The 121,896-nt window shown below is 45.4% G+C and overlaps 1 protein-coding gene across 6 annotated transcripts; it reads right to left on the bottom strand.

Annotated features, from left to right (window-relative positions):
• Positions 1–602: 602 nt before the first annotated feature.
• Positions 603–117,863, bottom strand: TUBGCP5 (tubulin gamma complex component 5). 6 transcript variants are annotated; one of them, XM_059656260.1, is made up of 23 exons: positions 117,471–117,846; positions 112,599–112,652; positions 112,373–112,481; positions 77,885–77,981; positions 77,462–77,541; positions 76,951–77,086; positions 63,232–63,349; positions 60,788–60,877; positions 54,929–55,022; positions 54,164–54,410; positions 50,324–50,526; positions 42,786–42,901; positions 41,253–41,521; positions 34,719–34,917; positions 33,454–33,642; positions 32,147–32,329; positions 19,921–20,005; positions 19,697–19,817; positions 19,091–19,260; positions 12,192–12,317; positions 11,513–11,601; positions 3,086–3,186; positions 603–1,001 (listed from the first exon to the last, which is right to left on the bottom strand). In XM_059656260.1, the coding sequence occupies exons 1-23, from the start codon at positions 117,686–117,688 to the stop codon at positions 955–957; spliced, it is 3,141 nt and encodes a 1,046-aa protein (XP_059512243.1). In that variant the 5' UTR covers positions 117,689–117,846; the 3' UTR covers positions 603–954. The 6 variants fall into 6 exon arrangements, with proteins under 6 accessions (XP_059512243.1, XP_059512245.1, XP_059512244.1 ...); XM_059656262.1 differs by lacking the exon at positions 33,454–33,642 and having other exon boundaries at positions 117,471–117,850; XM_059656261.1 differs by lacking the exons at positions 77,462–77,541; positions 77,885–77,981 and having other exon boundaries at positions 117,471–117,851.
• Positions 117,864–121,896: the final 4,033 nt, after the last annotated feature.

The following is a 121,896-nucleotide window of genomic DNA, read 5'->3' as shown; positions in this document are numbered from 1 at the left end:
GGCTGTATGGTGCTCGAGCTCCCATCAACGGCCACAGGACTGATGTGCAGGACAGGTCCCGGAGGCTGCCTGTCTCTTAGTGGGAGGTTCAGACCTGGAAGTAGCTGTGCAGCCCCTGGCATTTGAAGATCTCCTCAGTGAATTTCTTCCAATTTCAGAGGAAAGCCTCGGAGCCAGGCTGGCTCCCAGGAAGAGCTGCTTGCAGACACTGCTGTCTGCCACAGGATGCCTGTCACAGTGTCTGAGGACAAGGACATCCTGGCACTCAGCTCTGGGGCAGTTTGGAGTCAGTGGTGTTTGAAAAAACTAAGCAGTAAATATAGTGCTCAGTCATAAATGCTAGAGACGTACAGAGAGCACAAGAAGGAAACGTGGGAAAATGGGATGGTAAGCATGATTTTAGCTGACAAAAAAGGCTCAGAAAGGCCAAATGACAGCTGGTCCTACGTGACATTGGCCTTCACATTACTGATATTGGTTGAAGCTGTTTTCCATTTTGGAACTTCTCAGGCACATATGAATACATTTTTAGACAGCTGAATCTAAGACAAGCTTCAGGGAAGACAACATGTAAAACTATACAAAAAACTGTGACAGCAAAAGAAGAATAAAAAAATGTAAAGTGCTGTATTTTTAATATTAACAATTACATTTTCAAAAATGTCATTCACATCTAAAGGTAACAATGCCATAAATCTATAGCTGACAGTAGGAAATATAAGTGTAAATAGCCTATGTACACTTGGCATTATTTATTGATACAATTTTATATACATAACCCTATACAATATCCAATAAGCTTCAGAGAAAACACCTACAAACCCACTTGTCTAGACAGCAGAGAACAGTTTTTAAAAAAGAGACAAAAACAAATGATTCTTATTTCTCAGCTGCATGTGATGGAGCTGTACATGGATGGAGATGAAGTCCGAGGTATTTATCACATGAAGATATTTAACTTTGCTCCATGCCAGCCATGAGGGACAGTGCTAGAGACTCCACTGTGGGAAGAATAAAGTTTAAAAAATCGGTTTAATTTTTTGAAAATGTATGAGTAAGGCTTTAATCAATTCAAAACTGAAAAGTATTTAAAAACATTTTCCATTTTTATAATTTTATTGATTTCAGAGAGGAAGGAAAAGGGAGAGAGAGAGAAACATCAAAATGAGAATTATTTATTGGCTGCCTCCTGCACAGCCCCGACTGGGGATTGAGTCTGCCATCCAGGCATTGCTCTAGACCTGAACAGAACCCAGGCCCCGTCAGGCCGCAGGCTGACACTCTCCACTGAACCAAACCTGCTAGGGCCACGTTCTCCATTTTTAACTAAAATGGTGATGATTTGTAATGTATAATAAAGATGATACTCTTCATTTATTAAATACAAATTGAAAAAGTATGATTTATTTCTATTCATTTCATTTGAATTTTGAACACAAACAAATCTGACCTTTCACGAAATAAATCGTATTTGTTCAACGTGTCAGAAACTCTGGAGTCCGGTCATAACAAAATGCCAAGTTCTGACCTACAATCACCCAATTAAAAAATGAGCAAATGGCCCGGCCGGCGTGGCTCAGGGGCTGAGCACTGACCTGTGAACCGGGAGGTCACGGTTCAATTCCCAGTCAGGGCACGGGCCAGGGTTGTGGGCTGGACCCCAGTGCGGGCGTGCAGGAGGCAGTGATCAGTGATTCTCATCACTGACGTTTCTGTCTCTGCCTCAGTTCCTCTTTGAGATAAATAAAAATATATTAAAGAAAATGGACAAATGCATCAATCTTTCTCACACAGTGTTTTACAGAACATTCAGCTGTTCTTTTAAAAAATATACTAATTTGTGCAGATATTTCAAAGATTAAGACATTCCTTTTTTTAAAAAAAATATCCTTATTGATTTCAGAGAGGGAGGAAGAGAAATATCAATGATGAGAGAGAATCATTGCTCGGCTGCCTCTTGCACGCCCCCTATTGGGGATCAAGCTCATAACTCGGGCCTGTGCCCTGACCGGGAATCAAACCGTGACCTCCTGGTTCATAGGTTGACGCTCAACCACTGAGCCCCATGGGCCGGGCAATTCAGCTATTCTTAGTGAATGGATCACAATTTTTTTTAAAATTGTTTTATTGCTTAAAGTATTACAAAGAGTATTATATATGTCTCCTTTTATTTTCTCCCCTTGACCCTCCCCTGGCCTCCCATGCCCCCCAGTGTCTTATGTCCATTAGTTATGCTCGTATGCATGCATACAAGCCCTTCGGGTGATTTTTCACCCCCCAACCCTCCCAGCCTTCCCGCTGTAGTTTTGGATCACAATTTGAATGTGCAGACACAGGGAAGAGATTAACCCTGCATATTTTCCCCCAAAAGCTGCACAAATAAATATGACTCAGTCCTTTGTTTCTGCAAATTAAGCATCACTCTCCTCCCTGACTCACCCTACAGACTTCTGCCTGCTTCAGTGTTTGTCAGGAGTTTTAAAATTGTTAAAGAAACCCTCCCCCATCTTTTGAAAAGGAATAGTTACAAAAGCTGCACATGATAGTTACTGAGCCCAGCCGGTGTGGCTCAGTGGTTGAGCATCAACTTATGAACCAGGAGGTCATGGTTTGATTCCCGGTCAGGGCACATGCCTGGGTTGCGAGCTTGATCCCCAGTGAAGGGTGTGCAGGAAGCAGCCAATCAATGATTCTCTCTCATCATTGATGTTTCTATCTCTCTTTCTCCCTTCCTCTCTGAAATCAAGAAAAATATATTTAAAAAAGGAAAGTGTGACTGAAATCTATTTTGCCTTCTGCTTTTCTAAGCAATAGTTTCAGAATCCACTGGTGTACCAAATGACATACTAGAAAGCAAACTTTACTAACCTTGTTTTATCTTTGATATTCATTCATCCCACAGTAATTCTGAAAATGAAACAAAACTAACACACACACACACACACACAACACAATTCAAAGTACGACCCAGCTGCTGCTGGACTTTCTAGGTTTGAAATTCGTCACGAGATCAGTACCACAATAGGAACATGGAGCCTTTGTACAGGAAACAGAAAAGCAGTCAGATTTTAGCATGTGTACTCACGATGGGGAAAGGACCCTCTACAGACGGCTTTGTTTAAAATGGTGACAAGAAACATATGGCAGTTTTTAAAATCAGACTCCATTTTCTCTATAGATTCCATCCTAGGAAAGAAAGTACATTTCAACTTAAGTAGTGCATCTGGAATAATTTCAAAAGTACCTCAGTTTAATTATTTAGAATCCTAAGTATAAAGACTATAAAATAAAATATAAATTCCTTGCCTCACTTTTTAAAGAATATTTTTACTTTTTTTGGCCATTTAATCCTTTTTTATTTTTCAATTACAGTTGAGATACAATGCTGTACGTTTCAGATGTACAACCCAATGGTTAGACATTTCAGAACTTACTAAGTGGCCATCCCAATAAGTCTTGTACCATCTGACATGACACCTGGAATACTGACTGTACTCCCTATGCGGTCCATCACTCCCCACGATTCTTCAACCCATTCGTACTTCTTCATCCAGTCCCCCAACCCCATCAAGCAACTGTCAAAATGTTCTGTTTCTATGAGTCTGTTTCTGTTCCACTTGTTCGTTTGATTTTTAGATTCAATTGTTGATATGTATTTATTGTCATTTTATTGTTCACATTTTTAGCCTATTTTTTCTTATCCTCCTTAAAGAAGACCCTTTCATATTTCATATAATACTAGTTTGATAGTGATTAACTCCTTTAGCTTTTTCTTGTCTGGGAAGCTCTTTATCTGTCCTTCAATTCTGAAAGATAGCCTTGCTGAATAATCTTGGTTGTAGGTCCTGCTTTTCATCACCTTGCATATTTTCTGCCACTCCCTTTGGCCTGAAAAGTTTCTGTTGAGAAATTAATCAACAATTGTATGGGTGCTCCCTTGTAGGTAACTAATTGCTTTTCTTTGCTTTTAAGATTGTCTTTAATTAAATGTCTTTGGCATTTTAATTATGATGTGTCTTGGTGTGGGCTTCTTTGGGTTTGTCTTGTTTGGGACTCTCTGTGCTTTCTGGGCTTGTGTGTCTATTTCCTTTACCAGGTTAGGGAAGTTTCCTATATTTTTAAATAGGTTTTCAATTTCTTGCTCTCTCTTCTCCATATGGCATCCACATGATGCAAATGTTGGTATGCTTGAAGTTGTCCCAAAGGCTCCTTATACTACCTTCATTTTTTTTTAACTCCGTTTTCTTTCTGCTTTTCTGATTGGGTGTTTGTTTTGCTTCCTTAATTCCAATTCACTGATTTGATTCTCAGCTTCATCTACTCTGCTGACTCCTCTAAATTATTCATTTCCATGAGTGTGTGCTTCATCTCTGATTGGTTCCTTTTATGGTTTCTATGACCTTTTTTCATGCTGTTGAAGTCCTCACTGAGTTCCTTGAGCATTCTTATAACCATAGTTTGCTTGCCTGCATTTCATTTAGTTTTTTTTCAGGAGCTTTCTCCTGTTTTTTCATTTGGGACATGTTTCTTTGTCTCTGCATTTTGGCTGCTTCCCTGTGTTTGTTTCTATATATTGGGTAGAGTTGCTATGTCTCCTGAAATTGGTAGAGTGGCCTTGTGTAGTAGGTGTCCTGTAGGACACAGTGGCTCAGCCTCCCCCGTCACCTGAGCTGGGCACTCCAGGTGCGCACCTGTATGCACTGCCTTGTTGTAGTTGAGCTTTAATTGCTGTTGGTGTCACTGGAGTAGACTGACACCCAGGCCCAATTGGCTGTGAGAACCAGCTGTGACTACAGTGGAGCAGTTGCTGTGTAGGAGACACCCTTATAGAGCATGACTTGCTTCAGTGGGGCTTTGGTGCGTACTGAATCTACACCTTGAATGTCGCTCATGGAGATGGTAGTGTTGTAATCTGGCGTGGTCTGAAGCTGTTGACTAGGTGCACTGGCTCTGGGACCTCCCAGGAATTGCAAGGTCAGTCACCACCTATGCCCTACCTGGGCTCACCTGGCAGGAGCGACAGAGCAATCTGCAGATGGCTGCCATTTGTGTTGAGTTTCAAGGTGCCCAGGAGAGGCCAAGGTGCAAACCAAGGCCGGCTGCCACAAGTGCTGGGCCTGGGGCCACTGAACGAGAGGTACGGGGCATGCTGAGCCCAAATGCTGCTTGTTTGCAATTTGTGAACCTTTGAGAAATTTCAATAAAGTCTGCAGCAGGAGCCAAGACTGATAGGTAGTATGAAAAAGCCACTGGAGCCCTTGCCTGTTTGGCTCAATGAATAGAGTGTCGGCCTTTGGACTGAAGGGCCCCAAGTTCAATTTAGGTTAAGGGCAAATACCTCATTTGCAGTCTCAATCCCTGGCCCTGGTCGGGGCACATGCAGGAGGCAACCAATCGATGTGTCTTTCACATCAATGTTTCTCTCTCTCTGTCTCTCCCCCTTCCTTCTACGATCTCTAAAAACCAATGGAAAAATATCTTTGGGTGAGGATTAACAAAAAAGAAAAGCCACTGGAAACAGCTTAGATGGGCCCAGAAATTGGGTGGGGTCTCAGGGAATCACCAGGGTGGGGAAAACGTGAGCCAGGTTGATGGAGAGTCAGACATGGTGCCCCTCTGTGGGCTCTGTTGGGGGGGGGCGCGTTGGGAGGGGGGTATCAGAAAAGGAACAGTGGCTTCTACCAGAACTTCTGTCTGGCAGAGAGCTGCCCCTCTAGCTCTTGCCCTGCTGCCAGACCATTTCGTTCCTCACTGGTGCTTTTCAAGCTATGGTGTCCGGCAGCGAGTCTAAGTCCATGCGGGGGCTCCTTAAGAGGAACTTCCTGGGAAGCCAGCAGCCTGTCTCACAGCCACACTCCCTGGTCTCTACAGCTGGAGGTGTGCGGATTCTTCTTCCCTGGGCTGTGGAGCCTGGTGTGGGGCTGGGAATCCTGGGTCCGCAGGGGAGGGTGGGGGCGGGGGCCTCAGCAGCCGAAGAATGCCTCCTGATATATCTGCCACCATGTGTGCGGGGCCAGCCTGTTCGGGGTCTCTGCCCCTCCTACCAGCCTCAATGTGGCTTCTTCTTTAAACCCTGAGTTGTAGGGCTTCCATTCAGCTATATTTTAAGCAGTTCTGATTGATGGCTCTTCTGCAGTTTAGGTGTAATTTTGATGTGGTTGTGGGAGGGTTCGAATAGCGCATTCACCTATGCTGCCATCTTGAGAGGAAGTCTTCCTGACCGTCTTTAAAATAAAACTCCCAAATAGTTGAAGGTGAGTGTCATTTCTACATAAATCATGTTGCTGTTGTTTTTAAAAAATATATTTTATTGATTTTACAGAGTGGAAGGGAGAGGGATAGAGAGTTAGAAACACTGATGAGAGAAACATCAATCAGCTGCCTCCTGCATGGTCCCTACTGGGGATCGAGCCTGCAACCAAGGTACATGCCTTTGATCAGAACTGAACCTGGGGCCCTTCAGTCCCTGGACTGATGCTCATCCACTGAGCCAAACCAGTTAGGGCACATTGTTGTTTTTTAAATATGTTTTTATTGACTTCAGAGAGGAAGGGAGAGGGAAAAAGACTCAATGGTGAGAGAGAATCATTGATCAGCTGCCTCCTGCACGCCCCCAACTAGGGATGGAGCCTGCAATCCAGGCATGTACTCTGACCAGGAACTGAACTTGTGACCTCCAGGTTCATGGGTTGATGCTCAAGCACTGAGCCACTCCTGCCGGGCTCGACATAAATCATGTTTCAGGATAGTACTACCGAGTTCTAGATCTGGGGTCACAGGAAATTCCTTTCCCTATTATTCACTTTTGTATTTTTACTTTTCACAAGCATATCTTCCTTTTGAAATAACACATTAAAGATATAAAACCCTAAATTTAAAAATGATTTAACAACTTCAGAGCAGAAACCACCTAGAGACTGGAAGGGTGGGGTCAAGAGAGGGGCTGGCCCAGCGCCCAGGAGAGGTAGGCCAAAGGTGAGGAGGGTTATCTTGGCTGCCAGGGGCTCCCCCTGAGAGGAGAAAGGCCTGGACTCCAGGCTGGGCTCCCCAGCAGGGACAGCCAAAGCTGGGAACAGCCATCCATGCTGCATCCCGCAGCAGGGCTCCTATCTGCTCAGGAGAGCTGAGTCTCCTGGAGACAATGCAACTTCTTGCAAGGGCTGGCACACAGGATTTTTCGTTCCCAGACACTCGCCCTAGGTTTTGGTGGAGCGAGGGCAATGTGGACTGGAATTGCCTGAGGAGAGACTGGGGTGGAAGGAATTGGGGAGAGTCATGGGGGATTGGGATACCTGTGCTGGGTCACAGCAAACATTTTTCCTGAGAGATGCACCCCCCCCCCCTCCATCCCCTCCCAACAGCAGAAGTCTGGGGAAAGGCAAATGTCCCACCCTAAGAAATCCAGCTCATCCCACTTTCTCAAGTCCAGCTTGTCCCATCCTGCATCTCAACCCCTGCTGAGGAGGCACCAGGCTCAGGGAGCAACAGTGACTGGCTTTGGGGTGGGGCCATTGCCCCCACACTCCTGGAACCTGGCTGATGCTTCCCTCTCACAGGAGAGCTGAGAGAAACTCCTGGCTTCTGGAAGATCTCCCAGGCCTGGCTAAGAGGCTCCACCCTGCTGCAGTAGGGAAATATTCCAGGACAGACTCAGATGGTGGGAGCACACCCACCATCTTCTCTGAAGTCTGAACATGTGCTGACCCACCACTGACTTCGTGGTGCTAAAATAGGAGCTCAGCTTGGCCCTTCCTGAGGGCAGACAAGCCCAGTGGAGGCAGCAACATGCTATGGATTGCATCACACTTTGAACAGGATGCTGAGACCCAAATGTTGACAGCTTCTGACATTGGCTAGCACAAAAGTACCTCCCAGGAGGCCTGAAATTGGCATACAAAACAGCCTTACACAACATTAGGGCAGGATCTAAAGGGAAATCCTAGCAGGCACTAAAGTCTACTGGGATGAACTCCAATTATTATTTTTTTTATTTTTCATTATTTTCTCATTTTTAATGCTTTGGTGTTATTATTCTACTAGAGGCCCAGTGCACAAAATTCATGCACTGGGGGGGGGGGGGGGTGGCCTCAGCCAGGTCTGCGTCCTCTCGCAGTCCAGGAGCCCTCCTGGGATGTCCAACTGATGGCTTAGGCCTGCTCCCTGCCTAAGCTGTGAGTCAGACATCCTTAGCGCTTCCGCGGAGGCAGGAGAGGCTCCTGCCACTGCCACTGTGCTCGCCAGCCATGAGCCCCGAGCGGTGCTCCCCCTGTGGGAGTGCACTGACCACCAGAGGGCAGCTCCTGCGTTGAGCGTCTTCCCCCTGGTGGTTAGTGTGTGTCATAGCGACCGGTCATTCACCGTTTGGTTAATTTGTATATTAGGGTTTTGTTATATAGGATTTTCTCTTTTGTTTCTTTCACATTTCTTATTTTTTTCTTTCCTTTCCTAACTCTATCAATGATTAGAGAGAATCATTGGCAGGTTATCTCCTGCATGCCCCCTACTGAGGGGCGAGCCTGCACTCTGGACATGCCCCTTGACTGAGAATTGAACTGTGACCTACTGGTTCATAGGTTGATGCTCACCCACTGAGCCACACCAGCCAGATTCCTTTTTTACTTTCATAATTTTTCTTTTCCCCTATTCTCTTCTAGTATTCTTTTTATTTTATTATTATATATATTTTTCTTTTATTATTATTCTTGTTCTCTTCTCTCTCCTAATTCTCTCTTCTTTTGTGGTTAATTTTGCTGTTATTGTTGGGTTCTTTTGTGTTTTTGTTTTGCTTATATTTTCTTTTTTTTTAAAGTATATTTTATTGATTTCAGAAAGAAGAGAGAGAAATAGAAACATCAATGATGAGAGAATCATTGATCGACTGCCTCCTGCACATCCCCTCCTGGGGTTCGAGTCTGCAACCTGGGCATGTGCCCTTGACCAGAATCAAACCTGATACCTTTCAGTCCACTGGTCGACACTCTATCCTCTGAGCCAAACCAGCGAGGGCTTTTTTTAAAAAAACGTTTTTATTGATTTAATTTTAATTTTATAAAAACATTTTTATTGATTTCAGAGAGGAAGGGAGAAAGAGGGAGATGGAAACATCAATGATGAGAGAGAATCATTGATCGGCTGCCTCCTACATGCCTCCTATTGGGAATCGAGCCCAGAACACAGGCATTTGCCCTTGACCGGAATCGAACCTGGGACCCTTCAGTCCGCAATCTGATGCTCTATCCACTGAGCCAAACCAGCTAGAGCAAGCTTATGTTTTCTTTTGAGTTGAGAGCACTGTGCAACAGCTCACACAACATGGTCAGAGGTGAGCCTCGGAGTCAGCCAGCCTGAAAGGAGATCCGACCCAATTACAATACCAGAGCCCAAATAACACACAAAAGGGACACCCCTAGCATCCAGCTCAGGAGTTCAAGGAACCCACACACCGGGCCCCACAGGACATTTACTAACAAAGGCCACATCATAAAGACAGGGAGTCACAGGAATTCTATTTAATGCACAGACATACACACAAAGGGATAACTAAAATGGTGAGACAAAGAAACAATGCCCAGCCTGGCCGATGTGGCTCAGTGGTTGTAGGTGGACCCATGAACCAGGAGGTCATAGTTCGATTCCCTGTCAGGGCATATGTCTGGGTTGTGGGCTCAATCCCCAGTGTGGGGTATGCAGGGGGAGGCTAATCATGATTCTCTCTCATCATTGTTGTTTCTATCTCTTTCTCCCTCTCCTTTCCTGTCTCTGAATCAATAAAAATATATTAAAGAAAAAAAGAGAGAATCTTAAGGGCAGGAAGAGAGAGACAGTTACTTACAAGGGGGATCCCATAAGGTTGTCAGCTGATTTCTCAACAGAAACACTACAGGCAAGAAGGGAACAACATGAAGTATGCAAAGTAATGAAAAGCAAGGATCTGAAACTAATACGACTTTTTTTTTTTAATTCATTTCAGAAAGGGAGAGGGAGAAAGAGATAGAAACATAAACAATGAGAGAGAATCATTGTTTGGCTGCCTCCTGATGTCCCCTACTGGGGATTGAGCCCACAACCAGGACATGTGCCCTGACCAGGGATTGACCTGTGACCCTGTGACCTTGTGGTTCATAGGTTGATGCTCAACCACTGAGCCATACCAGCCAGGCTCAAGAGAAAGAGAGGAAGGGGGAGGGAGGGAGGGAAGCAGGGAGGGTGGGGGAGAGAGAGAGAGAGAGAGAGAGAGAGAGAGAGAGAGAGAGAGGGAGAGGAGAGAGAGAGAGAGAGAAGAACGTTGATAAGGTTCCTTTTGTATGCGTCCCAACTGGGGATCAAACTCGAAATCTTTCGGTGCACGGTATGGTGCCCCAACTGAGCCACCCGGCCAGGCACCTGTTTTTTTCTTGCAATCGGCTCGCTGAAGAAATGGAAACTGTTCAATTTTAAGCAAAGCATATGCAGCAGTGTTATTTTTTCTCCACCCGTTACACAGGAAGAGAAATATACTTTATATACTCTGAGATGGCAATAATGAAGCCAGTAAGACTTCCATTTCCATGCCTGCAATCATGAATTTTACCTGCTATCTTAGTTTATAGAGCCAGAGTATTCTGAAATAGTCACAGGCCAAGATTTAAAATAGATCAGCACAACGTCCTCTCATCTCACAGGTTAAGGACAAGCTGTTGTCACAGCAACCAGTCAGTGGGACTCGCCCTCTTCATCTAGGGAAGTGACGGCAGCGTCACGTGTGGGGATCCGTTTATAAGGCATGCAAATGTCTAACCATTATGCTGCGCGCCTGAAACTAATATAATGTTGAAGGTCAACTGTAATTGAAAAATAAAAATAAGCAATTAATGGCAGCATTACATTAATTTTATGAACCAGGCAGAGAAAACCAACTGCTCAGCTGTACATCTGAGCTCACAGTGAGGACACGGCAGGGTGCTCAGGCAGGCGAACTCCCGGTCCTCGCACCCTTTGCTCACAGGGCGCTTGCCCTCCATGTGCTGCCGGGAGTCATCAACACCCCACACATCAAATACAGAATCATTCTTCTAGGGCTCATCTGAAATATAATTGGGACTAGTGTAGCATGGCCCCTAGAATTTGCTTTAAAATCCATTAAGTGTGAGTGGGTGAGCAGTGAGCAGGACCAGTTACAGCTGGCGACTGCTGAGGCGGAGTGAGGGCGCCTCGGGTCCGGGCTGTCCTTTTCTCTCTACTTCTATGTATGTCTTAAGCATCGACAATAAAAATGTAACAAAACCTACACAACAAAACATGAATGTAATCTAAGGATATCTGTCCTCATTAAAAGACTTTAAGTTTTTCTTACTATTTTACTGCTCACAAAAGAATCGCACAATCCTGATGTTGCCTAGTTTAGGTGAGCAGATTCTTCAATTTTTCCCCTAACTATGTGGTATGCGATGTGTTGCCAAGATGAAAAAGAACTCTCAGGATGGAGCCAATGAAAACACTTACAGCACAGAGATTCCATAAGCCACATACTTACTGCCAAGCCCCAAGGCCTGCCTGCCAGCCATCTGCAAACATGAGAGCCAAGTTCAACACCTTCATGATGGCTTCCTTCACAAAGCTGACCTGCAGATCAAAGCCACGGACAGATAGATCACCGTCTCGGTAACTGTGTTTGGACCCTGACACCAAAACTTTTACCTCACTCAGTCACCAAGGAAGTCCCTTAGCACAACGACCGCGTGCTGCGCAGGAGAAAGGGTGCCTGGCTTGGAAAAAAGCACACTGGGCCTGGCTACACACACAGCACCCGCAGCACAGGTGGTGCCAGCACAATCCGAACCGTTTCCCGGGACAGTCACTGAAATTCACCAGTGAAACGAGGCAAGCATTCCCAATGGCTGTAAGAGGACTTCATCCCAATATTCACACTAAGGTGGGTGCACTTCCTGAATAAAGCACTCTTATGCCACACGTGCAGATAAAAATTTCCAACTGACTCTACACGCAGAGCAGGGTGAGGCCAGGCTGGCAACAGAATTCTCACAGTTTCTCTAAATTTGTAACTTCATGTGGTCTGGTCTTTCCTTAAAGAATATTCTACAGAACAGAAACCTAATAACTATAAAATTCCAAAGCCAAGAAGCAACGTCCCTTGCCCAGCTTCATTCCCACCTCAGTGGACAATATTACAGGTGACGTCCCGTCTCACGTACCTTTTCTCTTAGCAGACATCGATCATGGATGGTTGACAAATATCTATAGTGAATTTTAATCAATTGATCTAAATCCTTGGCTTCCTCGATTTGATGTTGAAATTCCAACCCTGTACTGTGAAGAATCTTGGAAGAGAAAGATCAAAGTATAATCAGATTTCTTCTTGGAGAACATGTGTAACCCCACACAAAACTTTCTTTTATTTTATTTAAAAAATATTTTTATTGATTTCAGAGAAGAAGAGAAAAGGAGAGATAGAACCATCAGTGATGAGAATCCTTGATCGGCTGCCTCCTACACACCCCCTCCTGGGGATCAAGCCTGCAACCTGCACACATGCCCTTAACTGAAATTGAACCTGGGACCCTTCAGTCCACAGGCAGATACTCTATCCACCGAGCCAAAGTGGCTAGGAATACACTAATTTTTTTGAAAAAGAAAAAGAAAAAAATGATCAGGTAAATTGAACAAGTTTTTCTAAGTTCCATTGTCTATACAGAGGTGGGCAAAGTAAGTTTACAGTTGTAATACAAACAAATGCTACAATAACTAATAAATAATGATACAGGAATAAACTGCTTCCTGTACTCACAACTGCACACCTGATCCTCCTGCCACTTGCTCAGCACTGGGGCCGAGGCCGGCGTTAGCAGGCCATGCTGCAGGCCCGGGAGGCAGAGCGCAGCAGTCTTGACATGGAGGCTTGGGAGGACTCACTTCACCCCAGAGTGGATTTTAGGACCTAGGGATAGTATGACTAGAAGTGTTTTTGGCAACCATCTGAAACCCCAAATGAGTCCTGCCCTCCAGTAATGCAGCCATCATTCAAATAGCCGAGTACCACACTCAGAACTTCCTCTTGAGCTAGTTCTAAGATGTGTAAGAAATATTTACACTGTAATGAAGTTTCTTGTTTTGAAGAAAAGAAAAGAAAAGAAAAGAAAAGAAAAGAAAAGAAAAGAAAAGAAAAAAGAAAAGAAAAGAAAAGAGGATATGATCTGGAGGTTTTTTCCTCCTGACACTCCACACTAGCCTGACAGATTCTGGCTGCTACTCAAAACTAAAGTGATTTCCAGGGGCAGCTGTCGACACTGATCAAGTTCAGAGGCTCCTGCAGCAGGTAGGAAGGCAACTCCAAAAGAGGGCGCTGGCTGTGCCCGTCCCGGGGGACAGGAGGGCCGATGGGACACAGGTCTCAAAAACACCCTCTCCCTGACCCACTGCCACTGTTAGGGCAGCAGTTCGAAACCTATGGGTCGCGCCCCTTTGGGGGTCGAACGACCCTTTCACAGGGGTCGCCTAAGACCATCGTAAACACATATATAATTACATACTGTTTTTGTGGTTAATCACTATGCTTTAATTATGTTCAATTTGTAACAATGAAATTGAACATAATGAAAATACATCCTGCATATCAGATATTTACATTACGATTCATAACAGTAGCAACATTACAGTTATGAAGTAGCAACGAAACTAATTTTATGGTTGGGTCACAACATGAGGAACTGTATTAAAGGGTCGCGGCATTAGGAAGGTTGAGAACAACTGTCATAGGGGCTATTTTCACATTTACAGTCTATGAGTATGTGGTAGGCTCCTCTGGGTGTATGACTGTTGGAAGGAATCTACACTAATAAAAGAGAAACATGGTAATTGGCATACGACCGCTACCCTTTTCATTGGCTAATCAGCGAGATATGCAAATTAACTGTCAGCCAAGATGGCGGCCGGCAGCCAGGCAGCTTGAAACTAACATGAGACTTGCTTGCCTCAGTGACGGAGGAAACCAACGTTCCCCGCCTGCGGCTGCAGGCCTCTGAGTGGGCAGTTTAAGAAACATTGTAACAAATACCGCCGGACTTCAGCCAGCAGATTCTCAACATTGTAAGCAAAGGCCAGAAACCTACTTTCAGCGCGGAGGCCTAAGAGCTGGAGCCAAGCCTCAAAGCTAAAGCTGGCCCAGAATAAAAAAAAGAAAAGAAAAAAAGGAGCAGTTGGGAACTTCAGTCACCCCCAGCCTGAAAACAGCCCTCAGCCCCTCACCCAGACTGGCCAGGCACCCCAGTGGGGACCCCACACTGAAGGGTGTGTGACCAGCTGCAAACAGCCATCATCCCCTCACCCAGGCTGGCCAGGCACCCCAGTGGGGACCCCCACCCTGAAGGGTGTGTGACCAGCTGCAAACAGCCATCATCCCCTCACCCAGGCTGGCCAGGCACCCCAGTGGGGACCCCCACCCTGAAGGGTGTGTGACCAGCTGCAAACAGCCATCATTCCCTCACCCAGGCTGGCCAGGCACCCCAGTGGGGACCCCCACCCTGAAGGGTGTGTGACCAGCTGCAAACAGCCATCATCCCCTCACCCAGGCTGGCCAGGCACCCCAGTGGGGACCCCCACCCTGAAGGGTGTGTGACCAGCTGCAAACAGCCATCATCCCCTCACCCAGACGGGCCGGGCACCCCAGTGGGGACCCCGACCCTGAAGGGTGTGTGACCAGCTGCAAACAGCCATCATCTACTCACCCAAGCTGGCCAGGCACCCCAGTGGGGACCCCCCACCCTGATCCAGGACACCCTTCAGGGCAAAGCAGCCGGCCCCCACCCATGCACCAAGCCTCTATTCTATATAATAAAAGGGTAATATGCTCCCAGCACCGGGATCAGCGGAGCCGTGAGGCCTCCCGGCACTGGGATCAGCGTGACAGGGGGCAGCGCCCAAACCCCCTGATCACCCTGTGGCTCTGTGTGTAACAGGGTGCGGCACCCCACCCCACCCCTACCCCCCACGGGCCCTGCTCTGTGTGTGACGGGGTAGAGCCATAACCTCCCCATCGGCCCTGCCCTGAGTGTGAGAGTGGCGGCGCCACAACCCCCTGATTGGCCATGCTCTGTGGGGGATAGAGGGCGGCACCCCAACCCGCTGATCCACCCTGCTCTGTGTGTGACAGGGGGGAGCTCCCCAACCCCCTGATGGGCCCTGCTCTGTGCATGACAGGGTACGGAGCCCCAACCCCCCTGATGGGCCCTGCTGTGTGCGTGACAGGGGGCAGCGAGCCAACCCCCCTGATGGGCCCTGCTGTGTGCGTGACAGGGGGCAGCGCCCCAAATCCCCTGATGGGCCCTGCTGTGTGCGTGACAGGGGGCAGCACCCCAACCCCCTGATTGGCCCTGCTCTGTGCATGACAGGGGGCGGCACCCCAACTCCCCAATTGGCCCTGCTCTGAGCCCGACCAGGGGCTGCACCTAGGGATTGGGCCTGCCCTCTGCCACCCGGGATCAGGCCTAAGCCAGCAGGTGGTTATCCCCCGAGGGGTCCCAGACTGCGAGAGGGCACAGGCTGGGCTGAGGGACCCCTCCTCACCCCCGAGTGCACAAATTTTTGGGCACCGGGCCTCTAGTCCTATCTAATAAAAGAGAAACATGGTAATTGGAGTACGACCGCTACCCTTCCCATTGGCTAATCAGCGAGATATGCAAATTAGCTGCCATCCAAGATGGCGGCCAGCAGCCAGGCAGCTTGAAACTAACATGAGGCTTGCTTGCTTCAGTGGGGGAGGACTCCAACGTTCCCCACCTGCCTTGCCGGTCTCTGAGCCTGCAGTTTAAGAAACATTGTAACAAATATAGAAGCTAAACAAAACCCCAGAAACCTGCTTTCAGAGAGCCCGGGATCTCAGAGCTGGAGTTATACATTGTTTCGATTATAGAACTGAAACAAACCAGATACCTGCTTTCAGGAGCGGAGGCCTAAGAGCTGGACCCTCAGAGCTAAAGCTGGCCCAGAATTAAAAAAAAGAAAGAAAAAAGGAGCAGTTGGGAGCTTCAGTCGGCCTGAAAACAGCCCTCAGCCCCTCACCCAGACTGGCCAGGCACCCCAGTGGGGACCCCACCCTGAAGGGTGTGTGACCAGCTGCAAACAGCCATCATCCCCTCACCCAGACTGGCCAGGCACCCCAGTGGGGACCCTCACCCTGAAGGGTGTGTGACCAGCTGCAAACAGCCATCATCCACTCACCCAAGCTGGCCAGGCACCCCAGTGGGGACCCCCACCCTGATCCAGGACACCCTTCAGGGCAAACCACCCAGACCCACCCATGCACCAGGCCTCTATCCTATATAGTAAAAGGGTAATATGCCTCCCAGCACTGGGATCAGCGGAGCCGAGAGGCCTCCCAGCACCGGGATCAGTGGAGCCGAGAGGCCTCGTGGCACCGGGATCAGCGTGACAGGGGGCAGCGCCCAAACCCCCTGATCGCCCTGCGGCTCTGTGTGTGACAGGGGGCGGGGCCACAACCTCCCTATCTGCCCTGCTCTGTTCGTGACAGGGGAAGGGGCCACAACCCCCTGATCAGCCCTGCTCTGTGCCTGAAAAGGGGGAGCTCCCCAACCCCCTGATCCGCCCTGCCCTGAGTGTGACAGGGGGTGGTGCCCCAACTCCCCTATCGGCCCTACTCTGTGAGTGATGGGGGAAGCTCTTCAACCCCCTGATCTGCCCTGCTCTGTGCATGACAGGGGGGAGCTCCCCAATCCCCTAATTGACCCTGCTCTGTGCGTGATAGGGTACGGAGCCCCAACCCCCCTGATGGGCCTGCTCTGTGCGTGACAGGGGATGGTGCCGCAACCTCCCCATTGACCCTGCCTTGAGTGTGACAGGGGGTGGTGCCCCAACCCCCCAATCGGCCCTACCCTGAGCGAGACTAGGGGTGGCATCGCAACCTCCCGATCCGCCCTACTCTGTGCATGACAGGGGGTGGCGCCCCAACTCCCCAATCAGCCCTGCTCTGAGCCCGACCAGGGGCTGCACCTAGGGATTGGGCCTGCACTCTGCCACCTGGGAGCAGGCCTAAGCCAGCAGGTCGTTATCTCCCGAGGGGTCCCAGACTGCAAGAGGGCACAGGCCGGGCTGAGGGACCACCCCCTCCCCCGAGTGCACAAATTTTTGTACACTGGGCCTCTAGTCCTATCTAATAAAAGAGAAACATGGTAATTAGTGTACGACCGCTACCCTTCCCATTGGCTAATCAGGACAATATGCAAATTAACTGCCAGCCAAGATGGCAGTCGGCAGCCAGGCAGCTGACGTGAACAGGGAGGCTTGCTTGCTTCAGTGACGGAGGAAGCCAAGCTTCCCCGCCTGCCTTGCCGGCCTCTCAGCTGCACTCTAAGCAACATTGTAACAAATATAGAAGCTAAACAAAACCCCAGGCTTCAGCCAGCAGGACCGCAACATTGTTTCAAATACAGAAGGTAAACAAAGGCCAGAAACCTGCTTTCAGCAGTGGAGGTCTCATAGCTGGAGCCGAGCCTCAGAGCTAAAGCTGGCCAAGAATTTAAAAAAAAGGAAAAAAGGACAGGTTGGGAGCTTCAGTCACCCGCCGGCCTGAAAAGGGCCCTCAGCCCCTCACCCAGGCTGGCCAGGCAACCAAGTGGGGACCCCAACCCTAAAGGGTGTGTGACCAGATGCAAACAGCCAATATCCCCTCACCCAGACTGGCCAGGCACCCCAGTGGGGACCCCCACCCTCAAGGGGGTGTGACCAGATGCAAACAGCCAATATCCCCTCACCCAGACTGGCCAGGCACCCCAGTGGGGACCCCCACCCTCAAGGGGGTGTGACCAGATGCAAACAGCCATCATCCCCTCACCCAGGCTAGCCAAGCACCCCAGTGGGGACCCCCACCCTGATCCAGGACACCCTTCAGGGCAAACCAGCTGGCCCCCACCCATGCACCAGGCCTCTATCCTATATAGTAAAAGGGTAATATGCCTCTCAGCACCGGGATCAGCAGAGCTGCGAGGCCTCCCAGCACCGGATCAGCGTGACAGGGGCAGTGACCAAACCCCCTGATCGCCCTGCGGCTCTATGTGTGACAGGGGCCGAGGCCACAACCTCCCTATCCGCCCTGCTCTGTTCGTGACAGGGGGGAGCTCCTCAACCCCCTGTTCGGCCCTGCTCTGTGCGTGATAGGGGGGAGCTTCCCAACCCCCAATCGCCCTGCGGCTCTGTGTGTGACAGGGTGCGGCGCCCCAACCCACCCCCCGCATCGGCCCTGCCCTGAGTGTGACAGTGGCGGCAACCCAACCCCCTGATCCGCCCTGCTCTGTGTGTGACAGGGGGGAGCTCCTCAACCCCCTGATCAGCCCTGCTGTGTGTGTGACAGGGGGTAGCGCTGCAACCCCCTGATCGGCCCTGCTCTGTGCGTGACGGGGTGGCGCCGCAACCTCCCTATCGACCCTGCCTTGAGTGTGACAGGGGGCGGTGCCCCAACCCCCCAATCGGCCCTACCCTGAGCATGACTAGGGGTGGCATCGCAACCTCCCGATCCGCCCTGCTCTGTGCATGACAGGGGGCGGCGCCCCAACTCCCCAATCAGCCCTGCTCTGAGCCCGACCAGGGGCTGCACCTAGGGATTGGGCCTGCCCTCTGCCACCGGGATCAGGCCTAAGCCAGCAGGTCATTATTTCCTGAGGGGTCCCAGACTGCAAGAGGGCACAGGCTGGGCTGAGGGACCCCCTCTCCCCCCCGAGTGCACAAATTTTTGTGCACCGGGCCTCTAGTCCTATATAATAAAAGGGTTATATGCAAATCGACCGAACAGCAGAACGACGCACACTGACTACCAGGGGGCAGATGCTCAATGCAGGAGCTGCCCTCTGGTGGTCAGTGCGCTCCTCAGCCACATGCCGGGCTGATGCCTGGAGAGCGCAGCAGCCCGCCTCCACGGTAGTGCTGAGGGTGTCTGACTATGGGGAGCGGGCCTAAGCCATCAGTTGCACATCCCCTTAGGGGCTCCCCGACCATGAAAGAGTGCAGACCGGGCTGAGAGACCTCCCTACCCCAGTGCACAAATGTCGTGCACCAGGCCTGTAGTTCTCTATAAACAGATACGAACCCTGGTCATGATGTAGTTGTGCAAGCTGTTCACAAAGTGCATGAGCTTCACGCGCAAGAGGAACATGCGATGAATCTGCTGCCTCACTGGTTTCTTCTGTGGTCCAAACTGGGCAGCCATTTCCTGTCCACACAAAAGCCCGTCCTGCAGTGGTGGCTGTCCAGCTAGTTCTGTAAAGGATTCAAAGAGCAGTGTGGGAACGAGCTCCACTCCAAGCTGACCCTCCTGCTCAGGGGAGGTCCTCAGCCCGTGGTCACCATGTGCATGGCAGGGACACCCCCTTCAGAGTCTCTGGAAGTTAAGCTCTGAGAAGTTTCCGTATCACCTGGATGATTGCTGTTATCAAAAATGTATATGCAAAGTCCCATGACTTGTCATTAGAATTCTCACATTACCTAAGATGAGTCATTATTCTGGCTAAATTCCTAATCAAGTTGTTGTATTTCAGGTTAACTGTATATATATCTGGTATTTCATTCAGGGACATTAATTCTGACATCTGTAAAAATGCTGCTATAAATACATGTCATTTTGGTACTCGTATGTACCAACCTCTTTTCAGGGCTAAAATTAAATGATAATTTATCTGCGGAAAACAAATCTTACCACCAAATAGTAAAACATCCAGACTGTATTTTGCCCATTTTATTTGCAGTAGGAGAAGGAACACCTGATTATAAATTTTTTGACATTCTGAACTTATAACAATGTCCACAGGCCATGGGACCTACGAAAACAAGAACAGAAAATTAGAATAGAAAGTAACCCATCACAGGCACATTCTCATTTTAACAGAAAGCAATGTTCTTACGAAGAGGACCAGCACTTACCTTATAGCTCAGAGTCAGGCCATCTAAAATGTGAACGGGGAGTTTCTTCTTAGCTGTGTCCACATTTTCAAAAGATATAGATAGGCTAGATAAAGAAATTTAGTTTTAGTTTGTGAAAATATTATGCTCATATAAAAATGCTCTTTTAAAAAAACACACATCACTTTAACATTTATTTTATTTACATTGTATTCCAGAAAAAGACACAGTATTTCATAAAAGGTGTGCAAATATTCCAAGAAAGGCATATTTTCTGACATATATTCCAGAATAGGAATTTGGCTTTGGAAATAAGAGGGACAAGTTTTCAAATACTGAATTCACCTATAAAAGAGAAGAGACACTTCACAATGGTCGTAGGTTAATTAGGGAGAGACGAAGGCAGGGTGCTTAACTCTGAAAAAATGCAGGCAACGGGCTTAGAAGCAGACCTCTGCTCTCCCTGAGTGCGTGTGTGTGTGTGTGTGTGTGTGTGTGTGTGTGTGAAGTGAGGTCTGCTCCGAAAGCACGGTGTCATGCTCATTTTATCCACTCATCCCTAACACTGGTTTGAATGTGACTCTCGATAGAAAGCAGCTACCACAGCTACGGGAATGTCCCTGTACCAGGCACCGTGTGGGCACAGAGTGCCCTGCCATCACTCCCCTGCGTCTTGCAGTGACTGAGAAACCACGCAGCGCTCGGGGGTGGCGGGGCCCCGAGTAATGAGCCCAGGAGCAGGCCACGGAAGGCAGGGCGGGTGGGCTGCCATTTATGAATTAGCCCATTCATTCCATGTCTTAGGCACTAGTCAGAATTTTTTAGCTCAAGTTTGTTATACAAGCATCTACCAAGTACTAAGTAGGCACCTACTGAATACCTCATCAGGTGCCAAGCTAAGCAGATGATAGACCTCTTGTTTGCCCCCAGGGGCTCACCCCCAGAGCAACCATGCAAGTCACCCTCCTGTCACTGAGGAGTCACAGGATGCTGCCTGAGCCAGGCTAGTCAGAGCTTTGTAGGAGAGTAAACCATGCCAGGCCCTGCAAATGGGAGAGCTTGTCCCTGCAGGCAGTGGGCATGGACTGCTCCTGGAGTGGGAGATACAGCTCTGGGAAACCCGAAGTACTGCATACCATAAGATGGAACCTGTGGGAGGAGAACGTGATGTGCCCACATGTTGATGTGCACAGAGAACCTGAGTTGCAGCAAGAACCACTCCTTCCCCAGAGAAGCCCCACACATCTGTCCCGAGGCCACAGTGAGGGGCCTGCGTGTGAGGGTGCAGGTGTTGCTGGCTTGCCCACCAACTCTGGTGGCCTTTGGGGTCAAGTGGAAGGGGAGAAGCTGAGAGCTGTCAGGAGGCATCAGAGAGGAGCTTCCAGATGAGCAGCACTGAAGACACAGGAATATGTGACATCCGAGCAGTCAAAGGTGTTGGCTGTGCAAGCACTTGGGCTAAACTACTGATTTCCAGGCCATTAGGGGTCGATGAAGCCTTCAATAGGGAAGGGACTTGCCCAGGAACGAGTGCTGAGGGAGGAGTGCGAGGTGGGGAACAGCCTTGGCCTTGATGCTGAACCCAGGAGATTCTCCCTGGGACTCAGGAAGCCCGAGGGCGCAGACAGACATGTAGAGCACATGGAAGCCATAGGAGGAAGGGTGGGTGGCTCCTTGCCCCGAGTTAACCTATGAATGAATGCAATCTCAAAAAAAAAAAAAATGCCTTGCGCTAGGCCAGTGGTCGGCAAACTGCGGTTCACGAGCCACATGCGGCTCTTTGGCCCCTTGAGTGTGGCTCTTTCACAAAATACCACGTGCGGGCGCGCATGTACAGTGTGATTGAAACTTCGTGGCCCATGTGCAGAAGTCAGTATTTTGTGGAAGAGCCACACTCAAGGGGCCAAAGAGCCACATGTGGCTCGCGAGCAGCAGTTTGCGACCACTGTCCTAGGCCTAACCTGTTCGGCTCAGTGGATAAAAGCGGCAGCCTGTGGACTGAAGGGTCACAGGTTCGATTCCGGTCAAGGGCACATGCCCAGGTTGCAGGCTCCCCAGTACGTGACGTGCAGGAGGCAGCCAATCAATGATTCTCTCTTATCATTGATGTTTCTCTCTCTCCCTTACCCTTCTTCTCTGAAATCAATAAAAAAAATGGCATCTATGTTTTTGTAGAGCCAGACACTTGAAGATAAAGTGCATTTAGAAAAATAAATAAGCAAGAATAGCCAGGAAAACCCTATTACACCAAAATGCTACGGGCACAGAAATAAAAAGAACAATGAAATAGAATGAAAAATCTATTCAATAGAATGAAAGAGGTCCAAATACATATGAAAATTTAAAGATAAAGGGATACCTCAAATTAATGAGGAAAAGAAACATTTCATTTTTGGTTTGTTTTTTAAAGAAATAAGTGATGAGAACCAACCAGTCATTTGGAAAAAGATTAAGCTGGATCTATTTCTCCTATTTAGCTGGATAAATTCCAAATGAATTAATATATAAATGTAAAAAATCAATTCAAACATTAGAAGACGGTGAATTTAAATATAACTGGAAGGGAGTAAAACCAAGAACTATGAATCAAAATCCAGGAGTAATAAGAAAAAGACTATTATGTTATAAAACTAAAAAAATCTGCATGACTAAACAGCAACAAAAATGATTCTATGGTAAGCAGAATAAAAAGACCAATGTCAAAGAGGGAAACCAAACTAAAGAGCTCCTAAAAATGGAAAAAGATGATAAAGACCAACAACCTGATACTGACAGAAATAGTGTCAAAAGATATCAATAGCTGTTCTTCAGAGAAATGCAAAAATACACATTTGGAAAGATGAAAAAGCTCACTCATATTTAAAAAATGTGAATTAAAACTACACTGAGATACCATTTCTCACCAGCAGATGGCAAAAATCCAACAGTTTGACAACACATTGAGGGGGTGAAGCTCTGGAGAAAGTCACTCTGCACACTGCTGGGAACCAGAGATACAGCCTTTGAGAGGAGGGATCTGGTGGGATCCAGCAGAATCACACACACATTTACTCTTCGCTGCAATCCCATTCTAAAAATCTACTTCCAAGTTACACTGAGGCTAGGCACAAATGCTCAGCGAGGATTAGAAACCCAGTGCGGACCCCCGGTATTGCCAACAACAATCAAGGCTTAACTACAACAAGACTGCGCACAAAGACCACTAGGGGGTGCACCAAGAAAGCATAAAAAATGCGGAGACAAAGAAACAGGACAAAACTGTCAATGGAGGATACTGAGTTCAGAGCCACACTTTTAAGGTCTCTTAAGAACTGTCTAGAAGCCGCCGATAAATGTAGTGAGATCCTCAAGAAATCTAATGAGACCCTCGCTGTTATGATAAAGAACCAACTAGAAATTAAGCATACACGGACTGAAATAACGAATACTATACAGACTCCCAACAGCAGACCAGAGGAGCGCAAGAATCAAGGCAAAGATTTGAAATGCGAAGAAGCAAAAAACACCCAACCAGAAAAGCAAAATGAAAAAAGAATCCGAAAATACGAAGATAGTGTAAGGAGCCTCTGGGACAGCTTCAAGCGTACCAACATCAGAATTATAGGGGTGCCAGAAGAAGAGAGAGAGCAAGATATTGAAAACCTATTTGAAGAAATAATGACAGAAAACTTCCCCCACCTGGTGAAAGAAATAGACTTACAGGTCCAGGAAGCGCAGAGAACCCCAAACAAAAGGAATCCAAAGAGGACCACACCAAGACACATCATAATTAAAATGCCAAGAGCAAAAGACAAAGAGAGACTCTTAAGAGCAGCAAGAGAAAGAAACTCAGTTACCTACAAGGGAATACCCATACGACTGTCAGCTGATTTCTCAACAGAAACTTTGCAGGCCAGAAGGGAATGTCAAGAAATATTCAAAGTGATGAATGCCAAGAACCTGCAACCAAGATTACTTTATCCAGCAAAGCTATCATTCAGAATTGAAGGCCAGATAAAGAGCTTCACAGATAAGGAAAAGCTAAAGGAGTTCATCACCACCAAACCAGTATTATATGAAATGCTGAAAGGTATCCTTTAAGAAGAGGAAGAAGAAGAAAAAGTTGACATACAATATTACATTAGTTTCAGGTGTATAACCTCAGAGAAGAGAAAGAAATGAAAATGAAGTGAATGGGAAAGAAACCAAAAATGATAGATCAGTGAAGAATACAGCAAGTATGTTAGAAACAACCAATGAGGGCTATAGCCCCCTGCCTAGACATGGATGTGAAATGAAGAGAGCTGCTCCAGTGCCTTAAACTGAGTGATAAAGTGAGAGGAGGTAGAGAGGTAACCTGGCTACTGTAATAGAGAAACACTGAAAGCTGGTTGGTGTAATACAATAAAAGCTCATTTTTTGCTCATGTAAAAAAAAAAAAAAAGAAAGAAAGAAAAAAAAGAAACCCAGTGCCCACCTATGGGACAGCGGGCTGAATGGACACGGCGAAAGCAGTCAGTGGGAAACGACACACTGCCTGGCCTGTGGGGGGACCGAATCTGCGATGTGTTATTTACATATGAAAAACCGAGCAGGTGTTGGAGAGTGTGGACTGTGCTGCATTTCATGTAACATGCAAAGAGGAAAAGGAATACATGTACACGTTTTTGGTCCAAAAAGTAAACATAACAAGGGTAAAAGAAAATCTAAAAAAATTATTACCTACAGGGAAGGCAGAAACAGAAGCCAGGTGTCCCTAAAAGTACCTTTGTACCAGTGATTTCAATTTAAGAACTCATAGCTGTTTTACCTAATTCAAAAACAAAATGGAACTGCCCTGGCTGGTGTTGCTCAATGGTTAGAGTGTCGACGCACACACTGAAGGGTCACTGGTTTGATTCCAGCCAAGGGCACATATCTGTGTTGCAGGTTTGATCCCCGGCCCTGGTCGGGGAGCATGTGGGAGGCAACCAATTGATGTGTCTCTACATGGATGTTTCTTTCTCTCTCTTCCCTCCCTACCCCTCTCCTTCCTTTCCACTCTCTCTAAAAATCACTGAAAAAAATATCCTTGGGTGAGAATTAACAAAAACAAAAAACAAAAAAAGGAACTAAGGTGGAAGCGATTCCTGAAAGTAGAAAATAAACTGTAACACTTGGTCAGTGCTGGTCTAATCACAGGAAGAGCTATTCCCATTGACCTTGAAATGCAGATGACCGGAAGTACAAGAAAACAATCCCAAGCATGTTTTTGGGGGCTTGTTGTTGTTACTTTGGAACTATTAATATTTATTATAGAACAAAACCAATGTTTGTTACCTTAAGTGTTAATAACATTCAAAGAAAATACAAATGGCTTAGCCCGGGGCACTGCAACCATGCAAGCAGCAGACACGTGAGCAGCCCACTCCTGTCCAAGGAGCAGCAGCTGTCAACTGTGTGAGCGGCCCACTCCCTCGTCCGAGGAGCAGAAACTACATGAGCAGCCTGCCCACGAGTGAGAAGCGGAAGCCCCACGCAGCCCGCCCCCATCCGAGGAGCAGCAGCTGAGCGGCCCACACCCTCCTCCTGTCTGAGGAGCAGTAGGTGTGCGAGAAACCTGCCCCCATCCGAGGAGCAGCAGCTGCATGAGCAGCCTGCCCCCGTCCGAGGAGCAGCAGCTGCATGAGCAGCCTGCCCCCGTCCGAGGAACAGTAGCTGCATGAGCAGCCTGCCCCCGTCCGAGGAGCAGCAGCTGCATGAGCAGCCTGCCCCCATCCGAGGAACAGTAGCGGTGTGAGCAGCCCACACCCATACGAGGAACAGCATCGCCGCAAGCAGCCCGCTCCTTCAAGGAGCAGGAGCCGCCCAGCCTCCCCCAGTCCAAGGAGCAGCAGCCACACGAACAGACCACCCACGTCTGAGGAGCAGCAGCCCTGTGCAGTCCACACTGGTCCAAGGAGCAGCAGACACACGTGCAGCTCACTCCCGCCTGAAGAGAAGCAGCCACGCAAGCAGCCCATCCTCCATCCAAGGAGCAGCAGCCACGCGAGCAGACAGCCCCCGTACGAGGAGCAACAGCTGCACGGGCAGCTCACTCGGGCCCAAGGAGCAGCAGCCACACAGTCTGCACCTGTCCGATGAACAGCAGCTGGGGGAGCATCCCGCCCGCATCTGAGGAGCAGCAGCCGCACGTACAGCTCACTCCCACCCAAGGAGCAGCAGCCAGGCAAGCATCCTGTCCGCCATCTGAAGAGCAATAGCTGCGCAAGCAGCCCACACCCGTACGAGGAGCAGTAGCTCTGTAAGCAACCTCCTCCTGTCCAAAGAGCGGCAGGCTCACGATCAGCCTGCCCCATCTGAGGAACAGCAGCAGCATGCAGCCAGCACCGATCCAAGGAGCAGAAGCCACGTGAACAGCCCGCTCCTGTCCAAGGAGCAGCAGCCATGCTCAATTCCGCCCCATTAGATTATCAAATGATAACTCAACAGAAACACATCAGGCCAGAAAAGAATGGATGGAAATTTACAAAGTGATGCAAAGCAAAGGACTGAATCCAAGAATACTCTATCCAGCAAGGCTATCATTCAAAATTGAAGGGGAAATAAGAAGCTTCACAGACAAAAAAAGGCTAAGGGAGTTTATCACCACCAAGCCAGCAATGCAAGAAATGCTAAAGGGACTGGTGTAAAAAGAAGAAATAAAAAGCTAAGAAAGAACACGGGCACAAAAAATAAAAATGGCTACAAACAAGTACCTTTCAATAATAACTTTAAACGTGAATGGACTAAATGCTCCTATCAAAAGACATCAAGTGGCTGAATGGATAAAAAATCATGACCCATACATTTGCTGTCTACAAGAGACCCACCTCAGAACAAGGGACTCACACAGACGGAAAGTGAAGGAATGGAAAAATATCTTTCAGGCAAATGGAAATGAAAAAAACAGCTGGGGTAGCAATACTTATAATGGACAAGATAGACCTCAAAGTGAAGGCCATAACAAGAGATAAGGAGGCCACTTCATAATACTAAAGGGATTGATACAACAGAGGATATAACCCTGATAAACATATATGCACCCAATGCAGGAGGACCCAAATACATAAAAATAACTCCTGGAAGGTATTAATGGAGAGATAGAGATCAACAACAATACAGTCATAGTAGGGGACTTTAATACACCACTGACAACACTGGATAAATCCTCTAGACCAGGGGTGGGCAAACTTTTTGACTAGAGGGCCACAATGGGTTCTTAAACTGGACCGGAGGGCCGGAACAAAAGCATGGATGGAGTGTTTGTGTGAACTAATATAAATTCAAAGTAAACATCTGCTGGGGTCCAACCCCAGCGGGTCCAGGGGTCCCCAAAGGTGTGGACGGAGTCGGCGAAGAAGGAAGGACAGGGAGACAGCGTTCAGTTGATCAGCAGCCTAGCCAGGATCTCCAGCCAGGATCTCCAGCCAAGTTCTGGTCAGGATCTCCAGAGAGGTTCTGCTTCAGATCTCCAGCCAGGTTCAGTCACCAGGTTCTAGTCAGGTTCTCTTGCCATGTTCTATAGTCAGGTTCAGTCCAGGATCTATTGCCATGTTCTCTCCAGCGAAGTTCTTCTGTCTCTAGAGAACGTTCTTTGTAGGTTCTGTGTTCTGAGTCCTGTGTCTTGCTGTCTTGTTGCTTCTGTATTTATACCAGTTGATTCCAATCCTATCAATCTCTATTCCAAAGGTTAGGGCGTTTCTTATCTCCATTCCAGGGAGTAAAGATTATGTAGCTTAAGCATGATTGTTCATAGTTAAAATGATTAATTACCCGCCTGGCACTTAGTTGAGGGGTTTTATTCCCTCCCTAACTTCAGGGGAAAATCCCTACCTGGGGATTCAACCTTTCTCGGAGAGGTGACCTTGGTTAAAACACAGTGCCAAGAAGGTGAGCAAACATATTAAGAACCGTATGCCATATATGCCAGGTCCCTTGAAACAGCAAGGATGGACCGGCTCCCGGCAAACATCATTACATAAAAGGGTACGGTCTTTTTTTTCAATAGTTTTATTCATTTCAAACGGGCCGGATCCGGCCCGCGGGCTGTAGTTTGCCCACGGCTGCTCTAGACAAAAAATCAGCAAAGAAACAGCAATCCTAAATGACTCACTAGACCAGATGGACTTAATTGACATCTTCAGAACATTTCACCCCAAAGCCGCGGAATATACGTTCTTCTCAAGTGCTCATGGGACATTTTCAAAAATAGACCACATACTGGGTCACAAGAAAAGTCTCCCCAAATTCAAGAAGATTGAAACCATACCAAGCATCTTCTCAGACCACAATGGCGTAATATTAGAAATAAACTACAATAAAAACAATCCAAAACACTCAAACACTTGGAAGCTGAATAGCATGTTATTAAATATTGATTGGGTTACCAATGAGGTCAAAGAAGAACAGGAACAAGATAGGGATGCCCACTCTCACCACTCCTGTTCGACATAGTACTGGAAGTATTAGCCATTGCGATTAGACAAGAAGAAGAAATAAAAGGCATCCAAACTGGAAAAGAAGTAGTAAAACTGTCCTTATTCACAGATGACATGATATTGTATATAAAAAACCCTAAAGACTCCATCAAAAAACTATTAGACGTAATAAATGAATTCAGCAATGTAGCAGGATACAAAATTAATGCCAAGAAATCTATGGTATATCTATACACCAATAGTGAACTTACAGAAAGAGAGACTAAGAAAGCAATTCCATTTACCACAGCACCAAAAGAATTAAGATACCTAGGAATAAACTTAACTAAAAAGGTAAAAGACCTCTACTCAGAAAACTACAGGACATTGAAAATAGAGATAGAGGAAGACATAAACAGATGGAAGAACATACCATGTTCTTGGATTGGTAGAATCAACATCATTAAAATGTCCATACTGCCCAAAGCAATCTATAAATTCAACGCACTTCCCATTAAAATACCAACGGCATATTTCACAGACCTAGAACGAACTCTCCAAAAATTCATCTGGAATAAAAAAAGACACCGAATAGCTGCAGCGATCCTGAGAAAGAAGAACAAAGTAAGTGGGATCTCAATACCAGATATCAAGCTGTATTACAAAGCCACTGTTCTCAAAACTGCCTGGTAGTGGCACAAGAGCAGACATATAGATCAATGGAACAGAATAGAGAGCCCAGAAATCAACCTGAACCAATATGCTCAATTAATATTTGACAAAGGAGGCAAGAACATACAATGGAGTCAGGACAGTCCCTTCAATAAATGGTGCTGGGAAAATTGGACAGATACATGCAAAAAAATGAACCTAGACCACCAACTTACACCATACACAAAAATAAACTCAAAATGGATAAAGTACTTAAATGTAAGACGGATAGCCATAAAAATACTAGAGGAGCCCTAACCGGTTTGGCTCAGTGGATAGAGCGTCGGCCTGCGGACTGAAGGGTCCCAGGTTCAATTCTGGTCAAGGGCATGTACCTTGGCTGCGGGCACATCCCCAGTGGGGGGTGTGCAGGAGGCAGCTGGTCAATGTTTCTCGCTCATCGATGTTGCTGACTCTCTATCCCTCTCCCTTCCTCTCTGTAAAAAATCAATAAAATATATTTAAAAAAATACTAGAGAAATCCAAATGCAACAAAATCTCAGACATATGCCGAAGCAATTTTTTCACTGATACAGCTCCTAGGGCATTGGAAACTAAAGAGAAAGTAAACAAATGGGACTACATCAAAATAAAAAGCTTATGCACAGCAAAAGAAACCATCAACAAAACAACAAGAAAGCCCACTACATGGGAGAACATATTTGCCAATGTTATCACCGATAAGGGTTTAATCTCCAACATTTACAGGGAACTCATACAACTTAACAAAAGGAGGATAAACAATCCAATAAAAAAAAATGGGCAAAGGACCTAAATAGACACCTTTCAAAAGAGGACATTCAGAAAGCCAAGAGACATATGAAAACATGCTCAAAGTCACTAATCATCCGAAAGATGCAAATCAAAACGACAATGAGGTATCATCTCACACCTGTCAGAATGGATATCATCAACAAATCAACAAAGGACAAGTGCTGGAGAGGATGTGGAGAAAAAGGAACACTTGTGCACTGCTGGTGGGAGTGCAGACTGGTGCAGCCACTATGGAAGACAGTATGGAGTTTCCTCAAAAAACTAAAAATGGAACTCCCATTTGACCCAGTGATCCCACTTCTAGGAATATATCCCAAGAAACCAGAAACACCAATCAGAAAGGATATATATGCACCCCTATGTTCATAGCAGCACAATTCACCATAGCTAAGATCTGGAAACAGCCTAAGTGCCCATCAGCAGATGAATGGGTTAGAAAACTGTGGAACATCTACACGATGGAATACTATGCTGCTGTAAAAAGGAAGGAACTCTTACCATTTGCAACAGCATGGATGGAACTGGAGAGCATTATGCTAAGTGAAATAAGCCAGTCAATGAAAGAAAAATACCACATGATCTCACTCATTTATGGATAATAAAGGCCATTATAAACTGATGAACAAAAATAGATACAGAGGCAGAGTAGCCTCGAACAGACTGTCAAACTACAGCGGGAAGGCTGGGGAGGGTTGGGGGGCGGGAGGGGGTAGTAAGAGATCAACCAAAGGACTTGTATGCATGCATATAAGCATCACCAATGTGGGGGAATGTCAAGGGGGGTAAAAAAAAAAGGAGACATATGTACTACTCTTTGTAATACTTTAAGCAATAAAACAAAATTAAAAAAAAAAGAAAATAGAAATGAAATCTGTCATCATTCACATCCACTGACAACATCGATAACAGCTTACAGCCTTCTCTCTTTCTACAAGTTGCCTAGCTCTGTCCACACAGAGAGCCCAGCGTGGTGACACCCCCGGGCCGGCGGGTGTGCCCAGCACCCAGCCAAGGGCTTCCGAAGCCTCCCAACAGCCGCGCGTTGGCGAGAGGCACTGGATCTGGGCAGGATGAGCAACAAGAACAGACTGACTGCAGCCCTGGCCAGTGTGGTTCAGCTGGTTGAGCGGCATCCCATACACAGGGCACAGGCCCGGTGTTGAGCTCGACCCCCGTAGGTGGTCTGCAGGATCCATGTTTCTCTCTAACATCGATGTTTTCCTCTTCCTCTTCCTTCCTTCCTGTCTAAAAATATTTTTAAAAAATGGATGTCATAAATGAAAACTTATTAAAAATAGCAAAATTCATGGGTTTCTACTGATATTGAAAAACATAAACTTCTCTGGTTCCCTCTAGGGCAGCCGTGGGCAAACTGCGGCCCGCGGGCCGGATCCGGCCCATTTGAAATGAATAAAACTATTGAAAAAAAAGACCGTACCCTTTTATGTAATGATGTTTACTTTGAATTGATATTAGTTCACACAAACACTCCATCCATGCTTTTGTTCCGGCCCTCTGGTCCAGTTTAAGAACCCATTGTGGCCCTCGAGTCAAAAACTTTGCCCACCCTGCTCTAGGGGGTGCTGGGCACTAATTTCTTATCTGGAAAATAACTGAGCAGTTATCCTGCTTTTACTAACTACATAATTGATGAAATTCTGTTTTTATGGAAGAATCAAAGGTAGTAAGAGAATGAAATGAAAACAAAAATTATTCTATCTACTACTAGCAACAGATGGTCAGGAAGCAGCGTGGCTGTGAGAATCATGCCTTAAAAGTGGCTCGCAGCCATGTTAACCATTATCGTTATTTATTTCCAAGGGGAATGAGAAAGGGACTGAGCATGATGGGGCGGAAGGGGTCGCTGCGCTACGAAGACGTGGCGCCACCAGCTCCCAGGCCTGGCCCAGCTGCTCAGCAGGAGGAAGAGCCGAAAGCAGCGACTCTGCCCACCAGCAGTGCCATCTACCCCCCCTGAGCCTGACTGGCTGTGAGCGGTCTGAGCAGCATGCGGCGGGAGTGAGGGTCCACAAGGCCGGAGCTCCCACAGGCCGTCTGAGACCATCACCAGGGAGGCCAGGCAGCGGCTGGAGGGTACAGCCCCTGGGCAGGGAGGTGGCACAGCCCACAGCAGAATAGTCGAATCTCGGCACCCCCTTTGGCTCAGTGGGCAAGTCACTTAGCTTCCTGCGGCCTTGGTTTTCCAATATGTGAAACAATAGTAGCAAAATCCATAGGGTTAGTGAGAAGATTAAATAAGATTATAGACAAAAATTCATAGAAGGGTTCATGGCACGTGGATTACTTTGTAATATTGAATATGATAGGTGCCTCCCATATTTTACCGTGAACTGTCTTCAGGATAACGCTGTCCTACTGCTTCTTGGAGCTGGACATTAAGAAAAGACACATTTTGCCAGGTTTCCTTTTCTCTTATTTTATCAAAAATTGATGTGTAGAAGTCATACATGGTATCTCCACCCTCCATCAAAAAAAAATTCCTCATGGCCTGCAAGTACTCCACCAACCTGAAGGGAGAGAAAATAAGCAACACGAGCCAGGATTCTCCATCAGTAACAGGCTTGTATGCTACCATTTCCAGTGGAACAGGTTTCCATGCCACAGTGACTAAAATCAGAGACACTAACACCTCTTAAATACATTGTTAATAATAAAAATAGTATGTGCTTTATTTTAATAATCAGAAAGTTATTTTTCCATCACGTAGAACACTGGGCAGTCACAAAAGTGTAATAAAAAATAGTGAATACAGCCCTGGCTGGTGCGGCTCATTCGGTTGGGCATCCTCCCATACACTGAAAGGGTGCAGGTTTGATTGCCAGTTGGGGCACATACAGGAGGCAACTGATCAATGTTTCTCTCTCTCTCTGTCTTTCTCTCTCCCTCCCTCCACCCCTCCTTATCTTCTAAAAAAATCAATGAAAACATATCCTTCGGTGAGGATTAAAAAAAAAAAAAAAGCGAATCCAAATCCTACTATTCATAGTGAATTTCCACTGTTAATATTTGGGGTATTTCTTCCTAGTCTTTTTTCTATGCATTAAAAAATATATAGTCCTCATTATATAGCACTAGAGGCCCGATGCACGAAATTCGTGCAAGAGTAGGCCCTCACAGCCCTGCTTTGTCCAGAAGGTCATCCGGACGGTCATTCCGCTGTTTGGCTGTTTGGTTGATTTGCATATTATGCCTTTATTATTATAGATATCCTGCTTTTTAAGTTTTAAGAACAAAATATGTCATTAAATACTCTGTATAAACATTATTTGTATGAACTTTACAAAATTCACACATGATATGAATATGGCATATTTATAGATATGCCATAATTTAAAGAACTGGTAATTTCATGTTTTTTACTCTGATAGCAAATTTTGTGATGGGCATTTTGTGCAAAAGGCTTTATCTGTTTTTCTTTTGGGATAGCATCTCAGAAACGAAAAATTAAATTTCACAACATAGTTAAGAAAACATTAATGTTAAATTGATTCTTTCAAAAGAAAATTGTTTACTGCATAACTATTTCCTACTCTAATAAAACTTAACTTGAAATACAGGTTTTAAAATAACCTCAACTGTTCTTAAAGTACAATAAACTACAGACTACTTCCAAAACTGAACTCCTTTATACCTGTAATCTTTTTTCAGCGTTTGCATGAGGTTTCCACAGCAATCTAGATACTGCTTGTCAATATGGGGATAGAGGCAAGATCTCAGCGTGAATTCAAACGTCTGGCACGTCACAGATTCCGAGGATCTATCCATACACACATCTCCACCAGCAAACTTCTCGTGAAAGTCACTCTGTTCCAAATACAACCTTTACACACACAAAAAAATGAGACTTCTTTTTAAGAGCAGCTGTCAAGAGAATTTTCTTAAACTCCAGAGTACCATTTTGATTGTTAGTCTTAAATTACCAACTATTACAGAAAGAGAAAGTCTTTTTCCTCAAAATATACTGAGTGGCCCTAGCTAGTTGCTCAATGGTTAGAATGTGGGCCCATGGACTGAAGAGTTGCAAGTTCAACTCCAGTCAAGGGCATGTGCCTCAGTTGTGGGCTCAATCCCCGGCCTTGTGTGGGAGGCAACCAATCAAAGTGTCTTTCTCACATCCATGTTTCTCTCTCTCTCACCCCTCTCCCACCTCCCTTCCACTCTCTCTTAAAAAAAAAGAAAAAAAATCAATGGAAAAAATATCCTTGGGTGAGGATAAACAAAACAAAATAAAATACTTTGGGTGGATCAGTTTTTCAAAGTCACTTTTGTCTTTAGGGTCAAGTACTTGTAGCCATTCGGTTGCTGGTAGTGAGTGATGGCCATCAGATGATGAGGGGCACGTGTTGGTATTAATCCCTAAATGCTTCAAAGGGTCAAGGTGCATTCTGCACATAAAGAAGGTCTAACTCAATATGTCTGATGTCCGTCCATAACCCAGACTTAAAAAAAATCCTCACCCAAGGACATGCATAGAGGAAGGGAGTGGGGGTGGCGGGGAAGCATTGATGTGAGAGAGAAACATCAATGGGTTGCCTTCCAAACATGCCCTGACTGGGAATTGAACCAGCAACCTTTTTGTGCACAGTACGATGCTCAACCAACTGAGCCACCCAGCCAGGCAGAACCCAGACTTTTTAGAGCATCTCCGGTTCCAGTGACAGCATTCCCTTGGGCCTAGGGCACGTGATGATCTGTGGACTTTCACCAACGTGGAGGCCAAATGAGACACCCGAAATAAGTGAACACAGTATCCTGTATTCCATTCATGAGGTTGGAGAGGCTACAAAGTTTTTATTTTTAAGGCTGGAAAGCCCCACCTTGCAGAAATAAACCATTACTAAATCCTGCACAGATTCTGCTATTTCAACCATCAAAGATGTTGCAGTTGGATTTCACCTGGCAAAGTTGACTGCCAGCAGGGGGTCGTGAGCATCGTCCAGCTCCAGGTGTCGTTCCGCAATGGACTGCATCCTAACGAGGTTCCCCTGGGCTGCCTGCTGTTCAGTGAGGGGCTGTGTACGGGCTTCTTCTCCATGTCGAAGGCGTGACTGCACAGATTCCAGGAAGAGGCTATATAAGCCTTTTCTTCCTGCATCTAAAACATAAAGAAATATGTCAAGTTACTTAATGTTATTAGCCATGTTCTAGTAAATAATATAAGTAGCATTCAGAATTACAGTGGGGCCTTGACTTACGAGTGTCCCAACTAACGAGTTTTTTGAGATACGAGCTGTCTCTCGGCCGATTCTTTGCTTTGAGTTGCAAGCTAAAATTCGGGTTATGAGCCAGCTTCAGATACCCCACTGCTAGTTGGCGCAGCGAACGTCATAGTGAACACATCAGCCCAGCATCACGTGTCTCACTCGTTCACTTTATGATCTGACATGAGTAATTTGAGTTACGAGCTCCATCACGGAATGAATTAAACTCGTAAGTCAAGGCCCCACTGTATTATGTAACTTTATCTAAATATAGCCTGGTATTTTTCCTTTGGATATGAGGGTCTATTCCTGTTTCGTTACCTTTAAAATACACTGCCACTAAACATTTTCACATTCTGTCAGACAACTGCAAAATTCATGGTGAGACATTAAAGTGTAACCTAATTTTTTTCTGAACAAGGTAACACCCCTAAACAGGATACTTGAAAGTTAAGTTACTATGATACCGTACAGCACTTTGATAATAACACTAAGGGAAGTCTTAATTTCACTGGAAAAAAACACTTCTAACAGTGACCTTGAAAAGCTCAAGACATTTTACTATTCATTCAAAAGAGAAATATTACAAAGTGAAAATATTACTGAAGCACATAAAAAAGATATGAGATTTCTGGTCAAGATGCTGGTGTAGGTAAACGCAGTACTTGCTGCCTCCCACAACCACATCAAAATTACAACTAAAATACAGAATCACCATCATTCAGAACCATTCGAAATCTGGCTAAATAGAAGTCCTACAACTAGAGGATTAAAGAAGAAAGCACACTGAGGCTGATAGGAGGGGCAGAGCCACAGAACACAGAGTGGTCTGACACCCATGTGTGGTATTCTTTTAATCAGGAGGGATGTCTTGGTTGTGGAGGCCTATGTGAGAAGCAAGGTGTCCCAGCCCCACACCAGAGCCCTCAGCCAAGGGTTCCAGAGCTGGGAAGAGCATCCCTGTAACTTCAGGCTGTAAAAACCATTGGGGATTATGACTGAGTGACACAGGCTGCTGGTGTCACGGGTGTTCCTCTTAAAGGTTCAGCACATGAACTGACACTGACTTGCTGCCTCTGAGCTCCAGCGCTGGGGCAGTAGCTGGAAAGGTGCAGGAGATATGGGGAGGAACTGAATTGTTTGGCATCAGGGTGGGAACTGGGGGGGAGCATTCTCCTAGACAGGGGTGCTGTCATTGTTCCTATGCTGAGCCCTCCCCCAACAGAGCCCACAGACAGGCCTCATATCTGAGTCTCCATAAACCTTGCTCACACTCTTCACCCCACCCTGGTGACTCCCTGAGATCCTACCCCATACAATTTGCAGCCTGAATTCAAGCTGTTGCAGTGGTCTTACCAAATGAATAGGCTCTCCTGGCTCAGACTTCACACTTTGCTAAAATCTTTCGAACAAGCAGCAGCTGGCCTCAGCATGTCCCATACCTCTCAATAAGAGGGCCCAGGCCTGGCACTAGCAACAGCCTGCCTTGTTTCACAGCATGGCCTCTCCTCAGCACCTCTAAGCCGTAGATAAGTAGCAGCCATCTGCAGATCACTCCGCAGCTTGTGCCAGGTGGTCCTAGGCAGAGCATAGGCAGTAGCTGACTTTGCACCTCCCTGGAGGCCCCAGAACCAGTGCACCCTACAGTGGACAGCTTCATACCATAGCAGATTACAAATCTACACATCTACGAGTGATACACTCAAGGGGCAGACTCAGCAAGCAGCAAAGCCCACTAAAGCAAGTCCTGCTCCATAAGGGTGCCTCCTACACAGCAGCTCTCCCACTGTAGTCGCAGCTGGTCCTCACAGCCTATTGGCCTGGAGGTCAATTCCTCCCAATGACGCCAATAACAATCAAGGCTCAACTACAGGGTGTGCCCACCTCGAGTGCCCAGCTCAGGTGACTGGGGAGGCTGAGCCACTGGGCCCCACAGGACACCTACTACACAAGGCCATTCTACCAATTCCAGGAGACATAGCAGCTCTACCTAACACATAGAAATAAACACAGGGAGCAGCCAAAATGCAGACACAAAGAAACACATCACAAAAGCAAGCAAACTACTGGATACAGAGTTCAAAACCAGGTCATAAGGTTAGTCAAGGATTTTTATGAGACTTTCAAGGATCTTAGTGAGAATATCAAAGACAGGAAAAAGGACCCATCAGAAACGAAGCATACATTAACTGAAATAAAGAATAATTTACCGGGATTCAACAGTAGAGTAGAAGATTTCAAGAATGAAATAAACGATTTGGAATGTGAGAAAGAAAAAACTCCCAATCAAAAGAGCAAAAAGAAGAAAGAATCCAAAAATATGAAGATAGTGTTAAAGAGCCTGTGGGACAACTTCAAGCGTACCAACATTCGCATGAGGGTGCCAGAAGAAGATGAGAGAGAGCAAGATATTGAAAACCTATTTGAAGAAATAATGACAGAAAACTTCCCCTACCTGGTGAAAAAATATATATACAAGTCCAGGAAGCACAGAGTCCCAAACAAGAGGAACCCAAAGAGGCCCACATCAAGACACATCATAATTAAAATGCCAAGGATTAAAGACACAGAGAATCTTAAAAACAGCAAGAGAAAAGCAGTTAGTTTCCTACAAGGGAGCTCCCATAATACTGTCAGCTGATTTTTCAACAGAAACTTTGCGGGCCAGAGGAAGTGACAAGATATATTCAAAGTGATGAACAGTGAGGACCTACAACCAAGATTACTCTACCAAGCAAAGCTCTCATTTAGAATTGAGGATCAAATAAATTGCTTCACAAACAAGAAAAGGCTAAAGGAGTTCATCATCACCAAACCAGTGTTACATGAAATGTTGAAGGGTATTTTTTTAAAAATCTTTATTGTTGAGATTATTATAGATGTCCTTCCTTTTTCCCTCCATAGCTCCCTTCCACCCAGTTCCCACCCCACCCCAGGCCCTCACCACCCTATTGTCTGTATGCATATAAGATCCTTGTCTAATGTCTTCCAGCATCCCCCCTACAAACCAGCATCCCCCCCACACCCTCTTCCCTCTAAGAATCGTCAGTCTGTTCCAATTCCATGCCCCTGATTCTATTCCATTCACTAGTTTATTCTGTTGATCATTTTTTATTCATTTGATTTTTAAATTCACTTGTTGATAGATATGTATCTGTTGTCACTTTGTTGTTCATAATTTTTTATCTTTATCTTCGTCTTCCTGTTCTTAAAGAATACCCTTCAGCATTTCATATAATACTGGTTTGGTTGTGATGAACTCCTTTAGTTTTTTCTTGTCTGTGAAGCTCTTTATCTGACCTTCAATTCTAAATGATAGCTTTGCTGGGTAGAGTAATCTTGGTTGTAGGTTCTTGGCATTCATCACTTTGAATATTTCTTGCCACTCCCTTCTAGCCTGCATAGTTTCTGTTGAGAAATCAGCTGACAGTCGTATGGGTATTCCCTTGTAGGTAACTGACTGTCTTTCTCTTGCTGCTTTTAAGATTCTCTCTTTGTCTTTTGCTCTTGGCATTTTAATTATGATGTGTCTTGGTGTGGTCCTCTTTGGATTCCTCGTTTGGGGTTCTTTGCACTTCCTGGACTTGTAAGTCTATTCCTTTCACCAGGTAGGGGAAGTTTTCTGTCATTATTTCTTCAAATAGGTTTTCAATGTCTTGCTCTCTCTCTTCTTCTAGCACCCCCATAATTTGGATGTTGGTATGCTTGAAGTTGTCCCAGAGGCTCCTTACACTATCTTCATAGTTTTGGATTCTTTTTTCTTTTTGTTCTTCTGGTTGGGTGTTTTTTGCTTCCTCTTATTTCAAATCATTGACTTGATTCTTGGGATCCTCTAGTCTGCTGTTGAATTCCTGTATGTTATTCTTTATTTTAGTCAGTGTATGCTTAATTTCTTACTGGTACTTTTCCATTTTTTTGGCATTCTCACTAAGATCCTGGAAGGTCTCCCTAATTCCCTTGGAGGTTGCTAGAAGATTCTTGATTAACCTTATAACTGTGGCTTTGAACTCTATATCCAGTAGTTTGCTTTCTTACATTTCTTTCATTTGTGACAGGTCTCTTTGTCTCTGCATTTTGGCTGCTTCCAGTGTTTGTTTCTATGTATTGGGTAGCTGCTAAGTCTCCTTGAGTTGATAGAGTGGCCTTGTGTAGTAGGTGTCCTATACGGCCCTGAGGCTCAGCCTCCGCAATCATCTGAGGTGGACACTCTTGGTGCATCCCTTTGTGTGCTGTGTGCAGTTTTGTAGTTGAGCCTTGACTGCTGTTGGTGTCACTGGGAGGAATTGACCTCCAGGCCAATTGGCTGTGGGGACCAGCTGCGACTACAGTGAGAGAACTGCTGTGCAAGAGACACCCTTATGGGGCAGGACTTGCTTCATTGGGGCTTTGGTGCTCACTGAGTCTGCCCCTTGAGTGTGTCACTTATGGATGTGAAAAGTTGTGATCTGGTATTGTCTCACATTGACCACTGCATACACTGACTGGGTCTTGGGTCTCCAGGGAGATGCAAAGCCAGCCACTGCCTGGGGCCACCCAGCAGGAGCTAGAGAGATCTGTATATTCCTCTTCTTTGTATCTGGTTTGGAAGTGTCCAAGCAAGGCCCAGCTGTGAAGCAAGGCAGGCTGGTGCTGGTACTGGCCTTGGGTCTTTTATTGAAAGCTTTGGAGGCTCCCAGACCCAGCTGCAGCTTGTTTGACAGGTTTGAGGCTGAGAAAGGGCAGGCCATTCATATGAAAATGTCACTGCGCACAGCTTGCGTGGGGTTGTAAATTGGTTGGGGCGGGGTCTCAGGGAATCTCCAGGGTGGAACAAACAGAAATGGCTGCCAGTCAGCCCTGCACCCAGGGAGGTCCCAGCATGGGAATAATGACCACTGCGAGCACCTCCATCTGGAATAAAGCAGCCCCTGAGTTCCTGCCCTGATACCAGACAGTCCAGTTTCTCCCCGTATGTATGTCGGTCCCCCAGAGCCTCGCCCAGCACTGGAGCTCAGAGGAAGTGGGAGCTTGTAAATTCAGTTCGCGGTGCTGGCCTTTTAAGAGGTCTCCAGCAGCCTGTGTGTCACTCAGCCCCAATCCGCACTGGTTTTTACAGTCCGTAGTTCTTACCGCCTGTAGGGACTTCTTTCCCCAGCTCTGGGACCCTGGGCTGGGGGGCTGGTGTGGGGCCGGGACGGCTCGCTCCTCCGGGCGGCCTCCACAGAGGTGATCTCCTCCCGATTAAAAAAGCGGCTCACCCGGTGCCGAACCAGCCCGGTCCGTGCCTCCGCACCTCCTACCAGTCTCAGTGCGCTTCTTCTTTACCTCTCTGGTTGTAGGACTTCCGCTCAGCCAGCTTTCCCAAGGTTCTGGACGGCAGTTGTTCTGTATTTTAGTTGTAATTTTTATGTGATTGTGGGAGGCAGCAAGTACAGGCATTTACCTGTGCTGCCATCTTGGTTCCTTCCAAAAACATTCCTTAAGAAGAGGAAAAATAAGCCGAGCCAGCATGGCTCAGTGGTTGAGTGTTGACCTATGAACTAGGAGGTCACGGTTTGATTCCTGGTCAGGGTATATGCCTGGGTTGTGGGCTCGATCCCCAGTGCGGGGGAGTGCAGGAGGCAGCTGATCAATGATTCTCTCTCATCATTGATGTTTCTATCTCTCTATCCCTCTCCCTTCCTCTCTGAAAGCAATACAAATAAATTTTAAAAAAAAGAAGAGGAAGAGGAGGAGGAAGAGATTAAAAATATGAACAATAAAATGGCAACAAATACATATCTATCAACAATTGAATCTAAAAATAAAAATAAATGAACAAGAAATCTAAGGAACAAAATAAACTGGTGAATAAAAAAGAATCACAGGCATGGACGCATGGAACAGACTGACAAATCTCAGAGGGAAGGGGGCGTGGGAAGAGATTAACCAAAGATCTCACCTATGGACACAGACAGCAGTGTGGTGAAGGCCTGGGGCAGGGTGGGAACCGGGTGGAGTGGGGCAATGGGGGTAAAAACAGGGACATCTGTAATACTCTCAAGAATAAAGATTTAAAAACAACAAAAAAATTCCCAATGAGGACAAACTTTTTTCAATCAGGAGTAGCATAATCTATTCACTTGAAAATTTCCATGTAACTAGAAGTCTTTGATGATTTTCAAACTACACCATTATGTATCTCAGATGACAAGAGTCAAGAAAGCAATGACCACAATGCTATGGGAGAGGCACAAGGAAAGGGTCCCACCTCTGGCTGTGGCCTGGCACAGGGTGCTGTCCCCAACCTGCAGGTGTTTGAGCAGCTGCATGGACTTGCCAGCCATGATGATCTGCTTCAGGACGGGTCTAAGGAAGGACACCATGGTGTGCTGCCGGCTGGAGGGCCCCTGGTCACTGCCAGAACTTGCACTGGCATTATCACTCATTTTTTCTTCATTTTCTGTCTTTTCTGATATACTGTACAGTGTGTACGTCGCATACCAAAAGTCTCTGTGATTTACTGGAACATTTTTGTTTCTATAGAGATTCAAAATAATTTAAATGTTAATTTCCCCCCCAAAACAACAGTATACGTGTTCTAGCTTAGTCATATCATCCAGACATTCCAAAACACAGTAACAGCAATTATTGCTAAAACGAAGCAATGTCCATGAATAACGGGGGATATTTTATCTGACTTCAGTTTAACATGGAAAAGTGAATAAATACACTGAAAAACTGAGGTAAAATCTAACTAAGTAGGAAGTTTCTTGAATTGGAATTAAACAAACTATGATGAATTTGTTCATCTCCTCTGAGGGTAATCTTCAGATTCCACATCTTTTCCCCCACATAGATTCTTAACTGGACTGTTTTTGATTTTTTTAAATACTCGCCCAAGGATATATTTTCCACTGATTTTTAGAGAAAATGGAAGGGAGAGGGGAGAGACAGAGAGAAACACTGATGTGGGAGAGACAGAGAGATGCACTAATGTGAGAGAGACACATCAATTGGTTGCCTCCTGCAGGCCCTCAGACCAGAGCTGGAAGCCTGCAATGGAGGTATGGGCCCTTAACCGGAATCGAACCCAGGACTCTTCAGTCTGCAGGCCAATGCTCTATTTACTGAGCCAAACCAGCTAGGGCTAGACTGCTTTTAATAATGAAATGATAGATACTCATCACCATCTAAGAATAGTCAGAATCCCATTTTTACAAAAATTGTGAAGAAAGATGAAACAGAACAGAAGGGACACGAGATTGACTTGAGGAAAGGCTGGCTCCTTTATCTAGCACTGGAAACAGGGCCACCATTCCAGAACTCTGCGGAATCACAGCTGCCCTGTTTGCCCAGGTACATGGACAGCTGTCAATCAAACCTAAACAGTGCACAGCTTCAGAGTTGAGATGCGGACGGTTCCACATGGCAGATTCTATTTGGAAAAAACAATTAATTGCAGGGTAGCTAATTTGGAGAAATAAATATATTAGAGGCCAATTCTGAAATATTGTCATACTTTTGTCTTACTGATGACTTATATTGGAATGACTGAAGCCTATTGGTTGTTACCTGAACTCATTGTATGAAAAGCAGTGTGCGTTTCACCAGACCAGCCCTTCATGAACACACTATCACTCAAAAATATGATTTGCAAAGAAAAGCTGTGAACTGACATAAACTTGGAAAAATATATTTTGGGGCTGGGACTCAATGTCTTCTACTTGAATGGACGCAGGTGATTCTAACACAAGACAAAAGATGACGCCTATACCCATGAACCTGTGATTGCCGCAGTCACCTCTGGATGATGAATTCCCGGGCGCAGTCGCATAGGTGGCCGTGCACAATCCACTCGTCCACAATCTGCAGGTATGGCCTCACGGTTTCCACCCAGAGAGAGAAAAGCAGTGAGACCTGTGGAGACAGCGTGCACAGCCCACACTTACAGCACTCTCATCTCTGCATGAAAAGAGTTGCAAACATTTCTGAAACACCTTTTTAAATAATTACCAGATTTCTATTGTTTGAAACAAAAAATTAAAAACATGTTATAAGATCCTGACCAAAAAAACTCACCTATATGTGAGATGCGCACATATCTCGAGTCCATACTAGGACCCTCCTGAGAGTGATGGTTACCCAGGGACGATAGGGATACAGTTTCCCTACCTAAATGGTGCAATTAGCAAGATGTCCATTAAGAATGAGGAAATGATTTCATTCTACTATACAAAAAAATTGCATAGCAGAAAGAAATTAAGTGCCTTTGGACTAAACTGCAGCACAAAAATGTTGAGAAAACAGTACACCAACAAACTAGGAAATATGCCTAAAATATGTACCACCATCCTACTTTCTGTTTCTATGAATCTGACTGCTCTAGGTGCCTGATATCATAGATTAGCATTTTTTAAAAATATATTTTTTAAAATATAATTTCAGAGAGGAAGGAAGAGGGAGAGAGAAACAGAAACATCATGATGAGAAAGAACAATTGACTGGCTGCTTCTTGCATGCCCCTGACTAGGGACTGAGCCCAGAACACAGGCAAGTACTCTGACCGGGAACTGAACTAAGACCTCCGGGTTAATACACTGAGTGGTCAGATTATTATGACCACCCCATCAGTACTTTGTTGGGCCACCTTTTGCCTTCAATACTGCGGTGATTCTTCTTTGCATTGACTCCACGAGATGTTGAAAGGTGATGCGAGGAATCTGACACCATGCCTGATGCCTCTTTTAACTTCGTCCCACAAATGCTCAATTGGATTGAGATCTGGTGATTGTGGGGCCACCTAAGCAAGGTAAAGTCTCCCTCATGTTTTTGAAACCACACCTGCACAATACGAGCACTGTGGCATGGTGCACTGTCTTGTTGGAAGAAGCCATCTCCATTGGGATATGCCAGCAACATGATAGGATGAACCTGATCAGCAACGATACTTAGGTATGTTGTGCTATTCAGACGTTGTTCCACACGAATTAAAGGGCCCAAATCATGCCAGGAAAACATGCCCCAAACCATAACACTGCCCCCACCAGCTTGAAGTGTTGTACTTATGCATGCGGGGTGCATGCTTTCACGCTGTTTTTGCCAAATTCTCACTCTGCCATCTGCATGATGCAACTGGAAACGTGATTCATCGGACCACATGACTTTTTTCCAGTGCTCGACTGTCCAATCCTTGTGTTCCTGTGCGAATTGGAGATGTTTTATCTTGGTAACTGCAGACAGCAAAGGTGTTCGAACAGGCCTTTGCTTCCATATCCCATATGATGCAGTGTTCGGCTAATTTGCCTACAAACGTCAGGTGGACATAATAATCTGGCCACTCAGTGTAGATAAGTGGTTCTCAACCTTGGCTGCACATTACAATCACCTGGGAATCTTATTAAAATCCTGATTTCTGGGCCTCATCCTCCGGAAACTCTGTTTCTTTGTTATGGGGTGAGGCTAGGTCATTCCCTCATGCTGCAGAGGACATTGTTCGCAGCAAACCTTTGCTATTCAGGCAGTTTTGCTTGGAGGGAAGACAGCTGATCCACACTATTGGAAAACACCATGCCCTATGTGTGGAGTTTATGAGGTCCATTATGAGACTGAGAATAACAATAAGTCTCCAGGCAGAAGCAACTGCCCCACCCTGTTGGGAAACCTCTCGCCCCACCTCTGGACGACTAACTGATGGCTACTCAAGACTGAACTCAATTAGTCTGCAGGCAGAGGAGAGTCTCTGGAGGCTTTGCATCTTTGTCTAATCTAACTAGTCAGAAATAGCATCTGACACTGTCCTGACCAAGAGACTGAGAAGCGTAGAGGAGTAGCAGATGTTCCTCATACATAGTCACAAACCTTAACAGGCAGCCAAACTAGGGGGTCATAAAAACAATCCCCAAATGAAAGAATAAGAGAAATTCTCCAGAAGAGATAAATGAGATGTAGATAAGAAACTTATCTGATACAGAGTTCAGAATAATGGCAAAGATGCTCAACAGCATGAGAAAAAATATAGTAATTATGAAAAAAAGAACAACTGTAAATAAAGTATGACATAGAAGACATTGGAAAGAATACACAGCAGACTAGCAAAAGCTGAGTATCAGATCAGTGACTTAGAAGACAGGAAAGAAAAAATAATCACTCAATCAGAGAACCAAAAAGAGAAAAAACAAAATACAGGGGGGACAGCTTAAGGGAGCTGTGGGACAACATGAAATGCAACAATATTTGCATGATAGGTGTGCCAAAAGGGAAAGAAAGGGAGCAAGGAACAGATAATATGTTTGAAGAAATAATGGCAGAAAACTTCACTAGCTTGGTAAAGGAAAAAGTCACACAAGCTCAGGAGCCACAGAGAATCCCAAGAAAAAAGAACCCAAACAGGACCATGCCCAGACACATCACAATGAAGATGCCAAATTAAAGACAAAGAGAGAATTTTAAAGGCAGCAAGAGAAAAGCAATTTGATACCTACAAAGGAGCTGCCGTATAAGGCTGTCAGCTGATTTCTCTTCAGAAACTCTATAGGCCAAAAGAAAATTGCATGAAGTACTCAAGGTAATGGAAAGCAAGGATCTGAAACCAAGATTACTACATCCATCAAGTCTATCACTCAAAATAAATGGTGAAATAAAGAGCTTCCCAGACAAAAAAAGGCTAAAGGAGTTCATCACCACCAAGACAGCATTACAAGAAATGTTAAAGAGACTGCTATGAGAAGAAGAAATAGAAATCTAGGCATACAGAATTTAAATGGCAATAAATAAGTATCTATCATGATAACCTTAAATGTAAATGAATTAAGTGCTCCAATCAAAAGACATTGGGTAGCTGAAAAAACATGGATAAAAAAACATGACCCAACTATATGCTGTCTACAAGAGGCCCACCTCAGAACAAAAGAGTGACACAGGACTAGAGTGAAGGAATGGAAAAAATTTTTCATGCAAATGGAAACAAACAAAAATAGCGGGGGTAGCAATACTCATATCTGAAAAAATAAACTCAAAATGAAGGCCATCACAAGAGACAACAAAGGTCACTACATGATACTAAAGGGATGGATACAACAAGAGGATATAACCTTGGTAAACATATATGCACTCAATATATAAGCACCAAAATACATAAAAAAAACTTCTAGAGGACTTTAAGGAAGAGACTGACAACAATACAGTCATAGTAGGGGACTTTAACACCCCACTGACTTCACTGGATAGATCTTCCAGACAAAAAATTAACAAGCAAACAGTGACTCTAAAGGACACACTGGATCAGATGGATTGAAGTGACATTTTTTTTTTAAAATATATTTTATTGATTTTTCACAGAGAGGAAGGGAGAGAGAGATAGAGAGTTAGAAACATCGATGAGAGAGAGACATCGATCAGCTGCCTCCTGCACATCTCCCACTGGGGATGTGCCCGCAACCCAGGTACATGCCCCTGACCAGAATCGAACCCGGGACCCCTCAGTCCGCAGGCCGACGCTCTATCCACTGAGCCAAACCGGCTTCGGCTGAAGTGACATTTATAGAACATTTCATCCCAAAGCAGCAGAATATACATTCTTCTCAAGTGCACATGGATCATTCACAAAGATAGACCACATGTTAGGACCCAAAACAAGTATCTACAAGTTCAAGAAGATTAAAATCATATCAAACATCTTCTCAGATCACAGTGGAATGAAATTACAAATCAACTACAGTAAAAAACACCCCCAAACATTCAAACACATAGAGGCTAAATAGCATGTTATTAAACAATGAATGGGTTGCCAATGAGATCAGCAAAGAAATAAAAAACTTCCTGGGAACACACAACAAACAAAAACCTCTGAGACACAGAAAAAGCAGTCCTGAGAGGGAAGTTCATAGCACTACAAGCATACCTCAAAAAACAAGAAATATTAATAATTAACTATTTAACCCTGACAACTTAAAGAATTATAAAGAGAATAATAATAGCCCAGAGTAAATAGGAGGAAGGCTGTAATAACTATTAGAGCAGAAGTAAATTATATAGAGACTAAAAAAAATACAAAAAAAAATAAATGAAAAAAAGAGCTGGTTCTTTGAAAAGATAACCAAGATTGATGAACTGTTAGCAGACTCATCAAGAAACAAAGAGCGAGGACTCAAATAAATAAAATCAGAAATGAAAGTAATAAAGTAAACACTGACACCAAAGAAATACAAATAATTATAAGCAAACACTATGAACAACTAAATGCCAACAAGCTGGACAATGTGGATGAAATGGAGAAATTCCCAGAAAACTACAATCTCCTAAAACCGAATCAGGAAGAATCAGAAAACTTGAATAGGCCAATAACAACTGAGGAAATAGAAGCAGTAATAAAAAAAACTCCCAGCAAACAATTTAAGTCTGGATGCTTCACAGGGGAGTTTTACCAAACATTCAAAGAAGATCTAATAACTATCGTCCTCAAACTATTTCAGAAAATCCAAGAGGAAGGAACACTTCCAAACACTTTTTATGAGGCCAGCATAATCTTAATTCCAAAACCAGATAAAGACACTACAAAGGAAGAGAATTACAGGCCAATATCCCTGATAAACCTAGATGCTAAAATCCTCAACAAAATGTTAGCAAATTGGATCCAGCATTACATTAGAAAGATCATACACCATGACCAAGTGGCATTTATTCCAGGGATACCCACTTTCACCACTCTTATTCAACATAGCACTGGAAGTCCTAGCCACAATAATCAGACAAGAAGAAATAAAGGCACCCAAATTGTAAAGAAAGAAGTGAAAATCTCATGATATGATATTGGACATAGAAAACCCTAAAGACTCCACCAAAAAAGTACTACATTTAATAAATGAATTTGGCAATGTAGCAGGATACAAAACCAACACCCCAAAATCGATGCCTTTTTTATACACCAATAATGAATTTCCAGAAAGAGAAACTAAACAAACAATCCCATTTACCATCGCAGCAAAAAAAATTAAGGTACTTAGGAATAAACTTAACCAAGGAGGTAAAAGACCTGTACTCAGAAATCTACAGTATATTGAAAAAAGAGACAGAGAAGATATAAACAAGTGGAAGAATATACTGTGTTCATGGATTGGTAGAATTAACATTAAAATGTCCATACTATACACGGTAATCTACAGATTCAATGCAATCCCTATTAAAATAATAACAGCATATTTCACAGATATAGAATAAACACTTCAAACATTTATATGAAACTAAAAAAGATCTCAAATAGCTGCAGAAATCTTCAGAAAGAAGAACAAAATTGGAGGAATCACAACACCAGATTTCAAGTTTACTCTAAAGCAGTGGTTCTCAACCTTCTAATGCCGCGACCCTTTCATACAGTTCCTCATGTTGTGGTGACCCCCAACCATAAAATTATTTTCGTTGCTACTTCATAACTGTAATTTTGCTACTCTTATGAATCATAATGTAAATATCTGATATGCAGGATGTATTTTCATTGTTATAAATTGAACATAATTAAAGCATAGTGATTAATCACAAAAACAATATGTAAGTACATATGTGTTTTCTGATGGTCTTAGGTGACCCCTGTGAAAGGGTCGTTTGACCCCTAAAGAGGTCGTGACCCACAGGTTGAGAACCGCTGCTCTAAAGCTCCTGTGCTCCAAAGAGCCTGGTACTGACACAAAACAGGCATACAGATCAATGGAATAGAACAGAGACCCCAGAAATTGACCCAAGCCATTACACTCAATATTTGACAAAGGAGGCAAGAGCATACAATGGCGTCAAGACAGTCTTTTCAATAAATGGTGTTGGGAAAATTGGAAAGATACATGCAAAAAAATGAAACTAGACCACCAACTCACACCATACACAAGAATAAACTCAAAATGGATACAGGACTTAAATGTATGTAGTGAAACCATAAAAATCCCAAAAGAAACCATAGGCAGCCAAATCTCAGACATCTCTTGTAGCGATATGTTTATTAATACATCTCCTAGGACAAAAGAAACTAAGGAGAAAATAAACAAATGGGACTACATCAAAATAAAAAGCTTCTGCACAGCAAAAGAAACCATCAACAAAATGAAAAGAGAGCCCACTGTATGGGAGAACATATTTGGCAATGATACATTTGATAAAGGGTTAATATCCAAACTATATAAGAAACTCACAACTTAACAAAAGGAAGACAAACAATCCAATAAAAAAATTGGCAAAGGATCTAAATAGATGCTTCTCCAAAGTGGACATACAGATGGCCAAGAGACATATGAAAACATGCTCAAAGTCACTGATCATCAGAGAGATGCAAATTAAAACGACAATGAGGTATCACCTCACTCCAGTCAGAATGGCTATCTTCAACAAATCAACAAATGACAAGTGCTGGCGAGGATGTGGAGAAAAGGGAACCCTTGTGCACTGCTGGTGGGAATGCAGACTGGTGCAGCCATTATGGAAAACAGTATGGAGTTTCCTCAAAAAATTGAATATGGAACTGCCATTTGACCCAGTGATCTTACTTTTAGAAATATATCCTAAGAAACCCAAAACACCAATCAGAAAGAATGTATGCACCCCTATGTTCATAGCAACACAATTTACAATAGCGAAGATCTGGAAACAGCCCAAGTGCCCATCAGTAGGTGAGTGGATAAAAAAGCTGTAGTACACTTATACCATGGAATACTATGCAGCAGTAAAAAAGAAGGATCTCTTATCTTTTGAGACAGCATGGAGGGATCTGGAGAGTACTATGCTAAGCGAAATAGGTCAGTCAGAGAAAGACAATTATCACATGATGTCACTCACATGTGGAATGTAATAAACAAAATAAAGTGATGAATGGAGTGGATATAGAGACATGGAAGCATGGAACAGACTGAGGAATCTCAGAGGTAAGGTGGTGGGGCTGGGTGAGTGGGAGGTAATCAACCAAGGACCTTGTATGCATATATGCATGGCCCATTAATATAGACAATAGGGTGGTGAAGGCCTGGGATGAGGGGCCGAGGTGGGCTGGTGGGGTCAATGAGGGAAAAAAGGGGACATGTAATACTTTCAACAATAAAGATTAAAAAAAAATGGTTATTGCAAATATCTATGTAATTTAGCTAGGTATTTTTCACATCTTGTTTTATGTTTTGCTTTGTCCTTTCCTCATCCTTTTGGTGATCATGGCAACTATAACTTAGAAGCTAATTTAAAAACCCTGCACAAGTGTCTGGCACAGCATGACTTAAGCACTGTTTTTACAAAAGGTGTGAAAGCTGTGCACCACTCCCTTAGCTGGCAGGATAGAGCGACACACTTTAGACTAGATGAGGGCCCACGTACGGTTTGCTCAGAGGCTTCTCCAACATCGTCATATTCAAGAATGGCCTTGTACAGGGTGTTAAGCAGGTGAGATGCCCGCACGACATTCCGAGTGTCCGGTGGGACTTCTGCTATGCCAGTGCTAAAGACTTTGTGCAGAACCTTCAGCTGAGCCAGTCGAGGCGACAACTTGTCCACTACTATGGCAAGAGTTATTGTCGTATCTGCAAATATCAAGAAATCAAACTCATTAGCCAGGAAAAATATGCTTTCAAATGTGTTCAGCCATTATGGAAAGGCAGAGCCAACAGAGGATGCTGGATTTTCATCTTGTATCACAAAGGATTCATTTTCCTAAAGAAATTATTTCCTAAAGGGAGGAAAAAAAGCAGAAAAATAATGTATAAAGGAACTGACAGAAACACAAGTGATTCCTAAACATATAGAAAGATACTCAATCTCACTTGTAATAAAAGAATACAAACTAAAACTACATTGTGGGGAAAAAATTCCAGACTACAATGGGATACTATTTCAGTGAGGGGATGGTGGAGTGACTGACTACAGAGGGGGAGCAAGAGCAAGTCCCTTTATGGGGATGGCACAACTCTGAGTCCCAAACATGGAGGTGATTGTGTGAATCTACACATGCGACAAAATGTCGCCGACTGCACACAGGTATTACTAGCTCCTCCCTGCTCCCAACAAAAAGCAAGTATCTGCAAACTGGTGAAACCCACATCAGGTCTGTAGATTGGTTAATCAATATGCCATGTCAATTTCCTGGTTTGGTAACAGACTGTAGTTATGTAACCCATTGAGGACGTGGGGTGATGGGAACACAGGACTCAGCACTACCCTGTGCAGTAGTTGTAAATAAAAGTTGAGAAGGAAACCGACACTGGGTCACCATTTCACACCTGTCATATTGGTATCAAAAAGTTTGATAACACACTGTTGGCAAGACTATGAGGAAACAGGTATTCATATATACTGCCTGGAAGAATGAAGTTACTTATCTGTACTATTGAACAATGTGGCGGAATCTATCAAAATTACACATGCCATAAGACCTCCTTGGCCCAGCACTTCCATCCTTACACATTGCGAACCAGTAGTTTTATTGCTAGCTTTACCCAGTGGCCAGATAAGTTTCTATTGAACAAGTACAAAAAACATCCTATGTAATAAAGACCTAACAGGCAAATGGTCATCACACCCTCACACCCTCGTGCCAGAACTGCTCAGACACTTAACACTGAAGAGAGAGGAATGGGGACCAGCCAGGCACAAATGAGCTGGGGAGAGAGGATTGGGGACCAGCCAGGCACAAATGAGCTGGGGAGAGAGGAATGGGGACCAGCCAGGCACAAATGAGCTCACGAGAGAAGAATGGGGACCAGCCAGGCACAAATGAGCTCGCGAGAGAGGAATGGGGACCAGCCAACCTGCTGCCTGGGAGAGGGATAAGCTGCCTGCCCCACGGTCCTGGGCACCTGTGGCTTCAGTTGGCCCAGGTGAAGCCAGCCTGGATCCTGGTTGCCTGCAGCTGGCCAGAGGGAGGGAAGCCCGGGTCGCGGGTGCCTGCGATGGGCCAAAGAAGGGAATCCTGGGTCCTGGGTGTGGGGTGAGGCAGAGGTGGTTAGGGGCGATCAGGCAGGCAGGCAGGCGAGCGGTTAGGAGCCAGCGGTCCCAGATTGTGAGAGGCAGTCGGACATCCCCAGAGGGGTCCCGGATTGGAGAGGGTGCAGGCCGAACTGAGGGACAACCACCGTGCATGAATTTTGTGCACCGGGCCTCTAGTTTTACAGAAATGTTAAAGGTAAGCTTTAACATTAAATACCCACTGCATTTTGAAGTTACTGATTACATGTTCTTACAAGCTAATATCTTTTTAAAGTATGATAATTTGTAAAACACTGTGTAATATGAAAACATGAGAATTCTCGTGATCTGTCTGCAACGTGTTAAGAATTTATGCTATAGATAACTTGCTGCACACGTGCACTGTGAATTATACATAAGAGGTTATCACTGCAGTAGTTGGCAATAGCAAAAGATCAGAAACAACCTAAATGTCCACCAAAAGGGGCCTTGGCTAGTAGCTCAGTTGGTTAGAGCATTGTTCTGATACACCAAGGTTGCGGGTTCGATCTCCGGTCAGGGCATATACAAGAAGCAACCAACAAATGCATGGATGGGTGGAACAAATCAATGTTTTTCTCTTTCCCTTCCTCTCTCTCTCTCTCTTTCTCTCTCTCTCTCTCTCTCTCTCTCTCTCTCAAATCTATATATTAAAAAAATAAAAAATAAAAATGAGGAGGCTCTTTACTAGAGGCCCAGTGCATGGATTCATGTACAAGTGGGATCCCTCGGCCTGGCCTGTTGGGATGGGGCCGAAACTGGCCCTCCGACATCCCCCAAGGGGTCCCAGATTGCGAGGGCGGTTCTTGGGTGATGCAGACCGGAATTGGGCTCCCTCCTCTCTGGTTCCTAGTGCATCACCTGAGAACCACAGCTGCCAAGTCACAGTTCAGCAGCTCCTGCATTGAGCGTCTGCCCTCTGGTGGTCAGTGCGCATCATAGCTATTGGTTGAATGGTTGGCCAGTTGCTTAGGCTTTTATATATATATACTAGAGGCCCAGTGCACAACATTCGTGCACTGGGGGGTGTGGGGGTCCCTCAGTCCGACCTGCACCCTCTCCAATCTGGGAGCCCTCACCAATCCGGGAGTTTCTGTCTGTCTTTGCAATCATATGAGCGAACTGTCTGAGACTCCAACTCAGTTTGGTTTGTAGCTCACAGAACAATAGAGGCATTTATTTTTCTTTGCTTCATAGGTGAAGATTTCCTGTAAGTTTTAGGATATCTTCCCCATAATTTTTCCTAGGCAGTCTGATTTTACTTATGTCTCTCACCTTTGTTTTCCCTCCATCCCCCACCGCAACAGTAACTTGCTCCAGGCTCACTTTGCTCTAGTGTCTAGGAGATCTGTCTGCCACCAGAACTACGATTCCCAGAATTCCTGGTGCTCCCCACGCTGCTGGGAACGACAGAGGGAGCCACATCCCCACAAGCCGCAGGCTCTCCCGCTCTGGTCTCTGCCTGGCACCTGTGTATGCAAATTAACCTTTCATCTTTGTTGGGTTAATTTGCATACTCACGCCTGATTGGCTGGTGAGTGTAGCAGGACGGTCAATTTACATGTTTCTCTTTTATTATATAGGACATATATAGATAAGGTAGTAATCTTTTTTAAAAATATATATTTTTTATTTCAGAGAGAGGAAGGGAGGGGGAGAGAGATAGAAACATCAATGATGAGAGAGAATCATTGATCGGATGCCTCCTACACTCCCCTTAATGGGGATCAAGCCCACAACCTAGTCATGTGCCCTGACCGGGAATCGAAACGTGATCTCCTGGTTCATAGGTCGATGCTCAACCACTGAGCCATGCTGACTGGGCATAAGGTAGCAATCCTAAAAATTTAAATAAGAAATCACTTGAAGGGGGCAGTTCATAGACATCTAGGTATGCATATATGAACAGGCATTGACTACATGTATTTAAGTTCTCTCAGGGAGGGTGTACCAGACACTGATCACTTGGCTGCCTCTAGGGAGAGGAACTGAGTACTCATCTGGACAATTGGAGCAGGAGGAAAAGTTTTCACAGTCTTTTGTTACTGTTTGTATTTTTAAAGATATGAACAGCTTAAAATATAAATTTAAAATAATTTAAAAAATGAAAGTACTCATAACAATTATTTGCCATGTAATTTTCAAACTTTATATCAATTAACAACCTAAATGGCATTCAAAGTATGTTGTGTGTCAAAGGGAAGAACATTTCAATACCGTTATTGATGATACACTTCTCAATTTCTGTAAGTTCTTCTTTGAAAGTAATAAAGTATTTGTATAGGGCCCACATGAAAGCCTGGTAAGTTCGAAAGGGAGCTTCTGTCAGCTTCTTAAGGATGGATCCATTCCCAGGAAGCGTATGCTCGGAGCTGTGCCCCATGACTTCATCGATGAACTCCTGGAGTCGGAACACAACCTGGCCATACGCTGCTATTTGCTCCAGCACTGATCGCAAACAGCTCTGTGGCCAGATTAAATGAGAATTAAAAACTGCAATTATTAAAGTCAGTCTCTGTAAGTACTCAAATTCATATCCCCCTCACTGTAAAATATTTCTTTCATGACTGTTTTGAACACTATGCTGAGGAGATGACAAACTAATAAAGCAAATATTTAGACTCAAAGGATACTGTGAGCATTAATTTCTACAGAATATAGAATTATGGATTCTACTTTTTAAAAACACATTTCTGGCAAATGCACTACAGGCAACAACAACAACAAAATTACAGTATGCAGCTTTCTCAAAACACAGTGACGAATAAAAAAAAGAAAACACAAATTAAAACTAAATGTAATATCACAAACAATACTAAAGAATTCTCTAAGCACTGTTAAGATGTACAACTTAATTTGCCTTTTAGATCTTAAATATATTTAGTAGTTATTTTTAATAATGAAAAATGTTCTAGTTATATAAAGATGAGCTAAATAAATCCTATCATTTAATTGAAACTATAATAAATACAAATCACTTACATGTGTCAAGTGGGTCACTATTACATTGTTTCTCACATTTACCTTCCCATCTATCAACTGAAAAATAAAGAGCTTTTTGACCCCTGAAAGTAACCTGAAATGAAATAAAAAAATGAGTGTATTTTAGTCAAGAAAAATATTCACTCCTGCAGGGTGGGGAACCTTCCTTCTGCCAGGGGCCATTTCAATATTTATAACATCATTTTCGGCTATATGTAATTACCAACTTAAACATTAGCCTGTTCTATTTGGTCAAACATTTATTTTTTTAAATTTAATTTTTATTTTTTTATATATATTTTATTGATTTTTTTACAGAGAGGGAGAGGGATAGAGAGTTAGAAACACTGATGAGAGAGAAACATCAATCAGCTGCCTCCGGCACACTCCCTACTGGGGATGTGCCCGCAACCAAGGTACATGTCCTTGACCAGAATTGAACCTAGGACCCTTGAGTCCTCAAGCCAACACTCTATCAACTGAGCTAAACTGGTTAGTGCTGGTCAGACAGGATGTTCCCCAGCCCTGCACTACAGTAGTGATAAGACATTTTAACAAAAGACTCAAAATTGAGCAGTTGAGGCAGAGGTCAGATAACTGGAAAACAGAACGCATTAATCTCTTAATCCGATTACCTTATCACTCAAGATAATCTCAATATTATCTTAGAAGTTCAAAACAGTGGTTTTTTTAAATCTTTTTTTTAAAATTAAATCTTTACTGTTCAGATTATTACAGTTGTTCCTCTTTTTTCCCCCTATAACTCCCCTCCACCCAGTTCCAACCCCACCCTCCTCCCTCACTCCCCACCCACTGTCCTCATCCATAGGTGCACGATTTTTGTCCAGTGTCTTCTCGCATCCCCCTCACCCCTTCCCCCCCCCAAGAATTGTCAGTCCACTCCCTTTCTATGCCCCTGATTCTATTATAATCACCAGTTCATCAGATTACTCACTTGATTTTCAGATTCACTTGTTGATAGATGCATATTTGTTGTTCATAATTTGTATCTTTACCTTTTTTTTCTTCTTCCTCTTCTTAAAGGATACCTTTCAGCATTTCATATAATACTGGTTTGGTGGTGAACTCCTTTAGATTTTCCTTATCTGTGAAGCTCTTTATCTGGCCTTCAATTCTGAATGATTGCTTTGCTGGATAAAGTAATCTTGGTTGCAGGTTCTTGGCATGCATCACTTTGAATATTTCTTGCCACTCCCTTCTGGCCTGTAAAGTTTCTGTTGAGAAATCAGCTGACAGTCGTATGGGTACTCCCTTGTAGGTAACTGACTGTCTTCTCTTGTTGCTTTTAAGATTTTCTCTTTGTCTTTTCCTCTTGGCATTTTAATTATGATTTGTCTTGGTTCGGTCCTCTTTGGATTCCTTTTGTTTGGGGTTCTCTGCGCTTCCTGGACTTGTAAGTCTATTTCTTTCACCAGGTAGGGGAAGTTTTCTGTCATTATTTCTTCAAATAGGTTTTCAATATCTTGCTCTCTCTCTTCTTCTGGCACCCCTATAATTCTGATGTTGGTATGCTTGAAGTTGTCCCAGAGGCTCCTTACACTATCTTCGTATTTTTGGATTCTTTTTTCATTTTGCTTTTCCGGTTGGGTGTTTTTTGCTTCTTCGTATTTCAAATCTTTGACTTGATTCTTGCGATCCTCTAGTCTGCCGTTGGGACTCTGTATAATATCCTTTATTTCAGTCAGTGTATGCTTAATTTCTAGTTGGTCCTTTTTCATAACCTCGAGGGTCTCACTAGATTTCTTGAGGGTCTCACTAAATTTACCGGTGGTCTCTCACCAGACTTTTGGAGGGTCTTACTAAATTTATCGCCGTTTCCTAGAAAGTTCTTGAAAAACCTTAAAAGTGTGGTTTTGAACTCTATATCCACTCATTTGCTTTCCTATATTTCTGTCATTTGTGACCTGTTTCTTTGTCTCTGTATTTTTAATGCTTCCCTGTGTTGGTAGAGTGGCTTTGTGTGCTAGGTGTCCTATAGGGCCCAGTGGCTAAGCCTCCCCAGTTACCTGAGGTGGACACTCTTGGTGCACCCCTTTGTGGTCTTTGTGCACAGTCTTGTTGTAGTTAAGCGCTGATTGTTGTAGGTATCACTGGGAGGAATTGACCTCCAGGCCAATTGGCTGTGAAAGTCAGCTATGTCTACGGTGGGAGAACTTCTGTGCTGAAGACACCCTTATGGGGCAAGACTTGCTTCAGTGGGGCTTTGGTGCTCACTGAGTCTGCCCCCTGGGTGTGTCCCTTATGGATCTGAGGAGTTGTAATCTGGATGGTCCCACTCTGACCACTGGGTACACTGGCTCTTGGATCTAAGGAGGTGCTAATTTGGCCTCTGCCTGAGGCTACCCAGCAGGAGCGATGGAAAGATCTGCAGATTCCCCTTCCTTGTTTGGGGTTTGGAGGTGCCCAAATGAGGTCTAGCTGTGAAGCAGTGCAAGCTGCTGTGGGGCCTTGAGCCTTCTCTTGGAAGTTCTGGGTCTGACTGGCCCAGCTGAAGTTTGTTAGGTAATTTTCAGATTGTAAAGGGCCAGGGCATTCATATGCTAAAGCCTCTGCCGAAGCTTGGGTGGGGCAGGGTCTCAGGGAATCAACAGGGTGGAGCAAGCAGCTATGGCTGATCCTCAGCCCAGCTCTATGGGGCCCCGCGTCTCAGTATCCGGGAATCGCTGCAAACACCTCTGAAAGAAAGCCGCCCTCGAGTTCCGAGTTCTGCCCGCTGCCGGACAGTCCAGTTTCTCCCTGTATGAGTCTGGGTCCCCAGAAGACTCACCCGGAACTGGAGTTCAGAGCAGTCGGGGGCTTGTGATTCCCTCCCGATTTAAAAAGACAGCCGCATCCTAGTTGCCAGCCCTTGCCGGGTGTGCCTCCGTACCTCTGCACTTTCCTTCCACACCTCCTCTGAGTCTTAGTGTGCTTTTCTCTTTCCTTCTAGTTGTAGAATTTCCACTCAGCCATCCTTCCTGTGGTTCTGGATGATGTCCGTTTTGTCTGTTAGTTGTATTTTTGTATTTGTTGTGGGAGGCAGCAATTTCCGGTGTTTACCTATGCCGCCATCTTGGTTTCTCAAAACAGTATTATCAAAGCCTTTCCTCCCAGAGGAGATGGTCGAACAACTATTCCTGCTTTTATTTAATTTTTATTTTTTTAATTAAATCTTTATTGTTCAGATTACATTAGTGACTCTTTTTTCCCACCATAACTCCCCTCCACCCAGTTGCCACCCCACCCTCCTCCCGCACTCCCTACCCACTGTCCTCATCCATAGGTGCATGATTATTGTCCAATCTCTTCCCTCACCCCACACCCCTTCCCCCCCACAAGAATAGTCCATTCCCTTTCTATGTCCCTGATTCTATTACAATCGTCAGTTCATACTGTTCATCAGATTATTTATTCCCTTGATTTTTAGATTCACTTGTTAATAGATGTGTATTTGTTGTTCATAATTTATATCTTTACCTTTTTCTTCTTCTTCCTCTTCTTAAAGGATACCTTTCGGCATTTCATATAATACTGGTTTGGTGGTGATGAACTCCTTTTGCTTTTTCTTATCTGTGAAGCTCTTTATCTGGCCTTCACTTCTGAATGATAGTTTTGCTGGATAAAGTAGTCTTGGTTGTAGGTTCTTGGTATTCATCACTTTGAATATTTCTTGCCACTCCCTTCTGGCCTGCAAAGTTTCTGTTGAGAAATCAGCTGACAGTCGTATGGGTACTCCCTTGTAGGTAACTGATTTTCTTTCTCTTGCTGCTTTTAGGATTCTCTTTGTCTTTTGCTCTTGGCATTTTAATTATGATGTGTCTTGGTGTGGTCCTCTTTGGATTCCTTTTGTTTGGGGTTCTCTGCGCTTCCTGGACTTGTAATTCTATTTCTTTCACCAGGTAGGGGAAGTTTTCTGTCATTATTTCTTCAAATAGGTTTTCAATATCTTGCTCTCTCTCTTCTTCTGGCACCCCTATAATTCGGATGTTGGTATGCTTGAAGCTGTCCCAGAGGCTCCTTACACTATCTTCGTATTTTTGGATTCTTTTTTCATTTTGCTTTTCCGGTTGGGTGTTTTTTGTTTCTTCGTATTTCAAATCTTTGACTTGATTCTTGCGATCCTCTGGTCTGTTGTTGGGAGTCTGTATAATGTTCTTTATTTCAGTCAGTGTATGCTTAATTTCTAGTTGGTCCTTTATCACAACATCGAGGGTCTCATTAGATTTCTTGAGGATCTCACTACATTTATCGGCGGTCTCACCAGTCTTCTTGAAGATCTCACTACATTTATCGGCGGTCTCACCAGTCTTTTCGAGGGCCTTATTAAATTTATCGGCGGCTTCTAGACAGTTCTTTAAAGACCTTAAATGTGTAGTTTTGAACTCTATATCCAGCAGTTTGCTTTTCTCCCATTCTGTCATTTGTGTCCTGTTTCTTTGTCTCGACATTTTTTATCCTTCGTTGTGTCGATAGAGTTCCTTTCTGTGCTAAGTGTCCCAATTACCTGAGGTAGACACTCTTGGTGCATCCCCTTGTGGGCTTTGTGCACAGTCTTGTTGTAATTAAGCCTTGATTGTTGTACTTATCACTGTGAGGAATTGACCTCCAGGCCAATTGGCTGTGAGAATCAGCTGTGTCTGCAGTGGGAGAACTTCTGTGCTGGAGACACCCCTCTGTGGCTAGACTTGCTTCAATGGGGCTTTGGTGCTCACTGAGTCTTCCCCCTGAGTGTGTCTTTTATGGTTCCACAGAGCTGCAAACTGGATGGTCCCACTCTGACCTCTGGGTACACTGGCTCCTGGGTCTCTAGGGAGGTGCTAATCTAGCCTTTGCCTGAGGCTATCCAGCAAAAGTCTCCCTGCAGGGCTTGGGCGGGGCGGGTCCCACGGGATCAACAGGGTGGGGTTAGCAATTATGGCTGCTCTCAGTCTTGCCCTCAGAGGCTCTGCTTCTCAGTGTTCCAGTAATTGCTGCAAGCCCCACACAGAGAAAGCTGCCCTAGGGTTCTGAGCGATGCCAGACAGTCCCGCTTCTCCGGTAGGAGTCTGGGTCCCTAGAGACTCGCCCGGAGCTGGAGCTCAGAGTCTGAGACTACAACAACCATGCCCTCAGCCGCCAGCCCGCTCCGCATGTACTCCGCACCTGAGTATTTTACTTCAGTGCTGCGCCTCCTCTGAGTCTCGGTATGTTTTACTCTTTCCTCCTAGTTGTAGAATTTCCACTCAGCCTGCCTTCCTGTGGTTCTGGATGATGTCCGTTCCATCTTTTAGTTGTATTTTTGAAGTGGTTGTTCGAGGCAGCAAACTCTGGTGTTTACCTATGCCGCCATCTTGGTTTCTCCCCTATAATTTTTGAGCTCTTCCTGCTTTTAGAAGGTCAACATTACCCTTTCTGCAGAAGGGACCAGAACTGGAGATCTCTGTAGTGACAACCGCTACATGCTGAGCTTTTCATCTCCATTTTGTGTGACACAATCTGATATCTTAGATTCCTGGTTCGCAGGTATGAGGCACAGGCTAACTTTCACTGATATACTCTGCCTATTACAAGCGGTAAGCAGCAAACTAGCAACCTTGCTTTGAACTCAGATATTAGAAAAGTGATAGCTTAACCTAATGAAATCAGATAGTAAGCTATTCAAAATAAAAAAGAAGTAAATACATCAAAACCATCATCTCCATGGCTGAAAATGCAGTGCGGGCTTCCTCAGTTCAGGTGCCCACCGGGGACTCTTTAGGATTCATACCGAGTGGCCTGTTTCTAGGTAACAGATGAAAAAATCCTGAACACTTTCTTTAAAAATGAACATTTTGCTTCTCACTAATAAAGTCTTCTATTAACTGGGTGAACAGGACTCACCATAGGGTTTCCCGAATAACCTGTGTCTCAGTAACAAAAACTCTGTCACCTGGAACATATAACGGGTCACTGTTGTACAAGTGCTGGTCCCTATTACAAAGCAAACAGCAAATGTTAATGAAAAAGTTTCTCATTTAATAAAACTACCTCTCAAAGAATATGTGAAATTTAGAGGTAATTTAACCAGTGATCAATAAACAAGTAAACACGATACAAACTGTAAATGCCCTCCCATATTCATTTTCACAAATCAACTAAAATACTCCTGAAAAAGCACTTTCAGAGCAATCCCAATTGTTATGTTTATTGCTGATTGTATAGGGCCCACATGAATATTTAAAGTATGTATCATTTGTGGGTTTTTTTGGTCAAAATGGCAATCGTACTTTTATTGACATAAAAGTGTTTTAAAAATTTTATTTTCCAAAAGAATTTGGAAAAGCCTAAACTTTTTATTTCACCAGCCAGCCTGATGCTGCAATTTAAAATCTTCAAGGTCCACACAAATAGCGTTCAGACTTCCTTCTTCCAGGGAACAGAGGGAGCAGAGGTCAGCCTCAGGCTATGTGCTAATAGAACATTTCTCTGCTAGTCTGTTACACAGGCACTAGCCAAGCTTCTTCTTTTTGAATTCATTGTTATTTATTTTATTCATAAATCTATTTATTTATTTACCTCACCTGAGGACATGCTTAGAGAGAGGAAGGGGAGGGGGGGAGAGAGAGAGAGAGAGAGAGAAACATCAATTGGCTGCCTCCTGCATGCACACTGACTAGAGATTGAGCCCACAACCTGGGCACAGGTGCCTTGACCGGAAATGGAACCTGTGACCTTTCAGTGCATGGGATGACGCTCAACCAACTGAGCCACACCAGCTAGGGCTGGCCACACTTCTTATTCAGCCAGAGAATGGATTTCTGTCTCAGTGAATGGCAAGAAGATGTACAAACCTGTGGTGAGAGTGTCTGGGTCTCCCTCAGGGTAAGCTGGGTATTTGTGAATGAGGGTGTTGCACATGATCAGGGTGAATTAAGCTCTATAAAAAACTCCTCTCTCCCTTAGTGGTAGTGAACTGCTCCAGGATCCAGGAAGGCCCACACCCACACCTCTTCCACACATGGCCAGCTCCTCGTGCACAGCTGCATGGGAAGCACAAAACGCTTTGCGGACTCTTTTTGAAGGAGGAACTTGGGAGAGTCGTGGGATGGATTTTCTCACCAGCAAAAACTATGTATCTACACACACACTGAGACACACATACATGTCTATTTTCAAGAAAATTTTCTTTTCTATGACCACAGACTCTCAGAATGCAGCCACCCCCAGGCTGAGACAGTCTTGCCACTGCACAGAACTGGCGCAGCAACACATATAAGGCTTCTGTGCTGTCTCACAAACACAGAAGGCAGGGGAAAAGGGTGGCTACTCAAGGGGGATTGGCTTTTTGTCTGAAATCTAATCTAATTGGCCACACTGTTAGGTCCAGGTTCTCCCCAGCTCCCTGGGGCAAGAGGGAGTGACTGAGTGGGGACAAGAAGCATTTCTCACAAAGTCTCTGTGGGCATGGATTCTCAAAGCCCTGCAAAGCCTGGTGCAGCACAGCAAGGGGCAGTGCTGACAGCGGCCCGGAAGGGAGCACTGTGTCGGCAGAACATCAGTCCAAGGAGCTGAGGGAACAACACAGCCCCATTCCTATCATCAAAGAAAAAGACTTCACTCTGCTGAGGGAGCCAAGCCAGCGAGGCAGGAAGGTAGCCAGAGGCAGTATAGCCCCCCTGTGATGCTGGCTCAGGGGGTATCCCAGAGTAAAATCCTACTGCCCTCACTGCATGGAAGAAATAGAGTCCTTTGGGAGAGGCAGCAACACAGATGATATGCCCAGAGTGAGCTGGGTATGAATTCAGTGCCATCTGCTGAGCAAGGTCCCAAGCCTTGATACAGAAGTCTTCGCGACCCCTGACAGTGTGTGTGCCAGAGGACAGTCACAGCAGCACGGTGCCATTGTGCTCCTGCTTGCAGAACTTGTTGACAGTGAGTGTCTCGTTCTCATCCAGCTCCCACAATTCAACAAACAGCATCTGACTGGAAGCCCCTAGAATCCAGGTGAGGCAGTCACTGGCCTCCGAGCGCACTGCAGTGGAGAAGCCTTCACTGGGGCAGCACAAGGACCTTGAAAAGCCGGAGGGAGGCAGCCTAGCAGCAGCCACTCAGGCTGGGGCCTCGGGCAGGAGTGGCACCGCCCAGACTCCAACCGCCACTTGGTACAGACGGTGTGTTAGGGAGAAGGTTCCAGGGGACGTGAGGGAAGATGGGGTTTCTTCTGCATCTTTACTGTGCCAATTCCAACCTAGACCCAAACTAGATATCAACAGAGATTCAACTCTGGTAGTCCATAACCAAAATTTCTCCTATTAGCACATTAAATGAAAAATCGAGCTTCTTACCAGACAGCAGCTAAATTGGAGTGCAAATGCAAACTATGAGGAAACATCGAGGATTGAGCTGTCCAGTACTGACAGACCACATGCTGCTCCAGCCAGCTTCGGGCATCTGGCTCATCCACTAAAGGAAATTTAACATATTTAAGTTATGAGTTAACAAAAAAACCCACTTGATCAACTTTGCCACAATATCTGAACTTACGAGTCCCTTCAAATATTCAACAGAAAACGGCTCTTTAAAATAACAGCTACCACCCTGGCTGTTGAGATTGCAGGCTCAATTCCAGGTCAGAGCACATACCTAGGCTGTGGGTTCAATCCCAATAGACAAGGTGCATATGGGAGGCAACTGATGAATGTTTCTCTCTTTCTCTCTCTCTCTCTCCTCTCTCCCCTCCCCTCCCCACCTCCCTCTCCTTTCTTCTCTCTCTAAAATCAATAAAACATATCCTCGGGCGACAAAAAGAGCAGCTACCTGACATTTGTATATATAACCATTTATTTAAAACCATATATATTAAAACATAGCTAACCCAAGTTCAGGTCAAGATGGCGGAGTAGGTGTAAACACTGCACTTAATCTCCTCCCACAACCACATCAAAATTACAACGAAACTTAACAGAACAGCCATCATTGAGAACTGCCTGACATCTAGAGCAGTGGTTCTCAACTTTCCTAATGCCGCAACCCGTTAATACAGCTCCTCATGTTGTGGTGACCCCCAACCATAAAATTATTTTCGTTGCTACTTCATAACTGTAATGTTGCTACAGTTATGAATCGTCATGTAAATATCTGATATGCAGGATGTATTTTCATGGTTACAAATTGAACATAATTAAAGCATAGTGATTAATCACAAAAACAATATGTCATTATATATGTGTTTTCCAATGGTCTTAGGTGACCCCTGTGAAAGGGTCGTTTGACCCCCAAAGGGGTTGCGACCCACAGGTTGAGAACTGTTAGTCTAGATGAACAGAAGTCCTATAGAAAGAAGAAGTCACATCAAGACTGGCAAGAGCAGCAGACATGAAACCCATGTGTGGCAGCTGAAAATCATGGGGTATCTCAGAGGCAGGGCTACCCCTGAGTTTAAGGAGTTCCAGCCCCACACCAGGCTCCCAGCCCAGGGTTCCCGCCAGGAAGAGGAGACCCCACCATGTGTGGCTATGAAGACCAGTGGGGATTCTGTCCATCCAGGCGAGACGGGAGCCTGCTAGAATCCAAGGCACCCACTTAAAGAACCTATGCATAGACCCATTTGCCAAGATACAGAAGCACCCTAAGTGTCCACTGATAGACAACTGGATAAAGAAGTGGTACAGATCTATACCACGAAACAGTTCTCAGCCATAAAAAAAGAATGAAATCTTACCATTTTTGACAACATGGGTGGGCCTTAAAGGCAAAATGCTAAATGAAGAAAGTCATACAAATACCATATGATTTCACTTATATGTGGAATCTAGAAAACAAAGTAAATGAACAAAACAAAAACTAGACTCATAGATAGAGAACAGGGTGATGGTAGCCAGATGGGAAGGGATTAAGACGTAGAAATTAGCAGTTACAAAATAGTCACGGGGATTGTAAAGCACAGCATGGGAAATATAGTAAAAAATATTGTATTGACTACGTATGGTGTGAGATGTGCTCAACACTTATGAGGGACAGATTCTAAAATGGCAGCAGAGTAAGTGGAAGCTCACAGCCACGCTCCCAGGACCAAACTGGAAATACTACTAAAATACAGAAAAACTTCCCGAGTAACCCACTGAAGAGCAGCTGGAGAGAACCCCGATAACCGAGGACGGAAGGTGGAGACACACAGAGACTGGCAGGAGGGGCGGACGCGCGAAAGGGCTGGCCGGTGCCCACAGACAGCAGCTGAAGGTCTGGAGAGATCTCAGCTGGGGGAGGGGTTGCCACTGAGAACTCTGGGGTCTGATCCCCAAGCTGGGCCCCCCAGCAGAGAGCACCAGAACTGAGAAAGGTGCTCACATAACATCTGGCTGTGAAAAGCAGCAGGGTTGCTGTGTGCCAGGGAGAGACGGCTGGAAATGCAGGGACCTTCTTAAAGGGCCAGTGCGCAAAATTCCATGTGCAGCCACTCACTGTGTTTTCTGGCAGAAGGAGAACAGAGTTGACTGGAGCTGAATGACCAGAAGCCAGGATCAGGGGCTCTGGGGTTAGAGTTCAGAAGGCAGACACCCCGGTTTCCTGTGCTGAATCATTGCCTCACACTGCAGAGGACACCTTTCTCTGGTGACCTTTGCTACCCAGGCAGTTTTTGCCTGGGGGGTGGTGGTGGGTGGGAAGGCATTTGCCCCACCTATTGGAAAACCCTTTGCCCCAACCTGTGGAGATTCTTTTTTTAAAAAAATTAAATCTTTATTGTTCAGATTATTACATTTGTTCCTCTTTATTTCCCCCCATAACTACCCTCCACCCAGTTCCCACCCCACCCTCCTCCCTCACTCCCCACCCACTGTCCTCATCCATAGGTGCACGATTTTTGTCTAGTCTCTCCCCCCATCCCTCACACCCCTTTCTCCCCAAGAATAGTCAGTCCATTCCCTTTCTATGCCCCTGATTCTATTGTAATCACCAGTTCATTCTGTTCATCAGATTATTCACTTGATTTTCAGATTCACTTGTTGATAGATGCATGTTTGTTGTTCATAATTTGTATCTTTACCTTTTTCTTCTTCTTCCTCTTCTTAAAGGATACCTTTCAGCATTTCATATAATACTGGTTTGGTGGTGAAGAACTCCTTTAGCTTTTTCTTATCTGTGAAGCTCTTTATCTGACCTTCAATTCTGAATGATAGCTTTGCTGGATAAAGTAATCTTGATTGTAGGTTCTTGGCATTCATCACTTTGAATATTTCTTGCCACTCCCTTCTGGCCTGCAAAGTTTCTGTTGAGAAATCAGCTGACAGTCTTATGGGTATTCCCTTGTAGGTAGCTGAGTTTCTTTCTCTTGCTGTTTTTAAGATTCTCTCTTTGTCTTTTGCTCTTGGCATTTTAATTATGATGTCTTGCTGAAACCGGTTTGGCTCAGTGAACAGAGAGTCGGCCTGAGGACTGAAAGGTCCCAGGTTCAATTCCGATCAAGGGCATGTACCTTGGTTGCAGGCACATCCCCGGTGGGGAGTGTGCAGGAGGCAGCTGATCAATGTCTCATCGATGTTTCTTACTATCTCTCTCCCTTCCTCTCTGTAAAAAATCAATAAAATATATTTTAAAAAAAATGATGATGTGTCTTGGTGTGGTCCTCTTTGGATTCCTTTTGTTTGGGGTTCTCTGCGCTTCCTGGACTTGTAAGTCTACTTCTTTCACCAGGTAGGGGAAGTTTTCTGTCATTATTTCTTCAAAAAGGTTTTCAATATCTTGCTCTCTCTCTTCTTCTGGCACCCCTATAATTCGGATGTTGGTATGCTTGAAGCTGTCCCAGAGGCTCCTTACACTATCTTCGTATTTTTGGATTCTTTTTTCATTTTGCTTTTCCGGTTGGTTGTCTTTTGTTTCTTTGTATTTCAAATCTTTGACTTGAATCTTGCGATCCTCTGGTCTGCTGTTGGGAGTCTGTATAATATTCTTTATTTCAGTCAGTGTATGCTTAATTTCTAGTTGGTCCTTTATCACAACATCGAGGGTCTCATTAGATTTCTTGTACATCTCATTAAGTTTATCGGCCATCTTTAGAAGACCCTTGAAGACCTCAAAAGTGTGGTTTTTTAATTCTATATTCAGCAGTCTGCTTTCCTCCATTTCTGTCATTTGTGTCCTGTTTCTTTGTCTCGGCATTTTTTATGCTTCGCTGTGTCGACAGAGTGGCTTTCTGTGCTAAGTGTCCCAATTACCTCCTGTGGAGTTTCTGAGGCCCATTATGAGATTGAGAGTAACAATCAGCATGCAGGCAGGAGCAACTGCCCCACCCTGTGATCGATAGCCTAAGGTTAATCAAGACTGAATACAACCAGACTACAGGCCGAGGCAGGAACCTGAAGGATTTGAGTTTTTACCTGATCTGCTTCTGGACCTGGGCTTGGGAAACCAGAACTTCATGTACATCTTGGTCCTTTCCAAAGGCACCCGGCCCCGACAGAGGGAGCCACAAGCTATGGATTGCTGTTAGCTCCAAACAGTGTACTCAGGGCCAGTCAGAAACAGCATCTGACACTCTGGCACTAAAGATTGGGAGGCGTAGCAGATGTACCTAATACACAGACACTAACCCAAACAGGCAGCCAAAATGGGGAGATAAAAAACAATCCCCAGCCCTGACCGGTTTGGCTCAGTGGATAGAGTGTCGGGCTGCGGACTCAAAGGTCCCAGGTTTGATTCCGGTCAAGGGCATGTGCCTTGGTTGCGGGCACATCCCCAGTGGGGGGTGTGCAGGAGGCAGCTGATCCATGTTTCTCTATCATCGATGTTTCTGACTCTCTGTCCCTCTCCTTCCCTCTCTGTAAAAAAATCAATAAAATACATTAAAAAAAAAAAAAACAATCCCCAAATGAAAGAACAAGAGAATCTTCCAGAAAAAGAGCTAAATGAAACGGAGATAAGAAATGTATCAGACATGGAGTTCAGAATAATGATGGCAAAGGTGCTCAACAGCATGAGAAAAGATATCGTAACTATGAAGAATGATATAGGAGTAATAAAGAATAATTTACAGCCCTAACCGGTTTGGCTCAGTGGATAGAGCATCGGCCTGCGGACTCAAGGGTCCCAGGTTCGATTCCGGTCAAGGGCATGTACCTTGGTTGCAGGCACATGCCCAGTGGGGAGTGTGCAGGAGGCAGCTGATCGATGTTTCTCTCTCATTGATGTTTCTAACTCTCTAACCCTCTCCCTTCCTCTCTGTAAAAAAATCAATAAAATATATTTTTAAAAAAAGAATAATTTACAAGGATTCAACAGTAGAGCACTCTCAGATTCAAATCAATAATATGGAATATGAGGAACCAAAAAACACCCAATCAGAACATCAAAAAGAAAAAATACGAAGATAGTATAAGGAGCGTCTGGGATAACTTCAAGCATATCAATATTCGCATTAATAGGGGTGCCAGAAGTAGGAGGAGAGAGAGGTGGAGGAGGAGAAGGAGGAGGAGGAGGAGGAGGAGGAGGAGGAGGAGGAGGAGGAGGAGGAGGAGGAGGAGAGAGAAAGATACTGAAAACATATTTGAAGAAATAATGACAGAAAACTTCCCCTACCTGGTAGAAGTCCAGGAAGCACAGAAAGTCCCAAACAAGAGGAACCCAAAAGAGACCCACACCAAGACACATCATAATTAAAATGCCAAGAGCAAAAGACAAAGAGAGAAGCAGTTAGTTACCTACAAGGGAGGTCCCATATGACTGTCAGCTGATTTCTCAACAGAAACTTTGCAGGCCAGAAGGGAATGGCAAGAAATTTTCAAAGTGATGAATAGCAAGGACCTACAACCAAGATTACTCTACCCAGCAAAGCTATCATTTAGATGAAGACCAGATAAAGAGCTTCACAGATGAGAAAAAGTTAAAGGGCTCCATTACCACCAAACCAGTATTCCATGAAATGTTGAAGGGTACTGAAGAAGAAAGGAGAAAGAAAAAAGGAGAAGAAGCAGAAAAATAAAAATATGAACAATAAGATGACAATAAATACATATCTATCACCAATTGAATCTAAAAATCAAAATATATGAACCAAGAATCTAATGAAAAAAATAAACTGATGAATAAAATAGAACCAGAGGCATGGAAACATGGAATAGAATGACAAATTTCAGAGGGAAGAGGTTAGGGAGTTTGGGAGAGATTAACCAAGACCTTATATGCGTACTAGAGGCCCGGTGCACAAAATTCGTGCACTCAGGGTGAGGGGGACCCTAAGCCCGGATTGCGAGAGGGCACTGGTGCATGATTGGGGCCGGTGAGGGACGTGGAAGGTTGGCGAGCAGGGGAGAGACCGTGGGAGGGCTCCATGGCATGTCTGGCCAGTCTAGCTCAGTACTGATCAGCAAGACCCCAGCAGCAAGCTAACCCACTGGTCAGAGCGTCTGCCCCTGGTGGTCAGTGCATGTCATAGCGAATAGTCAACTACCCCCTGGTGGTCTTCATAGCAAGCATGTCATAGCAAGTGATTCAGCGAACTTAGCATATCATTAGCATATTATGCATTAATTGGTTGAACGGATGACTGTACACAGCATATTAGGCTTTTATTATATAGGACTAGAGCAGTGATGGCGAACCTTTTGAGCTCAGCGTGTCAGCATTTTGAAAAACCCTAAGTTAACTCTGGTGCCATGTCACATATAGAAATTTTTCGATATTTGCAACCATAGTAAAACAAAGATTTATATTTTTGAGATTTATTTTATATATTTAAATGCCATTAAACAAAGAAAAATCAACCAAAAATATGAGTTCATGTGTCACCTCTGACACGTGTGTCATAAGTTTGCCATCACTGGAATAGAGGCCTGGTGCACAAAATTTGTGCATGGGGGGGTGGTGGCCCTCAGCCCAGCCTGTACCCTCTCCAAACTGGGACATCCCTCTCACAATCCAGGACTGCTGGCTCCCAACCGCTCGCCTGCTTGCCTGCCTGATTGCCCCTAACCGCTTCTGCCTGCTAGCCTGATCACCCCTAACCACTCTCCTGCCAGCCTGATTGATGCCTAACTGCTCCCCTGCCGGGCTGATTGCCCCAAACTGCCCTCCCCTGCAGGACTGGTTCCCCCCAACTGCCTTTCCCTGTAGGCCTGGTCCCCCAATTGCTCTCCCCTGTTGGCCTGGTCATCCCCAAATGCCCTCCCCTCCAGGCCTGGTTGCCCCCAACTGCCCTCCCTTGCTGGCCATCTTGTGGTGGCCATCTTGTGTCCACATAGGAGCTGCATCTTGTGTGTTGGAGTGATGGTCAATTTGTATATTACTGCTTTATTAGATAGGATTTGCACTACCTATAGACACAGACAATAAGGGTGATGAAGGCCTGGGACAGGGTGGGAACCAGGTGGAGTGGGGCAATGGGGAAAAAGGGAGACACTTGTAATAATCTCAACAATAAAGATTAAAAAAAACTGTATGAGGGGGGTCTCTGTACAAGTTCTATACATGTTCAACCACTATGCATACATCTGAAAATAATGAATGCCAACTGTAAGATAAAAAAATTGAAAAACAAAATTTTGAACAGCTAACCCAATCTAATAATGTAGTAAAAACAAACAGCATGGTCAAGAAATTATAGCTGAGAAACTAAGATGGCGGCATAAATAAACACCGGGAAATTGCTGCCTCCCACAACAATTGAAAAATACCACAAAAGGACAGAGCGGACATCATCCAGAACTTCAGGAAGGCTGGCTGAGTGTAAATTCTACAACTAGAAGGAAAGAAAAGCACACTGAGAGCCAGAGGAGCTGCAGAGGTGGAGTGCAGAGGTACGGGGGCTCGCGCGCACGGAAAGGGTCTGGCACCTGAGGACACGGCTGTCTTTTTTAATCCGGAGGGAGACACAAGCTCCCGACGGCTCTGAAATCCGGTTCCGGGAAGTCTCTGGGGACCCAGGACTCATACGGGGAGAAACTGGACTGTCGGGAAGCGGACGAGCTTGAGGGCGGCTTTCCCTCAGAGGTGCTTGTAGCCACTGCCGGGACACTGGGACTCGCCACATCTGTTCAACCAATTAGGGCGGGGCTGAGGCTCTGCCATAGCTGCTTGCTCCGCCCTTTGATTCCTTGAGACCCCGCTCCACCCAGGCTGCGGCAGAGACTTTTACATATGAATGCCCCGGCCATTTGCAACCTGTAAATACCTAACTGCAGCCGGGCCAGATAGACCCAGAGCTTCCCAGAGAAGGCCCAAGGCCCCACAGCAGCTTGCATTGCTACACAGCTGAGCCTCATCAGGGCGCTTGCAAACTCCAAAAAAAAAAAAGGAAGGGGAATCTGCGGTTCTCTTCGTAGTTCCTGCTGTGTAATCTCAGGCTGAGGCTAAATTAGCACCTCCTTAGATCCAAGAGCCAGTGTACCCAGTGGTCAGAGGGGGGCCATCCGGATTACAACTCCTCGGATCCATAAGGGACACACTCAGGGCGCAGGCTCAGTGAGCACCAAAGCCCCACTGAAGCAAGTCTTGCCCCAGAAGGGTGTCTCCAGCACAGAAGTTCTCCCACTGCAGACACAGTGGATTCTCACTGCCAATTGGCCTGGAGGTCAATTCCTCCCAGTGATCCTACAACAACAAAGGCATAGCTACAACAAGACTGTGCACAAAGCCCACAAGGGGGTGCACCAAGAGTGTCCACCTCAGGTAACTGGGGAGGCTGAGCCACTGGGCCCTACAGGACACCTGGCGCGCAGGGCCACTCCATCAACACAAGAAAGCAGCCAAAATGCGGAGACACAAATGGCAGAAACGGAGGAAAGCAAACGACTGGATATAGAGGTCAAGGCCACGTTTATAAGGTTTTTCAAGAATTTTATGGAAACCGCCGATAAATTTAATGAATCCCTCAATAAGTATAGTGAGACCATGGAGGACATGAAAAAGGACCAACTAGAAATTAAGCATACACTGACTGAAATAAAGAATAATTTACAGAGATCCAACAGCAGACAAGAGGATCCCAAGAATCAAGTCAAAGATTTGAAATACAAAGAAACAAAAAATACCCAACCGAAAAAGAAAAAAGGAAAGAGATTCCAAAAATATGAAGATAGTGTAAGGAGCCTCTGGGACAACTTCAAGCGTACCAACATCAGAATTATAGGGGTGCCAGAAGAAGAGAGAGGGCAAGATATTGAAAACCTATTTGAAGACATAATGACAGAAAACTTCCCCTACCTGGTGAAAGAAATAGACTTACAAGTCCAGGAAGCGCAGAGAACCCCAAACAAAAGGAATCCAGAGAGGACCACACCAAGACACATCATAATTAAAATGCCAAGAGCAAAAGACAAGGAGAGAATCTTAAAAGCAGCAAGAGAAAGACAGTCAGTTACCTACAAGGGAGTACCCATACGACTGTCAGCTGATTTCTCAACAGAAACCATGCAGGCCAGAAGAGAGTGGCAAGAAATATTCAAAGTGATGAATAGCAAGAACCTGCAACCAAGATTACTTTATCCAGCAAAGCTATCATTCAGAATAGAAGGTCAGATAAAGAGCTTCACGGATAAGAAAAAGCTAAAGGAGTTCATCACCACCAAACCAGCATTATATGAAATGCTGAAAGGGATTCTTTAAGAAGAGGAAGAAGAAAAAGGAACTCTTACCATTTGCCACAGCATGGATGGAACTGGAGAGCAGATAAATACCACAGGATCTCACTCATTTGTGGAATATAATGAACAACATAAACTGATAAACAAGGACTGATCCAGAGACGGAGAGGCATTGATTGGACTGTCGGGCCTTGGAGGGAAGGTAGGGGAGGGTGGGGGTAAGGGGGAAAGATCAACCAAAGGACTTATATGCAAGCATATATGCCTAACCAATGGACACGGACAACGGGGGTGAGGGCATGAGGGGGGGGTGTGGGGGGGTTAGCGGGTAACATGGGACAAGGACACATATGTAATATCTTAATCAATAAAAAATATATTTAAAAAAATTACCATGTTTCTCTTTTATTATATAGGACTAGAGGCCTGGTGCACAAAAATTTGTGCACTTGGTGAAAGAGGGGGGGGGTCCCTCAGCCCGGCCTGTGCCCTCTCGCAGTCTGGGACCCCTCGGGAGATAACTACCTGCTGGCTTAGGCCTGCTCCCGGGTGGCAGAGGGCAGGCCCAATCCCTAGGTGCAGCCCCTGGTCAAGCTGAGAGAAGGGCCGATTGGGGACTTAGGGTGCCGCCCCTGTCATGCACAGAGCAGCGAGGATCGGGAGGTTGCAATGCCACCCTCAGTCACGCTCAGGGTAGGGCTGATTGGGAGGTTGGGGCACCGCCCCATCACACTCAAGGCAGGGTCGATGGGGAGGTTGTGGCACCAACCCCTGTCACGCACAGAGCAGGGCCAATCAGGGGGTTGGGGCACTGCCCTGTCACTCACAGAGCAGGGCCGATCAGGGGGGTTGGGGCTCCACACCCTGTCACGCACAGAGCAGGGCCCATCAGGGGGTTGGGGAGCTCCCCCTGTCACACACAGAACAGGGCCCATTAGGGGGTTGGGGCACCACACCCTGTCACACACAGAGCCGCAGGGCGATCAGGGGGCTTGGGCGCTGCACCCTGTCACGCTGATCCTGGTGCCGGGAGGCCTCTCAGTTCTGCTGATCCCGGTGCTGGAAGGCATATTACCCTTTTACTATATAGGATAGAGGCCTGGTGCATGGGTGGGGGCCGGCTGTTTTGCCCTGAAGGGTGTCCTGGATCAGGGTGGGGGGTCCCCACTGGGGTGCCTGTCCAGCCTGGGTGAGGGGATGATGGCTGTTTGCAGCTGGTCACACACCCTTCAGGGTGAGGGTCCCCACTGGGGTGCCTGGCCAGTCTGGGTCAGGGGCTGAGGGCTGTTTTCAGGCTGGCGGGTGACTGAACCTCCCAACTGCTCCTTTTTTTCTTTTTTCTTTTATTCTGGGCCAGCTTTAGCTCTGAGGCCTCTGCTGCTGAAAGCAGGTATCTGGTTTGTTTGGGTTCTATAATCAAAACACTGTTTCAACTCCAGCTCTGAGATCTCAGCTAGCTCAAAGCAGGTTTCTGGGGTTTTGTTTAGCTTCTATATTTGTAACAATGTTTCAAACTGCAAGCTCAGAGGCCGGCAAGGCAGGCGGGGAACGTTGGTTTCCTCCGTCACTGAAGCAAGCAAGCCTCATGTTAGCTTCAAGCTGCCTGGCTGCCGGCTGCCATCTTGGCTGGCAGTTAATTTGCATATCTCGCTGATTAGCCAATGGGAAGGGTAGCGGACGTACGCTAATTTCCATGTTTCTCTTTTATTAGATAGGACTAGAGGCCCAGCGCATGATTAAATCATGGGTGTGTAGGGTCCCATATGCCTAGCTGCCATCAGGGCCATGTCCGCCACCCCACAATGCCTCACACACTCCATAGCCGCTGCCGGTGCGCTCTGACGCTCCGCGGATGCTTTCGGCACCCCAGTCGTGGTGGGGGGGGAGGGCCCGAGAGGTGCTCCATGAACTTCATGATGACTGGTTGTTTGGTCATTTCGGTCGTGAAGCCTCTGGCCTTCTATGATAGATGAGAATCCAGCAATGTTGGATATAAGAACAATTTACGAAACCCAATAGTGTGCCCTGACCGGTTTTGCTCAGTGGATAGAGCGTCAGCCTGCGGACTGATGGGTCCCAGGTTCGATTCCAGTCAAGTGCATGTACCTTGGTTGCGGGCACATCCCCAGTGCAGGGTGTGCAGGAGGCAGCTGATCGATGTTTCTCTCTCATCGATGTTTCTAACTCTCTATCCCTCTCTCTTCCTCTTTGTAAAAAAAATCAATAAAATATATTTTAAAAAACACCAAACCAAACAAAAAAAAACCAATAGTGTTCTACACTGCAAAAAAGATGCCCCTCACAACAAAAACTGATAACATTTGTAGAAATTAACAGATACTTAAGGTTTTTATAAAGATAATTTCCAAACTCTAGTAAGGCATTAAAAAATTAGAAGAAATGTAGATATTTTCAAAGTAAAGATGTCAAATCTTCCCTACGTAAACCTATAAATTCAATATAATCCCAATAAAAATTCCAGCTAGATTTAAAAATGAAACTTATTATACTTCTTCTACAATGTCAATGGAAGAATAAAAGTCCAGAGAAAGTGAAGCCAATTTTGGTAAAGAGTAAAGGAGGTCAGGGGAAACTGGCCTTCCATGTGCTCAGACATATTACCAAGCCATGTAACTACAATCATTTGTTCCTCAGCAACTCGAGTTAAAGACGAGAATGGAATGTTCACAAATAAATACACATATTGATATATGATAATGGTAGAACCACAGAGCAATGTGGAAAGGATGGACTACTGACTAGGGAAAACTGGCATAGGACATAAGAAAAGTCAGCTGGGCTCTTTAAACTCACTTCATAGGTAACAATGGGCCTGGCAGTCACTAGAGACCTAAATCTAATCTACAAAAGAAGCCAACATAGAGCGAATACAGAGAAAAATATCAAGACCCAAATACTAATCACACCATGAAAAAGTCACAGGTTTAAAACCAATATAATATTTTTAAAAATGACATTATTTGAAGGATACCATCCAAAATGTTAATAGTCAGGTGACTAAGAAAAGATCCTTGTAATGTCTAAAACTTAGGAATTAATATCTAGACATCCAAAAAGGTCTGAAGGGTTAGGTTGGGCAGATAGGACATCACTCTCAAAAAAACAAGCAAAGGAGTCAATAATATTGTAATAACTGTGTATGGTGCCAGTTGGGTACTAAAAATATCGGAGGGAACCATTTTGTAAAGCGTATGATTGTCTAACTGGTATGCTGTACACCTGAAACGAATACAAAATAATACTGAAGGTAAACTGTAATTGAAAAAGAAAAACAAGCAAAAGATATCATAGGAGGGGTTATACTGAGGGACCTTAGGAATCAAAAACACTCATCTTGTATAATCACACAAATGCGAACGAAAACAGACTCCAAACAGAGGGGAGGATCTTATCAAGTAGGGCCAGGTCCATAATGGGTGGGGTACTAGGCAGAGGAGGCCAGGCAGCTCAGGACACCACTAACAAAAATGTGGGGGTACAAAGCACAGAATCCCCCAGAGCTGTTGGGAGCAACAGAAGAAATGTTCACAGAGTGATATGGGCAGATTTTACCCAGAGTTCAATGCAAAGAGGAACAAAGTTTACACGGTATCACAGCCGTATATAGTTTAAAATCAGAACCCACCCACCAACACAATGTACTTTTTAAGAAGTTAACATATGTGAGAACACAGATACCCACTCCATCAGAACAGGTGCCTGTAACTGGGGGACAAGGTGAGAATGAAAGACTCAAAGAGAAGAAATACGCAGACGGCCTGAACAAACCAGTGAGGACGTGCTCTGAGCTCTTTAATCTGCACTCTGCCCTGAACGTCCCAATCAAGAATTAGAAAGTAAGGGAAGAAAAGAGAAAATCAGGAAATCATTAGGAAGCTAAATCAGCTTTAACTCCATTGTGTCCATTGGGCAAGGTTCAAGTACAGCGCACAGGGCCTGGGCACAGACCCCAGCCTCTGGGGCTTGTGTCACAGCAGTGCAGCCAGGGGAAAACCATTGTAACCAGGCTTCTGCTTCCTTAACTACAAAATGAGAAGTAGGATTCAATGACCTAATCTATAAGGTTGTTTCCAGCTCTTTCTAGATCCTATGAGTTCATAGTTCTTCAGTAAACATTAAAAAGCAGACACCCAAATTGAAAATAAATCGTATAGATGTTTTCCTTATAATTACCAACTTTAGCAAAGGCAATCTTTCTCCAATAAAAAATAAACTAAAAATATTTAGGACCAACACAATTCTCAGAACTGTAAGAAAAGAAAAAAATTGCAGTCTAAATCCCCTTTCAACATTAATTCTATAGTGCTACTTCTTAGACAATTATAGACCTAATGATGAAAAGATCTGTTTTATAAGGATGGCAGAGCTTGCCAATATTTTAAATGACATGGGTATGAGTCTCAAAGCTGGTCTTTCCTTCTTGAGAATTCTTCTATTACAGAAGGATGCCAACATCCAAGAACACCATACCTTTCCAGCTGACACATGGCCCTGGCTTCCTGTTGTGATCGTGTTCCTCTAATGGTGTCCTATCCACCTGAATTCCAGAATCCTCTCTGCTCCAGGGCTGTGTATCATCTTCATCCTCGCTTTCTTCTGACCAATTCTGATGAAGAAAGGAAAAGCACCTATCCTTAGAAGGTGTAACAACAGAAGCAACTTATATTAAAAGATTAGGAAAATTTCAGAGGAAAAGCAGCAACTATACCAAATGAACTTTTTCTAAATGTCTTGAATGGATGGAATTATTTTTGGTGACAAAAATCCCGTCACAGTTCTTTAAAGGATACTTTCCATTCAATTTCCTAGTACTAATGATTTCATATAAAATCTTAATAAATCCCCCATAATAAACTACTCTACTTCACTGAAGAGAGTTTCTGTTTTAGTTAAGTTGCTGCAGGACAGAAGAACCCATAAAAGTCATCTATATCACTTGGAAGGTATTTGTATTTTCAATAGGAAAACTATTGACACTTACCGGTGTGTCTATATTTGGACTAAGGTCAATTTCTTCACCTTCCATTAAGTATTTCCCCCAGTCAAAATCATCTTTCTTTTCTAAAATGTAACAGGAGAATCCCATCAGTTTTATCAAATATGTGTGGGGAAAAAATCCACCCCAAAACTATAGGGAAAAGTCTACCAAAACTCAAAATAAAACTTGGAAATGTTTCTAATACATTTAAATTTCTTTTATAAAAAGTAATTTTTCTCTTTATATAATTGAGATTAGTTCAATTTACAAAGTCAGAATTTACATTTTAAATGAAAATTTGCAATTGCAATTGTATACAATGCAACAGAAATATTTTAGTTTCACAGATTTTTACAAAGTTTATAAAAACCAATTAAGCATTAAAAATAATTTCTTTGCTATATATTACAGTATCTGAAAACATACCCACTTCTTTATCTCTTGGCATTTCCACGTAATTGCTGTTTGAAGGAGAGTCAGAAAGACATAGGAGAAGTGACAGTATGGAATAATGCGCATCTGTCTTTAAAACCAAAAAGAAAAAGAAAAAAGAATATGAGCCACTGAGGTTGGTAAGAGCTTTTAAAATCAGTTTGAGTAAAGAAAAGATAATCCCATGACTGTTATGTACCCAATTTTTTTCTAGATTGAGAAAACATGAATTATCCTATATAATAAAAGACAGCCTAATGTGCAAATGGTCCCCTCAACCAGGAGTTCTGCTGGGAATTTGATCGCTTGCTATGATGTGTGCTGACCACATGGCAGGCGTTGGCGACGTGGCGCTGGCAACGGGCAGCAGTGGAGGCACTGCAGGCCCCAATGGGCCCCGACAAGAGTGGGACTGGGGCGGGATGGTGGAGCAGGTGAATGGGTAGCACCAGGCAAAGGTGGGTGCGAGCCACTGGTCACCGGGCAGGGGCCAAATGCTCCGCCGCCGCTAGTCACCCTGCGATCGGATCAGCGAGGCGATTGGGCCCCACAGGCTGCAACCAGCAGCAGTGGTGGGGGGTGGGGCCACCGCCAGGCTCCCTCAGTGCCTGGGAGCCAGGCAGCAACACGATTGGCAGGGCAATTGGGGCCCTGGAGGCAGCACCCTGCACCCAGGTGCTGAGGGAGAAACAGCAAACTGCAATTTTAAAGTATTTCTTCTAATTATTTTCCTTTCAGTGTGCACGAATAAGTGCACCAGGCCACTAGTTACCTAAATAAAACCTAACCTCTAAACTATTCTTTGGAATTTTATTTTTCAATTACAGTTTACATTCAATAGTATTTTGTACTAGTTTCAGGTATAAAGTGATTCCCCCGATATTTCAATCACCCACCTGGCACCACACATAGTTATCACAATATTGCTGACTATATTCCCTACGCCATATTTACTTTCTGTTGTGATCTTGTTCTTCTAATGGTGTCCAATTCTGATGAAGAAAGGAAAAACACCTATCCTTAGACATCCCCAGGATGTCTATTCTGTAACTGCCAATGTGTACTTCTTAATCCTTTCACCTTTTTCACCTAGTCCTCCAAACCCCATCTCCTCTGGCAACCACCAGTCTCTTCTCTGTATCTATGAGCTTGTTTCTGTTTTGCTTATTTTGTCCTTTAGACTACACGTGTAAGTGAAATAAGATGGTATTTGTCTTTCTCTGCCTGACTTATTTCACTCAGCATAACACCCTTTTACTTAGGTCCGTCCATGCGGTTATGAATGGTTAAGAGTTCATTATTTAGTGGCCAATGAATAGTCCATTATATATGTACCGCTCTATTTTTTATACTTCAAATGTGCATACGTAGGGAACCTGTCAAAAATGCATTACCTAAATCATAATGAGGAATCATCAGACACACCTAAATTGAGAGACAAGTTACCAAATAATTGGCCCGTGCAGGTCAAGAAAAAGAAAGGCTAGGGAACGAATCCAGATTAGAAATCAATTGCTGAACCTGAGCAAGGGAGCATACGAGTTCCTTTTACCATTCTTTTTTTAAAAAAAATTTATTGTTTATTTATTTAAATCTTTATTGATCAGATAATTACAGTTTTTCCTCATTTTCCCCCCCATTAGCTCCCCTCCACTCGGTTCCCACTCCACCTTCTGCCCTTACCCCCCCCACCCCACCACCACTGTCCTCATCCATAGGTGTACGATTTTTGTTCAGTCTCTTCCCACACCCCCACAGCCCTTTCCCCATGAGAACTGTCAGTACACTCCCTTTCTATGCCCCTGATTCTATTATATTCACCAGTTTATTCTGTTCATCAGATTATTTATTCACTTGATTTTTAGATTCACTTGCTGATAGATATGTATTTGTTGTTCATAATTTTTATCTTTACCTTTTTCTTCTTCTTCCTCTTCTTAAAGAATACCTTTCAGCATTTCATATAATACTGGTTTGGTAGTGATGAACTCCTTTAGCTTTTTCTTATTTGTGAAGCTCTTTATCTGATCTTCAATTCTGAATGATAGCTTTGCTGGGTAAAGTAATCTTGGCTGTAGGTTCTTGCTATTCATTACTTTGAATATTTCTTGCCACTCCCTTCTGGCCTGCATAGTTTCTGTTGAGAAATCACCTGACAGTTGTATTTCGGCTGACAGTGAGAAATTGAGGAATTGACCTCCAGGCCAATTGGCTGTGAGAATCAGCTGTGTCTACAGTGGGAGAACTTCTGTGCTGAAGACACCCTTATGAGGCAAGACTTGCTTCAGTGGGGCTTTGGTGCTCACTGAGTCTGCCCCCTGAGTGTGTCCCTTATGGATCTGAGGAGTTGTAATCTGGATGGTCCCACTCTGACCACTGGGTACACTGGCACTTGGATCTAAGGAGGTGCTAATTTAGCCTCTGCCTGAGGCTACCCAGCAGGAGCGACGGAGAGATCTGCAGATTCCTCTTCTTTGTTTGGGATTTGGAGGTGCCCAGATGAGGCCCAGCTGTGAAGCAATGCAAGCTGCTGTGAGGCTTTGGGCCTTCTTTTGTAAGTTCTGGGTCTCTCTGACCCAGCTGCAGTTTGTTTGGAAATTTTAGATTGCAAAGGGCCAGGTCATTCATATGCAAAAGCCTCTGCACACATCTTAGGTGGGGCAGGGTCTCAGGGAATCAACAGGGCAGAGCAAACAGCTATGGCTGATCCTCAGCCCTGCCCTAAGAGGTCCTGGGTCTCAGTGTCCCACGGTAATCGCTGCAAACACCTCCGAGAGAAAGCCGCCCTCGAGTTCCACCCGCTGCCAGACAGTCCCGTTTCTCCCCCTATGAGTCTGGACAACCGGAGACTCGCCCAGAACTGGAGTCGGGGCCATCGGGAGCTTGTGTCTCCCTCCCGTTTGAAAAAGACAGCCATGTCCTCAGTTGCCAGCCCTTTTCCGCGTGCGCCTCCGTACCTCTGCACTTTACTTCCGCACCTCCTGAGTCTCTGGTTTCTCCTCCCTTTTACTATTCTTTAACTTTTCTTTATATTTCTTTAAAACTTAAATTATATTTAAAAAATTATATTTAGAAAGTCACAAGAACAAAAACATTGCAAATTTGCATATCTCCCTGATTAGCCAATGGGAAGGGTAGCGAATTTACGGTTAATTACCATGTTTCTCTATTATTAGATAGGACTAGAGACCAGGTGCACGAAATTCGTGCATGGGGTTGGGGGAGTGGGTGTGTCCCTCAGCCCAGACTGTATCCTCTCCAACCTGGGATCCCTCTCACAATCCAGGACTGCTGGATCCCAACCGCATGCCTTCCTGCCTGCATGATCGCCCCTAACCACTACCCTGCCAGCCTGATTGACACCTAACTGCTCCCCTGACGGCCCAATTGCCCCTAACTGCCCTTCCCTGTAGGCCTGGTTGCCCCCAACTGCCCTCCCCCTGCAGGCCTGGATTCCCCCCAACTGCCCTCCCCTGCTGGCCATCTTATGTCCATGTGGGGGCGGCCATCTTGTGTGTTGGAATGATGGTCAATTTGCATATCACTATTTTATTGGATAGGATAGACTAGGGGCCCAGTGCACAAATTTGTGCACCTTGAAAATAACTGTGGGCTGCGAGGTTGCAGCAGGCACAAGGGTGAGTCTCGGCTCATCATCTGCACCCCCGCCCAGCCCCTCCTGCTGCGGCCCCCGGTTCCATCTACTGGCAGCCCTGCTCCCACCGCCGCTCCTAGCATTGATGGTGCCAGCCTGCTCATACCCGCTGATGGCATGGAGCAATTGGAGCCGGTGCCCACAGTGGGTGCGAGTGGTTGCCGCTGCCCTGATCAGCCCTCAGGAGCAGGGGAAAGTGAAGAAGCCCTTAGGAGGGATCAGGGCCAGCAGCTGCCACTGGCACTCGCTGATGGCACTGAGTGGTTGGGACTGGCGCTGGGCACTGGCAGTGGGTGTGAGAGGCGGCTTCGGCGCTGGCTGTGAGTGGGGCCAGTGCCAGAAGTGGGTGCGAGTGGTGGCTCCAGTGCCGGCAGCAGGTGTGAGTGGGGCTGGCGCCAGCAGCAGATGTGAACGCCGAGTGGGACCGTGGCACGTGGGAGCAAAGAATTTTCAGTAACCACCAGAGGTCACCCCAATGACAGCGACCGGTGCCCTGCCTTGGTCTGGCGCCCCTGCTCACCTGTTCCACCAGCCAGCCACGGCCAAGGCCCACTACTTTCCACACACAACCCCTGGTGGTCATAGCACGTCACAGCGACCAGTTGTTCGGTTGTTTGTTTGTTTTGCTGTTCGGTCTATTTGCATATTAGTCTTTTGTTATATAGGATATTAAGCAATCCAGTATATAAAAATCAATATAAAAATGAATTACATTTTTATATGCTAGCAATAAGCAATCTGCAAATGAAATTAAGAAGACAATTCCCTTCATAATAGCACCAAACAGAATAAAATATTTAGGAATAAACATAAAAAAAAATGCAAGATATATACCTGGAAAAATAAAATTGCTAAGCACAATTAAAGATGATTTATCAAATTAAAAGGATGCAGACTAACATTCACGGATTAGACTTAATATTGACAAGATTGTGTATTAGTTTCCCTGGATTGTCAGAACAAAATACGACAAACTTAAAATAAATTTTAATGGCTTAAAATACATTTACTCTCTCACATATGGGAGTCTGAAGTCTAAGATCAAGAGTTGGCATCTCAGCCCTGGCTGGTGTGGCTCAGTTAGTTGGCGTGTCATCCCATACACTGAAAGGTAGCAGATTTGATTCCTGGTCAGAGCACATACTTGGGTTGCAGGTTCAATCCCTGGCTGTGGTCGGGACGCATGTGGGATGCAACTGATCTCTCTCTCTCTCTCTCTCCCCCTCTCTCTCTAACAAGTAATGAACATGTCCTCGGGTAAGGATGGCAGTTTCAGGCCCTTCTGAAGCTGAGGGGAGAGGATGCCTTCCCTCCCAGCTCCCGCTGATGCTGGCAATCGTGGCGGTCCTCCAGCAGCCGCACCATTCCTCCCGTAGCAGCACCACTCCAGTATCTGACTCAGCATCACACAGTGTTCTCTGCGTCAGTTCAAATGTTTATTTTCTGATAAGGGCACCAGTCAATTGTCCTGCACCAGTATGACTTGATGCTAACTTGCTCACATGGTAAAGGACCTGGTAAGGTCACATTCACAGGTATCAGGAGACAGAACTTGAACATATTTCTTGGGGGGACCAAGTTCAAGCCAACTAATGGCAATATCCCCCCTCCACCAAATATCTACAGATTCAGCACAAAGCCTGCCAAAACACCAGGAGGCTTTTTACAGAAATTTAGCTGATCCGAAAATGTGTCTGGAAATTCAAAGGGTTCAGAATAGAAAAAACAATTTTGAAAAAGTTAAAGAACTTATACTATCTGGTTCCAAAACTACCTATAAAGCTATAGTAATAAAGACAGTGTGGGTGTGAAGATGGCAGCCGAATAGGAAGATCTGTCGTGCACCTCGTCCCAGGGCCAGATTGGAAATACAACTAAATTGGAGAACATTCACCTGGGATTCCCACCTGAGGAGGAGACATATCAGTGAAGGACAGAGAACACCCGGAGACCAGGAGGAAGGGCAAGGTCTCGAGAGGAGCGGAGCCAGCTCCCAGGGGCGGCAGGCTGGCAGGCCGAGAGAGGAGGGAGCGCTGGGCTGCGGGAGGGGCTGTTCCCTCAGAAGATAGAGGCCCGGAGCCTGGGATGGGCTGCAAGCTGTGAGCACCAGGGGCGGGATGGGCTGCAAGCCGTGAGCAGCAGGGCCGAGACCGGCAGCCTGGGCAACACCCAGCCTGATAGGCAGCGGGGCTGCTGGAGCGGGTTAGGAAGAAAGCCGCGGTTTCGTTGTTTGGTTTTTAACCCAGAGCCAGGAGTTTTCATTTGCAGCTACTCACCAGAGCTTTGGGAGACATGGACTGGAGGTGCCTAAGGAGGGGCTGGGGTGGGAAGCACTGGGGGGGGGGGGGGGGCCTTGGAAAAGCAGAAGCTGGGAGCATCTGGTCGTAGGCTATGGGGCGCGGCTACAGTGTTTGGACAGGTTCAAGCCTCCGACTAATGAGAGGGCACAGTCCTCTCGTGGCCACGTGCAAGTCCCAGCTGGAGGGCAGAGCCTTCCCAGCACAATTATAGCCAACAGCTATAGCGTAAGCTTGAACCTGTGGTCCGAACACGTGGCCCCACGTGCCTGTGTGATAGAGTTCAGGTGCAAGTAGTTGAGTAGGACTGAAACCAACGAGAATGCTGTAAACATCTTGATCACACCCCTACTTTGCCTCGTAGCATCTACTATAAAATAAAGACACGGCTTGTGGGCGCTGTCGCTGTCTCCTCATCAGGGAGGCAGCGTCCCACCGAGACCCAGCTTTCATTCTCTTGTCTCTTCTCAATCCTTTCATCACCCCCCCTCAGGATCACCCTTGGCTGTGCTGGCGCGACCCAGTAGGCCCCCAAACTGAAACAGCCATTTTTCCCGAGAGGAGCTGGCCACTCACAGCAGCCACAGGGCAGGGAAAGGGAAACCCCTGCTCTGAGGACACAGCCGCCCGCCTCGGGAGCCCTGCTGCCACCCCTGCACGGTGAGTTTCTCAGAGGAAACACGGGCAGAGGCCAAGCCTACGGCTGAGCAGTCTCCAGAGCATCCGTGACTGGCCTGGGGGAGGGGCCGCCCGCCACACTATCCCTGGAACCAGATGGTAATTTACCTAAACTCCGAGCTCCCAGCCGACCCCGCTGGACTCCACACAGGGACCTCTGTCCAGCCAAGGGCAGAGTAATACTTTGGGCCACTCACAGAGGAGCAGCTCTGGGACAGGGAAACACCCACCACATTCCATGAAAGCTGAACAGCACCTTCCCTGCCTAAAGCCCCTTCAGAAACAGACTTCTGAGCGGTTAAGATTGACAGCTGGCTGACAGGCAGAGGCGGGACCTGAGGAACCAGGGGCAGTGTGCTGACCAGCCACCTGCTTCAGAGGGCAGATTGGCCCTCCTGCTGGCAGCCAAGTCCTGTGGAGACAGACACAAACAGTAGATCAGTGGATCGCTGGGAGCCTCAAGCAGAAGCTGAAGGCCAAAGGTCAGCATTTGGCAGTGGCCAGCACCTAAGCACTAACAGGAAGCCCAGAATCAGCAGACAGAAGAGTGGGGTCCAAAGCAAGCTCCCATGGGGCACGAAACTCGGCTAAAACAAATGCCACTTCACTTTTTTCACTTTTACTTTTTTCCTCTCCCTTTTTTTCCTTTTCTCTTTCCTTTCTTTATCTAATGGCTTTATTGATTTACTAGAGGCCCGGTGCATGAAAATTTGTGCACTGCAGGGGTGGGGGTCCCCCCCTCAGCCCAGCCTGCCCCCTCTCACAGTCTGGGAGCCCTGAGGGAAGCGGGCCTAAGCCGCAGACTGGCCTCCCCCTGCAGGAGGCAACCGGCCGATTATGGGAAGGCGCTGCCCTCATCACCCCCACTGCTGCTGCTGCCACTGCTGGCTGCCATGGCTGCCAGCCATCGGCCCTCGCTTCTTAGTGCTGGCTCCGCCCCTCACCCACCAGTGGGTGGGGGGCAATCTAGGGCCAGGCCGGCTGGGGGAGAGGCTGTGGGAGGTTGAGGCACAGCAGGTCACACCCCGTCCAGTCTCTGCGGAGGTGGCGGCGTGGGCCCAATGCCTCTGTGGCTGCCTCTGTGGAAGGGGCCATGGTGCTGGATCGGCCTGTGCTGAGGCCTCTGCGAAAGGGGCGGCGGTGCCACCGGCTCGCAGCCACTGTGGTTTGTCCGGGTGGACGTCTGAAAGATGTCCAGTCTAATTAGCATATTACGCTTTTATTAGTATTACTAGGGGCCCGGTGCACGAAATTCGTGCACTGGGTGTGTGTGGGGGGAGAGTGTCCCTCAGCCCAGCCTGCCCCCTCTCACATACTGGGAGCCCTCAGGCGTTGACCCCCATCACCCTCCAATCGCAGGATCGGCCCCTTGCCCAGGCCTGACGCCTCTGACAGAGGTGTCAGGCCTGGGCAGGGGACCCTCATTTCCCCCCATCACTGGTTCTGCCCCCAGCCCAGGCCTGATGCCTCAGCCAGAGGCGTAGACCCCCATCACCCTCTGATCACCTGATCGGCCCCTTGCCCAGGCCTGACGCCTCCGCCAGAGGTGGCAGGCTTGGACAGGGGACCCCCATCTCCCCCCGATCACTGGCTCTGGCCCCCGCCCAGGCCTGAGGCCTCTGGCCCAGGAATAATGCCTGGGCAGGGGACCCCCATCTCCCTCTGATCACTTGCTCCACCCCCTGCCCAAGCCTGACGCCTCTGACCCAGGCTTCAGGCCTGGGCAAGGGGACCATCATATCCCCCCAATCCCCGGCTCAGCCCCCCGCCCAGGCCTGATGCCTCGGCCAGAGGAGTTGACCCTCATCACCCTCCGATCACCAATCACCGGATCGGCCCCTTGACCAGGCCTGAGGCCTCCGGCTCGGGCAGCGGGGACCCACAGCTGCAGCGGCCCCGCGACCGTGGGCTCCGCTTTAGGCCCAGGCAAGGGACCCCTAGCTCCCGGGACTGCCAGCTTCGACCGTGCCCAGCTCCCATCGCTGGCTCCACCCCTACTTCCTGCTATCACTGGCCAGGGCGGAAAAGGCGCCTGATTCTCCGATCATGGCTGGGGGGCAGGGCAAAGGCGGCCCTGGGGCCGCCTTTGCCCTGCCCCCCAGCTCTTAGCTCCCCCCTGGGTTTCCTATCACTGTCAGTGGCAGGGGGCTTCTTCCTGCTTTCCCTTTGGCCTCCCTGCATTGTGCCTACATATGCAAATTAACCGCCATCTTGTTGGCAGTTAACTGCCAATCTTAGTTGGCAGTTAACTGCCAATCTTTGTTGGCAGTTAACTGTCAATCATAGTTGGCAGTTAATTTGCATATAGCCCTGATTAGCCAATGAAAAGGGTATCGTCGTACGCCAATTACCATTTTTCTCTTTTATTAGTTTAGATATTCTACTCTGTTGTTTCACTTATATATCTAATGTTACACTTCCCTTCTCCTACCCCCCCCCATTTTTCATTACTCAATTTTTTTCTTCTCTTTTCATTTTCTACTGCTTTCTTTTTAAAAAAATATATATATTTTATTGATTTTATTTTTTTTTTACAGAGAGGAAGGGAGAGGGATAGAGAGTTAGAAACATTGATGAGAGAGAAACATCGATCAGCTGCCTCCTGCACACCCCCTACTGGGGATGTGCCCACAACCAAGGTGCATGCCCTTGACCGGAATCGAACCTGGGACCCTTCAGTCCGCAGGCCGACACTCTAGCCACTGAGCCAAACCGGTCAGGGTGTTCTACTGCTTTCTCATCTTTTTTCTTTTTCTTATTTTGGGGATATCTGCTTTTTACACTATTTTCCCTTTCAAATTTTTTTCTTTTCTTTTCTCCTTTATTTTAAACCATTTTCCTTCCCCCATATCCTTTAATTCTTTATTCTTATTTTCTTTATTTCAGCTCTGCACCTACATATTCTGTCCCCTCCTTTTCTTTTGGTTTTGTGTTTGTGCTTTTGTTTGTTGTTTGTTTTGTTTTCTCCTCGTGCTTTTTCCATCTTTTTTTCTATTATTCTTACTCTCTTTCCTCTGTCCTAATTCTCTCTTCTCTGGTGGTTGCTTTTGTTGGTGCTGTAGGGGTCTTGTGTATTTTTTTGTTTTATTTCTTCTGATTCATATTTTGTCATGTTGTATTTTGTTCTGTTTGGGCAGCACTTTCACAACAGCTCTCACAATGTGGTTGTGGGTGAGCACATAGTCAGCTAGCCTGAGAGGAGACTCTATCCATGACAGGCCAACAACATTCAAGACCCCACTACAACAGGAGAACCCAAATAACTCAAGTAGGGGGGCTTTCTAGAGCGCACAATTCAGGAGAATTGAGACTGCACCACTGGATTCCACAAAACACCTGCTACATAAGGCCACCCAACAAAATCTGGGAGGTACAGCAGTCTCATCTAATATACAGAAACAAAAACAAAGGGACAGCAAAAATAAGGAAATAAAAAAACAACCCCCAAATGAAAGTAAAGGAGAAATCACCAGAAAATGAACTAAATGAAATGGAAGTAAACAATTTGTCAGATAAAGAATTCAGAGTAATGGTAACAAGGGTGTCAAACAATTCAGTGAGAACTACAAGCAACTTAATGAGTATTATTCAGGTCTTAATGAGAGCTACACCAACATGAAAACAAAGGTTGAAACAACAAATGAGAATAGATTGGAAGTGAGGAATGACAGCTGACATAAAGAATACCCTGGAAGGATTTAACAGTGGACTTAGAAGAGGCTGAGGACCGTATCAGTGAATTACAAGATAACGTAGAAAAACACAGCCATTCAGAGCAGTGCATGGAGAAAAAAGTGGAAAGCAGGAGAGTCTAAGCTTTGGAAAAACATGAAATGTCACATTAGCATTATAGTGTACCAGAAGGAGCAGAATGTGAGAAAGGAATAGAGAACCTGTTCCAAGAAATAATGGCAGGAGAAAATGGCAGCTGAACAGGCAGACCTGTCGGGCACCTCATCACAGGGCCAGGCTGGAAATACCACTAAATTGGAGAACATACACCTGGGATTTCCAACTGTGGTCCAGCTGAAGAGTGACTTATAACACGGAAGAAAGAAGGCACTTGGAGATCTGTAGAAAGGGCAAGATCTAGAGAGGTGGGGAGCCCAGAGAGGAGGGTGCTGAGCTACGGGGAGAACTGTTTCGGGGCACAGGCAGGGCTCCACACACCACCTGCGGTGGCAGTGCTGCTGACCTGACCGGCGGGGCTTCCCAACCTGTGGCAGTGTGACCCGAAGCACCCGTATCTCCAAGCAGCTATGAGAGGTCGCAGGACTGCTGGCAGCAGCCGTCCAGACCCAGCAGACCAGAGCCAGTGAGGGAGAGCAGCAGTTTCGATTGCCCTTTTTTTCTCTAAACACAGAGCACAGGAGACTTCATTTGCAGCTACACACCCAGGCAGTGGCTCAGGAGGGAGGTGTGGACGTGAGGTGACTGAGGAGAGGCGAGAGGGAAGCAGGGCAGGGTGACCTGGAAAAGCAGGAGCCAGGAGTGCTGCAATGGGTTGTTCATAGGCTTCCAAACCAAAACGGCCATTTTCCCTGGGAGGAGCTCCCTGCTCCCAACACCCAGAGAGCAGGTAAAGGCCCCCCATCCAGCCTGCCACACCTGCACTTGGAGGGTCACTGCGAAACAAAGGCAGAGGCCACGCTAAGGGCCTGAGCAGTCTCAAGGAGCCCCCGGGGATCGGACTGGAAGAGGAGCCGTCCACTCGACTACTCTGAGAACCGGACTGATTAAACCTCCAGGGTCGTAGCTGACCTCACTGGTCTCCACACAAGGAGACCTGTCCAGTCGGGGACAGAGTAACGTTTTGGGCCACTCATGGAGGAGTAGCTCTGACACAGGAAACACACCCTTCATATTCCCTGAAAGCCAAACAGCACTTCCCCTGTCTAAAGCCTTGTGAGAAACAGACCCTTGAGAGATTAAGACTGACAGCTGGTAGACAAAGAGAGCAGACTGGCCCCTCCTGCTTGCAGCCAAGGCCTGTGGAAACAGACACAAGCAGTGGAGCGGTGGATTGCTTGGAGCTTCAAGCAGGTGCTAAAGGCCAGAAGACGTGCCCAACAGTGGTTAAGTCCTCACAGAACTGGCAGACAGAACAGAAGAGTGGGGTCCTACTCCAGCTGCCTTGGGGCACTAGGCTCGGCTGAAGTGAATGAGACTTCACTTTATTTATTTTTTGCACCCCCTTCTTCTGTTTGCCTCCCATTCTTTCTTCTTTTCTTTCTTTTTTCCTCTTTTTAAAATTGACCTTTACCTATCTGCTATATTGATTTGCTATTATTCTAGTCCAGCCATGGGCAAACTATGGCACGCTTGAAATGAATAAAAAACTAAAAAAAAAAAAAAGACCGTACCCTTTTATGTAATGACTAGAGGCCCGGTGCACAAAAATTTGTGCACTCGGGGGGGAGGGGGGCTCCCTCAGCCAGGCCTGTGCCCTCTCGCAGTCTGGGACCCCTCGGGAGATAACGACCTGCTGGCTTAGGCCTGCTCCCGGGTGGCAGAGGGCAGGCCCAATCCCTAGGTGCAGCCCCTGGTCAGGCTCAGAGCAGGGCCGATCGGGGAGTTGGGGCGCCGTCCCCTGTCACACTCAAGGCAGGGTCGATGGGGAGGTTGTGGAGCAACCCCCGTCACACACAGAGCAGGGCCAATCCGGGGGTTGTGGCCCCGCCCCCTGTCACACACAGAGCAGGGCGATCAGGGGGTTTGGGCGCTGCCCCCTGTCACGCTGATCCCGGTGCTGGGAGGCATATTACCCTTTTACTATATAGGGTAGAGGCCTGGTGCATGGGTGGGTGCTGGCTGGTTTGCCCTGAAGGGTGTCCTGGATCAGGGTGGGGTCCCCACTGGGGTGCCTGGCCAGTCTGGGTGAGGGGCTGAGGGCTGTTTTCAGGCTGGGGGTGACTGAAGCTCCCAACCGCTCCTTTTTTTTTTTTTTTTTTTTTTTATTCTGGGCCAGCTTTAGCTTGAGGCTTGGCTCCAGCTCTTAGGCCTCCGGCTGAAAGTAGGTTTCTGGCCTTTGCTTACAATGTTGCCAATCTGCTGGCTGAAGTTGGGCGTATTTGTTACAATGTTTCTTAAACTGCCCGCTCAGAGGCAGCGGCAGGCGGGGACGTTGGTTTCCTCCGTCACTGGGGCAACCAAGCCTCATGTTAGTTTCAAGCTGCCTGGCTGCCGGCCGCCATCTTGGCTGACAGTTAATTTGCATATCTCGCTGATTAGCCAATGAAAAGGGTATCGGTCGTACGCCAATTACCATGTTTCTCTTTTATTAGATAGGATGTTTACTTTGAATTTATATTAGTTCACACAAACACTCCATCCATGCTTTTGTTCCGGCCCTCCAGCCAGTTTAAGAACCCATTGTGGCCCTCGAGTCAAAAAGTTTGCCCACCCCTGTTCTAGTCTCTGTTGGGCTCATATATCTAATTTCCTCTTCCCTGTTCCTACTCAATTTCCCTTTCTCTTTTCTTTTTATTTCACTACTCAATTTTAAAATTTTTCTCTCTTCTTTTTCTTTTCTTCTTCTAATTTCTTAACTTGTTTCATTTCATAAATTTAGGTCTATCTGCTCTATTCTCCTATCCAAATTTTTTTCCTTGTCTTCTCATTCCTGCCCCCACCCCTTTATTCTAAACCAGGGGTCCTCAAACTACGGCCCGCGGGACACATGCAAATACAAATATTGTATTTGTTCCCGTTTTGTTTTTTTTCTTCAAAATAAGATATGTGCAGTGTGCACAGGAATTTGTTCATAGTTTTTTTTAAGCTATAGTCCGGCCCTCCAACAGTCTGAGGGACAGTGAACTGGCCCCCTGTTTAAAAAGTTTGAGGACCCCTGTAAAACCATGGTCCTCCCCCTATTCCTCTAATTCTTTAACCTTATTTTCTTTATTTAAGCTCTGTATCTACAAATTGTGCCCCCCACCCACCTTTTCTGGGTGTTTTTGTTTGTGCTTTTTGCTTTATTTGTTTTTGTTTTGTTGTGTTCCTCCACATATTTTTTCTTTTTGTTCCATCATTCTTGCTCTCTTTTCTCTTTCTTAATTCTCTTTTCTCTGGTGGTCATGGGACTATAGGCGTCTTGTATACATTCTTGTTCTCTTCCCTCTGTTTTGTGTCATCTTGTATTTTGTGCTGTTCAGACAGCACCTCCTCAATGGCTGGCACGACATGGAAGGAAGTGAGACACATAATCAGACACCCTGAAAGGAGACTCCATCCACGAATGGGACAATAACATTCAAGACACAACTACAGAGAACCAAGATGGCAGCGTAGGGAGTAGACCTGTGTGTGCTGCCTCCCACAACATCATTGAAACTACCAACTATAAGACAAACAACCACCACTCAGAACCATGGGGAAGTTGGCCCAGTGGGAGTTCTACAACTGGAAGGAAAGAAAGAAGCGCAGTGAGACTGAGTAGGAGCTACAGAGCCACCAAAAACAGAGGTACACAGTCACCGCCAGGTTGGCTGCAACTGGATGAGCGGTTTTTTTTCAATTGGATTGCTCGGGGCGGGGCTCTGAGGCCCTAGACCCCACGGGAAGAAGCGGCACAGCCTTGCAGCAGTCGGAAAGCGAGGGAGGCTCTGGCACACAGCTGCTCGCCGGCACTGGGGGACGCCAAGTCCCAAGTCCCAGAGTCCCGAAGAGGCGAGGAGCCACAGAGACGCCGCCATTGCTATTTGCTCCGCCCTGGCAACTCCCCGAGACCCAGCCCTAATCAATTTACATCCCCATCCAAGCTGTGCCAGGTGCACAAAAAGACCCACCTGCACTTTTGCAGCCTAACCCAACAAATTGCAGACTTCAACTGCTCGCAGCCATGGGAGACACACTCAAGAAGCAGACCCGGGAGAACCAAGATGGCGGCGTAAGGAAGAGACCTGTGCGCGCTGCCTCCCACAACAACATTGAAACTACCAACTATAGGACAAACAGCGATCATACGGAACCATGGGAAAGCTGGCCCAGTGGAGGCTCTACAACTGGAAGGAAAGAAAGAAGAGCACTGAGACTGAGGAGGATGTGCAGAGGCACCAAGTACAGAGCCCAACCCAGCAGGCTGCAGATTTCGGCTCCTCGCATAGAAAGAAGAGCATTGAGACTGAGGAGGATGTGCAGAGGCACCAAGTACAGAGTCTAACCCAGCAGGCTGCAGATTCCGGCTCCTCGAAACCGAGAGGGATGCACTCGGGGGGCGGAGTCGGGTTCGGGGCAGGCCGGGTCCAGGCCCGGCTGGGCCGGCTATGTGGAACCGCTGTACCAGCAGGCGCACAAGCACACCCACCAGTTCCAGTCTCGCCTGGGACCCTGGGGGATGGCAGACGGGCAGTCTGTGCACTTGGTGGAGGGCGAAGTCCGAGCAGGCGTACTGGATGTTCAGCCACCAGGAAAGCCTGGAGATTTTGTCTGGCAGGGGCCGCCCGGCAGGAGACAGAGTGCCAAACTTCGTGTTTCCCTGGTGAGGCTGGGATGGCCCTAGTGAGGTTGGAACGGCCCCAGTGAGGCCGAAACGGCCCCGGTGAGGTCAGGATGCCCCTGGATAGGTCGAGACGGCCCCGGTGAGGTCAGGATGCCCCTGGATAGGTCGAGACTGCCCAGGTGAGGTCGAGATGGCCCCGGTAAGGTTGGGACGGCCCCGGTGAGGTTGAAATGGCCAGGTGAGACCAGAATGGTCCCAGTGAGGTCGAGATGGCCCAGGTGAAGTCGGGATGGCCCCAGTGAGGTTGGGACGGCACCGGTGAGGTCGAGACGACCCCGGTGAGGTCGGGACGGCCCCGGTGAGGTCAGGACGGCCCCGGTGAGATCGGGACGGCCCCGGTGAGGTTGAGACGGCATCTGGGGCTGGAATGGCCCCGGTGAGGTCGAGACAGCACTAGTGAGGTCGAGACGACCCCGGTGAGGTCAGGACAGGCCCAGTGAGGATGAAATGGCCCTGGTGAGGTTGGAACAGCTCCAGTGAGGTTGGGACAGATAAAGGGGACCAGTATAGACTGATGAACAGGGGTAGATGCAGAGGCAGAGCAGCATTGAACAGACTGTCAAACTACAGTGGGAAGCCTGGGGAGGGTTGGGGGCGGGGGGGTGGTTAAGAGATCAACCGAAGGATTTATATGCATGCATATAAGAATAACCAATGGAGGGATCCAAAATGGCGGAGGTATAAGCAGACGTGTCCTGTGCCTTGTCCTGGAGCAGATAAGGGTGAGCAGCTGAAACGGGTAACATTCAGCCCGAATAGGCAGAGGATTCTCAGCTGAGAGACTGTCTGCAGCTAGGAAAGACCGAGAACACCCAGGGAAAAAAAAAAGGACGGTTGGAGACTGCGGCTGAAGCCTATCGTGGTGCGCCAGCTGAGAGGCGGAGACTGCGCCATCTTGGGTGGTTGTTGCCGGCATCCAGAGACCAGCTACTAACCTGGAAACAAGGGATCTCAAGCAGCGTGACTGCGTGAACTCAGACGAGCACTGCTTCTTCTCACGGAAAGGTTGGACATCCCCTAAAGGTGCAGTTTCCAGTTCGGGTTGGAGGGAGGACCGAGCGCGCGCGCGCAGAGCAGAATCTGCGCCCCACAGAGTCCGCAGCCATTGGGACCAGCGTGACCCGCGAGTGGGGAAGGGGCCCCACAGGGCTGCTGGCAGAAGGGAACGCGAAAAATGAGCCCATAGCTGGACTGGATGTAAAGGAGCAGCCTTGGACTTTGCCAATCTGCTGGCTGCTTGGTGCCAGGGGCGAGTGGGCGCACAAAGACCGCGCGGAGACTGCGCAGACCTGGAAGGTGGAGGCTTGCGAATTCGCACAACTATCAGGCTCTTGTTACAGTTCCCCTTAGATCCGTGCATTTGATTATTAAACCCAGTGCATGGGATTCCCCAGTTGGGGTCATTCGCAGAGCCTGTAGGGGAAAGTTCTTTTTGGGGAGCCTGGGAAACAGTGGGCAGTGACAAGGAACCAGCTCTGGGCAGTGGTCTTTCCCAAACCAGTTCCAAGTACCATAGAGAAAAACAAAAACAAAACCCTACTGATAGAGAGGACTTATAGCCTCAGAGGTCAATCCAGACACACTGCCACCCAGAGGCAGAGCCACGAACTGTCTCTTCTGTGATCACAAATAAAGGCAGTCTGGTAAACAAATACAACCTGCCTTAAAATCAGGTCTGTGGTTTACTGCACGAGGGACAGTGTATCGCAGGGAAGTTCAACACTCCCCTGAATGCCTGGCAGGACTGAGGCGTGCAAAAAAGAAGAGTGGAAGATCTGAAGCACCTTCATTTCCAAATATTTTTATATATATTTTTTTTAAATTCTTTTTTCACCATTTCATTAAGAACCTATTTTATTATTTTTTTCATCACTTGAGTTTACCTTTTTAATTACTACATTTTTTAACCAGTATTATTGCTCTCCTTTTACCATTTTTTCAAGTTTCATTTTATTTTTTATTTTTCTTTATTTTATTTTGGGATTAGTGTTCTACACTCTATTTTCATCGTTCCTTTAGCATCATTTCTCTCTATCTCACATTTACCCTTAAGCCAAAACTCTCTTCCTCACTTTTCCCCTTTTGTTGTCCTGTTTCTCTTACCCTATTCCTGCTTTGGATTTTACCTATTCCTTCTTTCTACCCACTGTCTAAATTTAACCCTACTTATATATCTAATTTCCAATCCCTCGCTCTCCCCATACAAATAGCCTCTTCCCCACCTCTATTTCATTCTCTTAATTTTGTTGTTCTTGTTGTTTTTTGGTGTTTTTTTTTTTGTCTTTTTTTTTTTTTCTTTCTCTCTCCCTTTTCCCAATCTCATTTCGGCACTCCTTTTTGTTTTTTATTTTTCTCTTTAATCTTTTTCTCTTTTTTCTTCTTTATCCCCTAATTCTCTTCGCTTGGGGGGTCACCTTTATTTGGGGTTATTAATATCGTTAATGCATTTAGTTTGGTGCCTTGTACGTTGTGCCTTGTTGTGTTGTATTTTGTGCCTTTGAATCAGTGCAGCAGAGAGAGAACTACATAACCAAACACCTTGAGAAGAGAAATCATGGTGAAACAAAGAACCAACCCAAATATGAAAGAAAAACAGGCATCATCAGAAAAGGAAGTAAACGAAATCGAGGCAATGGAGGCAAGCAACCTGTCAGAGAAAGAATTCAGAGTAATGGCCATAAGGTGGATGAAAAGAATGGAAGACCAATTCAACAATATGTGTAGGAACCAAGAAGAAATGAAGAAGAACCAAGAGGAAATGAAGAGAAACCAAGAAGAAATGAAAAACGACATCACTGCCATAAAGAACTCAATAGAAAGCATCAACAGTAGACTAGAAGAAGCAGAGGACCGCATCAGCGAGCTAGAAGACAAGGTAGAAAAAAATACCCAAACAGAACAGCTTCTAGAAAAAAAAATTAAAAAGCAGGAAGAGAGCCTAAGAGAACTCTGGGACAATGCTAAACGAAACAACATCCGAATAATAGGGGTGCCAGAAGGAGAGGAAACTGAGCAAGGACTAGAAAACCTGTTTGAAAAAATAGTAACAGAAAATTTCCCTGATATAGGGAGGAAAAAACTCACACAAATCCAAGAAGCTCACAGAGTCCCAAACAAAATGAACCCGAAAAGACCGACGCCAAGGCACATAATAATTAAATTGGCAAACACCAACAACAAAGCAAGAATCTTAAAAGCAGCCAGAGAGAGACAGAAAGTTACCTACAAAGGATCCCCCATCAGACTAGCGACCGATTTCTCAACAGAAACACATCAGGCAAGAAGGGAATGGAATGAAATATACAAAGTCATGCAAAGGAAGGGTCTGAATCCAAGAATACTATACCCAGTGAGGCTATTAATCAAAATTGAGGGTCAAATCAGGAGCTTCTCAGACAAAAACGGTCTACGGGAGTTTATTACAACCAAACCAGCAATACAAGAAATGCTAAAGGGTCTGCTGTAAATAGAAAAAAACAGGAAACAAAGAAGGAACGCAGCGGTAAAGAACAAAAATGGCGACTAACAAGTTTCTATCAATAATAACTTTAAATGTAAATGGATTAAATTCCCCAGTCAAAAGGCATAGGGTAAATGAGTGGATAAGAAAACATGACCCATATATCTGCTGTCTACAGGAAACCCACCTCAGAGAAAAAGACGCACACAGACTGATGGTGAAGGGATGGAAAAAGGTTTTTCAGGCCAATGGAAGTGAAAAAAAAGCCGGGGTAGCAATACTTATATCTGACAAATTAGATCTCAAAGTGAAGGACATAAAAAGAGATCAAGAAGGCCACTTCATAATACTAAAGGGAGCAGTCCAACAAGAAGAAATAACTCTGGTAAATATATATGCACCCAATATAGGAGCACCCAAATACGTAAGAAATCTTCTGGAGAAGATCAAGGGAGAGATTGACAGCAATACAATCATAGTAGGGGACCTTAACACCCCATTATCTCCACTGGACAAATCCTCTAAACAGAAACTCAGCCAAGAAACATCAATCCTAAATGACTCACTAGATCAGATGGAATTAATTGACATCTTCAGAACATTTCACCCCAAAGCCACAGAATATACATTCTCCTCAGGTGCACATTTGTCATCTTCAAAGATAGACCCTATATTGGGTCACAGACAAAGTCTCTTCAAATTCAAGAAAACTGAAATCATATCAAGTATCTTCTCAGACCACAAAGGCATAAAACTGGAAATCAACTACAACAAAAACAATCCAAAAAAATCAAACACATGGAGACTAAATAGCATGCTATTAAACAACGACTGGGTCACCAGTGAGATCAAAGAAGAAATAAAAAACATCATGGCAACAAATGACAATGAAAACACAACAATCCAAAACCTATGGGACACAGCAAAAGCAGTCTTGAGAGGGAAGTTCATAGCTCTACAAGCCTACTGCAAGAAACAAGAAACAATGAGAATAAATGGCCTAACTCTACAACTCGAAGAATTAGAAAGAGAGCAACAAAAAAAGCCCACTGTAAGCAGAAGGAAGGAAATAACAAAGATCAGAGCGGAGATAAACGACATAGAGACCAAAAAGACCAATACAAAAGATCAACAAAACCAAGAGCTGGTTCTTTGAAAGGATAAACAAGATTGATACACCTCTAGCCAGGCTCACCAAGAAACAAAGAGAGAGGACCCAAATAAACAAAATCAGAAATGAAAGAGGAGAAATAACAACAGACCCCATAGAAATACAAAGGATTGTTAGAAAATACTATGAACAACTCTACTCCAACACACTAGACAACCTGGAGGAAATGGACATATTCCTAGATAAATACAACCTTCCAAAACTTAACCAGGAAGAATCTAAAAATCTCAATAGGCCAATAACTATGGAGGAAATCGAAGCAGTAATCAAAAAGCTTCCAGCAAACAAAAGCCCAGGGCCAGATGGCTTCACAGGGGAGTTTTACCAAACATTCAAGGAAGACCTAAAACCTATCCTCCTCAGACTATGTCAAAAGATCCAAGAGGAAGGAGCACTTCCCAGCTCATTCTATGAAGCCAACATCACCCTAATCCCAAAACCAGATAAAGACAATACAATGAAAGAGAATTATAGGCCAATATCCCTCATGAACATAGATGCCAAAATCCTCAACAAAATGTTAGCAAATCGGATCCAGCAGCACATCAGAAAGATCATACACCATGACCAAGTAGGATTTATCCCAGGGATGCAAGGATGGTACAATATCCGCAAATCAGTAAACGTGATACATCACATAAACAAATTGAGAGAAAAAAACCACAGTCATATCAATTGATGCGGAAAAAGCATTTGACAAAATCCAACACCCTTTCTTGATAAAAAACTCTCAGCAAGATAGGAATTGAGGGATCATACCTCAACGTAATAAAAGCCATATATGACAAACCCACAGCCAACATCATAATCAATGGGCAAAAACTAAAACCATTCCCCCTAAAAACAGGAACAAGACAGGGATGCCCCCTCTCACCACTCCTGTTCAACATAGTACTGGAAGTACTAGCTATTGCGATCAGACACGAAGAAGAAATAAAAGGCATCCAGATTGGAAAAGAAGAAGTAAAACTGTCCTTATTTGCAGATGACATGATACTGTACATACAGAACCCTAAAGACTCCATCAAAAAATTATTAGACTTAATAAATGAATTCAGCAATGTAGCAGGATACAAAATTAATGCTAAGAAATCCATGGCATTTCTTTACACCAATAGTGAACTTACAGAAAGTGAAACTACAGAAGCAATCCCATTTACCATTGCACCAAAAAAATTAAAATACCTAGGAATAAACTTAACTAAGGAGGTAAAAGACTTATACGCTGAAAACTACAGGACACTGAAAAAAGAGATAGAGGAAGACATAAACAGATGGAAGAATATACCGTGTTCATGGATTGGTAGAATCAACATCATCAAAATGTCCATACTACCCAAAGCAATTTATAGATTCAATGCAATCCCCATTAAATTACCAACGGCATATTTCACAAATCTAGAACGAACGTTCCAAAAATTCATCTGGAATAAAAAAAGACCCCGAATAGCTGCAACAATCCTGAGAAAGAACAAAGTAGGTGGGATCTCAATACCAGATATCAAACTGTATTACAAAGCCACTGTTCTTAAAACAGCTTGGTACTGGCACAAGAACAGACATATAGATCAATGGAATAGAATAGAGACCCCAGAAATCGACCCAAACCACTATGCCCAATTAATATTCGACAAAGGAGGCAAGAGCATACAATGGAGTCAAGACAGTCTTTTCAATAAATGGTGTTGGGAAAATTGGACAGATACATGCAAAAGGATGAAACTAGATCACCAACTCACACCATACACAAAAATAAACTCAAAATGGATAAAAGACTTAAACGTAAGACGGGAAACCATAAAAATACTAGAGGAATCCACAGGCAGCGAAATCGCAAACATATGCCGAAGAAATTTCTTCTCTGATAATGCTCCTAGGGCAATGGAAACTAAAGAGAAAATAAACAAATGGGACTACATCAAAATAAAAAGCTTTTGCACAGCAAAGGAAACCATCAAAAAAACAACAAGAAGACCCACTACATGGGAGAACATATTTACCAATGATACCACCGATAAGGGTTTAATTTCCAACATTTACAGGGATCTCATGAAACTTAACAAAAGGAAGATAAACAATCCAATAAAAAAATGGGCAACGGACCTAGATAGACACTTTTCAAAAGAGGACATACAGAAGGCCGAAAGACATATGAAAACCTGCTCAAAGTCACTAATTATACGAGAGATGCAAATCAAAACAACAATGCGTTATAATCTCACACCTGTCAGAATGGCTATCATCAACAAATCAACAAACAACAAGTGTTGGAGAGGATGTGGAGAAAAAGGAACCCTTTTGCACTGCTGGTGGGAATGCAGACTGGTGCAGCCACTGTGGAGAACAGTATGGAGCTACCTCAGAAGACTAAAAATGGAACTCCCATTTGACCCAGTGATCCTACTACTAGGAATATATCCCAAGAAACCAGAAACGCCAATTAGAAAGGATATATGCACCCCTATGTTCATAGCAGCACAATTCACCATAGCTAAGATTTGGAAACAGCCTAGGTGCCCATCAGCAGATGAGTGGATTAGAAAACTGTGGCACATATACACAATGGAATACTATGCTGCAGTAAAAAAAAAAGGAACTCTTGCCTTTTGCAACAGCATGGATGGAACTGGAGAGCATTATGCTAAGTGAAATAAGCCAGTCAGAGAAAGATAAATACCACATGATCTCACTCATTTGTGGATTATAGAGAACAACATAGACTGATGAAAAGGGACAGACCCAAAGACTGAGAAACAGCGATCAGGCTATCAATCCCCAGAAGGAAAGTAGGGGAGGGCGGGGGTAAGGGGAAGAGATCAACAGAAGGACTTGTATACATGTATATAAGCCAAACCAATGGACTTGGACAACGGGGGGATGGGAGCATGAGTTTGTGTGTGTGTGGGGAGGTTGGGGGTTAATGGGGGGGACGAGGACACATTTGTAATACCTTAACTAATAAAAAAAAAAATAAAAAAAATAAATAAAATTAAATAAAATTAAAAAAAAGAATAACCAATGGACACAAGACATTAGGGTGTAGGGGAGGCCAGGGGAATGTCAAGGGGAGGAAAAAGGAGACATATGTAATACTCTTTGTAATACTTCAAGAAATAAAAATTATTTTAAAAAAAATTAAGAAGAAAAAAAAAGACTCCATAAAACCTACCAGATTTAATAAATGAATTCAGAATCTATGAATACAAAATTAACACCCAAAAATCCATGGCATTTTTATACACCATAATGAACTCTCAGAGAAACTAAGACAAAAAATCTTATATATATATATATATATATATACCATTGCAACAAAAAAATAAGATACATGGGAATAAACAAGGTGGTAAAGGACCTGTACTTGGAAAACAATAGGACGTTGAAAAAAGGAAATAGAGGGAGATATAAACAAGTAGAAGCAAATACTATGTTCATGGAATGGAAGAATTAGTATCATTAAAATGTCCATACTACCAAAGCAATCTTACAGATTCAATGCAATCTCTATTAAAATACCAACGGCATGTTTCACAGATCTAGAACAAGTATTCCAAAAATTTATATGAAACCAAAAAAGATCCCAAATAGTCACAGCAATTTTGAGAAAGAAGAACAAAGTTGAAGGAGCGCAATACTGGATATCAAACTATATTACAAATCCGTTGTAATTAAAACAGTACTGGCACAAGAACTGGCATATAGACCAATGGAACAGAAAAGAGACCCCAGAAATCAACCCAGACGAGTATCAATTAGTATTTGACAATGGAGTCAAGAGAATATAATGGAGTAAAGATAGTCTTCTCAATAGATGGTGTTAGGAAAATTGGACAGACACACGCAAAAAAAAAAAAAAAATGAAACTAGATCACCAACTTACACCATACACAAGAATAAACTCAAAATGAATAAAAGACTTAAATGTGTCACAAAACCTTAAAAATCTAAGACATCTCACGTAGAGGTATTTTCATGATACATCTATGTCTAGAGAAACAAAGGAAAAAATAAGCAAACGGGACCACATCAAACTAAAAAGCTTCTACACAGCAAAACAAACCAGCAACACAATTAAAAGGGAACTTAATGTATGGGAGAACATATTTGCCAATGATACATATGACAAGGGGTTAATTTCCAAAATAGACAAAGAACTCACACAACTCAACACCAGGAAGACAAACAATCCAATTTAAAAATGGGCAAAAGACCTGAATAGACACTTTTCCAAAGACAACATACAGATGGCCAATAGAATTATGAAAAGATGCTCAATCTCATTAATCATCAGAGAGATGCAAATTAAAACTACAATAATATATCACCTCACACCTGCCAAAATGGCTATCATCAATAAATTAACAAGCCACAAGTGTTGGTGAGGATGTGGAGAAAAGGGAGCCTTAGTATACTGCTGATGGGAGTGCAGACTGGTGCAGCTACTATGGAAAAAAGTATTAAGTTTACTGAAAAAATTAAAAATGGAACTGCCTGTTGACATAGCAATCCCATCCCACTTCTATGAATATATCCTAAGAATCCCAAAACACCAATCAGAAAGAATATGTTCAAGACAAATGCAACCTTATGTTCATAGCAGCATTAATTAAAATAGCTAAGATCTAGAAAGAGCCCAAGTGCCCATCTGTATCTATATATATAAAAGGCTAATATGCAAAGTGTCCCCTCAGGAGTTCAGCTGAGAGACCGGGTGTTTGATTGCTTGCTATGATTTTTGCTGACCACCAGGGTGTGGTGCAGAATGAAGGAAGACCCCTGCCGGCAGCCGGCAGCTGGGGAAGGAAGGCCCTGGCCAGGAGCCGGAAGGCCCTGATCAGCCCTGATCGCTGGCCAGGCCTAGGGACCCTACCCATGCATGAATTTCATACACCAGGCCTCTAGTCAGTAGATAAGTAGGTAAGAAAGCTGTGGTACATTTACACAACGGAATAACATGCAAATGTACAAAAGGAACTCTTACCCTTAATGACATAATGGATGGACCTGGAGAATATTATGCTAAGTGAAATAAGCCAGTTAGAAAAAGACAAATACTATACAATCTCACTAATACATGGAATTTAATGAACAAAGTAAACTGATGAATAATATATATCCAGCGGCATGGAAACATGGAACAGAATGACTCAGAGGAGTGGGAGGTAGAAGGGAAGAGATTAACCAAAGAACATATTAGTATATGCAAATATGCATAGCCCATGGACATAGACAATAGTGTGGGGAAGGCCTGGGAGGTGTCAGGGGCTGGGTGGAGGATGCTAAAGAGGGGAATGGGGGACATCTGTAACATTATCCACAAGAAATATTAAAAGACAATTTTACTGAGAAGATAAAATAGAAATTGGAGGAATGTATTTGCCAATCATTATTCTAATGAAGAACTTGTATGAGGAATATATAAATAACTGATGTCTCAATAGGAAATATACCATTCCAAATAATGGACTTGTTCAAAGATGTAAATGATGCCAGGATTTTTAAAATGTACTTCAATGCATAATTTTCTGGCAAGGACACCAGAATTATCCTATCTAATAAAAGAGAAACCTGGTAATGAGTGTACATCTACTACCCTTCTCATTGGCTAATCAGCAAGATATGCAAATTAACTGCCAGCCAAGATGGCGGCCGGCAGCCAGGCAGCTTGAAGCTAACATGAGGCTTGCTTGCTTCAGTGACGGAGGAAACCAACGTTCCCCGCCTGCCTTCCCAGCCTCTGAGCTTGCAGTTTGAAACATTGTTACAAATATAGAAGCTAAACAAAACCCCAGAAACCTGCTTTCAGCTAGCCGGGATCTCAGAGCTGGATTTGATACAGTGTTTCGATTATAGAACCCAAACAAACCAGATACATGCTTTCAGCAACAGAGGCCTCAGAGCTGGAGCCAGAGCTAAAGCTGGCCCAGAATTAAAAAAAAAAAAAAAAAAAAGGAGCAGTTGGGAGCTTCAGTCACCCACCAGCCTGAAAACAGCCCTCAGCCAATGACCCAGACTAGCCAGGCACCCCAGTGGGGACCGCCACCCTGAAGGGTGTGTGACCAACTGCAAACAGCCATCATCCCCTCACCCAGGCTGGCCAGGCACCCCTGTGGGGACCCCCACCCTGATCCAGGACACCCTTCAGGGCAAACCAGCCGGCCCCCACCCGTACACCAGGCCTCTATCCTGTATAGCAAAAGGATAATATGCCACCCAGCACTGGGTTCAGCGGAGCCGCGAGGTCTCCCAGCACCGGGATCAGCGTGACAGGGGGCAGCGCCCAAACCCCCTGATCGCCCTGCAGCTCTGTGTGTGACGGGGGCAGGGCCACAACCTCCCTATCCGCCCTGCTCTGTTCGTGACAGGGGAAGGCGCCCCAACCCCCTGATCAGCCCTGCTCTGTGTCTGATAGGGGGGAGCTCCCCAACCCCCTGATCGCCCTGCGGCTCTGTGTGTGACAGGGTGTGGCGCCCCAACCCACCTGCTCTGTGTGTGACAGGGTGCGGCGCCCCAACCCCACCCCACCCCCCACGGGCCCTGCTCTGTGTGTGATGGGGTAGAGCCATAACCTCCCCATCCGCCCTGCTCTGTGCGTGACAGGGCGGAGCTCCCCAACCCCCTGATGGGCCCTGCTCTGTGCATGACAGGATACGGAGCCCCAACCCCCCTGATGGGCCCTGCTCTGTGCATGACAGGGGGCAGCGCCCCAACCCCGATTGGCCCTGTTCTGTGCATGACAGGGGGCAGTATCCCAACCCCCTGATGGGCCCTGCTATGTGCGTGACAGGGGGGAGCTCCCTAACCCCCTGATCTACCCTGCTCTGTGGGTGACAGGGTACAGAGCCCCAACCCCCCTGATTGGCCCTGCTCTGTGAGTGACGGGGGTGGCGCCGTAACCTCCCCATTGACCCTGCCTTGAGTGTGACAGGGGGTGGTGCCCCAACCCCCCAATTGGCCCTACCCTGAGCGTGACTGAGGGTGGCATCGCAACCTCCCAATCTGCCCTGCTCTGTGCATGACAGAGGGTAGCGCCCTAATTCCCCCATCAACCCTGCTCTCAGCTCGACCAGGGGCTGCACCTAGGGATTGGGCCTGCCCTCTGCCACCCAGGAGCAGGCCTAAGCCAGCAGGTCGTTATCTCCCGAGGGGTCCCAGACTGTGAGAGGGCACAGGCCGCCTGAGGGACCCCCCTTCCCCCCCCGAGTGCACAAATTTTTGTGCACCAGGCCTCTAGTCTAATCTAATAAAAGACAAACATACAAATTGACTGTACCTTCGCTACACCTTAAGCCACGCCCACCAGCCAATCAGGGCGACTATATGCAAATTAACCGAACCAAGATGGCGGCTGGCAGCCACTGTCCTGAAGGGAGCAGGAGGCTTGGTTGCTCCAGTGATGGAGGAAGCTAAGCTTCCCACTGTCTCTGAGCTCCACTGAAGGCAACAAAGTTTCAATTATAGAAGGTAAATAAATCCCAGAATTAAAAAGAAAAAAAAAGGAGAGGATGGGAGCTGCCGTCGCCGGGGGGCTTGGCCAGCCTGAAAACTGCCCTCAGCCTCTCACCCAGGCTGGCCAGGCACCCCAGTGGGAACCCCCACCCTGAAGGGGGTGTGACCAGACTGCAAACACCCATCAGCCCCTCACCCTGGCCAGCCAGGCACCCCAGCGGGACCCCCCACCCTGATCCGGGACACCCTTCAGGGCAAACCAGCCAGCCCCCACCCGTGCACCAGGCCTCTATCCTATATAATAAAAGGGTAATATGCAAATTGACCCAAATAGCAGAAAGACTGGGAATGACTGGTCACTATGACACACACTGACCATCAGGGGGCAGATGCTCAATGCATGAGCTGCCCCCTGGTGGTCAGTGTGCTCCCACAGGGCGAGCTCAGCTCAGTCACAAGCCAGGCTGATGGCTGCCAGTACAGCGGTGGTGGTAGGAGCCTCTCCCACCTCCTCAGCAGCGCTAAGGATGTCTGACTGCAGCTTAGGCCTACTCCCCGCTGGCAAGTGGACATCTCCCGAGGGCTCCCAGGCTACCAGAGTGATGTCTGACTGCCAGCTTAGGCCCAATTCCCCAGGGAGTGGGCCTAAACCAGCAGGGGGTCATCCCCCAAGGGGTCCCAGACTGGAAGAGGGCACATGCCAGGCTGAGGGACAACCCCCCCCCGCCCTGCTGAGTGCACAAATTTTTGTGCACCAGGACTCGAGTTCTATATAAGAAAAACTAATATGCTAATTAGACCAAACAGCAGAACAACCGTCTGGACAACCATCCGGACAACCATCTGGAGAGGCCGGACTGCAAGGGCCGAGCCCCTTGCACAAATTTTGTGCATCAGGCCTCTAGTCAGATTATATAGGAAGACTCTAGAATGCTGTGCCAAAAAACTTCACTTGAGCCTAAGGTGCTAACTAATAGGACATGTTTCGTACAGATAAAAATACAAATTTAACACACTGCAAGAAGAATCCTTTGGCAACTTAGCCAAAAGTATCTCCTTCCATGTGGCCTGTAGGAAAAGCCTAGAATGCAGGTATATTCTCATCTGTACTGAGTGAAGTCCTAAGCTGGATTGTATAGCATACTGCTAGAAATAATGAAATTCTTAAATTGGAATGAATCTTTCTCAGAAGTGGAAATATCACTGATCTGGATTCTGCGTGTTTGGTTTTTTAATGCAGAACTTCTTTGATTAAACACAGGAATGTATAGGTTGGTCAGTCTTCACATTTTCGATCATGTATATACTTTGTGATTTCAACTGAAGTCCTTAATGATCCGCGTGTTTGGCCTTTTCTTTTCTTTTCTTTCCATTTCTCTTCCTTTCCTTCCCCTTTCCTTCCCTTTCCTTTCCTTTTCTGAGCTCATTTTAATGTAGGGTCTTTGAACTTTCTAGAGCGTCCCTCACAACTTCCCCCAAATCTTGGAAATATCATGAGAGGTGTGTGCGCGCGTGTGTGTTGGTGTCCACACGGGTGCACAGAGAACGTGGGTGCCCCCTTCAAGGTTGCTCTCTCGTTTTATTTCCTCTTCAGAGCAGTCCTATGGTGGACAGGACGGGTGATGTTACCATTTTGTACTGAAAATACCTATGCCTAAAAGAGCTATATAATTTATACTTTTAGAATAAAGAAACTTTAGAATATTCAGTTATTTTGAATCACAATGGTAAATCTCTGTGATGTGTATATAGTGTGGGTGGGGACAGCTAAAATTTCTTAGACTGATAGGCTCAGTATATCTGACTGTAAATTTTAATTTAGCTGTAGACTGGCCAAAAAGAAGAAATAACATTACGATAAAGGAAAGTCATGAACAGAGAAAACAGGAAACAATGAAGAGTTTTTAAATTCAGGGTCTAGCAGCTAAGGATATGATGACTAGCTTTTTGTTCGTGTATTAAAAATGTCTAGGTTGTCTAAAAAAATATTTTTTGAGTATGTAGGCTTCTCATTTTGCTGTTGCCCAGATTGGTATTTAAGTATATGAATTAAAAACGTAGTCTGGCCGAAACCAGTTTGGCTCAGTGCATAGAGCGTCGGCCTGTGGACTGAAGGGTCCCAGGTTCGATTCCGGTCAAGGGCATGTGCCTGGGTTGCGGGCATATCCCCAGTAGATGTGCAGGAGGTGGTTGATCGATGTTTCTCTTTCATCGATGTTTCTAGCTCTCTATCTCTCTCCCTTCCTCTCTGTAAAAAATCAATAAAATATGTTTAAAAAAAAAACAAAAAAAACGTAGTCTGTACTTAAAAAAACAAAAAAAAGAAATCCCTAGATGAAAGACTTGAATGGGCATCATAAAAGACATACCAGTGGCTAAAAAACACATGAAAGAGGGGAAACCAAGATGGCGACATAGGTTAAAGCTGGAGTTTGCTGCCTCGAACAACCACTTCAAAAATACAACTAAAAGACGGAACGGACATCATCCAGAACCACAGGAAGGCTGGCTGAGTGGAAGTTCTACAACTAGGAGGAAAGAGAATAGCATACCGAGACTCAGAGGAGGTGCAGTGCTGAAGTCAAATACTAAGGTGCGGAGTGCATGCGGAGCAGGCTGGCGGCTGAGGGCGCGGTTGTCTGTTTCAATTGGGAGGGAGTCTCAGATTCTGAGCTCCAGATGCGGGCGAATCTCTAGGGACCCAGACTCAAACGGGAGAAGCGGGACTGTCTGGCTTCAGTCGGAACTCAAAGGCAGCTTTCTCTCCGAGATTTGTAGCGGTTGCTGGGACTCTGAGAAGCAGAGCCCCTGGGGACGGGACTGAGAGCAGCCATAACTGCTTGCTCCGCCCACCCTGTTGATCCCCTGGGACCCGCCCCACCCAAGCCCTGCACAGAGGCATTTGCCAGATAGCCTCAGGCAAAGGCTAGGTTAGCACCGCCCTAGAGATCCAGCACAGAAGTTCTCCCTCTGCAGACACAGCTGATTCTCATAGCCAGTTGGCCTGGAGGTCAAATCACCCCCAGTATTACTGACAACAATCAAGGCTTAACTACAACAAGACTGTGCACAAAGATCACAAAGGGGTGCACCAAGAAAGCATAAAGAAATGCGGAGACAAAGAAACATGACAGAAATGGAGGATATAGAGCTCAAAACTGCACTTTTAAGGTCTTTCAATAATTTTCTAGAAACTGCCGATAAACTTAATGAGATCTACCAGAAATCTAATGAGACCCTCAATGTTGTGATAAAGAACCAACTAGAAATTAAGCATACACTGACTGAAATAAAGAATATTATACAGACACCCAACAGCAGACCAGAGGAGCGCAAGAATCAAGTCAATGATTTGAAATGCGAAGAAGCAAAAACACCCAACCAGAAAAGCAAAATGAAAGAGGAATTCGAAAATACGAACATAGTGTAAGGAGCCTCTGGGACAGCTTCAAGCGTACCAACATCAGAATTATAGGGGTGCCAGAAGATGAGAGACAGCAAGATATTGAAAACCTATTTGAAGAAATAATGACAGAAAACTTCCCCCACCTGGTGAAAGAAATAGACTTGCAGGTCCAGGAAGCACAGAGAACCCCAAACAAAAGGAATCCAAAGAGGACCACACCAAGACACATCATAATTAAAATGCCAAGAGCAAAAGACAAAGAGAGACTCTTAAAAGCAGCAAGAGAAAGAAACTCAGTTACCTACAAGGGAGTACCCATACGACTGTCAGCTGATTTCTCAACAGAAACTTCGCAGGCCAGAAGGGAGTGGCAAGAAATATTCAAAGTGATGAATACCAAGAACCTACAACCAAGATTACTTTATCCAGCAAAGCTATCATTCAGAATTGAAGGTCAGATAAAGAGCTTCACAGATAAGGAAAAGCTAAAGGAGTTCATCACCACCAAACCAGGATTATATGAAATGCTGAAAGGTATCCTTTAAGAAGAGGAAGAAGAAGAAAAAGGTAAAGATACAAATTATGAACAACAAATATGCATCTATCAACAAGTGAATCTAAGAATCAAGTGAATAAATAATCTGATGAACAGAATAACTGGTGATTATAATAGAATCAGGGACATAGAAAGGGAATGGACTGACTATTCTTGGGGGGGGGGAAGGGGTGTGGGAGATGCGGGAAGAGATTGGACAAAAATTGTGCACCTATGGATGAGGACAGTGGGTGGGGAGTGATGGCGGAGGGTGGGGCGGGAACTGAGAGGAGGGGAGTTATGGGGGGAAAAAAGAGGAACAAATGTAATAATCTGAACAATAAAGATATAATTAAAAAAATAATAATAATAAAACAGGAAAAAAAAACACATGAAAGAAACACCCAACATCATCAGTCATTAGGGAAATATAAATCAAAACCACAATGAGATACTCTCTAGGATGTCTATAATAACAAAGACATGTAACAATAAGAAGTGTTGGCAAGAATGTGGAGAAATTAGAATCCTTATACATTGCTAGTGGGAATATAAAATGATACAGCCACTTTGGGAAATAAGTTGGCTATGTTTTAAAGGTTAAACATAAGCTGACCATATAAGAAACCTATCCAAGAAGAGTGAAAACTTATGTCCACACAAGTTTGCTTGGATGAGCAAGTTCATTTGTCACACTAACCAAAACCTGGCAACAATCCAAATATCATCCACAGGTGAGTAAGAAAAATGTGGCATATTCATAAAATGCCACACTATTCAACTTTTAAAAGAAACAGAATATGGATGAACCTCAAAAACATCATGGACAAAGCAGACACAAAAACTGCATATTATATGATCTCTTTTATGAAATGTCCAGAAAGGCAAATTCATAAACACAGCAAGCACATCAGTAGTTGTCTGGTGTTTCCATGGAAGCAGGCACTGACTTCACATGGGCGTGAGGGAAACTTTTGGGTAATAGGAAACGTTCTAAAACTGGACTGCTGCTGTGAAAGGGCATATTTATTGAGAATTGGTAACCTGTGTATTCAGTGGGCGGACTTATGGCAGGTACTGTGCGTTATTGCTACACTACCACAGACCTGTCAAAGGCGCCAGAGTAGGGAAAAAGGGAATTCTGCCTGTATAACTGGGGCAGAGAGGGACAGTGAGGCAGAAAGGATCACACAGATTTATTTCTTCAGCAAATATTTATTGTCTACTTTGTTCTAGGTGCCTAAAATTAATATTAAAGCATGGAGTGGTTCACCAGGAGAGGAGGGAAGGGCACTGACGCGCAGCACCCAGGATGTGCCACCGCAGGGATAGGGATGTGGTCCCAGTGTTCAGGGAGCCCTACTGGTAGGGGTACACAGAAGGATGACTGGGGATGGCCATGAAAAGGTCAAGGTGAAAAATCACAAGTGACATTCACTGTTTCATTTAATTATTTGTAAAACATAGGTATTTCCATTGGTATAGATGAAACTGAGGTTATATAAAGCATTTACCTTCCCAAAATGAGTCCTGTAACAGTATCTACTGATTGTGGTGGTTATGGGAGTCACAGTGCCTGGCATGTACTAAGTGCTGTAAAAACATTTGCCATTATTTTTATTATTACTATGATGGTGTCATAGGGTCTGTTTATTAAATTTTACAGACTACCCAGAAAGCTATCCACAATGAATCAAGAGATATAAAAAAGATGTGCCTTCTTCTTTTGCAGGAACAATACATGGGGTGTGTTGCTCACCTTCACGGCATGGACTCAGACACTGCAGCTCTCTCGTTTCCAGAAATACCTTTATAGCCCTTCCTTAAACTGTCTAAAGCTCTCTTCCTTAGGACACCAATTTCACAGTGCAGACAAAGGGGGGACTGCCCTAGCTGGTTTGGCTCAGTACATAGAGCATCAGCCTGGGGACTGTAGGGTCCCAGGTTTGATTCCAGTCAAGGGCACATGTCTGGGTTGCGGGCTCAATCCCCAGTAGGGGGCATGCAGGAGGCAGCCGATCCATGATTCTCTCTCATCATTGATGTTTCTATCTCTTTCCCTTCCTCTCTGAAGTCAATAAAAATATATTAAAAACAATAATAACAGGGGTTTCCATGAAGATTAAACAAGTTAACTCAGAAGGTATAGACTGCCCAAACTGTGAACACCTCAAAGGTCTGCAGGACTGGCTTTCAACTGGCTCCTGAGAGAGAACCTGAGCCCTCGGACTATCCTGCAGAGAAGAGGGATTTGTCTGCTAGAGGCTCTGGGCCATGCACCAGACCATGCACGCCAGCAATGTGAGTTATGGTGCATGCCTGTTTTCCTAGGCCAGAGGTCTCGGTTTGATCGCTGTGGGGCTGGAGATTGAGTTGCTAAGGTCAGCCTCATGGGCACTGCACATCCATGCAATAAGACACCCCAATATAAACCCTGGACACCAAGGCTCAGGTGAGCTTCCATGGTTTGCAACACTTTGCATGTGTGGTCACACACTGTCACTGGGTGAATTAAGGGCATTCCCATGCAACTCAACTGGAAAGGAATATGTTAAAGTTTGTGGCTGGTTTCTCCTGGGCCTCACCTTAGGCATCTTTCCCTTGGCTCATCGTTGACTGTATCCTCACCGTAACCGTGAGGAGAGCAGCTTTTTAAAAGTTTTGTGAATATCTCTAGGGCATCATCAAGCCTGAAGGTGATCTTGGGGACCCATGAGGGAAAGTGCTCACAACAGCACCTGGCATCTAATGAGCACTCTACAGGGAGTTCCTATTGCCAAGTGCAGAGAAGCCATTTAAAAGACCTGAGATAGCTAGACAGTGCTATTATTTGTGTCAATCTCTTAATTTTCTTTTCATTTTCTAAAACATATATTTTTTATTGATTTCAGAGAGGAAGGAAGAGAGATGGAGAGATAGAAACATCAATGATGACAGAGAATCATTGGCTGCCTCCTGCATATCCCCTATGGGAGGGGGAGGGGGGATCAAGCCTGCAACTCAGGCATGTGCCCCTGGCTGGAATCGAACCTGGGACCCATTAGTCCTCAGGATAATGCTCTATCCACTGAGCCAAACTGGCCAGGGCTCTTATCTCAATTTTCACAGCAGGTTGGGGCTGAGATGATAAACAAGCGCGTGCTTGTTCTTTCACCTTGAGCCTGAAGCACACTGGGCTTCATGGCAATGCTTGCGTCAGTTCCTAGCGTGTTCTGCTCTAGCCAGTGAACAAGACTAAGAGGATGAAGGTCTATTTAACAGGCAATAGCTGACAGTAATCAGATTGGAAATGGTAAAATACACAACGGAGATCTCACAATATAATGCCCACCTTTATTTCCTTTATGTTCGGAAGTGATGCATTTAGAAATTCCTCAGTTAATCTCTTCCAACTTGCAGCTTTACCAAGATCAGAATGAATGATGAATTTTTCATAAATTCTAAAACATATTTTAAAAAATGTACTGATAGTTAGAAAGTTAAATTAATAAAAAGATCTATAAAAATACATATATTTTGAATATGTACATATACACATACATATAAAACTGACTTACCCTTCTATTGTCTTTTCTACTTTGTGACTGTTGACATCCAAGAAACGATGAAATCTAGAAGACAAAATGCAATTCTTACATCAATCTTGTCATCGAGCTAAGCAGACCGGTATCACTGCTCTCCATGTCTCCAAACACCCTGCACTCAGCTATACTCAGCAGTGCACCTCTCTCGCTTTTTCACCTCCGCCATCCGAGCAAACAGCCACACATCTCAGAGAGTGAGTGCTCAAGTAGCCTTTCAGAATGCAGGCCATCCCAAGCCACCCCACCCTGTCCTCTGGACCCTCTGTCTTCCCATAATGCCCTGCATTTAAGCCCAGCATCGCACATCCTGTACTGTTCCAAATTGTTTATGCTACAATGAAGCCCAGGGAAGAGTCGGGATCCCCTCTCTTAAATCATAAAATGAAATGCAAAGGAAACCACGTATGCTGAAATACAGCTGTGAAGTATTTTTAAAAGTTTGTGAGAAGTAAGAAACAGTCCTTTTTAAAGCATTAAGTAAGATCTAGCAGTGGGTCCATAACTACCATTCAAGTGAGACATAAATAATATTAGAAATATCTGCAACTATAATAGGATGTGAAATGTGATTTCTAATAGCGACACACTCATAGGTAAGCTAATATTGTTTGTTGCTTTCATTCATAATTGAAAGAAATGCTACTTTTTAGTTAAAGGTTAGTGTGAACTTTTTCTTGTCCAAATTTAGAACCTGAATTCTATCCTCAGGCCCTCATGTTAAGAACCACTATCCTCATCATATATAATTAACTTTCATTTCTTTCTTCCTTAAGGACAGGCACTACATTTCACCTCTCTCTGAAGTTCTAGGGCCTACAACATGGCCACAATTTTAAAAAAGCAAATGCAAATTGCTCATATTTCTGATGGATTAAAGCATCGTAAAATTACTAGAGGCCCAGTGCACAGATTCATGCACACTGAAAAGAAATAAATTAGAAGGTGACCGGAGGGGTGAGAAGGGTTGGACACGCCCTGGAGCCAATCTCCCGTGGTCCCTTTCCGGCTGGCCACACCTGGGGCCATGGCTCAAAGGGCGTCTGCAGAGTGAGCAGGGTCCCTTCGGCAGGTGGGGTCCCTTGGCCTGGCCTGTGGGGATCGGGCCAAAACTGGCAGTCAGACATCCCCTGAGGGGTCCTGGAGTGTAAGATGGCACTCTGCAAAGTTGCTGTCACTTGGCAGCTCCTGCGTTGAGCATCTGCTCCCTGGTGGTCAGTGTGCGTCATACCTGCCAGCTAGTTGGCTGGTCACTTAGCCTTTTATATATATATAGACAGTGTAGCTCACTGGCTCTTGTTTTCCATTTTTTTAGTATCAAAGCCAACAATCTGAATTTTGAAGTAAATTGCACTACTAAATAACATTAATTCTATCCCCTAAATGGCTGACTGGAACACTAATTCACCTATTATAATTTAGTTGCTTACTGTATAAAAGGAGGTAGTAACTTCTTAGTCCTTTCCCAACTCTAAAATGACGTCGTCGCCGAAACCGGTTTGGCTCAGTGGATAGAGCGTCGCCTGCGGACTGAAGGGTCCCAGGTTCGATTCCGGTCAGGGGCATGTACCTGGGTTGCGGGCATATCCCCAGTGGGAGATGTGCAGGAGGCAGCTGATCGATGTTTCTCTCTCATCGGTGTTTCTAGCTCTCTATCTCTCTCCCTTCCTCTCTGTAAAAAATCAATAAAATATATTTAATAAAAAAAAAAATATGACGTCATCCATCTACTTACTGCCATTTAGAAAGATTAATAGAAAAATTATTTTAAATACACATTTTAGTTTTTGTCCTTGCAGTGTTATTTACAGTAGCAAAGATATGGAAGCAACCCAAGTGCCCATGGATAGATGATTAGAGAAAGATGTAGCACATATATACAATGGAATATTACTCAGCAGTAAAAAAGAATGAAATCTTGCCCTGTCCAGGTAGCTAGGTTAGTTAGAGTAAGGTAGTGAGTTCAATCTCTGATCACATATAAGAAGGAACCAGTAAATGCATAAACAAGTGGGTCAACAAATCAATGTTTCTCTCTCTCTCTCTTAAAAAGAAATCAATAAAATAAAATAATGAAATCTTACCACTTGTAACAATAGAGATGGACCTAGAATGTATTATGCAAAGTTAAAAAGTCCGACATAGAAAGACAAATACCATATGATTTCACTTATATTTGGAATCTAAAGAGCAAAATGAACAAATAAAATAGAAACAAACTCAGACAGAGAACAAACTGAAGTTTGGCAAAGGGGGATTGGGTGAAAAAGGCGAAAGGGATTAAGAAGCAAAAATTGGCAGCTATGAAATAGTAACAGGGATGTAAAGTACAGCATAGGAATCCTATCTAATCTAATAAAAGAGAAACATGGTAATTAGCTGAACCTCCGCTACCCTTCCCATTGGCTAATCGGGGTGATATGCAAATTAACTGCCAGCCAAGATGGCAGCCAGCAGCCAGGCAGCTTGAAGCGAACATGAGGCTTGCTTGCTTCAGTGACGGAGGACTCCAACATTCCCCGCCTGCCGCTGCCAGCCTCTGAGCTTGCAGTTTGAAACATTGTTACAAATACAGAAGCTCAACAAAACTCCAGAAACCTGCTTTCAGCCAACTGGGATCTCAGAGCTGGAGTTGAAACAGTGTTTTGATTATAGAACCCAAATAAACCAGATACCTGCTTTCAGCAGCCGAGGCCTACGAGCTGAAGCCAAACCTCAGAGCTAAAGCTGGCCCAGAATAAAATAAATAAAGAAAAAAAAGGAGCGGATGGGAGCTTCAGTCACCCGCCAGCCTGAAAACAGCCCTCAGCCCCTCACCCAGGCTGGCTAGGCACCCCAGTCAGGACCCCCACCCTGAAAGGTGTGTGACCAGCTGCAAACAGCCATCATCCCCTCAGCCAGGCTGGCCAGGCACCCCTGTGGGGACCCCCACCCTGATCCAGGACACCCTTCAGGGCAAACAAGCCGGCCCCCACCCATGCACCAGGCCTCTATCCTATATAGTAAAAGGGTAATATGCCTCCCAGCACCAGGATCAGTGGAGCAGCGAGGTCTCCCGGCACTGGGATCAGCATGACAGGGGGCAGTGCCCAAACCCCCTGATTGCCCTGCGGCTGTGTGTGTGACAGGGGGCAGGGCCACAACCTCCCTATCCGCCCTGCTCTGTTCATGACAGGGGAAGGCACCCCAACCCCCTGATCTGCCCTGCTCTGTGCCTGATAGGGGGGAGCTCCCCAACCCCCTGATCTCCCTGCGGCTCTGTGTGTGACAGGGTGCGGCGCCCCAACGCCCCCCCCCCCCCACGGGCCCTGCTCTGTGTGTGACAGGGTAGAGCCATAACCTCCCCATCAGCCCTGCCCTGAGTGTGACAGTGGTGGCACCCCAACCCCCTGATCGGCCCTGCTCTGTGCGTGACAGGGGGTGGCACCGCAACCTCCCCATCGACCCTGCCTTGAGTGTGTCAGGGGGCGGTGCCCCAACCCCAATTGGCCCTGCTCTGTGCGTGACGGGGGTGGCACCGCAACCTCCCCATCGACCCTGCCTTGAGTGTGTCAGGGGGCGGTGCCCCAACCCCCCAATTGGCCCTACCCTGAGCGTGACTGAGGGTGGCATCGCAATCTCCCGATCCACCCTGCTCTGTGCATGACAGGAGGCAGAGCCCCAACTCCCCAATCGGCCCTGCTCTAAGCCCGACCAGGGGCTACACCTAGGGATTGGGCCTGCCCTCTGCCACCCAGGAGCAGGCCTAAGCCAGCAGGTCGTTATCTCCCGAGGGGTCCCAGACTGCGAGGGGCACAGGCCGCCTGAGGGACCCCCCCGCCCCCCGAGTGCACAAATTTTTGTGCACCGGGCCTCTAGCCTATATAATAAAAGGTTAATACGCAAATCAACCGAATGACTGGTTGCTATTACATGCACTGTCCACAGGGGGCAGATGCTCAATGCAGGAGCCGGGCTCATGGCTCCAGGCTTAGTGGTGGTGGTGGGAGCCTCTCTGCCTCCCCGCAGCCCCTGAGGCCCCCAGACTGCGAGAGGGCGCAGGTCGGCTGCGGACCTGGGAGTCGGCCTCTAGTCTAGTCAACACCATTGTAATAACTATGCATGGTGCCAGGTGGGCACTAAACTGACGGAGAGATCACTTTGGAAATTACACAAATACCTAACCACTTCTAGTATGCTGTACACTTGAGACTAACAATATTGAATGTCACCTGTAATTGAAAAATAAAAATAGGTGGGGGGAGGATGAAGAGGGAATAAATGGTGACGGAAGGAGACTTGACTTGAGGTGGTGTATTACAGAATTGTACACCTGAAACCTACATTATTTTACTAACTAACGTCACCCCAATAAGCTCAATAAAAATAAAAAAAGAAAAGCAAAAAATAATTCATTCAATCTGTAAGAAAAACATTCTGTTAAGTTACATCTAAGAACTGAGTTTATTATTTTAGAAACTTGGCGGGCTTTTACCTCGTTGTCTATTCTCATTGTAAACTAAGCAGGAACTTCATGTATGATCATTAAGGTTGAAACTCAAGATCACTGATTTTGAAAAACTGTTTAGTATTCAAGATTTCTATTGAAATTAAACTGGTATAATATTAATACCGACTAACATTCTTTTAGTAATAAAACTCCATTACAGACAATAATCCCAACAGTACTGTCTAATGTACATCTCCCATAAAGGAAACAGGAGCGCTGACGAGGTGTGTAAACTAGGCGCATCGGAACCGGTATCGGAAGCCGGGAGCGGGCCGTTCCGGGCGCGGGAACCGTGCCGGAGGCTGGGATGAGACACGGACAAAACCGCCCGCCCTCCTTCCCCGGCCCGCGCCCCACACCTGAAGTTGGACCAGGCGAAGTGCAGGCAGAGCTGGAAGTTGGGGTCCACGTCGTCCCGGAGGCCCGCCACGTGGCGCACGAGCTCCCGCACGTCGCGCTCCAGCTGCGGGTTGAGCCGGCGCCGGGACGGCTCTGGCCGCGCCATCTTTCTCGGCTCCCCGGCGCCAAGTACCCGGGGTGGCACTCGTTCTCGCGAGAGTTCTCTCCGCCACCGCATTCCGCGTTAGAGGCTGCTCTCGCGAGAGTTCGTGCCCCACGGCGTGTGGTGTGGGAAAGGCTGAGGTTGCTCTCGCGATAGGCGGGCGGGTCCCCGCTGGCGGCTGCAGGGTGCGTGTTCCAGGCTCCCCGCGGCCAGTTAGGAGCGCCCTCGGGGAGGTCGCCGCTTTTGTCCGTCGGATGAAGCCAGCCCCTGGCGACCGTGGTTGGTTTCAGCTGTGAGAGCCGCCGGTTCGCTGTCATTCCGTGTCCGCCACCCGCTCCTCAGGCGCCTTGGCGCGCGGCTATGGAATAGTCACCGGGATGTAAAGTACAGCATGGGGTCCTATGTGACATTCCTACGTAATAACAGGCCAGTTTGCGAGGCGCCCTCTCCCCGCGTTTTCCCCTGGAGGCGACGTTCCCCCCGCGGGATCGCGCACCGCAGCCAGCGTGGCGGCGCCGAGCGCTGCGCCTCCTGGTGGCCGGAGAAGTCTTATTCCCCCGGAGCCAAAGCTGTCGTCTTTGCTGTTCGCAATTAAAACTGTGCCTTTAAATTTTGTTAATTATTGCGCATAACCGTTCTGAACCCTATTACATTGACCTTTATTTTTTCTTTTAGGGAACTAGGTTTTCGTGTGGTTTGTTACACTGCATTCCTGTAGTTATGTGACAAGATAAAAGTCCCAAGACAATCTGAAAACCAAGCATGTAAAACTCAAAGGCCAACGGGCCAAACAAGGTTTAAGTTTATGTGGGCTGCAAAAAAAAAAAAGCTTCATTTTTCATAGAAACATAGGTTTAATTCGAAAAGTATGCTGTACAAACGAAAAGCACAAGAGCAATGATAACATTAATGTTTTCTTCCTGACACTTGGCATCTCTTCTCTGCTCCTCTCTTTCCTGCTTCGGGGAAATCTTGTTCGCAGTGATCACTTTCAAAACTGACCACAGCTGAGCGTCAGTAATTCTGGATCTGGCAGGAGACGTATTTCTTTTCATAATTGTAATAACTGCTCACACCGATAAGTAGTCCCAAACATGGAAATAATTTCATATGCGAATTTTCGAGTATTTTCACACCTGGCAGGTAAATATTTGTAAAATTCAGGCATACCAACTTCACTGAATTTTGCCTTCAAATCTGAATCGCACTGGATTTCAGTTACCTCCATTTGCATTTGATTAGGTACTGATTCTATATGGAAAAAATTGAAGAAAACTTGTCTTCCAAACATTTAAAATTTGCGAATCTTGTTTCAAATTCAGTTCTAAGACAAAATTTTTTTCTGCGTATTTTTGATACGATGTGGTTTCACCTAAACTTAACTTGTTCAGGTTGCAGGTCAGAAAGTGTGTTAAATCTTCCTTTTTCAACAGCTTTCCCCAAAGAACTAGCTTACATCTGTATGCTTTGACTTGGTCACACATATTTGTAATAATCTGATCTTTTCCTTGCAGTTTTAAGTTTAATTTCTGTGTTTTATATCATCCATGAAGGAAAAATCTTGCGACCATATAGTGTCAAAAAACAGGCTTGTGTCTTGATTTTTAGTTATTAAGGACTGATATATTTCTTCTTTCAAGTCCCAGAATTGCGTAAGAACCTTGGAGCAGGATAGCCACCAACCTCAGCATAGTAGGACAACCCGAATATTCACTAATTCGCTTAAGAAAGCGGAGAACGCCGAAACCGGTTTGGCTCAGTGGATAGAGCGTTGGCCTGCAGACTGAAAGGTCCCACGTTCGATTCCAGTCAAGGGCATGTACCTGGGTTGCGGGCACATCCACAGTAGGGAGTGTGCAGGAGGCAGCTGATCGATGTTTCTCTCTCATCGATGTGTCTAACTCTCTATCTCTCTCCCTACCTCTCTGTAAAAAAATCAATAAAATATATTAAAAAAATAAAAAAAGAAAACAGAGAACTGTCGCTGATTTAAACTTCGAGATCTTATGAAATTGATAGGTTTTTGATAGGTTTTTTTGATAGGTGTCATCACATTTTCCATGTTTATTATCTTCACCCATAATAAGTCTTTTACGGTTATTTTATTTTTTAAAATTTTTTTATTGCTTAAATTATTACGGAGAGTATTATATAAGTCTCCTTTGTTTTTCCCGCCCTTGACAATCCCCTGGCCTCCCCTACCCCCCAGTGTCTTATGTCCATTGGTTATGCTTATATGCATGCATACAAGTCCTTCGGTTGATCTCTTACCACCACACCTGCCCCCCAACCCTCCCCGGCCTTCCCGCTGTAGTTTGACAGTCTGTTCGAGGCTGCTCTGCCTCTGTATTTTGGTTCATAAGTTTATAATGGTCTTTATTATCCATAAATGAGTGAGATCATGTAGTATTTTTCCTTCATTGACTGGCTTATTTCACATAATGCTCTTGGCATAATGCTCTCCAGTTCCATCCATGCTGTTGCAAATGGTAAGAATTCCTTCTATTTTACAGCAGCATAGTAGTCCATCGTGTAGATGTACCACAGTTTTCTAACCCATTCATCTGCTGATGGGCACTTAAACTGTTTCCAGATCTTAGCTATGGTGAATTGTGCTGCTATGAACATAGGGGTGCATATATCCATTCTGACTGGTGTTTCTGGTTTCTTGGGATATATTCCTAGAAGTGAGATCACTGGGTCAAATGGGAGTTCCATTTTTAGTTTTTTGAGGAAACTCCATACTGTCTTCCATAGTGGCTGCACCAGTCTGCATTCCCACCAGCAGTGCACAAGTGTTCCTTTTTCTCCACATCCTCTCCAGCACTTGTCGTTTGTTGATTTGTTGATGATAGCCATTCTGACAGGTGTGAGATGGTACCTCATTGTTGTTTTGATTTGCATCTCTCGGATGATTAGTGACTTTGAGCATTTTTTCATATGTCTCTTGGCTTTCTGAATGTCCTCTTTAGACAAGTGTCTATTTAGGTCCTTTGCCCATTTTTTGATTGGATTATTTATCTTCCTTTTGTTAAGTTGTATGAGTTCCCTATAAATGTTGGAGATTAAACCCTTATAACATTGGCAAATATGTTCTCTCATGCAGTGGGCTTTCTTGTTTTGTTGATGGTTTCTTTTGCTGTGCAGAAGCTTTTATTTTGATGTAGCCCCATTTGTTTATTTTTCTTTAGTTTCCAATGTCCTAGGAGATGTATCGGTAAAGAAATTTCTTCAGCATATGTCTGAGATTTTGTTGCCCTATAATACTTTTATGGTTTCCCGTCTTTATCCATTTTGAGTTTATTTTTGTGTATGGTGTAAGTTGGTGGTCTAGTTTCATTTTTTTGCATGTATCTGTCCAATTTTCCAAACACTGTTTATTGAAGAGACTGTCTTGAATCCATTGTCAAATACTAATTGAGCATATTGGTTCGGGCCGATTTCTGGACTCTCTATTCTATATTATTGATTTGCGGATATTGTACCATCCTTGCATCCCTGGGATAAATCCTACTTGGTCATGGTGTATGATCTTTCTGATGTACTGCTGGATCCGATTTGCTAACATTTTGTTGAGGATTTTGGCATCTATGTTCATGAGGGATATTGGCCTGTAAGTCTCTTTCATTGTGTTGTCTTTCCCTGGTTTTGGTATTAGGGTGATTCTGGCTTCATAGAATGAGCTTGGAAGTGTTCCTTCCTCTTGAATTTTTTGGAATAGTCTGAGGAGGATAGGTTTTAGTTCTTCCTTGAATGTTTGGTAAAACTCCCCTGTGAAGCCATCTGGCCCTGAGCTTTTGTTAGCTGGGAGCTTTTTGATGACTGCTTCAATTTCTTCCATAGTTATTGGCCTATTGAGATTTTTAGATTCTTCCTGAGTTTTGAAAGGTTGTATTTTTCTAGGAATGTGTCCATTTCCTTCAGGTTGTGTAGTTTGTTGGAGTATAGTTGTTCATAGTATTTTTTAACAATCATTTGTATTTCTGTGGGGTCTGTTGTTATTTCACCTCTATCATTTCTGATTTTGTTTATTTGGGTCCTCTCTCTTTGCTTCTCTCTGAGCCTGGCTAGAGGTTCATCAATATTGTTTATCCTTTCATAGAACCAGCTCTTGGTTTCATTGACTTTCTGTACTGTTTTTTTTAATTTCTATGTTATTTATTTCTGCTCTAACCTTTATTATCTTTTTTTCTGCTCACTCTGGGCTTTTCTTGTTGCTCTCTTTCTAGTTCTTTGAGATGTAGCGTTAGATGATTTACTACCATTTTTTCTTGTTTTTTGAG

The sequence above is a fragment of the Myotis daubentonii genome, chromosome 11, assembly GCF_963259705.1.
Source record: "Myotis daubentonii chromosome 11, mMyoDau2.1, whole genome shotgun sequence".
In the NCBI taxonomy this organism is placed as follows: domain Eukaryota; kingdom Metazoa; phylum Chordata; class Mammalia; order Chiroptera; family Vespertilionidae; genus Myotis; species Myotis daubentonii.
This window is presented reverse-complemented; position numbering and strand designations above follow the sequence as displayed.

Excerpts from the sequence above, each read along its gene's own strand:
- TUBGCP5 (XM_059656260.1), bottom strand. The coding sequence starts at position 117,688 with ATGCGGTGGCGGAGAGAACTCTCGCGAGAACGAGTGCCACCCCGGGTA. Across the intron at positions 112,653-117,470 it reads TTCGCCTGGTCCAACTTCAG|ATTTCATCGTTTCTTGGATG; the intron begins GTGTGGGGCGCG and ends TTTGTCTTCTAG. Across the intron at positions 41,522-42,785 it reads CGGGAATTCATCATCCAGAG|AAACAAAAATGTTCCAGTAA; the intron begins GTGACTGCGGCA and ends GAATCTCTATAG.